This window comes from Thunnus thynnus, chromosome 1, assembly GCF_963924715.1.
Source record: "Thunnus thynnus chromosome 1, fThuThy2.1, whole genome shotgun sequence".
Lineage (NCBI taxonomy): Eukaryota > Metazoa > Chordata > Actinopteri > Scombriformes > Scombridae > Thunnus > Thunnus thynnus.
Window position 1 is genome coordinate 27663857 of NC_089517.1, and position 144179 is coordinate 27808035.

Sequence of the window (144179 nt, forward strand, 5' to 3'; positions counted from 1 at the left end):
CACCAGCGTGCGTCAGTGACTAATCTGCAACGCGAAGGAGCAATCATGTATGTCGAAATTTCCAGTGAGAGACGTAATTAGATGATTTGTGACTGTATGTGAAGCTCAGGTGTGTGTGTGTGTGTGGGGGGGGGGGGGGGGGGGGGGGGTATTTGACCGAAAAAAGATGAAAGTGCGTTCCTCTGTCCCTCAGGCATGCCCATAAACCCGTGGCGCTCGCACAAAAGCACTAGTGCGCGTGCACGACACATGCACGAAACCTGACGAAAAATTAAAGCAATACCCCTGTAGCCTAACATTGTACTTCAATGTGTCTATGGTGCTGAAGGTTTATTGACCTATTACATCACTCTTGTTTCCATCGGAATGGAGGAGTCACACGCACACACAGACACACAGACCCCCCCCCCCCCCCTCACACACACACACACACACACGCACACACTATGTCATCCTCAATTCACTTTCCATCCCTTTCCTTTTGCTTCTCTCACTCAAGGCATCCCGCGCAAGCCTGTGTGTGTGTTTTGGGGGCATCTTGTGTGTTTGTGTGTGTGAGCTGAATTCTCTCAGCGAGCAGAGAGAGAGAGAGAGAGAGAGAGAGAGAGAGAGAGAGAGAGAGAGAGAGAGAGAGCGAGAGAGAGAGAGAGAGAAGAGTTTTGTATAGGGGAGGGACAGACATTCTCCAACCGGGGAGCAGAGCCTTAGTCTGGGCAGCCAGGAGCAGCAGCAGCGCTGTCTGCATCCCGCTTTGGACTAGACACCCCGCGCTGTGACACGGTCTACGAGCAGGGGTGTGTGACTGTGTGTTTGTGTGTGTGCGCGTGTGCGTGTGTGTCAACCGTTGAGCAAATAAAAGCCAGCAGCATGCGGCATTAAAAGGAAGCATTTTCGGTACCCCATAACGCGAACAGGGGAGCACAGCAGAGGAGCCAGAGACTGGGGTACAGAAGGTTGGCATGGAGGAGAGGTGTGTGTGTGTTTCTGCGCGGAGGCAGGGCTGTGGGATGTGGTGTCTGACGGACGCGGAGCGATGCTGTGAGCTCTGGTATTAGCAGGCAGCTGCGCACCGAGCCGCTCTGTCCCCTCCCTCCCCTCCCCAGCATCGCTGCTTTGCTCGCACCGACCATTCGCTGAAACCGGGGAATCGGCTCCACACGGCTCGCTGTGCTCACTACCACTGGCGTCCTGCACGGGGATTTGACACAACCAGGTATGTGCAGCGGCGTGGACCATTTGGGAGCAGGATGCGTGTTTGCATGGCGTGGGGATCTTGACTGTTTGACTTCATCCTTAATCTTCTTGTTGCTTCCCTCCCCTCCCTCTGTGGCCCTGTCAGTGGATTAATGAAACGTTATTTGAGAATGATGCGGAGATGGCATCATCTGTCGATGTAACTGGGGTGAAATAATACAAAAATGCAAAGGTATTAATGGTATTTAGTGGTTTTGTTGTTAATTTTAAAAAAAAATCAGATCTAATACAAACACAAATGTCCCATTGCTCCCATTCTCACCTTTCCCCATGTTGTTATGCATAACGGCACAACATGAACGCATGAGAGCAATGCTGTTGTTTCACACTGAGCAAATGCGATGAGACTGGTTCTCGTCATGCTGGCCAAAGAAACGGTAACAATTTGATTTATGAGGGGAGACAATCTGTTGTGATGTTGGCTGGTTTCCGAGGGCTGCAGGCAGATATTTCACTGTTGGGAAATACACAGGTTAGGAGAAGGGAGGCAGAATGTAGCTGAGGATGGGCGTGAGGGCAATATGATCTGAGGATGCACACACCCTCACACGCTCAAACAGCCCCCCCCCCCCTCCCCGTAGTGCTCCTCTCTTCTCTCAAAGCAGAAAACGCATGCTTAAAAACAATCATGCACGGAGGCATGCATGGCTGACATGTGTGTGCATGCAGGGCTGCACACACAGAGGCACAGGGATGCACTCACCCACGTACACTAATCCACACTCGGCCATAATCCATAATCATGTGTTCTGGAGACATGACGCAACACATGAGCATCTCTCATCTATATGTATCCGTTTCTAAAGGTTTGCAGTCCTGCATCTCATACAGAATATGAGAATGAGCAGCACATCACAGCATGTAGTGTAATTGGTTGCAGCATAATAATCTTAAATTGGCATACTTGCGTTTTCATCAGGAGAAAAGAGCAGATTGTACTATTGTGAGAAATAGGTTAGCATGCCTCCAACTGACACTCATTTTCATTAAAGGAGAGTGGCAGAGATTGTAAGGCTGTGAGAAATGGAGTGTTTCAGAGTGCTCTGCTAATCAGATGCATTAGGAAAAAAGGGGGAAATAGGTCCCTGGACATTAATGCAGGGCCTGGGGTAGCAGTGCCTCAGAGCAGAGGGAGTGGGTGTGGCTGAGGTGCTCCCCTTTCTCTGGAGGTTTCTCTAGTCTGACTCACAAATGGGAGGGGCGCTATACCTCAGGACCACAGGAATTCCCAGAATTTCTTTTGTCACAGTAGCAGGCAACTCATTTTTCAGCGCTCCTATCTGATCATGCAAGATGATCAAGGAACAGGTTATTTTGTGACATGCTAGATATGCGGTTGATGAATAAGTTAAATACAGTCACACAGTGCCTTGCTCAAAGGCACAGAACACTGGCATTGTATAGGCTGGAAGGAGCGGTGCCACAGGCTGGTGAAGGCATAGTCATGTATTTCACAGGCATATGGAACATATAACATACTTGAACATGTCATAATATATATCTAAAACCTAATTGTATTATGGACCAAGTGTAATAAACTCAATTATAGATACCGGACAGGGCCTTCTTTTATGGTTGATGGTGTGTGTATGAGCACATGCTACTTATTAAGTTACCTACCTGTGTATATTACTTATGAGCCATCTTATATAAAAAACTAATAGTCCATCTATCTCTGCTTACATGCTACAGAAGGAGTTCTATTAGCCCATATCTGCTTATATTATGCTACAAACTGCAGTCAGGATGCATAATAGAGAAGATACTGTAGATGTTGATAACTTAACGTAATCTCATTTTGTATGCACTAGTCATGATGGCTCTGAGTAAATGGTATCATTTCATTTGTGGAACATTAGCTGCTGAGCCTGCTCACAGAGCCATGTCTTTCTGGTCAAACTGATAAAATGAAGATGAGTGGGAAAAGGTGATCTATTATCTGTCATCCTTTTCTCCTAATTCTTGCATCATTACGCTCTAATGGGACGATACAGGCGATACCTCGTGGGCATTATCAAGTCATTTGCGTATCAACCCCAGCTCTGGAAGAGGCTGAATGCTTCATTTGTCAAACCTTAACATGCAGATGTCAGGATGTTGGCTATGTCAAGAGAAAGGCAGCTCCCTAATTGGTAATCAACACTCATTAAACAGTAATACCCTTTCAGTGTGATTTGTCCAGACAGTGCAGTACAGTGCTTTATATAAGTGACATTTCAGTCATTGCTACAGTAAACAGTGACATATCCCAGACGCTGTCAGCCATAATTGTGTCTCTTGCTCAATACAGTACATCAAGTACATTACAAAAATTTGCATCACAAATTCATAATAATTGGTTGAAATTAACCAGCATTCATTGTTAGGTGTATTTTGTGAGGAGCACTGTATGATAATGATCCATGATTGTTGACTCATTCAACAAAACAACGACAACAAAAAACAAACAAACAAAAAAAAGCATTAATGTGTTGATTAAATAGACTTCCTACAATGAGCTATCATAATTTTGCAAATTCATTTTTATGGGTTGATAGGGGTTATTGTTTGAAATGTTATGCAAAACCAATTTCCTAAAAGCAAGATCAATTTTCTTTTAACGATGAACAGAACCCTGAACAGAAAACAAATTTGGACTTAAGCTTGGAAAATTCCCATTTTCAGCAAAGGAGGCATTTCTGTCTCCGCCAACCCTCCCACGCAGAATAGGAAGCCGTTTCCAAAATGATACAAATCTAATACTTATTAAACTTGACATTTGAGTCACATGGAGAATACAAATTTTTGGATCAGCAGTTCCAAGAATTAAACTTATAGACTTGATGGCTGGAGTTACTGAATTGAGTTATGTACACATTGTGTTTTCAACCCAATTATTCAAAGTGAGAATATTCATAAAAAGATCTGGTTTTACACAATTCAAGCCTAAACAATATACCATTTATATTTTTATCCCTTATCTTTGCATTTCCAACTATGAATAATGGAATTTTTTTGCAACCGATTGATTGAGTTTCTATAATCTGCTATTGCTGTCACCCAAATGTCTAACTCATTTATAATTTAGTAGTGTATTCCCTGCAAATCATTTCATTTTGTTCATTTTAATTCACTGCATTCCACTCATGATTTCTCTCTTTCACTTATTGTATGCCCACATTTCATTCTGCTCATTATATTGTATTATTTAAGGGTGCAGATAATAAATATATTCATTTATTACACTCATTTTTGGAATTTCTTTCTGCATGCTACAGTATAAGAAATCACTGAACGGGAAAAGAAAACACTAATTTCAGATTGACTGATTATAAATAAAAACTTGTTTTCCAATTATAATTAAATGGTGCATCTCACGAGTGTATGATATTAATTTTCCTGTCTTTGTTATTTTTAATAACTCATGAAACTCTGTATAGTCACAACACTTATCAATCGGCAAAGCGAGCCTGACATTCTGTTGCACAACACATTAAACCTTTGATAGCCATTGACATGCACATGATAGTGTTACCTGCTTTTCCTTAAATGAGATGCTTTTTCCTTGCCTTCCTCTGGGAAAAAGCCTCCAGCATGCCATTCAAATCCAAGGCTCTGACTGATCTATTTTAACTGCCATTAGTGATGAGAAGCTGAGTCACCTCTGGGTCATCTTGTTTCTTCATTCATTCTCAAAGCCCTGACACATCCACAGCCCATTCACTAGGATTCTTTTCACTTCTCTTGAGGACTTGTGAACATGTACAGACTACACTTGATTGACATTTTGTTACAGCTGTTGGGGTGAGACAACTTACACTGTTATCATTCTTATTAGTATGTTGTGTTTCATAATAGCACTTAATTCCCAGCATAGTGCCTCTCAACTTCAACCAGAGGAGAATCTTATCAGCCGGAGTAATTGAAAACACCTTTGTGGTTTGTTTTACAATAGGCTTCCTGCAGCCAGCACTGATTTTCAACAGTGTTCAGTGTTTCCCCTAGAATTTTTTTCAGGCCTGGTGGTACGGACCGAAAAAACCCTAACGGGACGAGGCACACGGGATGGCATATTCGCGCGGTCAGCTTCAGTCAGGTGGCGCAGCAGGCGGTCTGCAATTTATATTTGCATTCAAATTTTTGTTTGCTTGGTATATTCAAGACTTAAAACAAAGTGGTCACAAGGAGAGGATGACTTAATAAGCTGTATTTATTGCATAAAATAAGCTGCCCCTCTCACTTCTTCCCCATCTGTATTTTTACTTGACTTCAGAGTTTTGGAGAAAAATGTTGATATATTTGTTTGTCCGTTACCCACGTTAGAGCTTTTTCTCTTTTTAGGCACTCTGCAGTAATTTAAAGGGACTCTGATAGCAGTTGCACTCGCATCACATCAAGAGTTTCCCAGGCAACGACTGACTCACGTTTCGGGACAGTGTTGTACAGAGGCTCCCAAACACTATTGATTATTGATATCTGAATGAATGGATATTTGGCGTTATTTTTGGCATTCAAAAAAAGATTTTTTTGGACTGATGGGGATTCTTGTTGGCCCGATGGCCTACCAGGCCTGTACAATTATAGGGGAAACACTGGTGTTTTTAGTCATATCCATATAGCTTGAGACCTTTTGCGCTTGGGTTGCCAATGGGCACCACCCCAATCAGTATGGTTCTGTGCTTGCAACCCCTCTCTTTCTCCTTCTCTTCTCATCCAATATTATCTGCAAATCAGAGTGGTAGCAGCAGTAGAGTATAAGCAGAAAAGCTGATATTAGTATTTGACTTATATCCACCACTGTCCAAACCAAGTTTTTTCTCCAAGCTCAGGAGCTTCTTTAAGAATGTTACCCTGTTTTTCAGAGAAATGTGGTTCTAATTTTGCTTTATTGACCAAAGATCCTGTTTCGTTTAAATACCCATACCGAAATATGTGAAATAAGTGAGTATTTTGGAAGGCTGTTTTTGATTATTCTGACTGACAAGACATCTCAGGTTGAAATTGGGTGGAGATATAATGGTAATAATGTGATATAACCAAAATCTATTTATTAATAAATATGATAATGGTGTAAATAATCCCGCCCTCAGGTGCAGCAAAACTAACAGGAAGGAGATGTCAATCAAGCATGTACAAGTTGTACAAGCCCATGCAGTACTGAGAAGAGGTCTAATCAGGCAGCATAACTGAAAACGCTGGTATGGGTGTAGGCCTACTATAGGTGTGCAGGAGCTTTACATTATAAACTATAATCCTTGAGGAGTGGTTTTAGTTGGATAGCTTAGCACTGACAAGAAAAATTCATAATAACACAGAAACCAAGTGGAGTAATCCTTTCGTACTCTAACAAATAAAGGTGCCCCTGAGCAAGGCATTTAACCCTACTGTGGCACTTCTCAGTTTTTTCATGCAAATATAGGTTTGAAAATCAGAAGCCAACCTGAGACTGTTGCTGAAAGTAGTTGAGGCAATGTCACAACATATTTAAACAATATCTGATGTATATGTCTGTCTGTTATTTATGGGGGGGGGGGGGGGGGCAGTTTTGGGTCATGACCCATCAGTTGAAAAAGGCTGCTCTTGGCTTTACGCCAGTCTCCAAGAAAGCTGAGTCATGAACCTCCTCATACCATAAAATATACTATAAAATATAAAGTCATCGCTCTACATCGCATCCTGTTTTCATTACATTTTCTAATGACTCATTTTGACGCTGCTTTTTCCATAGTGACCTGTGATGATATCAGGGCAGTTTTGGGACAGAATTCTGAAGGAATTTTAATTTACTTTTGACAGAATGACAACTTTGGTTAAAGTACTTTATTACTGTAGCTGCAGTTGGTAAGCTACAGCTCACTCAATGAAATGGGTACAAAAGAGCAAGATCTTTACATATAATGAATATGTGTTCCTGCCCCAGGCCTGCCTGAAACCTTATCCCATGAAGTTAACAAAAACTCAAGCTCCTGGATTCATTCCATCATACAGTGCTGGCAGGAAAACCTCTATGCTGACAACCTAGCCTCAAGCCGTATTTATTAATGCCTGGTCCTTCTTCAGAGCAGGGCAATAAAAGCTAACTGTGATGCTGTGTTTCACAGCTCATTTGAAGTGAGCATGTCTCTGTGGTCATGAGACTGTAGACACATCAAGCGCTAAGCCCCAGAACTAATGTGGAGCAGCTGTCAGATCCTCTGGACAACAAACATCCCTCTTTCGACTCAGTTGGCCAGTTTCACTCTATAGAAAACACACACCTCTCACAGTCACTCCAAGCTGTTCAAGGTTTAACACTATGCAGCATGGCTCAATAAGTCTCTGGCCTATTTTCCATGAGCCTATGATGGCCATTTTATCCTCTCTGTAAAATATATAGTCTGCTGCACATATGCATTGTGACACCTGAATGGTTCAGGTGCTGGACCATTCCAATTACAACTAATTGGGACATAAAATACATGACAACATAGGCCATTAACTTCATCATTTTAACTATTGAAGATGCCAGCATCATCCTCATCATTATAATCAATATATTGAACATAGCTGACACATTTTATCTTTGATGTTTTGAAAATGAGGGGGAGAACTACTTAGTTCAGCCCCTGTATTAATACCAAATATTCAGCATTTTTCATCAAACTAGATATTTAGTTATTTGATTATATCATTAACACACTGTTGAACTATGATCATGCTTTAGTTTGATACTCCCTGTGTACTTTAGACCTCCTGTCTGAAAGCATTGAACAATTAGAATAACTATATCTTGCTGTAGAAGATTGATACATCAATTTAGCGTGTGGGTCTATTGACCTTGACTGACACATACACATACATGAATGCACATACAGTCATATGCACATGCAAGTGATCCCCATACAGCTTGAGACGTTCCACCCCCAAATCAATAACAAAATGGTCAATGGTCTTTACTTTGAATGTTAAAATTAATTGGGTTGGGTGAATGAATTGGGTTTCTAGATTTCTCAGTGAAAGATTTTATACATTATTTGTGTTAGGGATTTTATAATAAGCACTGTCTTGTTGACTGTGAATTGATAACTTTCTATTCTTTCTTCCTTCCTGCTTGTTGTGCTTACAATTTAAGTGTGATCAAGGAATCTGTATTCAAATTGTAAGTAAATATTCTTTTTTTTGTCTTTCAGAGAGATGTTCCTTTTCTGGAGAAAGGCCATTGGATTTAAAATCATTAGTGAGCCTCGACGTGGACTGCAGTTTTAGTGATTGTGAGCTGGGCTCCCACTGTCAAGCACAGGTTGATAGTGCTTGGCTCACCACCGCTGTATTCCCAGCCAACTTCTCCTCCACTAGATGACAATAAACAGTCTACAGGATTGCCATCCATGGTTTCTGATCTAATCAAGACTATATCATCCTACTTTGAAAAGATTTGCAAAGGAATGTTTACAAAGAAATTGGCAAACCCAATAAAGAAGAAAGAGAGAAGCGAAAATAAAGAGCCCAAATTGACCACTGATTTGCAAGCACACAATCTAACTCTTTCTACCACACTGAAGACTACAGTTAAAAAGATTTCCAAATGCTCTTCGGCACGTAACATATCACTTGAAGAAGACGACGGAAAGAACGACTGCTCGTCTCTTTCACCCACTTTTAGTTATCGTGTGGCTATAGCAAATGGACTCCCAAAAAACTCTCTTTTTTTGAATAATAATGAAAGTATCTTTCCTGAGGTTCTTTCGATTGATAGTAGCTACTCTGACTCTTTGAGTGAGACAAAACCTGTCCGGAGACTGGATGAGCATAAATCCCACACTATGCCAGTAAGACGAAACAGGAAGAGCCTCATCAGTTTGGCTCCCTCTGATGGCAGTTCTGAGGGAGAACGAGTGGAACGCTCCAGTCTGCACACACTTCGGCTGGGTGCTCTACGCAAGTTAAGAAAATGGAAGAAGAGTCAGGAATGTGTCTCCTCAGACTCCGAGGTGAGCAATTGGAGGAAAACACTGGGCATCCGGAGCAAGTCCTTGGATCGTGCTGGACGGCAGCAAAAGAGCTCAACCCTGGAGCCTGGCTCCTCCTCCACAGGCTGCATCAGTCAAACACAGGATGTTATGGAGATGATCTTCAAGGAGCTTCAGGGGATCAGCCAGATAGAGACAGAACTGTCTGAGCTGCGTGGCCATGTAAATGCCCTAAAGAGCTCCATTGATGAGATCTCTAGCAGTGTGGAAGTAGTTCAGAGTGAGATTGAGCAGCTTCGCTCAGGATTTGTCCAGTCTAGAAGGGAAACACGTGATATCCATGACTATATAAAACAAATTAGCCATCAGGCCAATAATTCAACCTTGCGGTTCATCAATGTTCCTGAAGAAAGGTCAGAGAAAACAGAGAGTCTAATATATAAAATACTAAAAGACAAAATGGGTTTCATTGATGCCCAGAAAACTATTAAAATTGAGCTTGCTCATAGGTTAGGGCAACAAAGAGAATGTTCTAATGCAAAACCTCGCCCTATTATTGTTATTTTTGCAACAACACAAGATAGGGATTTAGTCTTGAAAAAATGTTATAAACTTAAAGGAACTGGTATTACAGTTTCTACTGATAGCTTAACTCATGATGGAAAGGAGAGAAAAGACAAAACAATGTCTTCTTCACAAACCTATGAAAGCATGGATATAAAGGTCTCAGGAAAGGATAAAGTAGTGGAGAGCGATGATTGGGACTCAATGGACAGTGATAAAGAACTAGATGAATTAAGCAGAAATAAATATGCAATGGTAATTTCAAAGCCTGTCCACAAGAGCAAATCAGAGAAGAGGCGATCCCATGACCATAGCCGGTCAGGAGAGGAGGCAGGCTACTCAGGCACAGTTCACTATGCTGATGACTCTTACTATGACCCAGATAAGCATGGAAAGGCTTACTACTCTGATTTGACCCCTGGTTGGCTTTCCCAGAGTGACTATTCCACCCCTAAACTCAGCCGCTCTGAGTCTGACTGCTCAAAACTTTGCCAGTCATACTCGGAAGACTTCTCAGAGAGTCAATACTTTACACGGGCTAATGGCTGCTCGCTGCTGTCCTCCTCAGATCAGGAATTGTGGCAGAGAAAACAAGAGGACATGGCCTCCTCCTGGTATGCTAGCCCTAGTCATCCACTCGGCCATGAGAATCAACCCTATGAACACAATGAGGTTGAGACTACAGAAACTATTGACAGTGGGGTAAGCAATGGACTTGTCTGCATGTCTGGGGACAGAAGCCACTACAGTGGCTCCCAGCTCTCTCTGCAAGGTGACCTATCACCCTGGAAAGACTGGCATCATCTGGAGCAAGGTGCTGACTCTGGGTTGGAAGTCTCCATAGAGGTTAGCAGTCCTTTTGACCCATCAACCATCCCTGGTTTTCCAGAGAACATCACTAAATGCCAAGAGGTTGATTTACAATTTGAAGGGGATGAAGAGTTCATGATGCTTGATAGAGAATCTTCCCTACCACCTATAACCACACATATCATTCCTCCCATCACAGAACGGGAGCCTGTCATCAAGACATCTGTTCGGCAGTCTAAAGAAGGGTCTAAGGTGATCACAAAAGAAAGCATGAAAGTATCCTCTAAAGATGCCACTAAAGCTACCACTAAAGTGACACACAAACAAACTAAATTGGTTCCAAAAGAGGAACCTGCCAAAATATTGGCAAAGGAAAGTCCTAAGGTGTCTGCTAAAGTTTCACCTAAAGTAACTTCTAAAGCAGCTCCTAAAGAGTCACCTAAAGAGCTTCAGAAATCAGCAGCTAAAGAATCCTCTCAAGCCATCCCTAAAGATAGTCCAAAACTAACACCTAAAGATGCCACAAAGCCCATCATTAAAGAAGTATCTAAAGTGACATCTAAGGTAATTCCTTGTGAGGCTATTAAAGTCACTCCTAAAGCAACCCCAAAAGATAACCAGATAATGACTCCTAAAGAAAGTCCTAAAGAATCACCAAAAGAAAGCCCTAAATTAACCCCACTTGAGAGCCCTGTCTCAACCCCTAAAGAGTCCCCTAAAGAATCCCCTAAAGAGTCCCCTAAGGTCAATGCTAAAGAACCCACACAAGTTGCATCTAAAGAAGGTCTGAAAGTTGCTAAAGAGGTTACCAAAGAAGCTGTAAAACTACCACCAAAAGAGGTCCCAAAAGAGATGCCTAAAGTAGCACCTAAAGAGACTAGTAAAGTAACCACTAAAGAAGGTTCTTCTAAGATTCCACCTAAAGAAGCCCCGAAGGTAGCCCCTAAAGAAAGTCCTAAGGTGTCCCCCAAAGAGACACCTAAAGCAACCCCAACCGAAGCATCTAAAGTGGCCTCTAAAGATGCCCCTAAGGAAGGCTCCAAAACACTTCCTAAAGAAAAATTCCCCGAGCTGGATGTCAATCATAGCTTTCATCAGGCCCAGAGTAAGTCTTCATCTATGTACCGTAGTCAGAGTGAGATTCGAACAGAGAAGGTGGAGGAGGTGCCAAAGTCTTGGAGCAGCAGGCTCAGCATAGATCTCAGTGAGAAGTCCTTTGGTTTTGGCTTTGGATCTACACTGCAAAGGGCTAAGTCAGCTCTGGAGGTTGTTTGGAAGTCTGGTTCTCAGAATACCCCTGCTCCCCCTGAGGAGCCCTCCAACTCCTCTTCCTCATTTATGGGGCGTTTCCGCACCCTGTCCACCTCAACTGCAAATAACTCCAGCACTACCATAGACTCTGATGTCTACACAGAACCTGTCTTCTACAAGGCAGAGGAGGAGAAAACAGGTGCAGAGGCGGAAGCTGGGGAACAATCAGTAGACAATGAGACTCACTATGTTGAAGTTATGGAGCAGGTACTGGCTAATTTAGAGAACAAGACTAATGCTAACGATACAGTGGAGACAGAGGAGCCTGTGCAGGAGTGTGAGGCTTCTCAGGACTATGATGTTTCCGATGACATTGATGCCTCTCAAGACAATGATGTCTCTCAGGATTTTGAGGCCTCTCAAGATTTTGATGCCACGGAAGACTATGAGACAAGTAAAGAGGCATGTGTTCTGGAGTATGATTGCAGTTTGGATGAACAGTATGATGAAGAGTACAGTGAGGATTATGAAACCCATCTGACTGAGGACACTGCTGAATATGACGCAATGGTGGAGTATGTGGATGTAGAAGAACCAGACGAGACTGAGGACAATGATGTGACAGAGGAGATGGAGGAGGGTGATGAGGAGTTGGAAGAGGTTGAGGAGATAATAGAGGAGGCTGCTGAGGTGTCTGAAAAAGTGGGCCAACAGCAGGAGGATGAAAACAAAAATGTTCCTGAGGAGAAGCCCATAGAAGCCCCAACCAAGAAGCGTGTGCGACCCACATTCAAGGAAGCAGCTTTGAGGGCCTACAGGAAACAGATGGCTGAGCTGGAGCAGCAGATCCTGGCAGGGGGTATGACTTTTTACTCCTTAATGTTTTTTATGGTGTCATTTTACTTTGGCGATACATGGGAGGTCATAACAATGTGTTTTTCTATCATATATATAAATAACAGTAACTATTAATATTAATATAAGTAAGCTAACATCTCAGCTGCAACTGTTTGAGATACTGACAAAGAGAGATGAGATAAACAACAAGTAAACATTGACATCAGGAAAAGGATAAGGTAATGCAAATTTACAGTGTCACTGAGATGGTACAGTCATCAACATGTAAGTCTCAAATGTTTGAGCATCCTTGACCATAGCAACAAAGAAATTTGTCAAATGGTTCCAGCTACACTACCACACATGGTAAGTAACACTGGCAAAAGTATAAAAAGATGACAATAATACATAAATAAAAGTTACAGCAAAAATGTTTAATGTGATCAAATGCCTATGCCTAACAAGTCTGAAGTTTCTGCATGTTTATTTTCATACCATATTAAATTAATATTAACCAATTGAAAAAATAATAAATCCATAAAGTATTAGTATGATTTGTAAAATGGTGAGCAATGTAAAATGTATGCACAATATTTAGTTGCTCTAAAACATACAAAACCATTGGTATGGTCTGTTAATCCTAAACATCCAGCAGCAGGTCCTCTGTGTTGTTAGTGGCAGTTTGAATCACAGAGAATAACATTCATTTATGTGTTTGAGACAAGCCTAAGGCTTGAAAAATCAGATGGATTTATGGGAACCCCAGACTGGATTTATGGGAACCCCAGACTTTGATCAGCTTATGGATGTCTCTTGGAATTGGTGATTGATTTTGAGTTGAAAGACCGAAGATGGGATTCTCTCTGAAGGTGGAGGGCAGTGTTAGTATGGGCGCTGACTTTGTGTTTGTATTCCCATAGAGCAGTACTAAATTCTCTTTTAGTGGACTGTGGCTCAACTGATAAGATTGTCAAACTTGTTTTCTGGAGGTTTATCATTTATCATCAAAATTTAATAGACCTTCAAAGCTACAGTAGGGCTGGCCTCCAGACCTACCATCAATTCTTCATAACTAGTGCAATGCCTGTTCAAAACGTGCCTGTTTGGAACGGGCTGATTGCTTGGCCTCCGGTACTGCTGCTTTAACACATAGAAAAATTAATAGTGTTGATGTGAGGTGTGAATGAGTATATACACCAACAACAGGAAAGAAACTAACACTCTACACAGATGTTAAGTACTGTACTTGTGAATCTTTTCTCAATTTAAGTATAATGAGGGCTGCATTTACAGCTTTTGAAAAAATGTGCATCCTCAAAGTGGATCGATCATATTGGGCTCTTAGATTGTTTATTTTCTCTGGCTTCAGTTCAGATCATTTGAGTGGGTATATTTGCTCAAAAGCTTTGTGCTTATATCAGACATATTGGTTTTGAACTGCCTGTGGGAAGTAGCCTAAGAGTCTGCCCATTCTTGATTAAAAGCTGTGTTTTCGCTGTCTACTTGTCTCTTTTTAGAGCATGCCATGTGTAAAAACTTCTCTTGAGCTGAGCTGATACTTAAAGGTGACGTGAAAACACTGCAGACCACTGATTGGTCAGCCATTTATTTCATTCACAGGCTTTCTGTTGCAGAGAAAGTTTTCCACCACTCCCTCTCCTCGCTCCACCTCTCTCTCTCTCTCACGTGCACACACTCTCAGCTGCTGTGCTTGAAACACAACATTCACACATGAGGAAAAAACAACACAGATTTGTCCTGTTCTTTGTATTTACTGCTTTTGTTGGATGTAATGAATGAATGAAAAGAAGAAATGCAGAGGAGGAAAATGAAACAGAAACTAAGAGCATCTGTCTCCACAGTTCATCTGTTGAGTGTTTGATGGTTGTTTATTTGTGCTTTAAAACGTGAAACAGTCAGGAAATAACATTGTATTTCTGTCATTCACGGGTTTTCTCCCTCTCAGAGAAAGCTTTCCACCACTGTCTCTCCTTACCAGCACTCTCTCTTTCGCCTGCGCTGTCAGCTTACTCACCCTCTCTCTCTCTCTCTTTTTCTCGTCTTTTTTAAAATGACTCGGGAAGCCAACAACGATGCTTAACTTTTAATGTTATCAAACAAAGAGAGATGTCCTCCCCTTGTCTTTCTAATGGCAGGGTTGTACGGCTCTGATCTCTGCCTGTGTTCATGACATGCAGTCACAGAGCCCAGAAGTCCCACCTTGCTGCTGCAGAGCTGATTGCTACAGTTTATTAATATTGAAGATGTCGCATGTCCAAATTGCACCAAATTGCACTTCCTTGGGTCCTCAGCAATACACTTGCCGAGTGTGAAGAGGATTGGATCATTAGTTGTTGAGATACGCGAAGGACATACATACATACAGACAGACATACAGACAGAGAGTCCTTCCTTTATATATAGATGAATAAAAACATGACTTCAGTCTTTTATTGAGTGCCGTTATGGTGACAGGCAGTTAAGTCAAGTGTGAACATGAAGTCCGTACATATTGACTTACCACCCAGTATGTTCTGTATGTTGCTGATGTTTTCACTGTGTTGATGTTTTAAGTTTGAGATATTTTATTCTCTATGTGCAACAGAATATTGTGCCAAGGCTCTCATTTGTCTCTTTGTATCATTGTTTTTGTTCATTGCAGTAGTTGCCTTGAATAGAAAAGGCTGTGTAGCCGATAGGTCAAGTCTTACTTAAAAAGAATGTGATTTAAAATCAACTTGGGTGTATAAATTGTTAGGATTGATTAATTGAAGGAAAAGTGGTTCTTCAGCTGGAATGAAAAAAGAGACCAGGGAATTTCCACTCTCATTTAAAGTGAAAAGGTTTTTGACCTACATATGTAGCTGCAACTGTACTCATGGTGAGGTATGTACTTTACGTCAGGGAATACAGGCTACACGGAAGACTGTGAGGCTGTGTGACAGATGTAAGCACAAACCTTTTCATTGGCCACATTCACCAAGCATCCAGCAGGGCTGTTATTTACTGAAGCTCTGACTCTGAAACAGTATTCTTTCTCTGTCATGTGGCTGTAAGCGATCATGCCCATGCCTCCCAACCTTTTAAGACCAACAAACTGCAGCTCATATAAAGTATAAGAGTACACTATACATTATCATCTAAATTATTACGACAATATACCATACATGATCAATTCTATTCAGTTCTATTTAAATATGGCATCACAGTGTTAACAGATTGAATGGTGCCTGAGTATCCCTCCAGGACTTCTCTGTGTTAGCTCATCCATGTCAACACAGTGAGAATAGAAGGGATGCATCAATAATTCTTGTAGACTGTAAGGCCAAACTGATTTTTGAGGCTTATACCGCTTTTGATATAGGAGGTCTTAAAATCTGGCACAGTGATACCGTCCTCCTAAAAACCCATTAACTCTTTAAAACCAATTGATAGCATCAGTCATTTCAGCAAATCTTTAAAAGCAACATTTCTTTACACTTAAGAGACAAAGCTCTTTAGCAGCCATGTTAATTATGACTGCTGACCTTTAGGAGGAAAGAAGGAAGTAGTGTGGCGTTATTATAGAGCCACCTAGTCTACAGAGGGAAGAGGTCAGGGTTGACAGGGGAAACAATAGCACCTCTGACTTTAACACAAGAGACTGTTGTTTGTGTCCTGTTTCCTACCAACAGTCAACATAGGTTTCTTTAAACCATGACCATGATCATTTCCCAACCTTAACCAAGTGGTTATTACTGTAACGATGATGACGAAGGCCCCCTAACCTAAACAAAGTTGTAACTTTAACTGAAACCATGATCTTTCCCTAAACCTATCTAAGTTGTTTTTGTGCCTAAACTGCATTGTCACTGATTTTTTTTCAACAGTTATTTACAACAGTTTTGCAGGGCACTGAAACAATATTGTCCTATTAATATCAGCATTACAACAGAAATTGCTAATATGTGTCATTCTAGAGGGCATGGACAAGTAATATACTTTGTCGTTTAATTTGGAGAACTTGTTGGGCACAATATATAGTCCTACAGTCCTGCATTTTTAACAAAACAAAATAAGATGAGCAAGAATGGTTACATTTTATTGTTAAAAATGAACTTGTCAGAGCTTTCTGATGGACAAATTATGTAATGGTGACATTGTTTATAAATCATCTCAAACATAAAACAAATCTTTAGAATTTCTGCACTGTAATTTCTTGCTATTTATTGCCTGTGACTGTGCATTCTTATTTTTATACATTGCTTTTGCTGGACTACCAGGAAAGATGTTGTTCAGTCAAGCATGTGCAAGGTTAGGCGTGCAGTAGACTCCAGGCATATGACTCCAAATGTAAATGTGCAAGCAGTTGTACTCACTGTCTAATGGCTCTTATCTTTTTTTTTTAGAAGTGAGTTATTGGCCTTTTAATAGTTTGCTACAGTGTTTCTATATTTTTTAATAGTGTGTACTAGTTCTGTGAACAGTGATGTATGAGCTCAGACACTGGAGATAATCATTGTTAGTTAAGACTTTAACCAACAGTGCAAAAACATCTTGAGACAGGATGAAACAGGTCAAAATGACAAGAAGAAATGTGAGGCAGGAGTAACCATAAAAAAAAGTAAAGCCAATGTGTGTAATTGTAAATATTAGAGCTAGCCATTTCTGGCAATTTTTTGCCCATTATTTATACAGTGAAATCCTGCAAATCACACACATTATCACAAGAAAATATATAAAAACTATATACTTGATTAAGATGCTTTTTGATTTGTGGATAAATGCTTTATGCAACAAATAAAATATTGTAATGCATTTGTTTAGAAAAAGACATATCAAAAAAGTCAACAATGACATGACTGACCTGCTGTCTTCGCTGTCATCCTAAATACTCTCAAATGCATTTCTTTGACAGCATAAAATTCAGCCAATGCTACCTAACATTAAAGGACTGGTATTGCGTAAAACAAGAAAAATTGAGCTTTATGATGGATTAGAGTGATGGTGGGGGCTGTCCTGTGATGTAAAATTACTCAACTCTATCTCCATGGTCTTTTTAAGTTATTTGAAATCTTGAGATTCATGGCTCATGAGCTAACCGGAAAGTCATGAGTCCACCCCTGCCATAACTTCTGTAGTTTGCATTTCAGTCAGATGACGACCAAAGCAGGACACTGAAAGTGTGCTGTTATTAGTTGTTCAGAAGCTAAAAAGTTTTTGCATAGTCTTCCAGAGGATGGAAATTTATATCAGGAATGGCTGAAAATTAATTCCCTCTGTTATCGGCAAGTGTTTGTGTGTGTGTTCCATATTTACAGCCAACCGTCTGCTTAATGAGACTCAGTACATCGCAGGATTTTCAATCTTTTCATCTTCAATCTTTGCATGAAGTTTTAAAACAAGTGCACTCATAAACATTGTTTCTTTCTGTTACTTGGCTAAAGGAATACAATATATCTGTGCTAAAACTAAGCTAACAACTTCCAGCTACGTTTGAAAAAAATACTTTTACATTGTTAGGAAACTTGGACATGATCTCACTGTTCTAAAACATCCTGTTGAAGTCTCAACTGTGCGACAGCAGGTTCTTCCCCTTCATTCAGGATCAGACTCCGCTCTCTAGACTGCTATATACTGACTTACATCTCCAGCTGCAAACAATACTCCAGGTAAAGATGCAGTGTAAGGGAGTTTGCATATATTAGGTATATACATATTCTGATTGGATGGGGGTGAAGTTGGGGGCCAAACCTCCTGCCAATTGAAGTGGTCATTAATAATGCCGATTTTATGTAAATAGCTTCCGCCTGCTGGAGGACAGAAGGGAATCTGGGCTGTAAGGAAAGATGGATTTAAAGAAATCAACTTTTGGTGTATAAAATGTCACACATATGTTTAAAATAGACTCAATATTTATATAAATGAATCAAAAAGGCCATAATACCAGATCGTTAAAGAACTCTGACAGTCTGTCCATTTATCTGCCAGTTTTAAACTACCAACCACCTGACATTTTCCACAATCTCTTTCACCTGCTCTAACAGAGTTGATGAAAACACTGGAAACATTTGTTTAAAATTCATTATAATACTGATGGAGAAATAGTTAAAGATGGATATGTATTCTCTATACTCCTCCCTCATTAGCTCTATGCCTTCATCTCTTGTAGCTGATGTGTGCTCATCATGCACGTGCTCTGAAGCGTGCTGGCTGGTCTGTGTGGGAGCTGTGAAGGGAGTCTCAGCAGTACTGCCACTCTTGCCAGGCCTGTCTTCAACTGGCTACAGCAGCGTCTGTATTCAGATGCTAATTCACACTCCCAAGGGCATTCTGTAACCAGGTCAACCTTGCTTGGAATATTTATAGAGGTCTGCTGCTAGTGAAATTTGCTGCTTGCTCCTGAGGGAGCAAAGGAGGTAGACCCTCTTTATGCTTAGTGCACCATTTCTCAAGAAAGTGTGGATATGAAAAATGCAGATACAGAGAATGAAGAGTCTCTGTTGTAGTTTTGTATGGAAGCCCATAGGAGACTTTATTAAAATAATAATGAAAACTTGAAAATGAAAATGTAATTCCAGAATAGCATTATAATTTTCCACATATGTATTTGTTATTTGAGTGAAAATGAAAATGAAAATGCAATAATCAAATTTGTATTTTCATTTTCACATACTTGTATGGGCATTCTATGACTACATTACAATGAAAATGGAAAAGCTGTTTGACATTTATTTTCAAAGTAATACCCTGCTGTACGGTGGACAATATTCAAATGTTAATTCAAACTTGAAAATTACAATACAATATAAAAAAATGTAATCTCATCTTCCGTTTATGCCGGCAATATTTAAGTCACAATTAAAATTGAAATGAAATTTTCTAACAATTTGAAAATTCAATCAAACACTTAACCTGCTGTACAGTAAGGCGAGATACTATTGTCAGGCTATACGGAGCAGATCAAGCCAGACAAGAAGTCAGATACAGGAACAGCATAGAGCATCTGGTCAACTAGATAATGCTAGCACCATGTTAACAGCAAACTACAAGAGATTTTAGTGTTTTATACTTTAAAAACAAATCACAACAAAGACGTAGGCGCACAAAATCTTAACTTCTTATTACTGGCTCTGCTCAGGCTAAGTAATAACCTCATCAATTTCACATCTGGGGTTACAAAACATAACCATTCACTGTATATAACTAATGGCCCCTCATTGATAAAGGGTGTTTTATTTTGGATGCTGTTCCTGTGATCTGGCTTGATCTGCTCTGTGCAGTTTGACAATAGTACCTTGCCTTATGAAAGTGGGAACAAACTTTTAAATTAGGCCTTGTAGATTTGATATGAGTGAAGATTCAGCAACTGGATTGCTTGATTCTTGCCTCAGATTTGTTCAGAAACAGATTTTGGTTGACTGCTAAGGTGAAATAAGTGAATGTTTACGCAGTTGACTGCAGTTGGACCCTTCTCTGTGGCTGTGCACTGTCTGGAGTAGCAGGATGGTGTCCTGCCTACAGATAATGATTGACGTCCCCACTGAAGACCCGCCTTGATGAGAGGACTGACAGATTGCATTTTCATTTTCATTGTGACCCCAGAAGAGTGTGGTGACATGTAAATGTAAATACAATAGAATGGGGCACTGTTTTGGTTATTGCATTTAAATATTGTCCCCTGTAAAGCAGGTTAAGTCTTTGAAAATGAAATGTCAAGTGCCATTTTCATTTTCATTTTCAAATTGTTAGAAAATTGCATTTTAATTTAAATGAGACTTAAATATTGCTTGCATAAATGGGAAGTGAGGTTACATTTTTTTCAATATTGCATTTTAATTTTCAACTTTGAATTAACACCTGAATATTGTCCTCTGTATAGCGGTGTATGACATTGAAAATTAAATGTCAAACAGCTTTTCCACTTTCTTTTTAATATGGTCATAGAACACCCATATGAGTATGTGAAAATGAAAATGCAAATTGGATTATTGCATTTTCATTATTTATTATAAGTTTTACTCAAATAACACATACATATGTGGAAAAATGATAATGCTATTGTGGAATTACATTTTCATTTTCAAGTTTTCATTATCATTTTAATAAAGTCTTCTATGGGCTTCCGTAATTTTAGGTAATACCATCCCATTCATAGCACTGACTGATTCAGTACTGCTGTTGTCATCTGACTGCTGTAAACAGGGAAAGCCTCTTCTCCACAGTTTCGCTTGCAACTTAGAGGAGCTATGACTCTAGTTTGCATTACATTACCTCTGGCTGTCAGATTAGACACTGTATGCTGTCTCTGATTGTGGTGTAGAATAATTGCATAACCACAGTGATTAAGGCAGTAGTGTTCCCTTTATCTGTACAATTTAAATCTCAGTTTCAAAAACAAAACAAGTATTTCTCTTTGATTAGATGTGGGGTGATAACCCATTTTACCCCAATGCTCTATTCCTGGCTTATGCCTAAAGGGATTCTATTTTTGCACTAAAACAGAACTAAACAAACCCTCTGACATCAGCCTGCCACAAAAAAAAAAAAAAAAAAAAAAGAGCTGAGGGGAACACTGAGTGTTAAAGTTGCACATATACTGTAGTTGATGTGTTTTCTTCTCTAGTACAAAATGGTGAGTCATGTGGTATTGTTTGAGTCATCTGAGGGAAAAGTAAAAGAATTGGTAGCTCAGACCCCCAGGATTCATATCTCACTTTGAGTTACCACATTTCATTACAAAGCGCTGTAACCTCTCACTACACACATCTCCCATTTTCTTTCCTGTGTTGTCTCATATTTGTTCTCTTAAAAGTAATTTGTGAGATTATTAATGACACAGATCTTAATTGGTTATGATATATAATATGAAATGTTTTGGTATTACCTCTATCTACTATATACAAAGAAAATATTTCACTACACAATATCACTACACAAAGAAAATATTTCTATAAAATAATAGAAAGTGGTGCAAGCAAAAAATTACCACCATTACATAAAAACAACATATTGTTGTAAATGGTACATGCTATGATCCAACATTACAGAATTCTAAATAAATAAATGACTAATAAATGTACAAAGAAGTATATAAAAACATGAATATAATAAAAATAATATAGTTTCCAATAGTTCTGGGGACCAAACAGCACAATATTCAATATTTTAGTTAACGTTCACACTTTATCAGTGTCAGACACTATTTTCCTGTTGAATTACACACCAAAAAAAATCATAAAATGAAAATATCTAATTGCCTTTTTTGTAAAGATTATTTTTGGGTTTGGTTGCTGTTTTACAGAGAGTTGGGTAGGAGGAGTCAGTCTAATCAGTTTAATCTCTGTATGTTCAGTGAAGCCACTGACTGGATGGAAACATGCAGCTCTGCCAAAGAAGAGACATACTGTAGACCTTCTGGTAATTCAAAAGTTGTCTTTCACATGTTGTGTTTATAGTTACCACTGCTTAATCACCTGGGTTTTGTTTCGAAGTTGGAGGGAACCCCCTGGGCTTCACTGTGAGGATGGGGATGTTGGTACTGTCGCTGAGCTAGCGATAGTATAGTTTAGTGTGTATGCTCGTTTTCTATTTCCACACATCTTAAATGGCTTACGGTAGGCAACCATGACAGAGCTGGACAGAGTAACGAAAAATAATGTTACTAATATTAATACTGTTAAGTAATGGACCTTTTTCACAGTAACTTTAATGTTACACTTTTAAATGTGTCATACTATTGCAAGATAAGCACAGGTGGAACTAATCACATTAGCTGCGACTGTATTCCAGGTGTATCAATAAACCAATAGGGAGCTGACATGCACAATATCATATTCCTGGACCTGAAATACCTTAATGGGATTCAGCCATTAAAATGTTATAGCCTATACTGTGTGTTTCCTGTTTCTTATTATGTAAACATTTCAGCCATGAAAAGTTAGTGATGTAGCCTTTTCGTCTTTTTTTTTCAATTGATAAGAACTACAGAGTACTGCATTAATCAGTTAATTTATTACTTTTTGAAGTAACTTGAAACTACTCATTGGTGAGATGAAGACAATATAGCCCCAAAATACTCTTAGTCAAGTTTAGGCAGCTGAAACTGTTTGGTTGAGGTCAGGGAACTACAGTATTGTAGTATTGTAAGTTACCAATACAAGCTATTGGTAGTAGAGACAGTGTTGAATACACTTCAGCAGTTATGAACATTACACTAAATCCTGTCTCAGCAATAAATGTAGATATGGCTCATTTTAAACTGTTTGAATACACCCAAATGAACCAGGTGTGCACAATCTCCCTTACTCTCAGATTTTACTTTACTTTTCATCAGTAAATCTTGCTGTACTACATCCTGCACTGCCTTTTTGATAAGTTAGGTGCATCTAAGGGTGGGTCATAAATGTCATTGAAGTTAAACTTTTCAAATGTGTAATTCACATACGTGAATTGAAACTTTTCCTAGTTTGTTAATGTAGATGGTAGTTTGCTAACAGTGTAACATTAATGCTGATGTGATTGCAATTGCAGTTGCATTTTGAGGTACAGTACTGCTTGTCAGTGAGCAGCAGGGATAGAAATGTGAAATATTTTATAAAAACATTTGACATTTTGTGTTTGACCTCAGTTATTAATGTTAGTCATGAATGGACGTGGTCTTTTCCATGAGACTTGAAACTTGGCATAATTTTTGACCCCAGCAGATTTTTTCTGCTCCAATGAGCTGTAATTTATGTTGGATGTGATTTGTATTTTAAGACACAAGACTTAAGACTTGAACAAATCTGAAATGGTGATCCCCATGTACAAAAGAGGTCAGGGTGGATGGATGGGCCAACCAAACTTAAAATTTTAACACCAAGGACTGCTGTTTGTTTCCCATTTCCAACTGCAAGTCATCATTGTTTTTTTAAAACCATGACCATGATCGTCCCCTAATTTTAACATTGCGATTATTATTGTAAGCATGATGACAAAGGTCGCCCAACCTTAACCAAGTAGTAATTTTAACCCAAGCCATGATGCCCAGGTAGCATTTGTTTAAAACCTAAAGATAGAAGCTCTGTCAGTTTGAAATATGTTTAAGCTTGTCACTTCTATAGAGCTTTGTGTCATCCAGCTGTCACTAATTTTGGGTTTTCTTGATTATGATTGCTGCAGTTGTATGAAGAATTTTTCCTTCAGTGTGTGTGTTTGTCCGCCTGTGTCTATGTATGTATATAGACACACATCAGTGTATATTTGTGTGTCTCTGTGTGAAAGTGTGTTTGAATGTCTCCACAAGAATGCATGTTCCTGGAACACAGGTCAGTCCTGGTCGCACTGTCCTATCAGCTACGTGCAGGCTTTTCTGCTCCAGTGAGCTCTGATCTATGCGAGGTGTGACCATATGTGTCGGCACTGAGATGCAGGATTTACTGCGACTGTTGTTACCTCAACACTTTGCCCACAGCACATAGTCACAAAGGTTTCCTACCAATCAATTACATTTTTGTTCCACAGATTTAAGGCACCTGTGAAATGAGGTTTATATCAGCAGCCTATAGCCTATCTTTGTGGTCTGGCTTTATCTAGTACAGCTGCAGACTTGCTGGTAGAGGAGATGGCACTATCTTGTATAGCTGTGCTGAAAGTAGCTTAGCTGATCGCTGTCCATGGTACCCACTCACACCTTAGCTCCTTTTTAAGTGCTGTTGCTCTGCGTGTGATATATTGTCACAATTGAACAAAAACTGTAGTTTTCCTACAAAAATCTTTTCAATAATTCAGACAACTTTGTTTTAATGTTGACTGGAATACACTTTTAATGTCTTTAAATGATCAAATGCATCCACAAGGACCACTCATTATCAAATATACACTTGTGGTGAACACTAATGGTACTATAAAGCACTTTGGGTAAAAGCATCCACTGAATACTATGTACTGTGTTCTCAATCAATGCAGGTCTAGTTGTCACTATTATAATGATTATCAATTAGTGTGTTCATGGTGTGATTTTTTAAAAATATGTGTCAACTTTTAAGTTAACAGACAAAACAAAACTGCCAAAATTAAAGAGAGAAGCTATCTAATATTGTCTAATTCAGTAGCAATAATGCAGTAACTGCATGTCAACAACAAGCATTGTGTCGTTTTAATCAGAGCAGCAACTTGATCTTTCTCTTGTGAACAGCTGTTTTCTGTTTGTAGCGCATTAGATCAGGATTATGCTGCCATTTATCACCCATGGATCAATAGCACAGTAATTACACCTCTGCAGTCTTGCTTATTTAAAGGGCTTGCCCTCTCACAGATCCCTTCTGAAATGGCAATATGATACCAATTGCTTAGGCTTACCTAATGTCCCATGTCTCTGTAGCTATGAGTGTTAACTCAGGTAATATTATTGATCAAAGGCATAATTTTTAAATTTGTGCTGCATTGATTTTGATAATTTTATGTGTAAGAATTATCTCTACATTTAAACCTTCAGCTGAGAGCTTTCTGTTGTATAACAGTGACTTTCTCTACTGGTTCTACTGTATACAGTATTCCTCTGTTCATAGCCATTCTCCCTGAGGGGCTTGTTGACTATTCTCCATTTCTGCATAAATTGTTAGGCAAAACCGAATTGTGTCATTAGGCAGTAATAGTAGATTAGTGTCCTAAGTGTGTGTATTTTCCAGTGAGCTGCTCCTTTCTAACTCTCCACCCTCCTGTCATTTTCTCCTTTCAGACTGCAGTGCTTTGGATACTCAGGTTTTAAGTCATTGTTTATCATGAACCATTTAGATATTTGTGATTTCCTTGCACTTGCATGTGTTTGTGTATGTGTGTATGCTGTGTGTGTATTTGTGTTTATGTGGTATGTGGTGAAATGCATCACCCTAGAATTGGTTTTCAAATAATACATCTACCTGAGGGTGAATGAGTGTGTGTGTTTGTTGTCCTGTAATTAAACTGAAGTGATATCCGGTATGAAAGAGAATGCTGCATGTGCCTATGAGTCATCTTGTTGTCACTTTGTGGTGTTTATCCTTTTATTCCTCTCCTTTCAGAAAATGATTTGTGTTTCAAACGGGACATTTTGGTCAGCGAGGAGGGAGCGTTACACAATAGGCAAATCTGGCCTGAAGCACAGAGAGCGGCAAAACTCTCAGTCTTGAGCCCACAAATTACATTGATGTGGAATAATTTGGTCTTTTGCCTTTGGTGCTTCCCTCCCTTCTCTCTGTGCTGTACTCCTCATCTCCTATCATTTATCTTGTCCTGAAATGACCTCCAAATGTACTGTATATTCCTACTGTATTATACTGTATATTTCCTTTGTTTTAATTTGGCTGTTTTGTGCCTGGTAGTGTGTACTTACCTTGTAGTTTCTTATCTTACATTGTGTGTCACTATTCTCTCTGCAGCCTCGCAGTATTTTGGACCCCAAAGTGCTCGGCTTGCAGTCTGGAGGGTGAGTGGTGGCTCACTTTCATGATCTGATCCGTTCACAATTACACTCATTTTTGCCGATGTGCTGTTTTGTACGCCCATACTGAGCCACATGTAACAGAAATGTACAAGCATGCTGTTTCTCTGGTATGCAGTCTCAATCAAGGCATCATGCTGCCTATTTTGTGACACAGAGAGAAGAATAAGATACAAGACGCCTAATGCCTTCACAACATCTGTAATGGAGCCTATCCTCTTGGCTTCACATATCTGATTCCTATTCAGAAAGGTGTATGAATTAATGGTCAATTATGAAAATGGATGAGAAAGATAGATGAAGCCAACTGTTGTCATATAATGTCATGAGGGAAAAAAATAGTTAAACATGTTTAGCATTCGTTACCCCAGATTGCTATGCAGCCATCTGCAACATGCGTTGTGCATAAAGGCAGCAAGAAGCAGGGACCCTAGGGTGAGGCGAGAGCCCGTGCAGCTCATCACGTTGTGTATCTTTAGGGTCATACCACTGATGTCGCTGAGAGGGCTGACAGAAAAGCTCGAGGAGCTTTATCTGTGTGGAGGCATTGGGGCCTTGATGTCATTTTGAGGTCATTAGAGAGGCTTTGAGTGACAGTTGAGGTGATGCCACTGAGAGCCTCACAGGAAAGGAGCAAGACTGGTATGGAGCTGTGTAGTGTGCACAAGGGAGTTAGAGGATGGAGAGAGAAAGATAACTACAACTTGTAGAAACAGTTAGAGGAAATTGGAAAAACTCAGTGTGGAAGAATTTAAGGTATTGCCATAGTTTTTGCTGCAGTGATCCATCACTATATAATACAATATCATATTCAGGATTCACAGTATGCACATTACTCAATAATAGGTATAATATGTATCAGTTATATGCATTGCTGCAGCACTGCCCTGTAGAAATTGAAATTACATGGAAGAAAGGGAGTCTATGGGAACAGCAGAGGGTGAGAGGGATTACAAAGAGCTCCAGTGTAGGTGGTCGGCACCATGTGAAGCTGAGAGGAAGGGGTGAGACAGGTTAGGCAGGAGGCATGATCCACGATGTTTGCCAGCTGTGTAAATCAAGGCCCCCCTTCCATGGTAGTAATGTCTCCCCCAGCATGGTATTATTATGATATTAATACACCTTAAATCTGTCTGCTTCTCTAGGGCTGGCAGTATTCTTTATGGTATTGACAGCATGCCAGATTTACGCCGCAAGAGGACAGTGCCTCTTGTCCGAGACCTGGTGAGTCATCTGCCTCAACAAGGTTATGTGTGATTTATGTTAAATCTATCTGAGTGACCCCACATTATACGACACTGGCGGAATCCTTCTCTGTGTGAGTATGGACTCCTGCTGAAGATAACAATGAGAATTTCACTTTACTGGCAAATTGATAAATTGCGATAATGCGGGGATAGAGTGAGTGACAGCGTCTGTCTGTCATTATTATATAGCCTGATATCCTCAGGACTGAAATTATAGCTTTTTAGCTTAAGTCTCTGCAAAAGTAGGCTAATGGTTAATTAAATATAATTTAGTCTGGATTTAATTACAAATATGTTACAGCACATGATTTGTATGATTAAATTGACTTCACATATGTAGACCTGCTTTGCAGTTTCAAAATGAAGTAGATTTTTAAAAAGTCACAAACTTTCATTGTGATAAAACAGTAAGGACCTGATTGGTGATAAAAGCAACCACTTAGAAGTCTGGCAATTTAGTGTAGAGCACTGCCTTGTGGGATGTTAAATGTAACCTTAGCTATAACTCTATGGCTTAATTAATTAGCCTAGAGAGGGTGTTTAAGATACTGCATCACAGTGATGCTCCCCAATTTGTTTTTATTACAACATAATGTGTCATAACATATCCCACAGAGAGGCCTGTTGCAGTGCAGTCCACTTTAGCACTGTGCCACATGGTTAGTCCTTCTGAAAGACAACAGGCGGTTGTGATGCCAATAGTATTCATGTCTGTTTATAACTGTTTGTCCATTATGTGCTGCACAGTGCGTGTCTGTCTTGTGTTGTTATGTTTCTCATCTTCATGTATTTTAGCAAAAAGGATAGAAATATTTTCTCAACTATTTTAAATTAAGTTGTTTAAAAACAACCTGTTTTAATACTTTTTAAAGATTTCGAGTCTCTTGTGAAGTAATACAACATGCGTTTTATGCACATGATAATGCAGCTTGATGTCATACACATAGATGCTGATAAATGTTTATATCACAGTGAACAACATGAGTTGATACTGTATTTGTCCATATCTCTCATGAAATTAATAACCAACAATGTCTTGGTAAGTATGGGTTGTCGTCTTTTATTTTTTAATTTTTTTGGATTTTGCGTGTATATTTGCCATTCCTACATAGACCCATAACAGCTATGGGTGATATTTTTCAGTGAGTTGTCAGATTTCAGCCTTGCCGATGCTTGGCCATTTTTCTTCTTTTTTGTGTGTCGCTCGGCAGGTGTGGAAAATTGCATTTAACTTGAAATGGTGACAACTCAACCCAAAAATATATCCAAGAGACTTCATTGACTTCTGATTTAACTGTGTGAGGCTTTTAAATCATGTAAAAGTGACACTGAACAAGCCTTTTACACGTGGGATGAAGTCAGTAGTCAGCAAATTAATTGGTCCCCTCTCATGCCTCTCCTTTGTCAATGTCCCCCATTTGCTGTGCGATTGCTTCAGGGCAGCAACAGCGTTTGATTGGAACGGACGGCAGGGTTCCCCCACATTATGGCGGGATGCAAAAACATAAACAAACGGAAAGAAATAGTTTGAAATCGATTCACAAAGCACTGGATGCTATATTGTAGCTGAACAGGTATTATCTGGACACAGGGTCATATTGTATTGCCCTCAGCAACCTCAGCAGTGCTGGTGCATGTTGATAAACTTACATCAACACTCACAGTTCATGTAGAGGTCACATTCCCTCCTACATTCTCCATGGCTTCCATGGATCTTTACCATAGCTGGGCTGTACAGACAAGAGGGTCGTGGTAAAGACTGATCCAATATTGTCAGCTGTCCATGTCTGCATTCCTCTGTTACGTAATTTCCTCCAGTATGGGATAAATGTTTATCAATCTCTGGTCACCCAGACTCAATGGATATTAATGTAATATAGCTAATTTACACGTGTATATCTGTGTGTCTCTGTGTGTTACCTGTTTGTGTTTGTGAGATTGCCTTGTGTGGGCGCGTATCATTTATGTTTGAGTAAATTTGCGAACGTCTGAACAGATGCGTGTGTGTTTTTTTAAGTGTGTGAGTCAGTGTTGTGTGTGCGCGTGAGTCGGTGTCGTGCAGTACAGCTGGCTTCACCCATACATGAGTGTGTGTGTCTTGTGTTTCTCTGTGTCAAACTAATGTGCAGAGCAGACAGCAGAAAATATGATCAAAGCTTCATCCAACAGAGAAATGAATATAAATGCCAAGCATGACTGCAATTTAGTAACTTCCAATGCATGAGTGGATAAAGAATCATGCAACGGCTGTATAATCTCTCTCTATAATAGTTATTTTTCTAGAGCCCTGTGCCCTAACCAGCAGTCCTGCATGGCAGTTGAGACACCTATGCTCTCAGTATGGATAAATACAATTACTCTGCTGTTTGTGCTTTCATAATTCACCCTCCCACTCCTTGTCTAATTCAATTTCTTTATTTCTTTCATTCTCTATTCATGCCACCTGGAAATCACAGGCTTTGGTAAGCTTATTGTTTGTCCGTGATTGTGCACAAGTTAAGAGCAAAAGATGCGGAGCTTTATCTTCAGTGATATCCATAACAAAATACTGTAGATATCATTTATTTTTTCATCAATTCATTTGCTATGTTAGCTAATTTCTATATGTAAAAATTATTCTTATATTGTTAGATTTAGGGACCAAAATAAATGATTCAGTCTTCATGACATTTATTTCTACTCAGTGCTTCAATATTATCATTCAGTCACAAGCTGTAACTCTGTATAGATGTGTGTTCTGTCTGTAAATCCATTGTTATACTGTGTAAAACTGCAGAAAAGTAAAATGGGTCAATGGATTTCTCCCTTTTCATCATCTCTCTTTTTCCTCTTCTCTCAGACCCTCACTGCTCGAAAGGCAGGCATCTCGTTCGCTCTGGTGAACCGGTCCACCCTGAATAATGAGGACCTGGTGAGTACTAACATGCCTGCACTCACTGCCTGCATGGAAATCATTGTCTGGTTATAGTGGAGTCTTGGTGGGTAATGGAGGGCTCTGCAGAGACATAGGATGCTGGACCCGTGCTCTCATTATTTTTTAGGGTGGTGTTTGGAAGAAGAGTGTGCTGGAACACTGACAAACTTTTATAGCTGTGCTGTTTGCTGCAGCCATTGTACTTCAGGGTTCGGGATCACGTTGCCAGGAACGCAGGGTTCCAAAATGAAAATGAGATGGATTGCATCCTTTACTGGCCTTATTTCTTTGGATGTACATACAGCATGCCATCATCTGTCTCTCTTCCTGTCTCTCTGTATATACAGTAATTCACACTGCAGTTTATTAAAATGGTCTCTGTGGCCAGATACTCACTCTTATTGCTATGCTGTTTCTGTCAGATCATTTGGCTGAGTCCAGAAATTAAGAAATGGTCCCATCATTTCAGTTAGACTATGCCCTGCGATTAATAATAAGCACTGTGCATCGAGGAAGGCAGAGTTATAGAGAAAGGGCAGAATGTCTCAGTCAATAGCTAGAGACACTTTTGTGTTGACCTCCAAAGCTCTCTCTGCATTAATTGATTGCAATTCTTCCCTCCCAGAGGAAAGACGGCGTTATAGGAGGCAAACAGCAGGAGAAAGTAGTTTCTTAGCAAGACAAACACGCAGACAATTTCATATCCGCTGATGTGCAACATGGGACTGCCTAAGCCTACAAGATTACTGGATTAAATTGTGCTCTGTACATCATGCGCAAATATTTCATCTTTTTAAACAAGAGACATGGTTCTCAATTTGTGTGTATTTTCCTATCACTTTTCTATGTGACACACTTCACTTGGTCTTCATGGTCCACATGCCCAGTTGCCCTAAAGTGACAGGGTCTTGATTGCTTACTAATAGCCATGGGTTTGATTAAAGGGGCTTTAGGGATGAACAACTAATGTCCCAGATGAGGGAGAAATTACGTTATAGATGCACTGTGTTAATTGGTGTGCAAAGGGAGCTCATTCTTTGGCAAATATGGAGGTTGTGCAGCAGTAGTACGTAAAGGCTTGAACTTTAGGGGTAGATGTCCAATATTCTGATTAGGATAAAATGAGGAGTTTAATAATTGGTGGTCGAGGGTAGCTGAGTTCCGAGCAAAGCTGCAGATTGTGCGGTCTTGGTAAGTAGGACGAGCAGATGTCAGAGTTTTATCTGCTGCATTAAGTCCAGGAGAGTGCTTTCCTGTGAGGACTGTAAGGGTACTCAGTAAATGACCATATGCTGTTTAAGAATGCAGAGGAGTTAGTGGAAGAGAGGAGAAAGGGAAAGGAAAGGACATGTGGAAGCGAATGAGAAGAGAATTAAAGGAGAGCAAAGCAGAGAGTGATTTGTCATCATGACCCTACAGCCCTAAAGTCACCGATCAGGCATCCATGTTGTACAATCCGCCCTCGACTCCCTGGAGAGATGTTTCAATCCGTTTAGATTAGCACTCTGTGGTGTTGTGTTCTCTCTTTTAACTTAATACATTTTAATTGAATTTAATTTAGTAAACACACTAGCTATGACGTATAAAACTCTCTCCCTTGATGCTTTTCTCTTTCTGCATCATGTTTCTCATGCATCTGCTTTTTAGAGCAGAAAGGAACATTATATGTGAGCTGGCTAACGGCCCGTGTGTCCGCTTAATGTTCTGAGCTGCATGTGATCTGAGCACCAGAGTCTTTTAATGGTGACTGTCAACATAAACTAGGGCCTTGCTTACCTGCTGAGACAAAGGCAGGGACTCAGTTGTATTAAGGAACGAGGGAGACACAGAATGACATGGGTCAAAGAGTTACTGGAAATAGGATGTGATGTGTTGATTTAAGTCAGTTCAGATAGCATCAGGTAAGCTGTGAGCTGGCAAATACACTACACCATACAATACATGCCTTTGATTTCTGCCCAGGTCATTTTGAGTAGTTTTGTGAATCTGGCAGAAAAGCATATTAGATTAGATCATATTATATTAAAAATACTTGCAGTTGTTTAAATATTACACCCAGGTCATATGTTTTTTTGGGAAAACCACATGGATTACTCGTCAGGGCTGAAATGGTACAGTAGTTAAAGCGAAAGATTAGAGGTGTAGAAGGCTGGAACAGGATGAGGAGGATAGCGGTGTCAATGAAGTGGTTGACAAGGACAATAGGTGGTGAAATTGGAAAGGAGGGGTGAAAGGAGGAGGAGAGATTAGATTCTTCTCTGTCAGGCAGAGGCTGCGGCTGTCAATCAGCTCTACCAGTGTCTTGCACATCACCAGGGTTACCTCACAGTGTAACAGATGAAACTCACACATGGAGCATTCTTCACACATCTGCTGCACAGTGTGACATGCAGTGTCAGGAATGAGGAAACAGATAGGGAGGGAAATTTGAAAAGAGAGAAATAGACTGGAGCAAAGAAATAGATATTAAAATACTATTTTATGGAAATGCCAAAGCGGAAAAAAGAGTTACACACTTAACATGCTCAGTAATGTAACTTTAAGGTTTTGTACCATTAAAAAAGAATCTAGTTGGCTGGTAAAATTGCAGCCAAAAAAGATGGTATTTCCCAGCCAAGTCATCTGAGTGAGAGAAACAGAGATTGAGAGGTCTCTGAGATTTCCCACACTCACAGAAATTCTGGCTCCCACATCTCCTGCAGGCTGTCAGTACCAGACGGTTCAGTATTATATTTGGTGAGGCTTCCGGGTGTGGCCCTGTTCTAGCTACTGTGTGAGTTGCGAATAAATCTCAGACATCTGCTTCATCTCATCGTCCTCAGATTAAAAGAGAGATCTCTCTCTGTCTCCCTCTGTGTTTCATTAAAGGTCCTCCAGGGTTCAGCAGCTTCTGTGCTGCATCAGCGACGCAAAGTCTCACAATGTTATAGCCTTGTTGTCCTGTCATCGGGTGTCATTTAATCATCTGTGCAAGTGCGTGTGTATTTGTGTGGGTATGTGTGTCCAAGTGGGCAGTGCAGTAGTCCCTGCTGTGAAGTGCAGAGCTACTGTTCAGGTGTAAAAGCACATTGTCAACACACAGGGGGCTGACAGCACAGGGCAGGGAGGAGGAGAAGGGATGAGGAGTGGAGCGCAGTAGAAGTGGAGAGCAAGTACCTCTTGAAGATTTATTTAACCACCATACATCTCCTTCTCTTTCTCCATCACTTTCTCTCTCTCTTCCTCCCTCGCTCTCAATCTGGATAATGCTCACTTTTAAAAACCTTATTTACGGCATCCATTGATTCTCCCTTCAAGAATTGGCAAGTCCTGGCCCGTTTTCCAGTCGTTCTGGATGGCAGGGCTCCTGCAGTAAAGCATTCAATTTGAAGAGGCTTCTGTTACACAACAATCAGTCTAGACAGACCTCTAGTCAACTTTAGTATTTGGTCTGGAGAAGCTTTTGTCAGTAAACCACTCAATGTGACTAAAGCCTTTGGGCTAAGGATGCTGTTAATCTAAGCTTAATGAGATGTCAGGCTGATTTTCTCTCATACGACTGACCTCTCCATTGATGATAAGGTATCAGAATAGGATCAACAAAGACTCCCACAAGTTATCTCTTGGAATAATATAATCTGATCCTGTTCTCTAAAAAAAGAAGCTTGAAAAACACAGCAGTACAGATGAATCATCACTGCAGTTTGTCAATTTATATGATTGTGAAGATTAACGCAGAGGGGTATTGTAAATTTTATCCAGCTCAGATTGCAGATCGATGTGAATAAAGATTATTGAGGTTGTGTATTCTGCTAAAGTTCCAAACTGAAACTTTGTATTTATGATATTGATCTCTCAGCAGGTGCAAAGGTATTCCTCTTATCTTATTTCAGTACTGATCTCAAGATGTATTAAACATCTCTGAAAGGCAATTTAAGCGCAAACTTGTTTTTTTATTCACTTTCGCAGTTGGTGTGAAATCTTATTTTCTGTAGCTCATGGTACCATGAGAGTTTAACAGCATCAGCCCTACCTCTTCTGTTTTTCACATCTCCACATTTTTTTCCATCATTTTATTTATACACTATCTCACTTTTCTTTCTTTTCAGAAACTACATGTCTTCAAGAAGACTCTCCAGGCCTTGATCTACCCAATTTCATCCACAACACCTCATAACTTTGAGGTGTGGACAGCTACTGCGCCCACCTACTGCCATGAGTGTGAGGGGCTGCTGTGGGGCATCGCCCGCCAGGGCATGCGCTGCTCAGAGTGTGGTGTTAAATGCCACGAGAAGTGCCAGGACCTGCTCAATGCAGATTGTTTACAAAGTAAGGAAGTAGATTAATTTATACATCAACACACTGACAGCTGACCTATTTTTTTCCTTCCCATAATGCTTTTTTGTATGGTTCACAGAGATTTTAACACTCGGTGTGTAAGTCTGTGAGAGCAAGTATTATTTGCATTTAAAATAACACGGACCTATTATCATTATGTTACATGTATTCTTCTAATGTCTATTTTTTAATCATAGTCTTTAGACGGTAGAAATTATATAATCGTTAACATGAGTTTAATCTTGAATTAAATGTTTTTTTCTGGGAATCTGTTATGTATGCACCATGCCATGTGGTAGTCACTCTGTAATGTTTTCACTTTTGTTTTTTTCTTCCCCGCACATGTCTATAAATACCAAGCATAAGTCCCACAGTACACGTGAATGCTGTTGTGGGGATTTGTGTAATACATATTACATATCCCCCACCACTTGTAGCTACAAGTAACATGGTGCATTTACACTGCTCGCTCTGTCACTGGCACTCATTACAATCTCCAATCAGCTTTTTCAATCAGGCACACCCCTGCTGTAACAGTGTAGACTAATAGAAACAATGCGACACACAGGCTTCAGGATGATCCTCACGGCAATCCTCACACACACTTAAGTGGATTAGCTACACCCTGGCTGCTATAAAACTCAGTGTTTTGTAACAGTTTTATACAAGCATAACAATGTTTTATAATTCAAACTGCGATTCATCTTTATCACATTTCAATCTGCACTCATGAACGCACTGCAGATACAAGATGATACTGTGATCAGATACAGAGAATTAACCGTCGCATGGGTCTCTTTTGTCTTACAGACACACATTCATATAAATAAACACACATATACACACACTGACATCAACACATGAATTTTGGATTTCTCATCCATCACACATCCAACACACATTAGATCTGATCTGTTGCTGGATGCTGTAACACTATATTGTGAACTCTTCACACACAAGTAGAGATAAATGAATGTTAGCCAACCATAGATAGTTAAAAGATAAGACATGAAGAAAGGTGATGAGTACACATGATGAATGCCCTCTTGGCTTGTTTCAGGGGCAGTGGAGAAGAGCTCCAAGCACGGGGCAGAGGACAAGACTCAGAATATCATCATGGCTATGAAGGAGCGCATGAAGATAAGGGAGAAGAACCGTCCTGAGGTGTTTGAGTTGATCCAGGAGATGTTCCAAATCTCCAGAGAGGACTTCGCTAGCCATCTGAAGACAGCCAAGCAGGCTGTGCTTGATGGGACCTCCAAGTGGTCTGCCAAAATCAGCATCACAGGTTAGTCTGGTTCCAGTGAATATATCAGAAAGTTCATTCTTCAAACCATCCATTACATATTTTATTATGAATCATACCATAATAGCATCTGCCAGGTAGGATATGAAGTTGTTTTTATTAGCCTTCATTTACACATTAATCATCGAGGTCCTCATACTGCCCTATGACCTATGGGCCATGACCTATAACCCAAATCAACAATACTGCCATTACAAGTCAGGATCCTCTACTTGTCATTAACCTCAAGATCTTGGTCATTAACCTCTGACACAGAACCCAAAACAACAATGCCCATTTGAAACAGAAATGAAAATAAATTAGATAGTTTGAGGAGAAGCAATTTGTTGATAATACTGTGAAGGTTACTGCCATGTCACTGTTAATGGGGACAATGAAGATTTTTTTGGTCATCCTGTACAGACTTTGGAAACAGAAGTTTAATTTCTTGACAGATCTAAACCATATCTACTACACTCAACTCATTTACTTTGTTAATGGCATATTTTTAAGAACACATCCATTTTAAATAGGACCTCAGTCCATGATATGTAGCGCTAATGAAAACACAATACAAGTTGAGCAGTGGGAGGGCTTATCAGGTTGCAACCATGCTTCCTGCCAAATGTTAAATGGTGGCACAGTAAATACAAAGCAACTGAGAGGCGATGATGACTTATTATAGCAGTAGACTACTTGCTGCAACTGACAGAGATCTTTATGTCTTATTTTTGAGCTCACTTATGCTGACAGAACTTTGCACGGTGTGCTTTGGAAATGAGCCCCCCCAGAGCTGCACCTCCAGCTCTCTCTGAGATGCCAATCAAAATGTCATGCCCCTGAGTACAGTTTGACAGTACAGCTCTTCACAGCATGTTCAGAAGGAAAATGATCTGGGTTTTCTTTTTAAGACAACTTTTCACGCATGCATTTTGCTCTTTTTGGTGGCACTATTAGCTCCTGGGGTTATGCAGTGGTTTGGTAAATTTACCAACTCAGATTGAACAATTTCTCTTTCTGTGGATGTAAAGGGAAATTAATGAAACCGATGTCCTTTACTTCCCTAACTTCTATTGTCTTTGTTTACCAGCCCTTTCAGTGAAAGGGAATAGAACTGAATCACAAGTCTATATTTGAGTCTAATTTATGGCACTATTTTTCATTCCCTCTTTGATTACATAATCTCAACAACATAATAACAACATAATAATGATGTTTTTATTTTTCTTTGCTGCAAGCTTTTCCTGTTATGCTGCCACAAAATTAATTTTCCAGTAATCGTAGTAGCATAAACATGAATATCATATAAAGTTGAAGAACAAAATCATCATCCTTGAGAATTACAAGGCCTTTCTTTTATTTCCCTGCATAATTTACATACACATGGTACACACTAAAATCACTGGGTTTCATTTTCTGCAGCTAGTTAACAACCCATCTCTGTGGTAACTGTGCCAGGCCCAGCTCAGTTACTGCCCACCTTGCATTTCTGGCAGTGTCAATATACCAGAGGGAAACAGAAATAGAGGAGGAGACAGACAAATAGATGGGGAGAGGACATGTGGAGAGGAAGAAAGAAGAAAAAGAAGACAGAGAGGAAAAAGGAGTGAGAGAGACATGAGAAAGACCAAGAGTTGCCTCTGTCAATATCCCAGGGGCCTATTGAGAGTCCCATTTTGGATAGTATTTATTGAGTTGTTTTTTATTTATCTTTCATTTGATAAACACAGACTGGTATTGAATCTGCAGCACTCTGACAGCAACCATGAGATATTCTGTATCTGGTAAATGTGCACAATAGAAGGTCTGGCAGTGAATATGAACCTTGATCAGACATACAGTAATCAGTTAATTATAAAATCTCTAATTATCAACTCTGCACCGGTCACCTTATTATCAAAGAAACAATGACATACATCATTATATAAGGTATATATATACTATTTTCCTTTACTTCAAACAACATTGTATTTTCTTTTGAATTATATTGCTGTTTTTGAAAACATTGCTCAAACACACCCCAAGAGAGGTCAGTCTATTAATTTGGAAAACAAGTACTCAGTCTCCTGTGTTCAATGACCATTCTTTACACCACAAACATGCTCCATGTGTTTATGCTTCTGGGTATGCCCCCTCTGGTACTCTACTCCACTCAAATCAATAGAAATATCTCACTTTTCTTACCTTTTGTGCTTATATTGTATTATAGTATATATTGTGTTTCACAAATGGCAAAAGAAGCCAAAAAAGCAGCATGGTACCTTGAAAGGACACAAGTATACAGTATTTGGGAATAGAGAGTTAATAACAATTACTCTGATTTCAATTTGGTGAAATACCCAGATTCATCACACCCCAGGGCCAACAAATCTCTTAGCGAGTCATTTATCTTCTCTCTTTTCTATTGGCGAAAAAACATTGTATAAGTGTTCAGGTAGTTGTGACGTGCTTGAACATGTAAAAATATAAAACCAGATAGACTCAGGAAAGGATTCAGAGGGATTTGAATTTGACAAACAGGTTCACTATGGGATTAAAATACTATCAAACACCAACTCCCAGTTTACTCCACTGAAGGTGTAGATATGCTCTAAACAAACTGATTTGTATGACATGTTGTCCAACCTCTAGGTAAAAGTGTTTATAATTGTTCTGAATGGCCAATCTTGAGGACTGGGTGTTTTGCACTCATTTGTACGTAGGAAGGTAATTAAAATAGTTGTGTGAAGAATAGATAAAGAGAACATGAGAGACTCCACCTACTTTTTCACTTCTAAACACTTGGCCATTCGCTGCCTTGAAGTGGGCATGCTGGTCAGATTATCAGTTTGATAAATTTACAAAAAATGTTGGACACAGCCCCTCCTGATTCCAACATTTGAAAGATTTAGGGGAGGGGGTTTCAGACACTGTTGGATGATCCAACAAGCACTTTATTTGAACCTGACCAATTTACACATTTGTTACTCTCTCAGACCCCTCCTTTACTACAGGAGCCATTTGATTTTGAGTACTCATGGAGCAAGCAGGCCATGCCTCTTCAAACCTCTATATCCTGCCCACCAACCCCTGTCAGCATTGAGCTGAGGAATATATATGTACCCTGAATTATTTAGACTGTCACTTATGCATATTTAATGCCCCAGTGTCGTTTTTCCCTTTTATGGCGCTGTGAAATACTACTGTCTCGCTTTCTCTGCACCTTCCTCTCTGTGTGTGGAAGTAAGATTCTGAATCACAGGTCTTTCTTTGAAGCCAAGGCTTAGCTCAGCATGGTGATGTTGTAGCAGTGGGCACACACACAGGGGTGGGATCTACCTATAGCCTGGATGTGAGAATAGATAAATCATAGATAAACTTAATATTATGTACAAAAATAGATGAAAGATAGCTGCTGTCAATGAACCAAAGCTGCTTTGTTACCTCAGCTTTTGGCAAGTACACCAAATTGTCGTAGGAAGCAGAGGCAGTGACAAGGCTTCAAGTCTTAAGTTGGAACCAAAGAATGAAATACAGGAAACTGATGAGTAAGCACTGAAGTAAAATATAGAGGAAGATTCATGAATGGGATTGAAAAAGTCCTGTAAAAATATTCCAGGACATATGTCCCTAATAGTATTAAGTATGGATCATTAAGGTTCAATTAAAAACAACTAACTTACCATTTCAACAGTCATCCATCTAAAAACAAAAAAGGTTTATGTTGCTTGTGGTACTCACGTAAATCTTCTCCTTTTCTTCAACCCTGTCTTACCCCATCACACCCCAGTGATGAGTGCGCAGGGGCTACAGGCCAAGGATAAAACTGGTTCCAGCGACCCATATGTCACCGTCCAGGTGGGCAAGACCAAACGCAGGACGAAGACCATCTTCGGCAACCTCAACCCAATCTGGGATGAGAAGTTCTACTTGTAAGTGCTTTCTATTAATTTGAACTTTATCTGACCAGATAATCCCCAGCAAGATTAAGCTTCATCTGTTCAAGAGACTCTTAAAGCATTTGTCAGTATGTAAACAATTTTTTTTTTTTTTAAATACCTGGCTGTTACTTAATACTTTGAGAAATTACTATTATTTATTACATGTTACACACCAGCTGCACTGCAGAGCTTTTGGAGACTTTACTAAACACAGCTTTACAATAGTATCCATCAATATTGTTATATAGCATATTTCAGCAACAAGGCAATTCAAAGTGCTTTATATAAAACATTAAAAGCATCGAGACAGAATGCAAAAGAAACACTATAAAGGGACATTTAAATACAATTAAAAACAGTCATTAAATAACTAAGAGAATAGAAAACAGAAATAAACTAAAATAGAATAAGGATGTATAACATACAAGAATAAAAGCTACATTGCAGGGTCAGAAATGATTATTTGATTTAATAAAAGGCAGCTGCAAACAGAAAAGTCTTCAGCCTTGATTTAAAAGAACTGAGAGTTGCAGTAGATGTGCAGTTCTCTGGGAGTTTGTTCCAGATACGAGGTGCATAAAAACCAAATGCTGCTTCTCCATGTTTAGTTTTGACTCTGGGGACAGAAAGCAGACCAGTCCCAGATAACCTGATGGTTCACAACGTAGCAGCAGATAAGAAATGTAATTTGGCCCATTCAGTGCTTTATAAACCAACAGTAATATTTTATAATCAATTCTTTGACAGACAGGACGCCAGTGTAAAGATCTGAGAACCGGAGTTATATGATCCACTTTCTTCATCTGAGGACTCGAGTAGCAGCGTCCTGAATCAGCTGCAGCTGTCTGTTTGATTTTTTAGGGAGACCTGTAAAGACAGCATTACAGTAGACAAGTCTATTGAAGATAAATGCATGGACCAGTTTTTCCAAATCCTGCTGAGACATAAGTCCTTTAATCCTTGATATATTCTTAATGTGATTGTAGGCTGACTTTGCAATTGTCTTAATGTGGCTGTTGAAATTCAGGAGTCCATGACTACACAAAGATTTCTGGCTTGATTTAACATTACTGATTGAAGCTGAGTGCTGACTTTTAATTGTTCTTCCTGGGCTCCAAAGATAATTACATAAGTTTTGTCTTTGTTTAATTAAAGAAAATTCTTGCACATCCAATCACTGATTTGTTCAATGCACTTACTCAGTACTTGTATTGGACCATAGTTGCTTGGTGATATGTTTATGTAAATTTGTGTGTCGTCTGCATAATTATGGTAACTTATTTTGCTGTTTTCCATAATCTGAGCCAGTGGAAGCATGTAGATGTTGAATAGAAGAGGCCCCAGAACGTAGCCTTAGGGAACTCTGCATGTCATTTTTGTCCTCTCAGATGTGTAATTACCAATACACACAAAGTAGTCCCTGTCCTTTGCCATAAAGTCCCACCCAGTTTTCCAGTCAGTCAAGTAATATGTTGTGTGCGATCATGTCAAATGCAGGACTGAGATCCAGTAATACTAAGACACTTAAACACTGTCTGTGTTTAAGTGGATATCATTGAAGAAATTAACAAGAGCAGTCTCAGTGCTGTGGCATGGTCGAAACAATAGAATAAATCCTTTAGTGCTTTAGCAGTACGTGACTCTCATACTGTATGACTTATCCATTGTGCTGGCCAGGCTTCTGCCTCTTTGTTTTCAGCACAAGCTGTTCTCTCTGGTCAGTAAAGGTGTGCAATAGCCACATGAATATCACCACTCCGTCTACTTATTAGTTCTCTGCCTCCATGTTTTATTTTTACTCTTTAATTTATTTTAGATAGATTAGAGAAGGAAGGTGGATGGAGGAGCCAACGGCAACGACACTGCATGAGCATGGGTAACCAGGGTAAATTTGCTAAGCTGGCGATCACACATCCATGAACTAATCGGTGCACTGCCAAAACGTTCTGGGTGGAAATCAAGTGCTAGAATTATTGTTCTGCACGTCAGAGTAAGTGGATTACTGGTAATGCAGTAACAAAAATTTAACAGAGCAAACAGAAGCAGATCAGAAAACAAGGAGGCTTTGTACTAAAATATGAGCACATATACTTATCAAACAGAGGGAATTAGAAATAAAGGCCTCTATTATAAACCTGCTTCCAATAAAGGCCTGGTACCCTCTGCAGCTGAGGTAAATAAAGGCCCCGGCCACTATTTGAGGAAATACGGTAGCTGGAAACAAAACCCAACAATAAAATGAACATATTATTTGACTGCTATTTGAAGGTCTGGCTCCATCTCACTAGGCAGCAGAGAGCCTTTGTATTTTTTGTTTTTTGTTCTATCTTCTTTTCTTTTTATCTGTAATCCTCTGTATGTATATGGGACACTGGGGAGCAACTGTTAAAGGATCAGAGAGATTTCGTCATGTTGACTTAAACCAAAGAGTGAGCAGCTAATGGCATTTTTGATTCATGCTGTACAAGCGCTAAGTTTTCAGGTGCTATTCCTCTGGAGGTGTCTGTCTATACTTCTAGCTCATATTCATGTAAGAGACCATATTTTTTAAATGTGAGCCTTTTAATGAATAGTTTTAACAGTGATTAATTAATTAATTTTAAAGAACTCGTAGGAACACATTACCAGCATATTACTGAGATTGTGTATGTGTGCATGTCCTATGCCAGTAACAGACAAGGCTCCATACCTGTGATGAGACTCCAGTGGTGGCTGTAATAAAACTCTTTCCCATTACTACAGGGATGTAGATTAATAGAGCGATACATTACTGTGTGCTTGACAGAGAGCAAAGTCCCAGACTTGTGTAGCAGCAGCATCCAGTGCTTCCCCAAGAAAGGGATTAGTTAAAAAAAATACTGCAGATACTGTTTCTCTGGCTGTCGCACCCAAGATGTCATTAGAACAAAATGTAATCTGTCGGTTTTAATTCCAGAGCCGAACAGTCTGACCCCATCTGAAGCTAAGTGCTTTGGCCACCTCTTTTCTATTTAGCAGTGTCATTACTGCAAAACGACGGTCAGCTGCAATGACGTGAGGAAGACCAAAGAGATGGATATTTTGCAGTATAAAGCCTCCCAAATAAGTAATCCTTGCTTTAAATGCTACACAATCGTTCTTGTGTAACGTTCAGCTCATCTCTGATGATTTTAGCATGCATTGAAAGAGAGTAAAAATATACAGATGCACAGTAAAGGTCATGCAATGTCTTGGGGTAATTCTTCCTGCCAGGCAGAGAGCCCTTCTCCACATACACATGCTAGGCTTGCACACTCACTCATACACATCCATGGATGCACACAAAAACACACACTCTCTCATTTGAATCCAGGCAAGAATTGTTCTCCATATGTTCCTTAGAAAAGGGTTAAGATGTATGTGTGTGTCTGAACTTGTATTTATGCTTGAATTATGCATTTGACTGTCATTCCGCTCCACTGAATACCCCCAACCTGATGAGCTGTCACTTAATATGCTGTTGCTGCTGTTGTTCATGTCGTTGTGATTGTTTTGACCTGGCGTAATCATCTTTCAAATCACAGCGAATGTCACAATGCCACTGACCGCATCAAGGTGCGTGTGTGGGATGAGGATGATGACATCAAATCACGAGTCAAGCAGCATTTCAAGCGCGAGTCAGATGATTTTCTGGGCCAGACCATCATTGAGGTTCGCACTCTCAGCGGAGAGATGGATGTTTGGTACAATCTGGGTATGTTTCTCATTTTATTTTAACGTTTTCTTACAAATGAGATATTGATTACTCGACAACTATGGTGGCATTTATTGTGGCACTTAAAAACAGTGATATAAGACACTTTGAGATCTCCCTTTATATATGTAACAATCTGTAATTAAAAGGACCAGATCATTTGATTTTTTTTTTCTTACTGATACCATACTTTGAGGAATTTAAACATATGTTCCTACAAAAAACTTATTTTCTATTTAACAAAAGAAGCCAAACTTCTCAAATGTTAACTTAACACTTGCAATCACGCAAGTTAGGATTTTAATCATTAAATATCTAATTAAAGAGTAAGTATCTAACAAGGCATTCAATGCAATGTTTGATACCTGACTGTTTTTGATACTGTGTTATAGGCACGTTAAGTTTCAGCCCTAGTTATCAGTGTCATTACCACTCCACAAGGTTTATATGCTATGAACATAAACATGTAACCCATTACACTGTAACTATTATAACAGGATATGAAGATAAGATGAAGTGTGGTCCAGTTGAGGTCATCATTACAGTCTATGCACCAAATACCCACAGGACCTGTGGTTCAGTTTGGGTACTGATGCTGTTGATGCAGAGTCTTTACCTATTTCCACTCTCATACATCACTGTTTTCATCATGCTGCATGAGGATGAATGGCAGCATAATGGGAGCTCCCACTTCTGTTGAAGTATTATGACTAACAGGTGCTGTCTTTGTTTGCCTCTCTAGCTAAAAGGAAGCAATTTGTGGTAATAGTGACCCCTGCCCTCTACTGCTTCTCTGTGCCTTTTTAAATGTCCACAATGAATGTTTAAACAGGCTTTTGCTGGTGTGGGTGTCCACCCCTCCAGCTGCTCTCCTCTCTAAGCCTCTTCAGCTCCTCTTCAATCTTGGCTTTTGCGCTTACATGGCTAGTCACCGTCGCTTTGTCACGTTATTATTTTTCACTTGTCTGTCTCTTGACCAACTGACTGTAGAGGAAAATTTCACTCATTTGACACAGCAGAGATGAATTGCATATGAGAGCACAGATGGGGGTATTTGAAGTCTGTAAGCAGCTGCCGTGTCATTAGTTCTCAGTCCTGTCAGGAATGTGTTTGCTGGCATCTGTGAGTGCATGTGGCTCTATGTGAGCATTCAAGTCTACATGCACTCTCTTTCTACTAAATAAATAAAGTAATTTTTTTCCCAAAACCAACAAGCCTATTATAGCTAATAATATTGTTAATGATACTGTTTTCTCGTGCATAAAACGTCATGGCTGTAGATATGACATAATTCATGTTTTATGGAACATAATGTCAAGCAGTAACTTTACTTTATCATCCAGGACAAAGCAGAAAGAGATGCTACTGTATGTTTTTGGAATATGTGCCTACCAAAGACTGGGCTAAGCCATGTCACATCACTGCACTCTGTATGGTTTAGCTAATATGTCTTGTAGTTGGTAGTTATTTTTCAGTTACTTCCCAATTTTGAGAGTTCAGACCAGAACTAATCCAGCCTGGTTGTGTGTTACAGATAAGAGGACTGACAAGTCTGCTGTATCTGGTGCCATCAGACTCAAGATCAGCGTGGAGATGAAAGGGGAGGAAAATGTGGTTCCACCCCACGGCCAGTACACCTGTTTACATGAGGTAAACATTGTAATGTGACTCATGAGGAAAGTTAGTTTTCAAACAACTCATCTTTGGGGAACAAAGCATTAAATAATTATGTCATATCTCATGTTTGCTAAAGACCGTGACTACAGAAAAAATCACACAACAGGATCTTTCAACAATCGACATTCACAGAATTGCTATAAAAGATGATGAAGATGTCTCCAGTAGTGGCGTACACTGAGCAAAGAAATGTCTCTTTTAATACCTGTTGTGACACTGTGCTCCCTCACCATACCCTGTTCCTTCTTATCTCTCGTGCTTCTCACAGAACCTTTTCCACTACTTGACCGAGGTGAAGAACAGCGGGGTAGTGAAGATCCCGCAGGTGAAAGGGGACGAGGCATGGAAGGTCTACTTTGACGACGTGTCCCAAGAGATAGTGGATGAGTCCGCCATGAGATACGGAGTGGAGTCCATCTATCAGGCTATGACGTTAGTACCACCCTGATCTATGGCCTTTTACCTCACCAATCAGTCATTGTCTCATTCTGGAGAGTGGAGTAGAGAAGGAGATGAGAGAAGGAGAGTAGAAGGAGAACAGGAGTAGTAAAGATGTCTCCTCAGCAGAATCAGAGCTTGGACTATCAAGCTCCTAAGTTTGATTGATTAATTGCTGGTCTCCTGGAAAAACTCCCAACCTGCCTTGGTCACATTGATCATGGACACACATAAACACACTCGTTTCCCTCTTTCTCTCTGTCTCCCTGATCTTCTATGACCCTCTCCATCAATAATGTCTGTCTCTGGGTTTTCTCCACACACATACTCACATAGCCACATGCAAAGACACACCAACTATAATTAAAATCATTAGATATTGATCAAGGTCATGCCATGCCATGTTACGTTGTGGGGTGTTGGTGTATTGCTTCCCACTACAGAAGTTTGCATCATGCATTTTATCTTATATCTATCTATTCTCCAATGCTCTAGTGGTCACTATAGAATTTTTTGTCTCTAAACAGCAAACTTTGAGGAACAGATATGTTAAGTCCTGTGTACTTAATTTCTTATATAAGACTATTTCTTTATTTCAAAACTCTTTGTGGTACATGCAGTGAAATGATGAGATGGCTGAAAATTTTTGATCAAGACTACATTAGACAAAGAAGATTCTACTCCTGAGCTTCTGTCAGTGTCACCTCGCTTACTCTTGGTGATCTATCACTGGTTGCATTGGAATTCATTTCTAACCTATACTGTCTGTTGTGCATCTCAGTCTGTTATTATGTTGTCTCATGTTCACTGTTTGCTTCATGACATCTTCTGCTTCTTAATATTTCAGTAAGTAATAATGAGTCACTTGATGCCTGTTAGAGCTGCTGTTTGAAAATCTCAAATCGCATCACCAAGCAGCACCTTTTAAGCTCTCCTCACCCTGTAACATGAGCTTGTTGGGCGGTCCCAGTAGCTGACTATGTAATTAGTTACTACCTTAGTAAATCAGATGCTAATTACACACAGATTGTGTGGACAAATTTGGTTGAAAGGCTCACATTTGTGCTTTCATGTTTAGGAATCTGGCCACATGCATCCCTGAGATGAAGCAACACTGAGAGACAGTTTTTGTATTTGTGGTCTCTGTATTATTTGCTCAACCACTGTAAAAAATGTTTGCAACAAAAAGTACTCTGCTTGCAATGTTTTTTTTTTTATTTTTTGTAGCAAAATGAGACAACAGTTCTTTCAGGATGACTGGTTTCTTTCTGATTTTTAGCTTTTTTCTACTAGGCCCAAGCATGTTTGATCCCCCCACCCCCTACCACTTTTTGAGATCCCACTGATCAGGATTCAGCCTCATATATCCCACAGCAGCTCCTTTATTTACTCTCCTACTGGCCTTATAGGGCATATGTGTTGTTGGGTTTCTGTAGATCCCTTTAAAGCTTGATTTAGCTTTTCATAGGATTCTTCAGCATCTCACATTTGTAGCCTTCATATCCACATAAGTAAAGAGTCCAACTGCTACAGCAACAGCATGGTTATAGCTGTGTTGTTGACACATATGATTGTTGTAGTGCTGCCGTTGTGAAGTTGCTGGGTGACAGACTATTGTTTTAGTGTGACAATGTATTGCAGCATGTGAGAGATTGCTGGGTTATTTAACTGCAGACAAGTGAAGCAGTAAGTGGCTTTACTACCAGCTTTTTCAGGTGGAGTTAATGCTCCAGGCTTGAACCTTGTTTAAGCTTGGCGTTTTTCATTGTGGTGCTTATTATGCTTCATCAGGAATTTATGAAAGGCCCTACCTTTCTGCTTTCTTCATCATAGAACCTTGACTCCCAGTCACTCCAGACATGATGGCTGCATAAATCACAGCAGCTGTGAAGACTCACTCTCCCTCCTGTGCCCCCCACAACAACCCCCAACATACACTTCCCTCATGTTCGTTTTTCTTCATCTCACTCTATCACCACTCCCTAACTCCCTTGCCTCCCTTTTCCTCTGTTTCTCATCATCTTATTCTCATTTCTTCCCGCCATATGAAACCACAAAATGATCATATGTGAGTGAATGCATGGTACATTGCATCCACTGATAAAAACCAAGGCAGGGTAACACACGGAGAAGCAATGTCTTTCTCTTGAAAATTTGCTCAGGAGATCCAGCTCTAAAAGCACCATGGGAGTTTGTCGGATGCCATCATCACTCTCTTTGCATCAGTCTCTGTGCTCGCCTAACCCCAAGTGCTCCTGGGTAATTTGGAGGCTGAAAGCAGAGTAATTAAGTTGGCCTCCCGATGAGAACATGTTTGTGTTTCTATTTGTGTGTGTGTGTGTTTGTGTGTGTGTGCATGGGCTGCACTCTGGAGGGGGAGTAAATCTGTAATCATTATTTCACATAACTCGGTGCCTTTTCTAACACTTTGGCTTCATGAAGCAATGACTCACTGAGCTGTTTAGCTTCAAAATCTCTGGACTTCAAACCCAACATCCAGCTTCATGATACTTATGGTCACTTCCAACTTATGTGATATTTATGGACAAACACGTTAATTCAATTTATTTTTCCTAATATTATATAATATATTAAAAAGAATACTGCAAAATTATATCTATCTGAAGGTGAATAATACCAATTATTTTGATTTTTTTTATCTTTTAAAGCAACATTATGTGGAATCTAAACTAAAGGTAATGGTTGAGATTTGTTGATACAAACTCAAAATACAAGGAAATCTGTTTTCCATAGAATTAAGAATGAGCATTAAACACATGCTATATTTATAGAGCTCAGCCTACTTTTTCTGGCTTTAAGCCCTCAGGCATCTTTACAGTGTAAAAAGCATCCAGTTCATCCAGATGCTTGGTTGCTTTGGGTCACAGCCAGAGACTGATAAGGGAACCCTTGTTTACATTGTCTGCTGCATTAAAGTAAACATACAGATTATTGCGCATATACATTTTTATGTTGTGTACTACCTAGAGTAACATTATCCTTCACTGTAAATGATGTATCAATGAGGATGGACGTACCAGTGAATTATAATGTAGGAAGCATTCCACATCGCTTGTGAAGCAGAAGTATGAAGTGCTAAAATGAGCATATGCTCTAAACTCAGACAGAGATCCTTGCTCAAACCGGGCCTCCAGCAATTAATTACTGCTGGGTAGTGCTGTTGCAGTGTTTGTGTGAGTGTGGGTGTGTGTGTAGAGACAGAGAGAGAGAGAGAGAGAGAGAGAGAGAGAGAGAGAGAGAGAGAGATCATGGCAAATCTGAAGGGGCAATACATGCGCCTCTCTCAGCATGATAAGTTTAAATTTCAGGTAATTTAAAGGGCACCTATTATGCTTTTGCTTATTTACAGTCATATGTATAATGTTACAATGTCAGATGTTCAGATTAATCATGGCCAAAGTGTCAAATAATGAGGTAAACATATGTAGAAGTAATCCCAGTGAGCAAAAAGCACCAGCTTCAGACTGCTCTGAATGCTCGGTTTCCAGCGTTTTTCTACTTTCAGCCTGAGCCGACGTTGGCTCGTGATGGATTTCTTTATATGATCATCTGCTCAGCACACAGCGCGCCAGTTCACTGCTCCGCTCCGCTAACATTATGGCATTTTTCCATTGTTTGGGGGTAGTCACATCGAGCCATGACTTGAGCTGGCACATGAGTGTTTTTCCATTACACAGCAGGCAAAGTAAAATAAGTTGTTTACCTGTTTCAGGTGTGCTGGTCATCTGCAGCTCTTCATCAAACATCATCATCACTTGTCACTGTTTCTGCTTGTACTATTCTCCCCTGCATTATTTTAATAGCTCCAAATTTCTCCATATCTTGTTGTGTTGACTGGATTTTAGCGCTGTTAAGGAAGCTCTGATAATTTGGTGAGGAACACATTTCATTTCCTGTAAATTCTTCACAATAAAAGTCTCCCATTATTTAGTTACTTAAAAGCTTTAAATTTGAAGCAGTAAAGCAGGAAATGTAGAGTTTGCATCGGCGGTAACTTAACATGACTCTGATACGGCTGCCCCTCAGCAGGCTTCCTGAAAGCCAATCAGAACAGAATGGGCCAAAACTGCCTGTTAGAGACAGAGGTTGAACTGAGAGGCTGCATAAAGGGCCAGTATTAGATAAATAATGATTTTTTAAAACTGTGAATCATGCAAAGCTACTCTGGTGGAGTCCAAAAATAAAAAATATAGAGCTGTAAATGAGCTTAATAGGTCCCCTTTAAAACAGTGCTGGAGACAGGAGAAAAGGAAACAAAATGTATTTAAACAAAATACATCAACTTTGCAACAATAACAAACCCCTGCTTCAATCCCTCCCCTGGGAGAGATGACTTGTAGTTTGTGTAATTTTAGCTCATCACATACAGTAGTATTGAGATGCGTTTTGTGCAAGGTTGACATACATTGATTCATCTTAGTGGAAAACACTTAAACTGGCAATTGCACACACTGTGCATGAATTTGTCTCAACTGTCTTTGTTACAGAATGAAAAAACAAGTAAGTTTAATGGTAGACAGTAAGATTTGCATTTCTTTCTTCTATTTCTCTGGATATGACTACATCTCAGCCCCAACAGGAACCTTTGATTTACTGTCAAACACTTGCTCCATCTATTACCTGCAGCCTTATATCTTTAATTGTATAGCTTATAAAGCTTTTATTTACAAGTATTTTGCTATAGATATCTGTGAAGACACTTTTTATTACATGAACAGGGCAGTGAACTAATTATGCACTAACTCTTCCACCAGAAGTAATTGTTTGGAACAGAGTGTTCTCTCTTCTGCAGTCAGAAGGTGAAAATAATGAAGAAATATTGTACTGCAATATGTTTGCACAGTTTTTGTTTTTTACTGTAGCCACTGGCAGTGTATGGACAGATGGACAAACACAGGGTAGGGGATATTTTTGAGCTATATATTTCAAGGGTATTTTTTTTGCTGAACTCTTAACTGTGTTCTTTTTCAACACTGTAACTTTGTGGATTTTGGGTTATTTAAGTTCATATTGATTAATTTATCATTTTCTCTGCCTGGAATTTTCTAGTTGTTGTGGGGTCTCTGCTTTTTCATATGATTATCTATCGATCCTGGGTGAAGAAATGATGTCGATCTTGCCCTGAAATGACTACGGCACTATGCTTGAAGCCAAGTGAAGATAATAGCTGTTTATTCTCCTCTGCAGGCATTTCTCCTGTCTGTCTGCCAAATACATGTGTCCCGGTGTGCCAGCAGTGATGAGCAACCTGCTTGCTAATATTAATGCCTACTTCGCCCACACCACCACCACCACCACAACCACTGCCTCCGCTTCTGACCGATTTGCTGCCTCTAACTTTGGAGTAAGTGTGCCTATTTTTCTCTTGTAATCTGCCAAAAGTGATACATAGACATAGAGTGCTAAATAAAAATGTGGGTCATCCACAATCTCCAGTTAGAATCAAGTAACATCTATTGCTATCTTATATTCTGATACTGAACTACTGACATCACTATTTTGTGTGATCATTCCCAGAGTTATTGTCTAAAACAAGTTGTGCACTTTAAATCAACAAAATCTCAAAGGTCGCCAGTGCTTTCTGATTGAACATTTAATAAGCTAATGTTGCAATATTTCCAGGCAGGAAGCCGAAGCTGGCAATACACTTAAACCACAAAATTTTGTTCCAGGAAGCAAAAATGAACCACCGCAGGCATATCAATGCTACCACACAGTGTTATAAATTCTTTGACAAAACACTTTGGGTGTGGTGTCACTCTAAACTAAATTATGGAATTCTCATCCTGACAGAGGGAGAAATTTGTCAAATTACTGGACCAGCTGCATAACTCTCTAAGGATCGACCTCTCCAAATATCGGGTATGTATGTGAAATTATGCATGTAGTGTAGTGTGTTTGTGAAATCTAATCTTATTTGTGTTTGTCTCTGTGTCTTCTTCTGTGACTATTATCAGTTTGTTGTAAAAAAACAATCTCAAGTCTACATTGTTATTATGTAGATGGACTACATTTTCACTGGACATTTGACACACTGCAGGCTGCCATTTAGTTTGCTATGTTTAGCATTTACCTCCTTTAAAACTGGCTTTAAACACCTTTTTGTTGTGCTCTATTTGGCTATCTATTTTTGACAGAAGTAATGCCATCTAAGCTTTCTTCCACTTGGTTGATTTGATAAAGGCTTCCTGGTTCACTCAACTTTGTTTACAGTACAGTGTGTGCTTACTATATCTGGCATGGAACAGCAATCCGTTTACGCTTTGATGTTAATGCCAAACGTGTGGCTGTCTCCCTCCAAACGTGGATATTGACTGGGTCATCTTCTTTCTTGGAAACATTTCAATCCGTATTTCATGCATTTTTCCCACAGTGTAATTGTGCAGGATGCATGTTAATGTCAGATACTATATTAAAAGTGTTCTACTAAATATGGTGATTATTGCAAGGTAAATGTCATTCCAGCTGTGTGTGACATGATGTCATATCAAGAATGACATTTTATTATGCCACATGTGACACATTCCCCATATGTCCCCATAATGTTAACAACTGAGTATATGCAGAGTGTATATAGCGTTGGAGATTTTGTGGTCTTAAGCTGTGAAGATTAAGAGAGGCTTGTGAAAAGTATGATTTGGAAAAGCAGAAGTTACAGATAGACACATATATAGACAGACAGACAGACCTCATGTCATACATTGTTGTTAAACAACACTGAATTTAATTTAAAATGAATTGAATTATAAATGACTAAAGTGATTTTGCAGTTTTCAGCAGATTGTAGCCAGGCACATAAATACTGGTAATCAGCCCGCTGTGTCAAGAAGCCCATCGGCATCTCAAGAAATAGTGGTTCTTCTGGTCCAATAAATAGACCCTACAGTGAGTGTCCAGCACTCCACCTGACATGGTAGTACATGGATTTAGACTACTGGACACCATGTAAACAGATGCAAACTAGGCCACATACTCCCAGGTTTCTGTATGTAGGCTGTAGCAACTCCAGGATGATTTAATGTGTCAAGTATCAACTAATACTAGTAGACATTTGCTGGCCAGTACTAATGTAAAACAAGAACATGTTGTTTCAAAAGACAACCACATACCTGTCTGTGTACTACATTAATATGCCAATGATGTTTGCCTCTTGCCATGCATGTTCACATAAGTTAAGCACACTTCATATTTTGGTGGTTAAGCTGTAGTATCCAAAGTTAAATATGTGAAATATAAAACAATATGCACTAGTATAATAGTACAAGCAATACAATTGAATCAGAGCTGTAACAAACCTTATCTTTGTAAAGGTAACATGATTCAATTTTTGTTGATACTGTGTAAGGGAGGTGATCATTCAAATGTTAAAGTAATTTGAATGCATTATACTAAAATGTGTCTCTAATATTTTGTCCACCCCATTTATATACATGCTGGGGAAATAACATTTCTCTGTAAGAATAGATGTAGTAACATTTCATCCCCCAGTTAGTGACACTTAGAGGCCTATTTACTGTATGATATAGGTTCATTCTTCATGGTCGTTTGTTTGTGGGTTTTCACATCATTTGTTAGTGAACTGTACTGCTGTATATACAGAATTTTCAGAATTTTCTGATTGACCTGTCACAGCCATAGCCTGTATGTGTTTGATTTAGAGTGCTTATTGACGTTGTTTCATGTCTTATGAGACCACACTTTGTGTTGTAGTGTGCCAATTGACATGGTCGGTTATCGTCAATACTTGCATATTTGTGCAATAAACTCAAATAAAACATACCTAAAAAGCTGAATTACATGTAAAAATTTGATTAAATTGTATAATTAATTTAAATAAAAACATGTTTTTGTTTGATGAAATAACCAATGACCCTTTGAAAGAATCATCAAAAACATGGTGACTCTACGTAACTCAAAATGTATGAGAAAATGTGCCAGTAAAACATAGTGTTTAGATTAGACAATGGTAAAATGTAGAAACTGGAACCATGCAATCAGGAATTCATCTCTGATCGCCAGAGATCTGCCACTCCCGGGCCACTAAAGGTGCTGCTGTATTCTACTCAGGCAGATTGAAATCCTGACATACAGTACATAATCTTCCAGAACAATCCCAGGGGAGCTAATCCTGTTAAACACCACACACACAAACACGCAGGCACACGCAGACACACACACACAAACGCATTCAAACACTCACTTGCATGACCATATACACACATATACTGTACATCCATACACATGTGCCCAAATGCAGGTACAAACATGCACATAGTTATGGACACATGAACAATCATACACACGTTTATATCTCTCTCTCTTTCTCATTCTGTCTCTTACACACACTTACATGCATACACAGACCCGCATCTCCTTCACTTCTGCACTTGCTTTCCCAAATGTGTAGCCATCCACACTGTTGTTTCACTGTAACTGCACACTGCCTTACACACAGGTATGCACCTGAGCACCACACACACACAGACACACACATTTCTCCTCAGCTGGTGGCATTACACAGTGAACTGTAACTGAGAGATGACCCTCTCACCTTTAGTGTGATACAAAAGGCAATGTGTCGTTGAGTGGGTTATCACTTTAATTCCCTCGTTCCTTGCCACGGCTCTCTTTGTGAAGCCACATGATACAGAGACACACCCTGATAGCAGCAGATCCTGCTGGCTGCCCATCATGGCTGCATGATGGAAAAAGAGGAAGGATGAGAGGAGGACAGCAAGTAGTAAATAGTGAGGGAGGGATAAAGAGAATTTGGAAAGAGAGGTGGATGAAACAAGCAGAGAGAAGGAGTCAGAAGAGCTGGGCTTTGGACGAAGAGGGAGAGAGTTGGAAGAAATGAGAGATGGATTTGGAAAGAGGAGAAGAGGAACAGATGAAGAATGAAAGTAGGCATGGTGGGTGGTTAAGAGAAAAGGAGAGAGAGGGTTAAGTGAAGGAGAGATGGCCTCTTTTATTTTCAGATGGCCTGGCTGTCTGGTGATGACATGTTCACCGAGAGCAGTCACAGAATATCACAATGGCTTCACCTGCCAGCACTGCCCTGCTGCTCTCCTGTCAAGCCTGCCACAAAACAGTGCTTCACACACACACACACACACACACACACACACACACACACACACACACACACACACACACACACACACACAGAGTTCATACTCTCTCTCACTCTCTCACTTTCTGAAGCTGTCCCACAGAGCCGGCCTGCCACTATTGGACAGTAATAAGATTCAGATCTGGCTGCTCTGCCGTTCACCGTATGGATTTCCCTATAATGACATTCTGAGGGGGATTGAGTTTGCTTTTGTAAAACAGAGAGCTTGAATCAGCAGAGAGGGAGCAGGGGTGCAGCTGTCACTCTACATTCTGCTACATATGCGTTTCTTCCTTTTAAACTTTACTCTAACAGCCCTGATACACGGTGACACCTTGTATAATCAGTCTGTCCCTGCTGGGATTTGCAGGTTTCTCTGGGTCGGACATAAAATCTCAGTATCCAGCGTACACTGCAAGGGATTTGGGGTGTTGCCTTAGTTTTGACAGTTTGATGTAAAGTCATGATAGTAGGCACCCCTGGGAGTTGTGCTCTATTCTCTTGAAATTGAACTGTGCACAGTATTGCAGCAGACCTTTAGAGAAAAGGTTACTTAATGCAAACAACTGGTTTGGTCCTCTCTGTGGTGCAGCAGTTTCTGCTACCTCCAGTAAAAAAAGAAAGTAAAGCAGTTGTTCCTTACAGTATCTTTCTCTCTCTACTACAGGTTTGTGCCATATTCAGTAGCACTGAGCTGTTAATGGAGGCGATGAGGCATAACACAAACAAAAAACATATATTTCTGAGATTATATCCACAAGGTTGCTCTATGGCACTAATAGGATATACTTGCTACAGAAGTGTACAAGCAGCCTCTGTCATTCTCACATGGCAGACAAATATGATTTTCTAATTTCCAGAGGAGGAAAATGTTTAGAGAACAAAGCAGTATCTGCATAGTTGCAAGTATAATCTTGTTCTTTGCAGAGCAAAACCTGCATAATTCAGAGGTAGCTATTTGAAATTTATGACAATGTAAAAACCCAGGCACAATGGAAAAGCTAGTATCACCTTTCACAGAGTGGAGAAGATAAGAAACCTCTCTGGCAACCCCGATGAAAAAAAAGTTATTGAAAGGGCGCAGGACTCAAAGTCTGAAATGTGTGAAGTTCTGCTGCTTTTGAAAATAACAAGACACAGAAACATTAATATTTATAGTTTATTAACCCTCCATGCATGTTGAAAATAAGTGGAATATGCATAATGTTTGAGATGATAGAAGAGTGGTTCTTTTTAGCTTTACATGATGTTGCATTATAATTTATGTAGCTATTTCTACATTTACAGCCAAGTTATCAGAAATTCTCTTAAATGTACCCATTAAATATACAACTTATAAATTTGGTAGACACACAAACCCACACAAATAGACACACTCAGTGGCACATGCCTGAGGATGGTCAGAGTGCAGGGTGACCGGTGCAATGTTCCTGTGGCAGTTTGAGGTCCAGTGCCTGTCAGTGCGTGACTGCTTTTGATCTTTTTTTCCACATGATTACCTGCACTCCCTCCACTTGTTACCCGGTGTTTAACCAGCAACATTTTAGCCATTATGCATGACATTATGTAGACTGCACAGTTACAATTGTCCATTCTGAATAAAATAAAATTTGGGGGTTTTTTTTACTCAATGTAGACACTGTCTTAAGATAATATTCAATGTGGACTAGAATAAAGAAAAAGGAGTAAAAGCTCATCTGCATCACTCACTCCTTGCCCCATCCCATAATGGACTCTCTGTCATCTTTCGAAGGCAGTGTTGATGTTGTCTCTACTTTTGGCTGAAATATGGATGTTTTGCTTTTTTAGCTTGCCTGCTTCTGGGCAATCCATCTGTTTCTTTTTCCTTTTTTCTGCTGATGGAGTTTTCATTTCTGGTCTTTTTTTTTTTGGACATGCAAAAATTGCTGTTACGCTAGACAAAGGTCTTTGTTCATCAATCACAAAACAATGTTTATACAAACACAGAAATATCTGTAAATAGTTGTTAAAATTAGCAATTGTAAAGTTAGGAATTGGTAAGAAACAGAGAGGAGCTGAATTACAATTTTCAGTTCCTTGTGTTCTGTAATTAACGTCTCACTGGTTCACAAGTACATGCTGTTTTTAACATGTTTAAGCATCCCACACATTATAATTAAGATAAATCCTGCTCAGTTGATACTTGCTTTCAATAATGAATGCATTTTTGGGAACCCTTGCCATCTGCAATCAAAGCAGGTTGTTAAGTCAAAAAATCAAATTAGATTGGTAGCTAAGATCATAACATTTTGTTTGTAGAAATATACATTCTCTGCATCAACTGTAATGAGTGTCAATGAGCACTTGACTTTTCCTGACTTCAGTCACCATAATTACACAGCTAGATTACCTGTTGATGTCAGAGAATCCACTAATTAACATGTTAAAAATGCCACACTATGATGTGATATAAGACAATATTGTTTACAATTTTAATTAATAATTTAATTTCAAAAGTCAACTCAATGAACGTACTAAAAGTAAACTCAATAGATGAGACCTCTACTATCAGTAAAAGACAGACTGGCAGTAATTGAAATTGCAGTCTTTTTTGTTTCGTTTTTCCCCTGTGGGCACTTTCAGCTCTTTCTAGGGTGATTTTCTTCTCTTAGATAAAGGTGTTAATGCTTCTATTGGAAAAGCATGAAGGGACAGATTTGTTTGACATTACCTCAGGAATGCAAAAGCCTTAATGGATTAGACACCATTGTTTTTCAGAATTACTTTTTAGCAACAAAAAAAGTCTTAATTGGTTTCACTCTATAAAAGTTGCAATACTTATACCCAAAATAAACAGATGAAACACAACTGTCTTAATGGTTCCAGTGCGGTGATTCCAGCATGGTTATTTCAAGAGGTGTATCGATGATGGCATTCAAGGTTGCAGTGGAAGATATAGAATCCATGTTTCAAAGGGACTGATGGTTTCACTTGTGTCTGAAGGCTACATGTATGTGAGTTTATTGTAAGAGAAATATCAGTGTCAGTAGAGAAAGAGAGGGAAGTGACTGATGGCGCTTATGGGCTCCATGCTGGGAATGAGACTCGTGTCGGTACAGTAGCTGCTGGAAAATTCTTTTATTTCCCTGGAATTGAAGGATTTATATTAAAAGGAATGTGCTGGGGCCTGGATGAGACAGGATGCTTGAGCTTCTTAAATCATGTTTTAAAATTTAAATGGAATAAAATTTTCCAGCTAGAAACAAATGATGAATGCTCAAATAATTGAATTGTTCATATTAAAGGCACTGATGCAAATTGCAATTTTTCTGAGACAACAAATCTACTCCAAACTGATTCTTTTTTTCCAGTAGGCAGCCAAATATTGTATAACTGGTCCACATTTGCTTGTGCAGGATGTGTGTCAAGCTTGTTTGCCTGGAGGGTGTTTATCTTTATTGGGGACTACACTTTCACCTCTAAACTAGACTTTTCCTTAATCATCGATCTAGAGAAATAAACTGTAAGTTCTCAGTAGGCAGCTGACTGTCGGTGAAACATTAATATGCCTCCCATATATTTCTTACTCTGTTGGTTATTCTTGAAAACTCCATTGTCGTTTTTTTTTCTTTCTTCTTCTTCGAAAACCAATCCTCTTGAATCAGTTATCAACCAAATAAAAACTTGTATGCAGTTCACGTCCAAAAGATGTCAGGTGAGTTTTGCTTGTGCTGATGGGCCTTGATCTCAGATAGACCTCTCCTGTTTGTGTGCTGTCAAGCCTTCAGGCTGTTGTGAAGATTTTGCTCTATTTCCTGAATCTCCGGTGTGTATTTATTGACAAGGTAGAGGAGGGATTGAAAACAAGCAGAATTGTATTAGAGCACCGAGAGAGTACGAGAAGTAGGATAATGTATGGGGCAGGGATGCTTTTCCTCAGGGCTGTCAGGGCTTTATATGCTCCCTGTCACGGTGTTCTGCACTGCCTGATGACTTCATGGCCCTGAAATAGAGGTTTTCATCAGCAGAGACCTCCCTTGTCCACTAAACGATTAGACAGACAGTCATTTCGTTATGATTGCTGGGCGTTGCTCTGTAATCAATTTCAATGTTTTGGCCTACGCGGTATGATGTGTTGGAGGGCAGGGGGGGAGGTGTGTGACATTTAAAGTCTGCTTACAATAAGATATCCTCTCTCCTCATGTTATTTTCCTGTCTTTCTCATTCTTTCTCCAGGATAATTTCCCTGCAGGAAACCCAGAGCGTCTCCAGGACCTGAAGTCCACTGTTGATCTGCTGACCAGCATCACCTTCTTCAGGATGAAGGTAGTGTGTGTGCACATATGTGTGAGCTTGTGGGTGTGGAATATTTTGAAATTGAAAGAAACATAAACATTTTAATAAATGATGATGGAAAACAACAATAACTAATCTTTGTAGATCTCTAAGATGTGTTTTGTCACGTTTTATCACAGAAGTGCTGCACCCTTGACTTAGTGACTAAGACGCCTTCAATACTGGTCAAGGCCATAAAATCTCCCAACCAGTTATAAACATAAACCCAGATTGATTTTATGCATGTTTCATTTAGGTGAAATCAATTCAATCACATAATTCCTGAAACCTGCCCCCCTTTCAACACAACTGACCATTCAAAACCAAAAGATTTATGGTTGTACAAATTCATGACTGCAGGTTCATGCAAGGGGGTTGTGTTTGTATAATGTGTGCTGACCTCCATACTACAGTAAGCCTCTATGTTTCAAATGCTTCCAGCTCTGTCCCCCCCCTCCCCCCCCAACAGTATGTCGAGTTGTCTCCCGCTTTATGAAGCTCGGCTCCATTCAGCTCTCTTTTGGCGGGAGTGGGGGTGTAGCACTGGAGCACTGAGGCATAGCTAAGATGGCAGCTGCGAGCAAAGGAATGAAACCTGTCACTTTAGGTTACCAAAGCTCTCACTCTGTGCCATGCCCATGCTGAGCTTTACTGTGTATAAGCACCGCTGCTCACTCATAGGAGCTACTGTGTTACTATACGGTGCACACACACACCCTAAATGCCAGTCTGACCACATGTCAATTATGATATACATAATACATGTAAGTAGGTTGCCCATTTTTTCCACAAGGTAGTGATATCTTAGTATAAATATTTCAAACATGTAAGATGATATTATTACATTATCACTCCACTAATGGATGGCACATAGAAATGCATTTAAGTTAATGTACCTGTCATTGATTTGGGTTTTTTAAATCATATAACAATATGCTAGGAGACCTACAAGAATACCTAACCCTGAAAGTATACCTATTTTTTATTATGTATGTGTGTTTGTGTGTGTAGGTTCAAGAGCTCCAGAGTCCACCAAGAGCCAGTATGGTGGTGAAGGACTGTGTGAAAGCGTGTCTGGACTCCACATACAAATACATTTTTGATAACTGTCATGAACTATACAACCAACTCCTCGACCAGGTAAACAGTACTTTTTATAACACTACTTATAAACCTTTTCAGCTCAAGAAAGTCAGACTTCTGTGGCACAGGTAAACATAAAGAACAGCAGTGTATATACTGAACTCTCCAGTCATGTACAACATGAACAGTTGCCAGCTTGTATTTCTCACATTAGATCTTGCAGATGTAGTGACGCACATACTAAACGATGCATCACTTCAACACTTAGTGATTCCTTACTTGGATTTTCTGGAGATGTGTCTTGAAACCCTAATCTCTGGTCAAATCATACACGAACACAATTAAGTTACAGGTTAAGCATAGTTACTGTACTATAGAAGTGTGCACATTCATTTGTGTCAAAAATATGAAGAAGAGGGTGAGGTATCAGGTTGTAGGTGTGGATAGTGTTTGAGTCTAATCAAATTAAGGCTGCATGGTTCTTGTGCTCGGACCCTCATACCTCTGCGTGCTGTGCACCTGCAAACCTGCACAAAATAGTAATGCAATTATGGCTGACATCCCAGTGTTCAGCCTTGCCTACTACCCACAGCTCCTTGTTAATGATTGGCTTTACCTGTACAATGCAGCTACTTTTAAAGTTCTGAGAAAGAAACATCACATGCAGCTTTACCTGCTTTCTTCGACTTCAGTAGCGACCCTCCTGTCTATTCGCAGTAGGTGTTGTCCACAGTGCCAATAACAGTATCAGAGAGCAATTGCAACTCCTGCAAAGATGAGACACACTGATGGGTGCAGGTTTCAATCTGAGCCCTTAATGCTCCCCAGAATTTGTCTGATGTTATCACTATATATGCAGTTTTAAAAACCATCATCTATTTTGTGGCTGAATCAACCAGCATTTGTGCATTCTACAGCAATTGTTGAAAAGCTGAATATTAATGCAGGCTGTTGTTTTAAAAATGCATTTGTTCACCCTGTTTCAGAATGGGACTTGTCTGCCACCTGTTCAGCTTTGGTGTTTTTTGTGTCTTTGATTGTGGTTGTTGTTGTTATTGCTTTCCTGGGCGTGAAAGACGTAACCCGGCCCACCACTGGTCAATCCATAGCAAGCAAACACTCAACAAGATATTATAAAAAAATATGTTATTCCTAAGAATAGAATTTGTATTCTATGGATATTATACACAGGATAGTTACAAACAAACCTAGGCCTCTGGCATGTGTTTGTTATTGTAAAAATGTTATACTTTTCTGAATCATGATTTGATGACAGTGTGAAATTCAAATTTAGCAACTCACAGCACTCCTGCAGATTCATGCAATCATTAACATTAAATTAATAACAAACTACCAACTCACCAGCTCAACAATATGCAACACTAACTAGATAACTGAAGCTAAAGGGAGTCTTTATGAACTCTCTACTTGCTTATTGCACAGCTTCACTTGTTTAAGCATGATGATACTTGCATAAATTCATGTAGCCAGATACCAGAAAAATCTTCCTTTAATGGCTTGTTGTCCTTAAACAGTCAAACAATTAATATTGAATACAGTTGTTACTCCAGTTCTGCTCCTAATTCACTTGTCAGAAGCTCAACATTAAAACTCTTTGAAGTTTTCTGCCTATGGCGAGCACCCTCTCTCTCACCTCATTCCTTCATCATGTATCACCTTCAGCCTGTCATAAAGCTGATATCATGCTTTCCCTCAGCTGTAGTGCGCTTTGTGTAGATGTGTTACAATGCTGGGAAAATATAAATTCAATCCAGCATGACCAGAAATCAATAGGCTATATATTGTGTCAGACATTTACCAGACAATAAATGCTCACCGTGTCTATTGCAATCTTTGCATGAAAGACTTCAACCTTCTAAGAAGGGGAGAGTCCACAGTGAAGAGCCATATCAAAACAGCCAAGCATCAGGCAGCACTTACCTGATGCAAATCTCAACTGTTCTGGGCTTTTTTGGCTCTTAAGTGAGCCGATGGATAATGTATGAGTGCAAAAAATAAGTTGAAAGCATGTTACTTCATCATGTATAAATAGAATAGAATATCATTGGCATGCCATCAGCAGCTGGAGGCATGTTCTCATATTGAGACAATACTCTTTACATATTCAAGAAACACAACATTATCCGGTCCTCAGTTAGGTTTGCTTCTCCAAACACAATTATTTCCATGTGCTAGTTTACTTGTGCATTGGCCTTGCCTGAGTAAATAATCAGGCAACAGGCAGCTCCGCCTGATTATTTTACGGCTTACTTCCCAAGGAGAATGGCAGCCACACCACAGAAGATAATGTCTTTTTAGGTCGTAATGGTGTGCAATCCGCTCAAAAGTTGAATAATAAGCTTCCTTTGTTTAAACAGCCTGAGGGGTTGTAAGCAATTACCAAACTGGAGAGATAGACGCTTTCTCTAATTACATCTTCGTCCACCACAGTTTCACAGTAGACAGCCTCTCCATCAATGCTTCCTCTACAACAGAAGAAAAAGACACCAATACAATACAACGCAAACAACTTTATTAATACCTACTACGGGAAATTTGTTTGGAGCAGGTTGCTGTACACACAACACAGTAACATGCAAACAAACAAATAAATAATGCAATATTGAGGTCAGCTTCACCTCAAAGCAAACCTCACTGTGACAATAAATTATTATGTTGATATACACTCGGTAGCCTTTGACTCAGCGGATAGAACACATTTCAGACCCCAATTCTCCAGATGCTAACAGTAACGGAGTGTGGCAACACAAGAGCTGACACGGTGGCCAGGCAGGCAGTGAAATGTCCCAGGCATGTTGCATAACATAACAACAAAGCTCTCTGCGTCTGCCTGGGCATAAAATGACTGGGGGGGAGGAGGGGCAGGGGGAATCTAGCTTAATAGTTTCTTAAATCCTGGCAGAAAAAGGAGGATTTTGAAAAACAAGATGAAGGGGAAATGGAAAGAGGGCAAATGAATCATGGAAAAGGGAAAGGAAAGGAACTATACTTTTCTTCTGGTTCATCCAGTGGAAGAATGTGCAGTGGCAATGATGATGCACAGTCCAGAAATACCTGGTAACATACACATGACTCTGTATACATGCTTGTGCATTATGCAAATATCAATGTATAAGTATGGAGATTAATAAAAGCAATCCAGTTTCGAAGAGTGAGGTTGGTGATCGTTGACAGGCATGTATGGTCTCCACTGTGCCTATTTGTGAGAAGAGCCACAGAGCAACACGGAGAATACTCCACTTGTTACTGAGCAAGCAATTCAAATTGATTTGATAAGTATCTCTCATTGACATTATCACTTATTTGCCAATGATACCTAAGTGGTTGATTTAACTGTGTTTGAAGAAGATCTTTGTTTTCAGAATATGTGGTTTTGGGTTGAATTCTCCATAAAAAATGTACATATACATTTTCATGGTGCCTTAAAATGCTTTGCAACAGCTTCGGTTCAACCCCCTGCTTGCTGTCTTGGGAATTTGATCACATTCTCCGGGAACATCCTTCAATCAGAGACTCTGTAATTTGTGTCACATTGGGATAACTGATGAGGAGCCAGTTGTATGCTAATGCTGATTTCTCCCACACAGGGACTGAAAGTACTAAACAATAAACATAATCCACTAGCTACCCTCTAGAGGAGTGATGCGCTGCTACGCATATTGCTGCTAGTGCCCCCACCACCCTGTGCACTGGAAGTAGTTGGGACTACACTGCACTCTTGGTTCAGTACAGTATTCACCTCTTAGTACAACTGAGAGTGAAGCCCATGGGTGTGTTGTTGACTGTAAAAAGAACGGCAGGCCACTTAATCACCTTTAACAATGTGTTTGTACCTGCTTGAGGTGAATACAAATGAGCAAACACTACATTTTAACGCGATGCATAATGTATCCGATTTAGTAGGGGTGACACAACCTTCAGTGTCCTTCGTAGATGCATACAGTTTTGCACGTGCACACACTCACACAATGACACACGCACAGACAGGTTTTGCATAGCTGACTCACCCCCTGCAGATACACTTGTTTCATTATTCATGCCTCTAATTTAACATAAATTTACCTTCCTGCATATAGTAGCATACCTCCCCTGATGGCCCAGTCCTCTCATACACAGCTACATATGTTATATCTTTCTGTATGAACCAAGCATTACAATGCTAGTTTCATAAACTATGGATCGGGAGCCAAAATAGATTGCATGTTATTTTTTGTAGTTTTGATCTAAACTCATACAGTAAAGTGCTGATTTAGTTTTCACTGGTAATATCTTGACAGTGTCTCAGTATTTTTAGTCTCATGATTGGTGGACCAGGCAAATCTGTTTTTAGCACAGCTTGCCTTAATTTGTGATCACATGGACCAATGTTGTTTCAGTTCTTCACCAGCTCTATTTGCACATACTCTAGATAATTTACTTGTTTGTGTACATGTAAACTCTGAAAATTAGTGTCCAGTCCATATTGGCATGTCCCTACACAGTATTTGAGTTGAGACTCTGTTACATATAAAACTCAAACTACCTCCCTTTTGCATTTATAGTGCATTTTTCATGTCATGCTACATAGCAAACATAAGTGAAAATGCAAATTAGAAATTCATGAGCCTTTAATCAATATGATGCCTGGGATGGAACCTCCCATGGAAACATGTAATCTATTTTCATGACAGGCAGGCAAGATGATAGACTTAAAGCCATAATATGTGATTATTCAGCATTAAAATGTCTAAAAACGACTAGACCTATGTTATGTATTTTGTTGTGCTGTGCGCTTACATTATCTCAAACATTTCCATGCGTCAGTGTTGTGGTTGTCCATCACAATGGCATCTACCAAAGAGTATACATTCGCAAGATAATATGTCGGCATTGTGGTTGTCCTCCAGAAACTGTCATAAACTGATTTTTATTCAGTTTTAAGCCACATTTTTATGATAAGCTTTTTAGATCTTGGTTGTTTTTAGGTATATCTTTTAACCAGATGAGGGATTTTATCTGCAGAGACTCTGCCCTCTGCCTGTATTTTCGTATTATTTTGCTGTGTTTGGGACGCTTCTGGGTGTCAACCTTTGGGCAGTGGGTGTGTTGCCCTAAGCCAATAACAGCATACAGGGTGTGAGGCCAGGACTCAAAGCGTAGTGACCAGGTTATATCGCTGTCTCCGTCTCTCTCCTCTGCTCTCTGTCTGTTTCATGTATGTATAAAGAGAACAGATTTGACTGCTTGACCGAGGGCAGGGCTGAGCTACACACACGCAGAGCAGAGAGGCCACAGCAGACAGGATGAAGCTCTGCATTCACACAAAATCCGGCAATGTGGCACCTTCCCACAGGGTTCTGTGGAGGTGTGGGCGTGTTTGTTTGCACTTCAGAAAGTAACCGCCCTGAAACAATCAGAAAATTTTATTTCTCTGATTCACAGTTTTGTTCTCGCCGGCACCACTCCCTGTCTTTATTCACTTTCTACTGCTGAACCACCACTGCTCTTTCTTTCTTTCTCTCTCTCTCGTTCATGCTCTCAGTTCGCTCTGGTGTCATTGAGCTAGGGAGGAGGGGCAAACTTTGAACGCTGTGTTTACAAACACCAACCGACAAATTCTGCATTGTATGCCTTTAACTTTTGCAGCCCCAAACTTGAATGATTAAAGTAGTAAACCCTTTTCTGACATGATCAACTGTCACAAAATCAACTGTAAGCCCTATATGTGTTTCTTGTACCTGTGAAATTAAATTCTGTTGCTCTCCCAGCTGCAATGCTGCAAGAGATGCAACAGCATTACACTACTTGCATTACAAGATATTTAATACAAGAATCAACATCACAGGACACAAGTTGATTACTGTAGGAATCGATTAGATTCTAAGGATTGTATTTAGGATAAATGGACTCATATAGCATTTCCATTTCCCAAGCTCTTCCTACATCTCTTCTGTGTGCCGCACCAAAGTCAATATTGAATAATAATTCAAACTAAATTATTCAGCAACAGATCTGAACATGTTTCATTTTTAAAACAAAGTTCTATTCATCTAAAAATTTGTACCAGCCAAAATTAAATACACAAATTAAAGAATGTATATAGCATCCTCTTGGGAGGGTATGTCCCTGCAGTCCACAGTCATAAATTATATTTCTCATTGTCAGAGTGCATAATAAGTGCGCGGGTGTGTTTGAACGTAATTGTGTCTGTGTATGATACAGATCTGTCACTTTGGCTGAGTTTGCTGCAGTATGTGCATTCAGCTGTGTTTTTATCTGTGTGCACAGCCTTGCTTCCTTTTTGTGGAACCTGTTCACGGCAGACTGAAAAACTGTTGCAGTTACTCACTGACTGGAGAAGATCAGTCTGGTCATAGTCAGTGTGGGGAGAACAGATGGTCGAGTCAGTGAGTGGTTTTAGATTCAACACCTTTCACCCCCGGACAGCAGCAGAGATTTCTGCCACACACTGTGACACACATTATTGGAGGGTGATATATTGAATGGAGGACAATTTTGCTTCTAAAACTCAAATAAAAATTATAATCCTTAAGATTACAGTGCTGGTTGATTTCACATGTTATTGCGTTCAGGAGTGTGTCTTAACGCAACGCAAGCATAAGCTGCAGTCTGAGTATTGGAGCTAGGGTCACTATAGCATGAAACAACAAGAGAAAGCCAACCCTGTTCTTTGGGTTCACCTCCACTCAAAACAATCATACTGACCAGTTTGACAAAGTTCTTGATGAACTTTGTCACCTCTTCATTCAGACAGAAATTCTCCATCCTTCCTCTGTGAGAAATTCAAAGGTTGCACATTGCATCTTCTGTGTTTTCTGTTTTCTTTCTTCTGTGCAGTAAGTACAGTAGTACACATTCCTCCACAGATGCCATGTTGGTTTACTACTGTGGTCATGGAAATGCTCAGATTAGCTTTACCTATCTTATATCGCCTCTTCGAAGACTGAGATTGATCACCTCCACCAGTCCATAAGAGCACACGTTGAGTATTTTCACTGGGGTTGCACATTTGCTCTGGCTGGGCCACATGTTGCCCTTTGTATTTATGTACTTGTGTGGAACATGTTTGGGCCAATATTAGTTTGTTACTTTGCTGAGGAGTTGGATGTGTGTAGACCGTTGCCTGCAACTCATCATCTAACAGCTTATGTGATTGGTCCTTCTCCTGTCATCACTCCCTGCAATATTTAAAACTGATCTGCTGTCAAAAAAATGCAGAAAATAGCTGCCATTTTGTTTTGTTGATGCATTTTTGATGATGATGATCTCAGTGACAAATCCACAGTAAAAGTCACCCTATGTTTTGCCCGTTGAATGCTTGAATGCAATGTGAAGCAGCGGAAAGAGGAAATATTTGGCTTGCATTAGTAGTAACCAATACACGGGGAGTAATAGTGAGCAAGGCTATTATCAATGAGATAACTTTTAAAAAAGTGAAGTGGGATTTCATGCATACATCAATACCTTTTGAATCTCTAATTTGAGTCCCACAAGGGCATGGTGGATTCTGCCACTAACAATAAAAACCAGTTTATAGTGAGGTAATCACTGAATAGATAAATAAATAAGGTAATCACTAAAGTCTGGTGATCATGCCACATTTAAAAATGTTCAGTTATTCAGGGTTATTGTCCTTACACTGTGAATGTCTTCCATATTAGTACCTTCATGTCCCTGTTGTTCAATTTAGTTAATTATACTGCAAGTACAGTATTGGTTGCATAATATATATCATGGCAAGATATTATGACATGCAGTACAGAACATATGCAATGTGTTGATAGGTCTGCTTGTATACAGCATCCCTCCTCCTCTGTTTCTCTGGCTATCTTTTTCTTTATCTTTCTCCTAATCCCATGCAACATTTCATTTTTTTCAATATGTCTCATCACAATATCTGCTGCATCACCCTCAATACACTGATATTGTCTTATGACTCATGTTACCTAAATTCCTTCTCTGTAGAGCCGGAAGCAGGACATTCCCCGCGAGGAGCAGGGTCCATCAATAAAGAACCTGGACTTCTGGCCAAAGCTCATCACTCTCATGGTTTCTGTAATCGATGAGGACCGAACGGCTTACACCCCAGTCATTAATCAGTATGTACTTCTTTATTATACCATATGTTGTTTTTAACAAGCAATCTGATCAGTCAAATGCATGCCCAAGCTGCATTTTTTGGTTGCTATGCCGACATTTGTGGTTAGGTATTCCCCTCACAAATGCATTGTTGTTAACATCATAATATTTGCATGCAACCACATTTCCCAGTGTATCTTCCATTTAAATTGTTTAAAGCCCCAGAAAAGTTGTATTAAAGTCTTAAGTACTTCTCTTTAACATTTGTGACTAGATAAGCAACAATCACAGTTTAAACATCTTCATCATTATTTATTAAGAGTTTTAACACTGAAACACTAAACTAATCTGCTTCATCTGGCCTGCATGTGTTTGTTTGAGAACATTCATATGTTGCTAAACCCTGATTGGTGCCCAGAAATGCATGACATTACCATTTTTCCAGCTAAGCCCTGCCCACTTCAAACCAGCAAGAAGGACGGAAACAGAAATAAAGACATCTGTCATGTAGAATAACCAAAACAGTTCTGACTTTGGCAGAAAATTGTGTGTTCATGAAGGAAAGTCTCACTTATAGTAAGAAACTATTTGTGTAAATTGATTTTCAGGGCCTTTGAAGCTATAAATGACCACACTGAAAATACACCAACATCCTGAGAGAGGCTGAGTTTTCACTGCATGCTGTATGATTTATGCCCCAACCATTCATGACCAACTAGACTTGATGGAGAAAAAAAAACATAGATAACTAGCTGATATATAATTGGGGTTATAATGTGGCTCATGCTGATGAAATATTTATGTATTTATACAATACTTACATTTTTTATTCATTTATTTGCCTTTCAGGCTTCAGTATTCATCATACAGAGTTGAATAAATGAGAGAGAAATATCCTTCTCAAAGTATCGCTTCATAGTAATTCATTTCATAGTCATTCCCTTTAAGATCATTTATTTATTTAGTTATTTTATATTCATATTTTAGAAAAAATGAGGTGCCCATCAGCTCCTTTAAATCTGAAAAAAATATTTACAGATTGTGGAGACTTGAATGAGCGGTGTGTTGCGCAAGAAGGCTGTGAGGCAGCCAGAGAAGCCAGCATTCAAAATGCTTTATTTTGTATGGTGAGCCATGCTATGGATGGCTAAAAGGGGAACACAGTGATGCTGAATTATATAACAGATGAGAGATTTGTTTGTAGAAAGTAGGGATAGAGGGCTGGTTGTGGTGATGATGTTGAGGGAGGTGAAAAGCGTTTGTGTCCGTCAGATTTGTTTAATAAAATCAAGCAAACTACATGACCTGATGAAAATGGAGTGGAGCTCGCCTCAGATGAAATAAGATGCAACCTACATTTTCTTTCTGTCTCGCTCATACATATCCTCTCACACTCTTCGCCCTCCTTTCTCTTTTCTCTGTCCTCTTGCTGATTTACGATGCTTATTACGGCTCTGTTTATGCCCTGAGCCCTCTCTCCTACACTGTCTAATGATACATTTGCAATATTCATGCCCATTTCCTCCACATTCCCCTGGTCAAGTTCCAGAGTGACAGCAACTCTGATGCATTTTCATGGTAAATCCAGGAGTGGACTTGTTGCCTTTATATAATTGGAGCTGTTGCCAGAGGGAAAAGAATGTTAACCTGTTGCTCTATGTCTCTGTTTCAAGCCAAACAATGAATAGACTGATCTACTGATTTAATTTTTTTTCAATTTCGTAATTGTAAATATAAAATTTGGATGCTATAGATGTTTTTAAAAGTGTAAAAGGATAAGAAGAGATTATTTCCAGAAATACTCGTCATGCGGATTGTAAAGCACATAACATCATTTATTTCACCACATAGAGGTAGACTATAAACCATCTACAGGCATGTACAGTAGCTACAGATCTTTACATTCATTTAGCCATGCAGGATTTTCATTGTCTGCTTTGCCTACAGTACATCGTGGGTGCACAACGAGACTGAAGAATAACAGAGGTGGAGAGAAAGATTCTGAGAGTGATAGAGATGAAAGAGGGAGCAGTTGTTTCTGGGATGTTTCTTTTTTTTCTCCACTTGCCACTGGGAGCATAAATCCGCCTTCTAGCTTCAGTGTTTATTTCTTTGCTCCATAAAAGGGTGTGCCGAAGGTTGGGGAGGAAAGAGGAAAGTGTGTGCAAATGTGTACACACACTTGGGCATTAGTTTTTGCAGGAGGGTCCCGGCTGAGCAGATGATTACTGTTTCAATAGAAATAGTTGGACAAATGTGTTTGTTGTTTGAAACGAAAAACCTTTCTCAAGCCAAGGCCCTGTCATCACTGTCTGAAGATACGGATAATTAAACCATTGACATCTCACATTCAAGCTGTGACTGAAAATCTATAGGCATTCAAAATAGCACATTACTTGCCAAATAAGTTGCCTCCCCTGCTCTCTCTCTCCTCTGCTGTGCCATTTCCTCCTGCACTTTTCCTCATCTTAAAGCCCTTCACATGCATCTCCATTCTACCCCAGTTCAACCAGGTTTGGAAATGACGGGGGATTATTAGATTATGAGATTCACCAACCATGTCTTTTTGCACATCTGTTAAGTCGTTTGTTAGAGATTCAGGCTGGGCCAAGCCATCAGGCCACCCAGTCGAGCGTGTCATTATACGGAAATGAGTCTGATTGGAATCCGTTTCAATTCCACCAGGTTTCCACAGGAGCTGAATGTGGGCAAGATCAGCGCGGAGATCACGTGGAACCTCTTTGCCCTGGATATGAAGTATGCAATGGAAGGTAAGTAATGCTGCTGAACAGACAATTGTCTCTTGCTTGAACGTGTGTGTGTGTGTGTGTGTGTGTGTGTGTGTGTGAGTGAGTCAGAGCTGCAGATAAATAAGATAGATTGATTACATGTTGGTGAAGAATAATAGGTTAAAGTTTACAACAAGGTACAACAAGATACACAATATTTTGAGTAGTTACCACTGAATGTGTAACTACTTGTTAGCTATTCACTAATTAGTAGTTAGTTCTAATAAGTAGCTCTAGTTCCTCTGTAGCTACTCTGGAACAGGTGCAAAGTGTTTTATTCCTCCATTGAGGTGAGTGTTGTTTATTTGCTGGTGTCACTGTGTTGTTTATCAGTTGTTTCTGGCTGTGGTCAGCTGCACTGCCTATCTAGATTACGCTTCCCCGCTTTAGCTCTATTGATCAGTATAGAGAAACTGGAACTTCTTTTAATCAAGATAAACAATTGATCAATGGCACAATCAAAAACAGATGGGATGCTCAGGATTGTGTGTCGTGTGAAAGTATGTATATGTTCCTATATTTTGATATCTATGAGGACCAAATGTTTTCACAAGTAATGCAAGATGAGAAAAAAAGACAGCGACAGAGTACTTATGTATGTATCATTTAAAAGTCAGTTACATTTAGATTCACAATTTAGTGTTCAGGTTAGTTATTTACTTGGACCCATGACTCATGTGCAGGAAGCAATATAATTGACCTACATTACCATCAGCAGGCAGCAGCACATAGGAAGTAGTCATGAGTCAAACAAAAATCTTACCTTAAAAGTTACCATAATTATAGACACACAGCAGCCATTATATACATAGAAATGTCCACACTACTGCTGCACTGCTTTCTGTGTGTTTATGCTATGGTCTAACATAACATAAAGATACACAGACTCGTACTTCATTGCTACTGAATAATACAAGTACTATGTAAGATGAGTGCAGTGTGCAAGATGAATGCATAAAAAAGGAATTCTACCGCCACTTCCTTTGTACCATATAAAGGTAGTGATATATAATCTGTAGTCTTGTAGCATGAACCAAAAATCACTAATTGCTCTAGAATGAAAAATCCATCACTCCGTTGCAGCCATTGTAGTGACAAATTTATATTTAAAATATGCCCCAAATTGTAATACGCATTTAGCATTCTTATCATTTTCAATAATTTAGTATAGATTTTGTCAACACATGTAAGTCTTTTTCCAAAGACAGAAGAAGCTCTTAGTGATCAAGCAGTAAATCTTACATTTGCTCTGCTGGCAGGAAGACAGATGTTCCCGGTTTTAAAGTGGGTTTTGACTTAAATCCCCACCCCCCTCTTTCTCCAGCTCACCTGCCAAAAAGCAGCAAAAGCCTCCTGGAGGTTATTGAACTAGGCTGGAGGCTTCAGGATCAAACCTCCAGGATATCAGGGTTTATGGTGGAGGAGGAATACAAAAGGGAGTTAACGGGACTGGGGTTGTGAATGAATGTTAAAATGAGTCTGTGTGTGTATGTGAACGTGAGGACTCAGCAGGATAGCACCCTGGGTTATGATTTTGTGTGAAGTTGTACTCAGCTCAAGTTTTCCACATTCATGCATCCAAATTGCAGAAATAACGCAATATGACATTAGTACACAGCACACACTATACTTAAGTTCACCAAATTCATCTTGCTTGTCAGATCCCTTCATGTCAAATTCAAGTTTTAACAGACAAGTGCTTGCCTGCTGCTGTGTAGAACACGGTTTTGGGTTTGACTTGGATAGAGAAGATTCCCACCACATTTAGGAAATCAGAGCAAATGTATTGCAACTCATTTTAGGGATTGTGATCTGCTGTCGCCCAACTTTATGATTTAGACTGGTGCAACAGATGTGTTTCACCTGCAGGTTTCACTTTCAAACCACCTCTTTGTTGAATGAGACATGAAAGAGGGAGGAATATTTTCTACTATAATGATGACAGAAGAGGTAGAGGGTTGCGTTTAGAAAAGCTGGGTGATCTGATTGAGGTCAAAAGTTGGGAATGCTCTTTATGCTGTGTGTAAGAGAAAAGACAGGGAATAGCTTATTGGTGATTTATCCTAATCCACACAGCACATACCTGCTGCTTCCTCCTTGCTAAGCCATCTTGAGTTGCTATGGAAACCAGGTGGCAAGAGTGAAATCTGCAGTGTGTCTTGAGATACAGTATTCACACACATACATAAAAGAAGCATATATAGACTCTATAGATGGAATATCATTTCTATACCAAATGGTATTAAATGTGATCTGCGTTTTGCCAAGGAAAAATATACAGAATGTGTGTGGAGTATATGCATACAAATGTGCCCATACATGAAATTTTAATGAGATGGGTGGGGTGTAGATTTGTAGGTGTGTGCATGCAAAGATGTGTATTTCTGTGGTGAGATAATGAGCAGCCATAAATCAACAAGATGGATTATGTAAGCTGAAATTTATATTAAATCCCCAATCGTAATCTTTTTCATAATTTTATGTGTATAATTTTAAACATCACTGTATTCTTGTAAAATTAATTGATACCTCGGTATTTATGGAAAACAAATGAGGTGGCAGTCAAGACTATCTGTAGACTCTATATCCCACTAGTAGAATTGTTTAAGTTATATGTCCTCAGACTTCCACTGCCTGTCTGTCATAAAAAGGATGCTGCTTCTTGTTTTCTTACCTCCTGTGCCCCAAAGAGAAAAACTGAAAAAAACATGTTGAAAGCCCTCCATCAACCTTATGTCATCATCTAGCAATGCTCTCTGAAACTGTTCCTCTGATTGGACAGCAAGAACAGTGACCTCCATACTGTATGTTTTGTATTATAACACAAACCAGCAGATTTTGCACAAAATCCAACCCAGTAACATACTGTAAAATGGAATCTAGAAAGTTAAGAAGTACTCTGATCATGAGAAAACAATGGAAATATAAACAAATAATGTGTTTTATAAATGACTGGTTAGCTGGAGAAGATGTTTGTTCCCCACTGAAAGCTGAGCTTTTGATTATGAATGTGGTCATCATTCCAAAAAATTGAAATATGGCACATTACATCTTCTGCAGCACATTACAGTAAAGAGCATAAGCAGGCATTACAAGACATTGAGAGTAACATGTTTTTAGTCTTATCAAAGTTTAATTTTTGAAGTTATAAAATGCTGAACTGCAAAGAGGAAAAGTTGCAGTACAATATGTATTACAGAATAGTGTGTCATCAGCATAAAGGTGTACATTGCAATTAATTAGAGGTAAATTGAATGGAAACAATGTGATAGTCATAGATAGTTAACAAAAGTGGCCCTAAAATTAAACCTTGGCATTGCATTCAAATGATTACAAGGCTTTTGTTAAACAGGACATTGTAATAGAAGTATACTAGACTAGCTATTTAGATCACTTGTCTTTCCACTTTATGGGGTAATATACATAAAGTGAGAGAAAGAGAGGGACAAAGTGTGGCTATGTGTGATTGGACGTGTACATATCTGAGTCAGGGCAGCAGGGCATGTGACCACCTAGGGTGTTACTGACTGCTGTCACAGCAGGTTTGGGCAGTTTGTGTGTTTATATTTGTGTGTGTGTGTTTGTGATTTGCCTGAGGGTGTCCGTGTTACAAAAGTAGACAAGAATCATGGATGCACATACACCCTCTTTCTTGCTCCTTTAGCCTGAACCCTCTTCCCCTGCTTTGCCTCCTCTTGCCTCATCTTGTCAGTACATCACTGCCCGCCCACAGCGACACATGCCAGGAGGAGGACATGACTGTCATATTCCTCAAAGGAGCACTTTGTATGAATAATTGCTCATTTCTTGTCAGTCCTACTGGCTGTAATAGTTCTAGGTTTGGTTTGGTGAAGACTCATAGTTACAGTATATGAAAGAGTTTGGCAGCTCATAAACCACATAACAGTGTGGTGAAAACATGCACATTGTAAACCACATAACTGAATAGATTTTTGTAAAACCACATAAAAACAGATTATGCCTGTGGATCCTGTGTATTACTCATGGTTTGGTGCAGAGTAATTTGATGTTGTGCATCTTTAAAATACTGTATGTATGATACACTGACATCGATATCTGACTATCTTTTCCATTAGAAATTATAAAGTGCCCCATAATACATTGCTGTTGTGTAACCAGTGTTTATACGTAATTTTTAAAAGTACATGAAAAAGTGACTGGTGCATGTGAGAGTAATGTTATATAATAGCAAAAACCATTTTACAGTTGAAAATGCACCTCATGGCTAAATGGACCAGCTAACATTTCAGCCTGGTTGTGGTACTGTAATTTACTGCAGTAAAAAAAGTAATGTACATCAGATTGTATATTAAGATACATTAAATGCTTGTGTTTTCACTTAAAAAAGTGTAACTAATGAATTCTCTGTCAAGAATTTGATTTAACAATCACACACCAACTGATACATGCAATGTAGGCTAACATAATCCATGGCTCATAAAGGCTCAACAGAAAAGTAATTTGTATATTGGCCTGGTTATACTGCCCAAACTGCCAACTAGTAAACATTTAGACTATTTGCTACTTTAATTTAACCACTTACATGACACATACATGTATCTGGCATATGCATAAATGTGTGTCTGTGTGAGAGATAATGCAAAAACAGACAACATGAATGGTCATATGTAAAGGAAAGCAGTGAAACCGCAGGGGATTTAATTACTCTAATAACGGCTCACTGCTTTCTACAACGATCAGTCACAACACAATTATTCAGCTGGAACACCAGCAATTGATTGTACTCGACTGTACTTCCACAGCAGGTAAGAAAGCTTTGGTCATCTGAGGTTTTTTTTCTCTACCATCATACGACAAGCCCACATTTAATGTTGATGTATGCATGCTCTACACACATGTATCCTGCAGTGTGTATGTGCACATTCCTCCATTTATGCATGTATTCTATGTGCTTTTACACAATGAATGACAATAATGTGATGGAAGAGGCTAGGAATACTGAGCCAGTCAATGTTTCTGCCAGTTTTTCTCATTCAGATGGATGGAAGTAACTCAGAGTGACCTGTTTACATAAGAAGGCACAGAGAACAGGCAAGATGGCTAACAGAGACACCCTGAAGGAGGCAGGCCAGAATGTCCTGCTTTGTAGGCCTGTGTTTCTCTGTGTGTGTCTGTGCATGCAGTGTGTGCAGCCATGTTTGTATGTGCATTTATTCAGCCACACATTTGTGCAAGCATTCAGTTTTACAAGCAAGTAAGAAAGAATGAATGAGAATACAAGAGGAATGTGTGTGTGTGTGTGTGTGTGTGTGTGTGGGTTTGCGTGCATGCGCACATTGCATGCGCATTACTTAATGAAGTCTTTAATGCATCCTCTGCTTCCTGCTCGGAGGCTTTTGGTGCTGGTGCAGAAATGGATGCTGCTAATTTTAGCATCTCTGTGTGAATCTCTGAATGTGTGAGAGAGAGAGAAAGAGAGCGATAGAGAGAGGTACGAGGGAAGACCAAAAGAGAGAGGACAAACTAGGAGGCAGAGATGTGAGAGAGTGAATGACTGTGGCTGCAGCTGAACTCACTTCTCCATTTGTTTATTCACTATTACCTACATGAGAAACCCTCAAAGTGCTGTTCTGTAGTTGTAATTGAGTTTTCAGACACCTATTAATCATCATCGTTTTCCGTGACCACTGACAGACAGGTTCATGTGTTATTTACATTCTTGATTTCCCAGAAGCAAAGGTGAAGCCATTACATTGAGAATTCAGAATTCAGACTCAAGCAAACATCAGCCGCCATCTAGTGTGGGGCCAGCTCACCAAACCTCAACGTAAATAAACAGAGGGGATCACTGACTGATAAAAAGGCAGGGGGGATCCTGTCATCTACATTAAAGTAGTACCTCGATAACAGGGTTTAAATAAATTGTTTTTCTGTTTTTTGGAGAAAAAAAACAAAACACATTTATTAAGAGACGAAAAAGTAGTGCCACTTCTAGAGTGCAGAATACTTCGATGATGAAGTTCTACAGCACATGCTGTATATCCACTGTATAGCTGTTTAATGGCCATGGTCTTTGGAGCATGTCATTAAAGATCCAATGCTCCAGGCCAGCAGCCCATTAACTCATCTTCAGCCTGTTGGAACAGCTTCACTCCATAGAATATTTTAATTGAATTTCAATTACTGTACCTCAGCAAGTTCGTTTCCACAGAAAGACGCTGTTTACGGGGCTGGGGCATGGCTATAGGTTATGCGTTGCAGTGTGATTTTAATAGTCTGTTCTCCAGCCAGTGATCTCTAATGCCCTTTTTGCAGTTTTGAGCATACAGTTAATCCTGATCTCCTCTCCACTCTGTACCTCAGCAGCTTATGGTTTTATGTTGGCACAGATCAAGTTTATAAAGCACTGAGGTCCTGTTCAAGCCTTGTAGGTGGTGCATTTATGTCATACTAGAGATCTCATAAACACTTAGGAAATTTTCCTCATTACATCTAGTGAATGTGGTCAGTCCAGATGAAAAGCATAATCCTCTGGCATTTTGACTTTTCCATTTGTTAGTGATTCACTCTACTGAACCAATGTGGACCTTTACATTATTGAGTCATAAATTTGGCTGTGTCCCAGTGCATTCTATATTTGAGTCGCATCAACAGGAGTTAGTGTCTCTGTGGGCTTTGGTGTTATAGCAAAGCTGTGTCAGTAGGCCCCTGTGATGTAGCTTAGGAGGCTGTTTGACAGAACTGGGTCAGAAGCCAAGATGAAGGAATTATGTCACAAAGAGAAATATACTGGCCATGGCTGCCATTCTGCTTCTCCAGCCTTTTGTCTCAAGCAAATCTGTATAGCCACATGCTCCTATAGATATATTCACTGAATGGTAATTAGAGGATGGGAATGCTGTGGTGAACCGTTGCATTTCATCATAATATCCACGGCATTTAAATCAATGAGGCAGAGAGTGAATGAGTCTCCTGTGAGTTTGTCTGTCCCTGTGGGCTCAGTCAGACAAGATGACATCCTCACCAGGGACCTTGAGCCTACTCCTCCCTCAGGACAGCCCACACTGTTTACCACCAGCAGGGCACAAAGGCACACACACACACACACACACACATACAATGGCGTATACATGCACAGATGCACACACACAAACATACTGAAACACACACATACAGGCACACACAGATATGAGGTACAGTGTGTATAATGACAGCCCATTCAAGCACACTTGATACTTTTGTTTATATATGTGCAGCCAGCTTTTTTTGCAAAAACATGGGTGAAGTGGAATATAAATAGGGTGGGTGTGGTGATTAAACATTATCTTCACAGTCAGTCACATTATCTGTGAAACAGCTGTGCCAATCACAATGGCCTGTAACATAAATGTTTCACTAAATAAAGAATTGTATTGCTGTCCAGGAGGTGGATAGGGGCAAGGTGCAAATGTACGGTGCCACAAGCCATTTACATGATTGCATCAACTGAAATTTATGCAGTTTTGAAGACAGACAGAGGTGTAGAAATCAAAAAAGATAAAACATAACTTGTTCCTTGATTCAACAGTATCTAATTCAAGCAAGCCTATTCTAGTTAAAAATACAACAGGCAAACATGTTGGAAAAAGACGATGAAGGTTGCCGCTTTTGCAGCTGGTAAACTGATGTGTAAATGCGCAGGGTTGTGAGGCAGTTCAGTGATGATTTTTCATGTGTGTCCAATGCATCCAGGATGTTATTTGCATTTATACCTCATGGTTTGCAATGTGAACCAGTGTGGTTTTTCTGTGACAAATTTGGGTTGGTCCCGCACAACACTTTCTTCAAATTAGAGACTGCAGATGGAGCATTACGTACATATCTGGCCCGCCACCTCAGTCAAATGAATTAAAAGGAAGGTCTTTATATAGTCTACAAGCAATTGTGGATGACAGATGCTGCCATAGACTCCTACTGCCTTACTGCAGTTTTGCAGTCTATAAACTTAAGTATACTTTTGCTGGTCAAAATATGTCCACTAGGTGAGGAATGTGCGGTCATAGTCTTCTTGTAATCACCAAATTATTAAATGAGGAACCTTTCAGTACAACAGCAACAAAAAAAGGACCTGGTCATTGGACGTCAGTGTGCACTGTATTCCCTCAGTCAGTGTATTCTGTGTTCAGTCAGATATCCACAAATTCTAAACACCTCATGTATCCTTTTATCACCTAATTTGAATGCCACTAGTGTATCGTTGTGCCTCTCCTTAAACCTTTGCCTCATTCACACTGTGTAAAGCACAGAAAGTGCCATACAAATGGATAAAGCATATTTCAAGGTAAGTAAAATAACACATTGTAGTTCTTCTTGCTCCAGAATTTGTGATGCTACAAGAATAGCACCCTGCCACATGCATTCATGCATGCACATGCATAGACACACTCAGTATGTTAAATACTTTTTTTATATTTAATGTGTCAATCCATGTGACACCAGGAGGAGGCCTCAGGAGGCTGGATTTGTTTAAACAGCATAAATAAGTATAAATTGATTTACCTTCCACAATGACAGATTGCCCTTTGAAAACATGTGACACCTAAGCTTACGAAATAATTAATTGTCATGGAAGGTATATTGTCATGGAAGTTATATTTTCAATAAATTATAAATTAATCACATTTAAGTTCCACAGCTTGTAATTACATGTTTTAAGAAGGCCTTGACTGTTTGTGTGTTATGTAAAAGAGGAAATATCATTTGTTGCCTACATTTTTAGCTGGAATCCATAGATATAAAACATTTAAACAGTTTTATGAAAAAAAGCAGATAACTCATTCTGAAGTCAGCTTATGTATGTTTTATTGCAGTATTTTAAAACACTGCTCCCATTTCCCTCAGATTCTCTCCTTTATTCAAAGAATCACATCAGGCCCAGTGAATGGGAAATTACATCCTTTTGCTTTAATTCAGAGTGTGCAAAGAGGCACATTTGGTCCTTGTGTGCTTCAGTTTTCTATAGAGAGGATATGAGCTTTATCACTCCTAAACTGCGGAGTTTTGAAAGAAGAAAGCTTTTCAAGAACGCTTTAACTTCTAGCAGATATTTCTGTCTTAATACCGCGCATGTTTTGAGCTTGAAAGAAAAATATCATTGTAGAATGTTTGTCCTGCACAATGAACAGTTTAATTCTTGAAAGTTACAAATATTATGTACTCTGGTGTAAGAATACATTTGTATTCAACAGCAAGTGCATGTTTCTCAATATTTCCCCCACAAGGTGACATTTACTATGCAGAAAATTTTAAGATTGTATTAGCATGTGGTGTTAGGGAATGTTCATGATCTCCAGAAGATGAACATTAGCAATTTTTATGATCTGTCCTCTAAAGCAACTGTAAGAAACGTATATGTTTAATGCCACTAATAATAAGGATCTTAAAGTAGCAAAATTATCAGTCGTTAACATACTGTATACAGGCAGCATAAAAAATACAAAGCCCAACCAAAAAGGCTTTAGACTCAGATTATTTTTTTAATGCTGTTTCCCCTTAGTTTCATTATAGTAAATTAATCTCTATACATAGATTTATTACACAGCTATCCTTGTAAGGACATTTCATGACTTCCATTCATTGTGGACAGCCTAACCCAAACCCTAACCTTAACTAGGATCTCAGAAATGATGTTTGGCCTCATTAGGACGGGGCTTTGGTTCTCATGAGGACTACTGGTCCTGACAAGGTCGGTTTTTATACCAGAAAAGGTTCCAATGAGGTAACAAAACTGTGCGCGTGCGCACACACACACACACACACACACACACACACACACACACACACACACACAGTGCACAAACACACATATACACATCTAGCAAGCTAGCAGAACCTGGCTGGCAACACCAAACAAAACACCTGCTGACCTCTCCTTTTTGTCTTCCAAATGACCTCCTTCTGCTTACTTTAGGTGACTAGAGTGTGACTGTGAGTGTATGACAGCAAGTATGTGTGTAGACAGAGCTTAGGGCAAAAAGGTTGACAGACTGCAATAGTGTGTGTATTCGCATGCATATGTGTGTCCATCCTGTATGTGTATAAGCGCCCCTGCAGTACCAGCTCAGTTATTAAAGTGGCACTGCCAGAGTGGATCCTTCTGTTCAGATATTACACAGCCTCTACAGCAGGTCCTCTCTAGTAAAACAATATCAACCCAATATTCACAATGTTTAAACCACCTGCTCCTTTATGACACTGGCTGACTAGGTGAACTCAGGTGAAACCTTAAATCCCTCTGCAATTTCACCCATCAAACCACTTCAGCTATGAAGGTTAGGTAGGTGTAGATAAAAGCAGTGATTTTCCAGTGTTGGGTTCAGAAAGAAAGTAACTTTAAGGCATTGTCCCTTTTCATATCATGCAGGATACTGCAAAAACTTTTTTTTAGTCTTCTAGTGTGTCTCCTGGGATTTGTGAAAAGATTTTTGTCAAGATGTCAAAATCTATATGTGCAAGTTTAACAAACTCTACCTAGGGCTTTTATAGGAGAATAAGAGTGACTTGGGTAGATAGGCATGCCACTCAACAAAAAATGATATTTCTCATATCACAAGGTGTTAAGAGACAGACCTTGAGAAATTCATTATCGAGAAGAATTTAGGTGACATCTGTGCCATTATTGTGGTGTTTTTGCGATACCTTTCCCACAGACCATTTGTCAGTCAGTGTTGCCAGTACTGTGATTTTCTATTGATGGAGGTTTCGTTTCTGACACTTTGATATATGTTAAGCCATGGTGGCTATGGAAACAAATGCTTACTGTCCTTTCATTGATTATATTTATCTTCACACCCACTATGCATCTGAGACATTTTCTAAGAAGAGACCAACACTGTCAAACCATTTCTTTGAATTTATTACTTATTACTTATATTTATATATATATTTCACTGTAACATTGATTTTAAGTTGATTTAACTCTGAAGTTACACATAAACACAATGAAATTTTCTGTTAAATACAGTCTAACCTCAGTTTCAAAAGCAGGTTTGAAATGAGCTTCAGTCACAAATATAACAGACTGGGTTGAGTAAAGCACTCAGAATCTTCTCCATGCTAATGAGTAAAATATTGTGCATTGTGTATTTGAATACATTATTCACAGGTAGTGTTAGTATGTTAATTAAACATATGTAAATGTTTTCCTCAGGGCTTAGAGTGAGTGTAGGGTGGCAGGCGGTGCACTATTCATCAGAGTAAGTGTTCGGGTTCTTATCAGGATTAAAGCATGACAGTAGGGGAGCAATGCATTGGATTTAAACATGTCTTTGATGTGTGGATGTATGTGTCCTGTACTAAGTACTGTATGTGTATCTTCATTTCTGCTTTACCATTTAGAAGCACCTGCAGTAAAATAGAAAGAAATTATTACCCTCCTTTAAATTCTCTGCTTCTTTAGCCCTGTTTTAGACCTCATATATTGTGTCTAGATACAGTACAGCCAGAATTTGTCTCCATTTAGCTGAGATGGATTGCAGTTCACACCTGATATTAGAATATGTCTCAAATGTGTCTCAAATGAGCAGTTATGATCAGATAGTACCTCCCCACATTTTATCTGTGGAAAACCGGAATAGCTGCTAAACTGAAAAATTGATATCTGTGCACTGCCACAGAGAAATTATTGCATGGCTATTTGCATAATGAATAAAAAACTAGACAGAAAAACTCAAAATGAGAAAGAAAAGGTTGCACACAAAAGTGAAACAAGACAATGCAGAGTCACAGAGAGTGACTAAGAGAGAGACAGTCAGGCACACACACACACACACTAAGGAAGCAGTGGAGTGAGACAGGGAGAGGGAGATCATGGTAACTTGCCTCAGGTTAGGACTGAGACTGGGAGGTTTGTCATGGAATGTACAAACAGCATTTACAAGGTGATTGTCCATTGCAGTTTAGTATGCCTATGTTTTCACACAACACTATAATGTAAGCAAATGCATGATCACTCTGAATGTGATCAGAATGTTGTCTCAACAACCACATCTATGGATAAGGTTTGGTTAAGTTTAGGCAGTTAAAACTACTTGTTACATGTCAGAGAAAGACTGTGAGCATAATTCTGTTAACCCAACATTTACTGTTCGCAGGAGATGGGAGCAGTCTCTGGTGTTTTAAGCGTAGGCACAAACCACCAATCTTTTCATGCTATCAGCATGGCTCAGTGGATGGCAATGTTGGTTGCCTGGTCAGTCCACCAGTTTGGTCTCAACTAGGGCTGCACCTAACGATTTTTTTCATTATCAATTGATCTGTCGTTGATTTTCTCAATCAATTGATGAGCGGTTTGATCTTTAAAATGTCAGAAATTAGGGAAAGGTCAATCACTGTTTCCCAAAGCCCAAGTTGCAACCTAAAATGTTTTGTCAAGACCAACAGTCCACAACCCAAAGATATTCAGTTTTCTGTCATAGAGGACTAAAGAAACAAGAAAATATCTACATTTAAGAAGCTGGAAGCAGAGAATGTTAGCATCTTTTCTTAAAATGTTTTAAAAATTATTATCATCAATAATAGATTAATTGTCTGTCAATCGAGTAATTGATTAATCAATTAATCTTTGCAGCTCTAGTCTAAACTGAAATATCTCAAACTATTTGATGGATTGCCATAAAATTTTGTCCAGAATAATAGAAGTAATTTTCTACTCAGCTGTACTGTTTAGTTCTATTTAGCAGATTTTAGCACACTTACATGCTAAACTAGGATGGTTAACATAATAATAATATAATTATACCTACTAATTATCAGCATGTTAGCACTGTCATTGTGAGCAGGTAGACATTAGAATTTAGCTCAAAGCACCAAGTCCTGTGAATGCAGCCTCTTCACAGAAAGCTGCATTTTTCAGTTCATCTCATGCATATCTGATGGAACAGATACGCTTCTATTTTAATCAATACAGCTGTCTACACCGCTTGCATGTAGGCTCGAGTTTCACTGGCGCTTTACGTTTGATTGTGTGTCGGGCTCTGACTGTGTAGACATTGTTAGTCTTGTTCTGGTGAGGACAGTCTTGAACAAAGCCTTTGCTCTTCCCTTTTGTTAGGGCTTAGTGTTTATTGTATGACATGTTAACTTCCCCACTGGTCCTCATCTATCTTATCTGTGTTGAAATGATGATTTCCTCTATTCTATTTTCATGAAACAACAAATGTTCCCGTGATCCTCTAAGCTGCCATGATATTTCCACCACAACGCTGGTCTCCCTTGTTTTTTTGAATGTCTTCCTCCACCTCGTGGTATTGCCTCATCTACAGGAACATAATAAACACAAATAATTTACCCATCACTGCAGTAGCAAAATAATTTTCTTCTGATTGGTCTTTCTCCCATGGTCTCCTCTCTTTTCGTCTCATATCCCTCTCACTGTTTCTACTTCACTGATTTCTTTTCCCTCATCTCTTCTTTCTTCACTCCCTCTCTTGCACCGTCACCATTCATTGCTCTTCCAGGGGATCCCATGGAAATGTTTAATTGTTCTGAAATGTCTGCAGTGAGCTGGACTAAATGACTCAGCAGCCATGTCAGCTGACACGAAAGTCTAATCCACTTTAGTTTCAGTTTATTTGCAGTCATTCAAGGCCTTTCTTTGTTTTGAAGGGAACTGGACGCATTCACAGGCTGAGTTTTATTTACTTATTCTTCCATAGCTCAAGGCTGTACAGAATCGAGCTTGTAAGATGTCAGATTAAAAACAACCACTGCTTCCCAGGTCTTTTTTATGCTTATTAAGTTGTTTGCACATTCCTATTATGTGTGCATGTGTGTGTGTGTGTGTGTGTGTGTGTGTGTGTGTGTGTGTGTACTTTTGGATTTCTGGAGGAAATAGCAGTCCAAAGAAACAATGGGTCAGTCTTTCCTTCAGAGCACATTAACTAATTAATTAACACATTTACTGTATTACAGACTGAACATTTGATGCTGCAGTGCTGCCCTACAATTTTTATGCTCTCTGATCAGTCCAGAGGTGTTCCTAGGTGTGAGACTCATAAGTATTACAACTTAGGTTTCTCTGTCTTAGAATTGTGACTCAAGTGGATATACTGTATATGCTAACATGTTCCTTTCTCATGTTTTAATCTGCATTACAGAGCATGACAAGCACCGCCTATGCAAAAGTACTGAATACATGAATCTTCACTTCAAAGTCAAATGGTTCTATAATGAGTACGTCCGTGAGCTGCCAGCCTTCAAGGGTGTTTCACCTGAGTATTCTCTGTAAGTGCCCTCTCCTTTCACACGCATGTATTGTACATGTAGAGACACGCAAGCATGCATACATACATGTTATATTACATACACATACTGTAATTGGAACTGGATTGGAGTTGAAACTGCAGAAAAGATGCTTAAAACAAGCAAGGCTACAAGACACTAAGAGGATGATAAGACTGACTGAAACAGAGCAGAGAGAAACATTGCAAAGAAATTGTTCAGTTGCTTCAGGATGAAATTTTATTACAGTTCAGTGTTCATTTCTTACACTAATTATTGCCCATCTTTACCAGCTAAGAAATTGTTGGTGTCAACAAAACAAAATTTTAACAAGACTAAGAGTCTACAGCCATGCTAGTGGCTCTGTTAGGTACCACTTATGCTCAGTGGAATAAGGAAGTAAATGCTAAGAAATCCAAGTTTAGCATGTTACAATCGCATGCTAACATTTGCTAATTAGCACTAAACACAAACTACAGCAGAGGCTAACTGTATGTCATTAGTTTTACAGGTATTTAGTCATAAACCAAAGTATTGTACAAATTGAGACTTTGGCCTGACCCAAAAGGAAAAGTCAGAGGATCACCAAAGTCCATAGGATTCATCCTCTGGGGACCATAAATGCTAGCGTGGCTAAAAATCTTAATCATGGAAAGTAAATATTATGAATAAGACAAAAAGGCTCAAAGATAAATCTTTCAGGAATTCTGCAGGAAAGTGCAAATGTTTTTTCAATAAAAAACTTTTTTTCATACTTTCTTAATATTTTAAAAATTATTTTAAATTTTAAATCAACTTTAAACCATACTTCTGTACCACAAAAACCATAAGGACAAAGATTATGTAATCGTCAACAGTGTGAATATGATGTCTGAGTCATTGTGGCTGGTTAAAGGACCAGTGTGTAGAATTTAGTGGCGTCTAGTAGAACAGATTTTGGCAGAAATGCAATGTAATATTCATAAGTATGTTTTAATTGGTGTATAATCACCTGAAAATCACTGTGCTTAGATAGATTTAGATTAGCTTAGATAGCTTAGCTTAGATTTGGCCCTTTATATATACATAGGGAGTGGGTCCTCTTCCAGCCTAGAATGGACAAACCAAACACTGGCTCTAGAGAGGGCCATGTGCATTTTTCGCAACTTTCATGGCCACCATAGGTTCTCCTACACGCTTGAAAGGGGAGAGGTTAGGGGAGGGGTATTCAGTTGGTTGCAGTCTGCAACCTCACTGCTAGATGCCACTAAATCTTACACACTGGTCCTTTAAGACTGAATCTATAAACCTGTCATGTTTGGATTATCTGTGATGGCAGTTACAACAAGCCTTTAAACAAGCTGATCATAAATTGTTTTGGATGAGGAGACAAATTTATAGCTTAAAAGCAGGTTTTTGTTCTTCTTTTCACATAATCACTGTTTTCCATTATGCATGCATAATCATGTGCAGCAAAGCAGGAATAGCTGCAATATAAACACATGGAATGCAATGCCCTCTCCCATCCTGCCAGTCTATCAGAGTAATGACTCCCCCTCCCCCTCTCCAACACTGTCACTCAAACACCACCCCTAGCAGGATTGATTCTTCTTGAGACATACACATCATATGAACACACACACACACACACACACACACGCACACACACACACACAGACTTTCTCTCGTCTGCCTCGTCTCTCTTCTCTTTCTCTTTCACCACGCCCACCTTATTTATTGGCTCTTCCTCCTGTAGCAGATGCCCTTAGCCAGAGTACAAAGCCGTTTTGGGGGGACATCCGTTGCTCTGAGGACAAGCTTGGGTATTATATAAAACAAGGAAATGGCAAAATGAAACAGACAGAACAGCATTATTATTCCTCTAACAAATGTACTTCCTCACCCGACTCATCCGTCTTAGCCTGTCCTGTCCTTTGCTGTCCTCTGTCTGAGCCTTGCAGTCTAATCTGTCGACACAAACTGAAACCTGATATCAATGTCTGCATAAATTGGAGCCCTGGCCAAAACCACATTGAAATCTGCTAGGTCTCTTTAGTATACCTTTTTGAATGTAGCGCAATCAATTTTCATTGATCTCCCTTAAATGCATTGGCAGGGATGTTTCTAGGAGTTGATAAGGTCTGGGGCTAAGCTCAGACCATCTGGAGCTGTGGTCAGGGTGTGTGCTGTCAGGGTCAGGGTGTGTGCCAATTTTTTTGGGTTGTCCCTGCTGTTCTGCCTGGAACACTACTGCCTAAATTTAATTTAATTTACGGCACTGTATGACTACTGCAAACATTACGTCTCATTTGAAATTTAATTTTTAATAGTAATGTTAACACAGTTGTTCTGGACAAAATGGACATCTGCAGGGCAGCTGAGAGTTCTCAAACCTATGGCACCAGTGTTTAATTGCTACTTTTCTATTCTATTTTTTTGACTGCTTTAATGTTTAGCACTTTGTGTTGTACAAATAAAATAAACCAGCACCCTGATGGCTGTAGATTGAATTGAAACACTTGTTTATTTGTACATCCATTTAGGGAATATCAGGTGTTTTGACCATCTGGCCATCTCCAAATTGTGTTACCAACTCCCCAAGTATTCTATATCCTTTCATGTCATCTATGCCTACATGACAAAATGCTGTTACTCTACACTAATTAGCTTGTTGACATGTACCAGTAACATTGGCTTAGCCAAGTTCTCTGGCACAAATGTCAGAATGCACCAACAGCAGATATCAAAGATATGTAGTTAGGGTTCGCTTAGCTACATTAGTCAATAAACCAGTGGTTCTCAAATCTAGGGACAGCATAGTCGCTAGTGCTGTGTGAGCCTGGCAGCTGACAGACAGCATGAAGCAGAATTGCACATCGTGCGTCCATATCATGGCGCAGGTGAGGGCATGAGCAAGCACGTGAGGGCTGCAGATGGACTGAACTTGCATACAAGAGGGTGTTACCCAGCCCCGTCCACTCCCTCAGTCTCCACTACATCCACACACAGGCAGCAGCAAGAGTTAGGGGGTTGTCGGGAATTAAATTAATTACACTTCCTGATGATTATAGCTTTTTTTCCTCTGTCAGAAAGATTCAGAGCAAGTAAAAGAAAAATCCTGGCTAAAGCCCCGGAAGCCTGATGTTTACAACGCCGATGTGCATTGGTTTCCCTATGATTTTTAAATGATAAAATGCCCTGGCCTTTGAATCATTTTTTCATAGTAAACCGTGACTCATCTGGTGCTTCAGACAGATGAGATGAACCAAATGCTAGAAATTACTTCAAACAATAATTTGACCCATGCATAATAGAAGGTTTTTGGTTTGTTTTTTGTTTTGTTTTTCTAGGTGGTTCGAACCATTTGTCATTCAATGGCTTGATGAGAACGAGGATGTTGCCATGGATTTCCTCAATGGAGCGCTGGAAAGGGACAAGAAAGATGGAGTGAGCACTACCTTAAATTACTTTTTCAATATAAAACTTTATATTTAATCAGCCAAACAACTAAAGACTGCTTTCTTATTCACAAGGGAAATAAACAAAATTCACCTCTTGAGGAAGAGGATGTAGGGGATAAGGAAATTTCACATAGTCAAAAACATTCCTTGTCTGGAGGCATCGCAAGACAAGAATATGAATGAAATGTAAATTAAAAATGGATAAAAACAGGATCCAGGTATCATTGTATAATTCGTAATTCATTTGTAATTCAAAAACCAAAAAAACGGTAAATCTGTTATTTGTTTCACAACAAAAAACAAAAAAACGTTTTTGGTGTCAGAATCTAATAACGTAAAACCAATCAAACCCGGCCCGTTTTTGGTTTTTGCCGATTCATTTTATCGTTATTCCTTTTTGGACTGAATATTGCACAGGTCTGCGGACATTCAGCCAATGCGTTTTTGCGTTTGACACCAAAAACTGAAGTCACATGGTTTTTTCTTTTTTTCATTTTAAACCAAAGACGAAAAGCGAAATCACGTGATCTATTCCTTTTTTGTTTCCCAACGAAAATCCAGAAAACCAAATTCAAAAGACTGTGCAATTTTGGTTTAGAAATCAAGTGTTTTTGTCAGTTTTGTACGATAGCGGAAGCGGCTACATTAGCCTACCCATGATACTCAGTGACCGTTGCTATGGTGAAGACGCCAGTGACAGCCGCACGTGTGTGTAAACGGGATGAAGACGGGGTTATAAAACTGAACTTTACATTTCACATCCCTCATTGAAGCCCTACACTTTCACTTTCGTAATTTTCATCAAACTGGACTTTAGATTAGCATTTTATTCAACCTCCAATCTTACATGATGTAATTATTTATGAATTATTTATGTTTAATTTATTCTCTCATCACCTTTATTATATTTCATACACTTCCTTTCTTTGTCCATAGCACACATTATTTTCTTTACAGTTCAATGTGCAGTAAAGTACGTTGATCCCGATCGTAACCAATAATCTGCAGTACTACATAATGTTATACTGACTATATGTTAAGGCTGTCGCTGGCGTCTTCACCATAGCAACGGTCACTGAGGATCATGGGTAGGCTAATGTAGCCGCTTCCGCTATCATACAAAACTGACAAAAATACTTGATTTCTAAACCAAAATTGAACGGTCTTTTGAATTTGGTTTTCTGGATTTTTGTTGGGAAACTAAAAAGGAATAGATCACGTGATTTCGTTTTTCGTTTTTGGTTTAAAATGAAAAAAAGGAAAAACCCCTGACTTGATGTCCACAGACCTGCTGGATATTCAATTCAAAAAGGAATAACGATAAAACGAATCAGCAAAAACCAAAAACGGGCCGGGTTTGATTGGTTTTTCGTTATTTGATTCTGACACCAAAAACGGTTTTCCATTTTTTGTTTTGAAACAAATAACAGATTTACCATTTTTTGGTTTTTGAATTACAAATGAATTACGAATTATCAGATGATACCTGGACCAAACAGGAAGTAAAACATGATTTCGGGGCAATAAAAGGAACAGAAATATATTAGGCAATAATGAGACAAAATATGTAAAATATTCACAAAACATTTGGCAAAGAAATTGTTGACCCACCTGGTTTGTGTGCATGTGTGTTCATATGTATCTAAATGACAGGATGTACTGTATATTTTTTTGTTATGTCACATAATTGCATGGAGAGAGGCACTTACAATTGCTTCTAACAAACGCTGCAAAAGACATTGCATAGGGCTACACTTTTCTTAAAATGTTGATATTTTAAATTGAATCGTAAAACTTTTCAATCAGCACAGTTTGCCCTTTAAAATAGCACAGTTCTGTAAAAACAGGTGAACACTCCACATATTTTATGTGTCCAAGTTAATTTACAAGTCACGTGGAGTACTACACAGCTTGTGAAAACAGTTGTATAATGTTTTTTGTGGTTCTATAGAGGCTTTTTCAAGTCAGAAAATTACTCGAGTCGCATCACTGACAGGTAACAGAAAGCCTGCATTACAAAATGAGGTTGTAAAGTTTATGTGATTAAATATGATTTTTATGTTAATTATGAATAAATGTAGGAATTCATATATGTTAAAGACCTAACTCATATATGTGAAAGACCTAACGTGGCATGTTATTAGGGCAGTATACCTCAGCTAACAGTACACCTACTGTTCCTCATCAGCATTAGGTGGTCTAGATTCCTGCTCTGTGAGCAATGTACTGTAGTTACAGAGTAATTGTTACATTAATTGACTATTGTCAACACTGTTCTAAAGAATATTATGCTTTTACAATGTGCCTAAAGATCTAAGATTTTACATCTGTTTCTCTCTTTTCCTTCTCTCAACCCCTGCATCACTCTCTCTACACTTATGCCTCTCTCTCCAACTATCTTTCCTGCTACAGTTCCAGCAGACCTCAGAGCACGCCCTATTTTCCTGTTCAGTGGTGGATGTGTTCACTCAACTAAACCAGAGTTTTGAGATTATCAAGAAGCTAGAGTGTCCAAACCCACAGGCTCTGGCTCACTTCATGTGTCGCTTTGCGAAGGTCAGGCTCTTTGGAAAGGCCTTCAAAGAAACCTGAATACTCCTGTAGGGAGTAATAACTCACAGTTAAAGACTATAACATTGATCTAAGAAGACTCTTTGACGTGTTTATTCTGTTTTATATCATCTCTTTATTGGGTTGTGACTGCTGAAAGTTTCTCAGTATGTTCCAGTGCTTCAATAATAGAACAGCAAACATATTATAATTATAATATTGTCCCTCTCCCTCCCTGCAGACTATCAACAAGGTTCTTCTGCAATATGCTGCAATCATATCCAAGGACTTTCCTTTGTATTTGAGTAAGGAGAATGTGGTAAGTGCCCCCTCAAAGTCTGAAAACGTTAACAGAAAGGGATACCTTGAGTTGAGTTTTTTTCTGGGTACAAATGCAGATGATGGTGTTTCCATGATGACTGTCTCTAACAGCAGTTGGCATGGAGACTATGTGGCAAACGTTAAAGATAGCAGCCCAGTCTGTTCTATGCTGAGCTCTGCTGTGTCTTCTGTAATGCACTTAACAAATTGTCTCTATTAACCCAGATTCAATTATTCATCTCGCAGCCCATAGCTGATTGGGTAAAGTCATTGGTATTTTCTGGGCTCTCTGTCCATTGTTTAATGTGACGGATGGCTAAACACAGAGCCCTCTGAGTGGCCTAATTATCCACACTGGTCTTTGAAGTTGAAGTGAAAGATAACACACAGGGTACTAGCAGAAGAGGCAGATGTTTCTTTACAATTCTGACAACTCATTACAATTGTTCCAGAGAAAACATGAAATGTCTCCTTGAGACAGGAGTGACAGATGATGGAAAAAAGGAAATAAAGAGGCAGATGGAGTTATACAGTAGCAGGGTTACATCAAATTGAAGCTAATCTCTATAATATTATTTTTTTTAATCATTTAGTACCAGATATTGTGTGAGGTATTGTGACACGTCCACACTCCCCTCCCCTCTTTGGTCTGTCTGTAAACAAAGCGCTGACTCGATGAATGCATTTCTTGACATTGCTAATATTTGTGGTGAAAACCTTTTAGTTTACCATCACCCTATACAAACAGTATTTTCCCTCTGAATTCTAAATCAATCAGTAGATACTAGGGGTGTAACAGTACTTCGTCCCAAACCGCCATGGTACGGATGTTATGGTTCAGTGCATGTAGTCGTATGAAGAATAAGGCTTGTGACCCAAACATTTACAAATAGTTTAATAATCCATTTATTCCAACGTGCGGAACAATAATTCTGGAGAGCAAGTTACACCCAGAATGTTTTGGCAGTGCACCACTTAGCTGTAGCATGCTCATTGGTGTATGCTAGCCAAGGTAGCCTGGTTGCCCTGGTTACGCTGCCTTCAGGATGACAAACTAGAGACCCATAACACTGACGAAGTGCAACACTATTCTTAAAATATGCTCTGTTATCTCCATAGTGAAACAATACCGTGTCTCCCCTCCCCCCTCCCCTCTCTGTGACGGTCGGCTTTTCTTTCTGTCTTTGAGTGAAGCCGTTTAGAACGATAAACACATTTGATTTCTGACGTGGTCAGACAGCATGTCGTAAGAACCAGTTCTGAGTGAGGAAAATGTAATCAAAAAGTCTTAAAGTTTGGTTCCTCTGACCGATATATTATTATATATGACATCATTAGATTATTAATACTGAAGCATCAGTGTGTAAGCAGCGTGTTACTGTTGTGGCTGCTGGAAGTGGAGCTAGTTTCAACTACTATATGTACAGTTAGACCATTAATCAGCATAAGACAGCTGTCAGCAGGTGTCCTCACTCCTTGCAAGAAACAGAAATGTTGTTTTCTTTTTCCACTGCAGCAACTAAACTGTTTCAGTAATAGTTATGACCAATTAATTGATCCATTGTTGGATGTTTACATTTTTCAAAATAAAGGACCAAAATATCATTTTCTACCCTTCTTTTTTTCTGCTGTACTGAAACTGTACTGAACTGTGTCACCAAAATCGAGGTATATACCGAACTGTGAATTTTTTGTACCGTTATACCTCTAGTAGACACTAATCATTTCACCAAAGTTAAAAAAGCAGCCTTTAACGGATAGATTGTGATATATTCAATCCGTGTGTTCAGTCCCCTATTCTATATTTTTCAACCTCTCTCAAGCTAGAAACATGTAACGGAGAGAAATCTCTATTGCTTTTATTTAGATTTGGAATATCTAATCACTCCCATACAAATATGCTCATAAATCTAGTTGAGAGCAAGCCATTATGTGCTGCCGCAGAGACACTATAGGCTGCTTTGTAGACTGAAAGACACCAATCATCTTTCTCCTGTGGGGCACAGAGTTATCATGTTAGTGCTATCCATTACCACCATCATAATTTTTAGGGTGTTGTAATTTTGTCAGTTCTTTTTTGAGCAGATAATGTACATAATATGTGACTGACTGAAAACTAGGAAGAATTACTCACAGTCTCCATAAAAAGCATTGTGATTAATGTCTGTCATCTGTTAAACTTGTTGTGGAGCTGAGAATCGATAATGCCTGACATATTCAGTGCAGACATTTCTCTCCCCGTTGTATTATGTACTGCGTTTCCCTGCTGACTGTCAATGTCGTGCAGAAACCTTGCATCTTTGTATAGATGATCTGTCAGGAAATCAAAACTGATAGATTTAACTGTTGTTACCCTTTTGATTTTTCTGATGTTTTTGAATGTGTTTCCAATTATACGGGCTTGTGTCAAGCTCACAAACTGTTACAGTATAGTGCCAATAGCTGTTAAAAAAAGGAAATTTAATACACTAGGTTTTTGAGGGATGTCAAAACCATATATATATAATATAAAACACATAATATATAATACATCTCATTCTTGTACTTTTACAGCCCTGCATCCTTCTCAACAACATTCAGCAGCTCCGTGTCCAACTGGAGAAGATGTTCGAGTCTATGGGTGGCAAACAGGTCTGTGCCTAGCTGAGTGCATCTGTCTGCTATGTCTGTGTCCAGTTTTGAGGCAATTCATTTTCAATTCTAATTTTGAAATTTCAGCCCTGTATAAACTATTAGAATGCAATTCTCCATTTATCCATGCAGAGAAATTCTCTTTACATCTGTGTCCTTCCACTGGAAGGTCAAACCACAAGGTTATCTACAATACAATATCCCCCAGCAGGTCTTGTAGGGATTTACTGTCTTGCTCAAGGACACTTCAGCAAAATTGATACCAGTTACATATATATGGAGGTACATATATATGAAGGCTTAAACCAACATCCTCAGATCAGCACTCTGCCGAGAAATAAATGCTGTGTCATGATTATGTAAATAATCATTTCAGATTACATTTATTTGAAGTGAAAGTGAATTGACCCCATCAGTGTTGTGCTGTAATCCGTCCCTCAGTTCTGTGCGTAACCGTCTTATAGACTAATCTGACATGTAGTTCAGTTTGCTAATATCACATTTCTGACTACTACCTCTACTAGTGTTCTTACCCCATTACTGTTTCCTCGTCTCTAATCCCCTTTGTGTATAACATATGTTGCCTTAACATTTTTGTAAATATTGAGTTAAACCTATAAATCTGTGTGCTGGGTTTGAAACACCATTGAATATTTTCCCTGTCGACCTGTCAGTCTGTCAGTCTAACCTGAGAAGCAGCCGCCACGGCTTCTTATGACTTACACGCATGTTTCTCTCCAGTATCTAACGCCTGTCTTGCCTTGCGTTTTGTCTCCTGTCGTTGTGTCTTCTGTTTCCCCCCATTTCCTTTTTGTGCTCTCTCTCTCTGTCTCCAGGAGGAGGGGGTTGTGTCCTTCTGTAAGGTGTGTGCAATAGGACTCGTCAACACCCCTTCCCACCATTTACCGAATGATACGAAAAAGCACGCCCCCTCCCCCCCGTGTCTCCCCACCACCCCTCACACTCCTACGCTTCTCACCCCACCCCCAACCCTTCCAGCAGCATGTGCCACAGAGCATACGGAATCTGAATTACCCATCACCGCTCTAGACAGGCTGCTGAAGCTCACCATCCCCACATTCTGGGGATAGTGGCTCAACCCACCAGACCCCATCTTTATTTTTAGCTTGCTTTTTTTCTGTCCACCACTTCTCTGTCCATGGCTAATTTAGAAGTGTGATATTTATTTTAGTTTGTTTAGTCCCCCTCCCCCCTTTTTTTTCCTGGCGTAAAGAGCGGAGTCAGAGACTCACCTAGTCGCTGGCAGTGGTTTTGATTATCTCTATCCATTCCCCAGGCTGCAGCCACAAAATGCTTCAGAAAGTATTTTTCGGACAATGTTTAATGAGCTTCTCAAACACTTACAAATCTCTCCAGCTCTGCCCTCAGCTGAGGTGGTGCTACCTCTTCACAAACCTTTTTCTCATGTGAACTCTGGACAATGTCCGGAGAATCAAGCCTGGACATTGTCTAGAGTTGCCCTTTCACACATACACAGCAGGAGATTGTCCGTGTCAGATGTGTTCTGACCTACTGGAAATACTCCATTTGATTTAGGCAAGGGGTGGCGCCTGGGTAGAGTGTGCAGGAGGCAGGACATGATGCAAAAAGTATGCTGCGGTTGTAATTTGGTGTTTTTAAGCTTTTAACCAGAAATAAAACTGCTTTTATTTTCTGAGAAATCACAGGAAGTCTCCCATTAGTCCTAGCTTCGCAGCGGACTGTTCAGGCCCAGTCAAAAAAATGCAGTTTAGCTGGCCTGCTGCGTTTATCCAGTGCCAGCTACATGATAGAAACATCGTCAACACGCCTACTCGCTCGCTGTGAATTCTCTGGAAAATTACCTGTTGTATTAACACAAGGGGTCAATCGGACATTACACAGACTTTGTATTTGGGAGCTGGCAGGGTAAAGTCTGGTCCAGCTGATTCAGACATTTATGTTCTCACAAACAGCTCCTCCGGGTAATATCAGGATAATTTTTGGGTTGCAGTGCATGTGTGAAAGGGGCTACAGTTAGAAGATCCCTCCCAGGACATTATTGTCTGATGAATAATGACACCCGAAGTCTTTACATCCCTTCAAAAAGTCAAATTGTGAATATCCACTGTCAATGGACAATCATGTATATCTTTAAGAATTTCTCTGTATGACTTAAGTAATTTCTCCTGAATGCTAATTACACATCTGAGGTGTTTTTAAGGTGAAAGTTTTCCAAAGGTTCCTCTCTGCACAGTAGCCTATTCATTACTGAATAGTTCCCTATCAGCAATTAACTCCCAGAGAGCCAATGTAATTACCAAGAGCTGTTATCATAGCGTTACCAATAACAGAGATTAGCAATAATCTCTCACAGTGCCCACATTTATAGAACGATCATGGACTGATCTCCCCAGATTGGTATCAGGCTTTATTTTGTGTGTCACCCTGTTTACTAATATGCTTTTCTCACTTTAGAGACGGTGGTTTATTAAACCTTTATTTACTTGGCACTGTTAGTAATTTAGGACAAACTGTGTTTCAGAGTAACAATCTGCCAGTGAGTAGATATTGTTGAAACAGGCAAAGGGAGGCAAAGCTGGGCTGCTGTTGATAGGCTGTCAGCCAGGAGAGAGTTTGTGCACTCTGGAGGACTCTGGATGACAGTCAGTGTCGAGTGAGACTGGTTACCATATAGGAGCCAGGTGCTCCATAGATTCTAAACATGATGTTTCCTTTGCATAAAGTTTGATTACCAGAATAAAAGATGGCTTTAATTGCTAAGTGCAATAAATGTAAAAGAATTTCTTGTGGTGACATATGGACAACTTAAATAGTTTCTGTAAGCAGAGAGTGCAAGCCATTAACACAGGATCTATTCATAGCACCCCATATATATATTTATATAAATAACATTTATCATTCGATTCTCAACATCATATCCCATTTCCAGACTAATCCTAGGCTTTATCTGTAACCTGACATTTCAGGAGATTAATCTTTGATATTTCCCTTCTGCAAAACTGCCTCACTTTGCAAGTCATTTCTATGACTTTCCAGTGACATACAAATGTCTGCGCCTACCTTTGAATGAAGGCCCCTCTGACAGGATTGCAGGCTTCAGGTAGACATTTGACTGGAGTATCAGTAACCATACAGAGTCAGAATGTAATTTTCTCCTTTCAGGAGGTGACATGTGCCTTGGTTTATCTAACAGCGTGTTGAATCTCCTTTGCCAGCATTCCCATTAAGACACACTGTTCTTGAAGAAAAGAGAATCTCAATTTCAGAGACTGCTGGGCTATAGATTAGAGGCTAGCCTAAAACTTTCCTCAGGCCAACAGGACTGATAAAAGACCAATGCCTACAGTATTTTTCTGCTATCACTTGAAAAGATGTTATCTGTTACTTGAACACTGAAATAACATCTCCAACCTTTATGGGTAATTTCCTCTGTGACAGAAAAATCTTGCATGCTTCGATCACATCTATTGAAGAGACAGCAGTGTGAACATGTGCGCAAGTGAAAACACGTACACACACACATAAATCTATCCTGTTCGTGCTGCAGATACAGGCATGTATGCAGAATAACAGTGTCTATAAAAGGTTTAGTTTACACATCCGTTCCCCAGCTGAGCCATCCGCCATTAGCATGTGTGAGATGAGCAGCTCCATGTCTAAGGTTATCAGGTCTAATGCGACGATCTGTCATGCATGTGGTACAGTGCCTGGCCTCACACATCCATCTCAGGCACTGAGCCTCAGCAACGTATGTTCTCCACCCCCATCCAAAACATCAATATTTCGACATTTTACATGGCGAACATAATTCATATGCGCTGAGACAAACAGTAACGCAGATGTACTCATACATGCAGTTACTGACACAAAAATATACATAGCACAGCTCAGATACCCAATATCCACCCATGCATCTTCTCAGAATCTCACCAAAACTACAGATGAGCACAAACATGAATGCAAACATGAACAAATATGCACATCCATCACATGCACATGCATAAATATGGTGCTGCAGAAAGCCAACACATGCCATGCATGTTTTTATAAAAATTGTGCATTGCAGATTGTGTCTGATTTGTCACTATATCATAGATATTAAGGCACATAGTACATGAATTTAAGAAAGCATTAGGCAGGATACATTGCCATCTGGTAAATAAAAACAACACAGAATAGCTGCACACTTGAATGAATTCAGTAGTGAAACAAACAAGACCAACATTTTCCCCTGCAGCAAGATTTTTTTCCTGAGCATAAAAAGGCAGTCAGAAGTTTTCAGTATCAGAACATCTGTAGATTCAAGGTTTTATGAATATATATGACAGTAAGCTTTATTCCCCTGAGATGTTACAATGTTGAGGCTGGCTGACAGCACACTCTTACTACTGTAACTGTGTAGTAGTGCACAAAAATGTTTCCTTTTGAGAGACCACTAGCTGGCTGCTTCTTTGCTGACACCATGTCTCATGACTCGGCAAGCAGTCATCATTGCACAGCTCGGAGATGATCCGTCCATTTGTATTCAGAACGTTGCTCGGCACAGATGGCAGGCAAAATGAGTGGGAAGCCACCAGCGAGGCAGGTTACCTCTCCTCTGTGCCTGTCGTCCTTCTCAACACCCCCACCCCAGTTGAGGCATCCTCCAGAGATACAGAGTTCTAGTCAGTGTGGGCTAGTGAATGGAGTGTAAAGATGTAGTAACTGTCTGTCTCCCACTGACAGCTGGATGCAGAGGCCAGTGATCTGCTAAAGGAGCTGCAGAATAAACTCAACACGGTGCTGGATGAGCTCAGCGGAGTGTTCGGCTCCAGGTGAGCATTAATGTGTGCATGTGTGTTAGTGTGGGATCATGTTCATTAAGGTGAAGGTCTCCATCAAAGAAATTGTGCTACAAGACTACTTAGGCATTGACAGACATGCACTCACAATATAATTGACTCCAGCGCTCTTGCTGTGCACCACGCTCAGTGAGCACAGCAAGTTGCTAAACATTTCAGCTTGAACAAAGGACACCCTCGCTCTAACACCTTTTTAATAATCTAATAGGACCAGCAGGAGCGAGCTTACACCTCCTTAAAGTTGCTACCTGTGACTGCTACATCCTAACATACAAAATGCTTTAAATGATTGTTATGTTTTCCATCACCCAGTTTCAAACCTGTGATTGAGGACTGTGTGAAGCAGATGAACCAGGAGCTGGTCCAGATGAAAGGTTCAGCTAAAGGGAGCAATGCTGCCATGGATGCAGAGACTGTTCTCCGGCCTCTTATGGACCTTCTGGATAAAAAGTAGGTATCTGCTGAATGCAAGGTCAGAGTTTATCCTCTGACATGTAAGACAGTTTTACACTTTGGTCCACCATAAGTGCCACGCTCTCTTGAAAGTGTTAAATACAAATATAGGAGTAAAAAGACTCAGTCATCTACCGCTATCATGTTTGAGAGTTTTGGTCTCAAAGTTGATGAATAGTTTGAACAGTCAGTGTTAGTTTGGTTTCATCAGAATCTACAATATATGTTGAGGTGATTAACAAAAACACATGGTTACCATTAACCATTAATATTTCAGCTGCCTCTATCCAGTCATACAGTATGTATGCCTAGTACTCTTGATTCTCTAGCACCATATGTTTGTATTGCCCAAGTATCAGATTACAGATTTTAGTTTCAGTTTACAATAAGGGACTTTACAGAAAGTATTGTAAAATTGTAACTTAAGTTCTTGATGCATTGAATGTAGAATAAAAAAAAACATTTTCTCTATAACTTCTAGATCACAGTTGCTTAAATTCTAACTGTGGCAGTTGTTTTTGCCAATGCAATATAAGAGGACTTTCTGCTTGGGAAAATAAAGTATGCAAAGTAAACTGTAACAATTTTCTGTTTGAATTTGTTTTTATATTGTACTGTTATATTAGAATTGGAAGATTATAAAAAGTAACCTTGGTATTTGGTAATTGGTACTCAAACAGATCAGTAGTTTAAAAGGACAGCAGAACCTCACATGCAGTGTAAGTCCTTTCACACCAGAGTCCTAGTAGGTGTTCTGAAAACAGCATTGAAACAATGCAAGAGGCTGCATTGTTTTTGTTACAGGGACATGTGAGATGGTGTCCAGGAAGTCCTGAGTAATAGAGCCATAACATTACAAGACAGGATTTTACAACTCTGGAAAGTTACTATGAATTGTCATTATTTTTATCTTTCATTGCTATGATTATGAGGTAAACAATAGAAATACAGCACTCATGTTACTCAGTAATCTATCAGGAATTAGCACTTGAATGTATTTGACAGGCCAATGCAGAGCCCTGCTAGATGATGTTGCACTTTGTTGAGCCTGGTTCAACATTACTGCCAGGCTACTCTGTGTTTTTGTTCCTCACAATCGGCACCCTGCTGTGCTAACACGGTGATCCCATTCAAATGAATAATTTTTTCATGCTGTGCAGTTATCTGTCTGAACGCCGCTTTATTGACTCGTGAGTAGGATCAAAAACTCTGTGAAAAAATCCAAAGAATCCCATTTGCTGTATTCACTCCAATAATGTTTTCGTCCTCAGACATGACAAAGATCATTGTTGATCGTATTTCCATTTCTAATTCTGGTTTAGTTGAGGGCCTCCAGATGTGTCAGCTCAATAAAACTGATACAGCAGTATAATAATGACAACCATTTTACATTTGTTTTTGGAGAAAAGTAAAAAAAGAAAGACCAGTATTATCTTTGAATGTCTATTAATTCAACCTAGGGACTGTATTTACTTCTGTGGCATTCTTGAAAGAACCACAGCGAGGATATGGTTCAGCTGAGCTTGGGGAATCGCTCTCAGCAATTTGTCAAAGCAACATTGAGGCCAATGGGGTATTACAGGGAATCCTCTTAATGATATGGAAATACCAAATCCTTCCCCCTGTCTCTGAGACCCTGCTCGTACAATAGGGTGAGATTAAAGCATAAAGCTGCTGCATTTATTCGGTGACTCACAGGTGTTTTTCCTTACTTAACCATATTATTCATGAAGACATCATCACTTGGAGCCATAAGCTGTGTTGGCTCAGTTTGACACACGTGCTTCAAGTGTTGACCTGACAAATGCCCTTTTTTTGCCGCTTTGCAGTTTGATGTTATTTGCCAAGATTTGTGAGAAGACTGTGCTGAAACGAGTCCTCAAAGAGCTATGGAAAATTGTGCTTAACACCATTGAGAGAACCATTGTTCTGCCTCCGCTGAGTGACCAGAGTGTGAGTTTGATCAATTATCTCTTTCCCTTTCTGTAACTCTTTTGCCTGCCCCCCACTTCCCTTGTCATGTCCACCTGTCTCTCTCTTTTTTCTTCCATCTATTCAGCTCTATTCTGCTCCCTCATAACACACAAATTACAGTATAGGACATAAATCTGGATTTTTCATCTCATTTACACATTGCGTTATATTGTTAGAAGCATGTTTGCAATTTAATGGCATCATTTACAGCAGTTTTCAAACATTTTCCTCTTTCTGTCACTTAGAGTTTCCAAAATAACCATAGCAGCTTTAAACACCATTACAGATATGAATTCATATTTGAGATTTTTTTCCCGTCATCTTCTGTTGCTTAGTCTGTAATCATGTAATGTAATAATTTTTTCCATTCACATATTTATCTATTGAGTGTTTATGCTATAATGGAAAAATATCTGTTTCTCCAACAGCAAGGAGCTCAGATGATCTTCAATGCGGCAAAGGACTTGGGACAGCTGTCCAAACTGAAGGTAATTTTTAGATAAGCCCAAGGCGGATGCTCATCTCACTACACATAGTCTGAATAGTGTGTCTGTGAACAGTGTTGATTCCAAAAGGATTTCTCACAGCATAGTTGTCATCTCAGTAAAACGTGTATTATGGCTGCACTCCACATGCACACGGGTTTCTATTTGTACTGAACATTTATTATGAATTATATTATTAACCGTCTATCACTGCCACTATAGATAACACAGATATACACAGACCACAGTCCCAATAGGAAACTCACTACAGAGTCTGTTGATCCATATTTATGCCTATTCATATAAAAAAGGAAAAATTATAAGAATTGTAAGTCTTTTAGTAGCTAGTCAGATATGTGGATAAATGTCAACATGGAAAACACCATGACAAGTAGATAAACAAAAATATAGATATTTTTTGACAAAAAAAAAGATGTTTTTCTCATACTCAGTGTACAAGTGGAGGGATCTAATCATGCAGTCCAATATACACTCCATGACCCCCGCATTTTTCCATTTTCCCAGAGGGAATTTTGCAGAGTTCAGCCAATCTGCTCTTATCTTAGCAGTAAAACATGCAGTATGTTTACAATATTTTGCACTTATATTTACATTACATACAAATTTGGATAGATGAATTATGTCATTTGGAAGCCTGCAGAAGAGGGGCTGTAATGCACCTAATATGCTGGTTGCCAGCCGCCATTAAAAACCAAAAAGAAGAAATAGAAGCATGTAAGCTACTGTATGCTTTGGCATTATACAGTGTAGCTCAGTGTAACACTATGCCAGGCTGGTGTCTAATTGCTGATGTGACCTGAGCATGTTTAATCCCTTAGGCTTTGTGTAGTGAGGCGTTGGAATGGATCAGTGGTTACACTGTGGTTTTACTAACAACCGTGGTATGACAGTACCTCAGAGAGGTACTTTACCTCTGAGTCAGGGGATGCAAACTGAATGTGTGTTTATCTGCATTCATAGGATTGTGTTTACCAGTTGGTGTGTCCGTACTCATGTTTGTGTTGTTTGTGGGACCCAGATGTCTTTTGAGGCAACATCTGGGTAACATCTAGTACACAGATGTGTGTGTTTCTGTCTCTTTCCTAAAGCATTAAAGTGGTTTATCATCCTCTTGTTAGTTCTAATCATGAGTGATCGTCTTCATCTCATTTTACTGAATTATTCTTTTCATGTCCAGTATTTTTTTTTTTTTATCTACGTGTGTATATGGGTATACATAAAGAGATATGTCTGATGGTGTTTATTCTATTCTATACTATTCTGTTCTAGTATTACTAATGCATGTGTTTAACCGCATTGCTAACATGCAAAATGAATTCCTGTCATTGTTACATCACATTATCTATTATTCAAGTGCTGACCTTTGACCCATATAATGGCATGGCTTCAACAGCAGAAGACTTACTCAGGCTGTTAATCTGAAACAAATAATGCTGTGTTCAAGCCCACTTTGAATATCACATCCTTTGACCTCCACAAATCCCATCTGCATATGACAATATGTTAGAAAGGGGGATTGTATTGTTTAATCTGCTTCTGACAATTCATTCCTGTTGAAAGAGAATCATTTCTTTAAAAAATTCTGATAGAATCAGCAGTGTTTTCTATTTGCACCATCAAAACTAATTGAGAAAAATTCTATCCAATTTAAGGTCTGTATTTTCATCAAAGAAGCCCAGTGTTTCTACATGTTCTACTGCAACTGAGGCAATAAAAATGAAGTGGGCCCAATGCACATTTGCATCCAAAACAGATCACAACTTAGCACAAATGTTGAAGTGTTCTTTGTTTCACACCAGCTTTCTAAAATCTATTTAAAACAGACTTGTAGTTGATTAAATCTGTATTTTGAAGAAATAAGAAAAGGACAGGTATGTGTGTTTCATCTGCAGCCTCTAATTTAAGGGATGAAGTGTGCATTTTCACAGCACTGCATCTATACATGCCTCCTCCACAGCGGGTATTTTATCAACTCTTTTGAACCAACGCCAAGCTTATGCAAAATACTGTTACTTAACAGACTTGTGTGCTTTTGTGCACACCAGGGACCAGACTACAACATTTGTAGCAGTGTTTGCAATGGTGATTTAGTTCTTTAGTTTAATCCTTTTCATAAAGCATTTGTGCTATTTTGTCTATGCTCTATTAGGTACACATCTGGGAAATAAGGCTATGCCAGAAGTTATTCGATGTAATCAATTCACAAATAAGGAAAACTTCAATTAGAATTGACAAAAAACATTTTTCATGACTAAAATAGACTTTTAGCGTGTTGTTAGTCCAAAATGCAGCAGCTAGCCCTCTAACCAGAACCCGCTATAGGTCCCACATTACCCCTATTCTTGCTCCCCTCCATTGGCTTCCTGTAAAATTCAGAATCAACTACAAAAACCTGCTGATTATGTGTAAGACACTCCATGACCTTGCCCCTAGCTACATTTCTGACTTCCTCGTTCCTTATTCCACTTCTCGACTGCTACAATCCTCAAATCTTGGCCTTTTATCTATCCCCCGCACTAACTGCAAAACAAAAGGTGACCGCGCATTTGCAGTCTTAGCCCCAGCTCTGTGGAATCATCCTCCACAATCTATTAGATCTGCTTAATCTTTGGACTGTTTTAAACGCTAAAAATCCATTTATATCGGCAAGCCTTTATATAGACTTCCCTTCCTGTTCTCATGTTTTGTTTCATTTCATTTTGGTCTGTTTCTCTCTGTTCTGTGTTACATGTTATATATTATATTATAAATTATACTATTTGTTAATCTGTTTGTTTTAACTTTGCATGTGTGTGTTTTTGTGAAGTGCTTTGTAACTATGTGTTTTAAAAAGTGCTATATAAATAAAGCTTTTCTTACTTGTTTGAGACAGCAAGGCTCAAGTTTAGCAGACAAGTCAAACTCTGAATTGTGATGTTTTGTTAACAGTAAATGTTCAGTCTCATAATTTAAGATCATTACCATAATGCTGGAGAAACATCTTAAAATTTAAAGTGTCTGAATGTGACTTGTATTCCAGTTGTAGAGTGTTTGACTTTATCTGGTATCCCGGCAGGAACATGTCATTCGAGAGGAAGCCAGAAGTCTGACTCCACGACAGTGTGCAGCCATGGACCTTGTGCTTCCCACCATCAAGGTCAGTTTTATGTTAATTATACTGTTGACCGTACAGGGAGACAGCTGGATGGGTAAACTTTATCATATACCTTTATCATCTACAGCAGAGCCACATACGGGAAATCAGAGCAGAAATATGCAAATTGACTTAAATGAGCATTTGGTAAATCAAGGACTAAAGAAAACTTGTGAGTTTCAGCCTGGAATGCTGTGGCTCATGTCATCTGCGTAGAACATTTTATGTTGAGGTTTTATTGCCCCCCTTCTTCTATTTCCTTCTGTTTCTCTGGTGTATATATAATAGGCTTGTTAAAACAGAAATCGAAAGTATGGTAAGCATAAATACTGGAAGTTAAGTGGACTTGGAGAGTAGTAATTTTTATGTCCAGGTATTCATGTGCTGGAAAAGGTGCATTTGGAGAGAAATAATATTCTTCATGGTCACCTTAAAAACTACAAAGGAGACTTGTAACAGGGGCTGGCAAGAAATGTTTTGAATCTATGTTCTTCGATAAAACTAATATCTTCTTGATGCCTCTTGATGAGACATGCAGTGGCTGCAAAAAATGATGCTTTTAGAATATATGAAATTATGCTAGACCCATCTGAGGAGGTGTAATTGATACCAATGAATGTGGAAAGATGCCCAGAGCCTCTCAGCAAAAGAAAATGTGCAGAGCAGCTCTGTTAATTTACTGCCATACGACCATTTGTTGTGAAGGGATATGAAACAATTTCAAGACCAACCCTCTGTTCTTCAGAGACAAGAGGAGAGCTATGATGTACCACTGGGGCGAACACTGCCACTGCATCAGAAAGTGCAGAGAACACTAATTGATACTGCTGTCTCCAAGGAAACTACCTGCATGTTTTAGATCAGTCATGTCACTGGAATTCTTTTCATCAGTATTCCAATGAGGACAGTCAATTAACACAGTTCAGTAATGCCTTAGGAGAGTTGGGTGATCAGCTCAAGAAACGATATGCAGAGAGTTATGTGCATCATATTTTTCATTTTACAGGCACAACATCCTAAAATATGTAATCTAAAAATGGTACATATTGTATTAAGTAGCCAAGCACATATACTGCATGAGGATTATACTGAAATAAAGTGACATGTCTTCAGATTAGTATCAGCAAGGATTATTATGTGTGTTGAAATCACAATGCTTGTTTTCCCTCTGAAAACATTGTATCCAGACTGAACTTTGAACCTGTGAAAACTAATGGGTAGGTTAATGGATAAATGCACTCAGTGGCCCATACAGGAGTCCATATGAGACAAAGATGCATGCAGTTCATTGAACTGATTCCCAATAAGACACAGTTTGCTCCTTTCTTTGAACTCTGACCTATAAATGATTGTAGAAGAAAAGCAACTGGTCCATCTGTCCCATCAAATCCAGCTTTGATATACTACTGATATACTACTAGCTTTGATTTTACATATATGTATATATGGGAGTAGTTGTTACTTATTTATCATATAGACTACAACCTAGAGAATAGTGTAACTCCACATTGTTCACCACAAGAAGCAAACTCCTGGTAAGCCTTGAGGACAGAGAGAAATAAAAGAAAAATGTAATTCATGAAAAGAACAAGGAAAAGAGAAACTATACAAGAAACAAAAAGAGAGGTGAAAGAAAATAAGGATAGGAGGAAGAAAGAAAAGAAGAAAACCATTAAAGAAATAAAGGATATAAGGACAGAACAGAAGGAAAGTGAAAAGTGAAAGAGTAAAGAAGACAAAGAAAGAAGAAATGGAGGAAGGGCTGAAGTTTGGCAGGTAATTTTGCCAGAGGCAGGGTTGTTCTGACAGGTCAGCTCGTTGATTTGCCAGAGGGAGTGCAGCATTGCAGCCTTGTAGTAACACTGGGCTTTTCCAACACAAGGCAACACTTTCTTTGACCAATAACACTGTCTTGTATCGGTCGTGATGCCATGACAAGGTGAATAGAATGGCATTTGTTATTTGAATAAATTTAATTATAACCACAACGTAAGAGTTTAAAAATAAAAGCAGCAAAATGAGACAAAACTATTGGATATTATTTTTTTTATATTATTTTTTTTTTCAAAACTCCACCCATGACTCACCCCCCTGCATGCCAGATTACATACAGTTCGTAAGAGGCACGTCGGTCAAATTTTGTGACTCATGAGTCACTGGTGAGGCAGAAAACTGTGTCAAGTCTGTGCCCAAGTACTGACCTGACACGAATCAGAAAATCAAAAAATATTCCTAAGCCCCTCTCTCTTTAGAGGCGTGATGAGGACTTTTTAACTTAGATCACGACACAACAAACTCTGCAAACAATTTGTTACTGTAATGATTATGTGTTAGAGAAGAGAGACAGCTAAACACATAAGAAGCACAAATGAATAAAAGATATAAAGGGTTTAGAAATGTGTCTCCAAGTACTTCTTTTCAGTAACACCTCCTTTCTTAATAAGATCTGTCCATGGCCACCCTCCCACTTTCCACATGTGGGAGTAGTGACAGCACTTGAAAAGAAAGCAAAGCCTTGTCTGTCCTGAGCTATCAGGCTTATCAGCACAAATGTACATTAACCGTCCAAGCATGGGTTTCTGATTTACATGCATGGTAATTAGCTGCAAAAGTGGCTATTACTGCTGTCTCTTGTCTGGTCTCTTTATGTGTTTGCTCCTCCTTGTAAAATACATACTGTCCATATAATCCTAGGCTGTTTCTCATGCAACTGCAACTGCTTGATGGCAAAGAAGAGTTTGCCATCATGTTCCAAAGTTTCTGTTGAACTTGTGAAATTATAAATATGAGCTTCTCTGTCCTTCTTTTTTTTTTGTAGCAATACTTCCATGCTGGAGGCAATGGGCTGAAGAAAACCTTCCTCGAAAAGAGCCCCGATATGAAGTCCCTCAAATATGCTCTCAGCCTTTACACTCAACCTACAGATGCCTTGATCAAGAAATATATATGCACCCAAACCTCTCAAGGTAAGGAGGCTGAAGCTTTAGCTGAGAGCAGGCTCAATTAAGTTTCATTTCAGGGAGTAGAACTACTTCAGCATTCAAATATTGAAAAACCTTTTGGCTTAAGAGTTATTTTCATTTCATGTGTCCATGAAAAATAAAATAATAAATAAATAAATAAGCAAGACCAAGTGATGCTAAAAGATGCTTCGATGGTGCGTAAGAAGCACAGATTGTGGATATACTTGCACAGCAGCACTTTAGCTTTTTTCTCAGACAGCAGTTAGTGAATATATTTACACAATTAAAGATACACACCTGATACAGGATAATTGTATTTGATAAAATCTGGTAGTGAATTGGTTTATTCACAATGTATTTTGTTGCTGCTGATGTTCACTATGTCTGCAGCCTTTCACTACTATAAGCATATACTTTTCAAGTGATAAATGAAAAGCCTTATTACTTCCAGATCACTTGCAGCTTCTATATATTGCTATTTAGAATAGATTGAAAAATGATGTGACTCCAGTCCTGGCTTGTTTTAATCTCAACAATGTGCTGTTCAGTCTTAGCTCCCTTTACAGTATGTGTTTCCTAAGGATCAGGGTGGAATTGCTCTGTGTCACTTTATTTTCTTTAGGCTTATGTGCACAGTGGACATTGCAGTAATTGCATGTATCCCCTCAATGTATAAGTCGTTTTTCTCTTTCACTGTAAATAAATAAAAAAAAAACAAATGAGCAAAGTTATCTGTGGCGTCTTCAGCCCATACCCTTAAGGGCTTGAATGCTCCCATGGTCCTTTGCTCTCTCTCTCTTTCTCATTAGCAACACATAAAAACCATGTCATGACAAATTCATAAGATATATGTGTAGTGTAAATCTATAAATTCCCTCTTGTGCTCTCTCTCTCTCTATCTGTCTATTACGCTCCCCATCTTTCTCTCCGTCATCACTGACCCACTTTTCTGTGTTGTTGTCTCATTCATCTGTCTCTATATGAAACTTTTTTTTCCCTACCGTCTCTCTCCGTAACAAGGCAGAAACACCTCCAGGTGTCCGGAGAGATTCAAGAGGGAATTCAGTCCAGTGGGGCGTTGAAGCTTTAAGCTCCTGGTTGCCTTAGTGTGTTCAGCCTTGCAGAACACTGCATATAGGCAGGCGGCAGGAAACAGAATGGCAATGGGAGAAAGCTAGGCAGCCAGCAGGCCAGCCAGCGTTGCCGCTCTCACTAACTGGCAGATGGGCATAGACGCACAATGTTTCGCTGTGTGCTATTTTGAGATTGCTCGATGTGTTTCTCTCTTCCTCCTTCTCTAAATCTCTCATGCCATCCCATCCCCTCCCCTCCCCCTTTGAGTTCACACCATGTTGTCACTCTTTATCTGAGGTGGTCTAATGTGGTGTCCGTAAGTGGAGGTAGTGAGGTGGTTGATGTGCATTAGGTCAGTGAAAAGTGTGGGGATGTGCTGATGCTTGATGTAGCACAGTGGACACTGTTTCATTAATCACCAACCCTTGTGCACTGACAGCGACACATTTAGACCACGGCATGCACTAGTTTATTCCTTCCAAGAGTGCGCATGGAAGCATACATGTGTCTCTCTGGTTGTGAGGGAGCAGGCTGAGGTTATATAGCTACTCTATGCTTCAATGGAAACTCAGCACTAGAAAAAAAAAACATAAAATCATACATACAGCCATTTTACATGATTATTTCACAACATCTTGCTTAAAAAAAGGAATCCTTTGTCATTCGTCACTTTGTGTGGGCTTTTGGTAACATCTTTGTTGTTTGACACAGCAAAAGGGGAAAAATTCAATGAAATAAAGTGCAGCTCTGCAGCAATTAATGGCAAGAATTCACCTTTCTTATCTGTTAGTTCATTTTGTTAGCATTTTTCTCTCTTAATCTCCTGACCCTCCTCACCACCACCTTTGTTTTATCTGCGTCTGCTTTCCTTTATCTCACTTATGCACCATTCATCTTATTCACACTCTGCTCTCCTACGTCCCTCAAACTCTCCAGTGTCTGCTGTGGCTGCTTATCATTTCACAGATGCACTAACTCATAGTAGATTGTACTAGGAGCAGGAAATATTTCTGAAAATGTACAGAACCTATATATTTCCAACATTATTTCAATAGATAGTTGAAGTAAATGTGCTGTGACATTGCTTTGTTAATTTCTCACAAATCCAGGGCTTAATTATGCAGCAGAACTGTTTTGCTCAGGGCATCATTACAATAAATCACAAGGCTTATTTCTTCATTACCAGCTATAATGGGCACTGCATGTTTGGCACATATTGATTAGCTATTGGATCAACAAGCCCCTTCATCAACCACATCAGCACTTGCCTTCCAGTGTTCAACATCTGTTTGTCCTGGACTGGGTGAAACACAAGGCAGTTGTTAGAGGCAGCTGAAGTGGGCAGGACTCCCTGCATCAGGCAAAGTGAGACACATGGTCAGCAATCAATTCTAATTCTTTCCTAGCAACAGCATGTCTCTGTGCGATTGAAACTGTAATGCTGACATAACTGTGCAGGCTGTGATGCCCAAAAGGTTGCCCTGGGTATGACCCCTTTACATTATCTGTCCCCTATCTACCTTTTTTGTGATGCATTGTTTTGCTTTGATTTCCACTCGAGCTGTCTGCATACAGTCAAATGCATACAGATAATTTCATCGTATAGAACATTGTATATTTAATGCATCCCTTCACACCATCTGACTCTTCCATGGCTTTCAAACCAGGCAGAATATTTCATGTCTCATGTTTCATGTGTTTTATTCTTGTTGTTGTTCTTGTTCAGCCTGAAGCTAAAGGTGTTGATAAATGTGATTGCTACTGGTCTGCCATGGGGGGTGAAATCGAGTGTGCTTTCCTACTGTTTTTTTCTTGGATTTAGTTTTTTAGCTTTGACACACAGAGAGGTGTCTATACACAGCTTTATGGATCAATTTCATGGATACCTCATCTACAAAAAAAAGCTGCACCCTCAGTTTTGGATTCTGTCCTTTCATCCTCTCTTACCTCTGCTTACCGGTCTCTCTATTTCTCTCCCTGACTTCCTCTCTGCCCCTCCTCTATTCGCTCTGATTTTCATTATACCTCTTTCCAATTCTCCTGTTGCTGTTTTGGTGTGTGTCCAGGTCAGTCATCCAACGGATCAGTGGGGGAGGTGTCGATGCAAGTGAATCTCATCTCTCACCCTGGCACTGGGGAGCACAAAGTCAGCGTGAAGGGTAAGTTTTCCCTATGCTCTTGACTTGATATTCGTCATTTCTATTCAAATGTATTCACACCTGGAAATGTTCAAAGACTCATCGTGGACAGCTCATGGTGGTAATCTCATTTGTGCAGGAGTGCTGCTGGGGCCAGGAGAAGCAGCATTGTTGTGTATTGTTAGAGCTCCCTTTAAAGACAAAAATAAGGAAATTAACATCTGAAAGATTGCTGATGACATAACTAAAGTAATTATACAGACAAGCAAGATCACAACCACAATGGGGGTTGTACTAGTCTCATTACCAGCTTAGCCCATCACTTTATGATTTATAGATTTGAAATATCTGTAGTTCTTCACCATCTGAAAGTATAAAATGAATGATACACTTACCTCATTTATATCAAAGTACAAATGTATTTTACTTGTTCAGATTCCTGCTCTCTTTTGCAGTTACAGATGCTTTTCATTCATTTTTAATGCTTTATTTTGTGTTTATGTCTCATTGCAAGCTGAAAATATACTGATTATTGTGTAATTTCCTTGTTTAAATAGTCACTCCTGTGTTTTAGAGGTTTATTTCTATAATCACACACTTTGTCAGCAACAAAAAATGGACTCAGCTAAAAACATCACCCACATAACTGCAATGATATCTGTTCCACCACCTACAGCTGCACCATATGCTGGCATACTGCTATTATCAGCCGACAGTAGTGACACGTCAATGTGATTGCCAGTTAGGTTACTATGGCAATCACATATCATCATGGAAAATCCATCCGTAGACACTGTAACATGTTGTTAGTCAGTTATTATACAATGAAGAGCAGTTTGCAGTTTCGCTTTTTTGTATCTATTTTCTGTATCTTTCCATTTCAATTCTGTGCACTGCCATTGCATTATGGTCTGTCGCAACCCTTGCATCCATCAGTATCTCTGATGCACATGAATATCCTGGTGCATTTTTATTGAAGTCAGTGCAAAATGGTGAACCTTGAAAAAAATGCACAGGCACCAAATATGCTTACCATAAATGTTCCAGATAACATAAAAGGTTTTTGCCATCAGACTCTATTGTACAGGCTTTGACAGTATCTCAGCATTTTCTACCTTTAGGCAGGTAATTGTTGAAACAAGATAAATATATTTCCAAAAAAATGGGGCCATGTTTTTTTTTAACAGCATTAGTGTTTGACTTGGATTTGGACTTTCTCCTAACCTATACCTACAATTATACTGATTATTCCCTCTGCATTTCTCAGTGGTCGCAGTGAACAACCTCATCTGGCAGACCAACGCCATGTTCCGGCCATTTGTAGAGGTCAACGCCGTGGGACCCCACCTGGCTGACAAGAAGCGCAAGTTTAGCACCAAGACCAAGAATAACAATTGGTCACCAAAGTACAATGAAACATTCCAATAGTGAGTAATCCTGCCTCCTTGGTGTTATTTTCAGAGGCGGAGAAAAGACTGAAGAGTGAAGCTGTGGGTGTGTTTAAAAGCACACACATTCAAATTATTATGCAGCATTTTATCTGCCTGCATACAACCTACAAGATAATGTGCAACATTCTCTTATATGCTGCTCTATTCAGTATGCCACTGCAGAATACAAAGCAGGGACCTACAGTATATACCACATAATACCTGTGAAAATCCTTCTAGTTGTGAATAAAAGGCAGCTGCTTCACCGGCACTTCTGTTCTTTATATTGAAGCAATTGAAGGAAGTCAAGTGACTGCTTTAGCAAGCTTATAGGCAAGCTATAGGCTTGCCTGCCCTTAGAACACTGTAATTCTCTGAGCCAGGCGAGTTGTAGCAACACCAGTGTGATTAGTGAGGCCTACTGCTGTAAGCATATAAATTTACTCCGGGCATTGTCATTTGAATTTTAAGAAGCTGTTAAGTTGCAGAGGATAATTAGAAAACAGCCCAAAGAAAAAGCTGGCTAAGAGTAATGACTCATTTGAATAGAAACATCACTTTCACTCGCAAAACATGATTGAATCGTCTCGTCACAGTCACACACAATAAGGCTGCTTTTCGTTGGGGAAATGTCACCCAGCCAGACTCTTTTACTGACACATTATATTCAGCTGCGAACAAAGCCCAACGTCAGAGTCCAAATTGGTTTGAAATTGGTTTGCTCTCATGTACAGTTCTTCAGAATGAGACTCTGGGCTTTTCATCAAGTTTGAACAATAAGAAAAGTGCATCAAAGTCAATTTAGTATACTTATAAATGACTTGAATCTCACTTGACACTATCTGAAATGTCATGAAGACACCATTTGTCATCTTTATTTTTAGCTCTGGGTAGAAAATCTAAAGAGTTTCCCTTTTAAATACAGATGCACTACAGTATAGTCAAACATTTCTTATTTTTCATGTTTGAACTCTTGAATTTCACCCCTCTGACACCCCCCCACCCTCCCCTGTCATTTCTCCCAGTGTCCTGAGTAATGAACACGGTCCGGAGGCCTACGAGCTGCACGTCTCAGTAAAGGACTACTGCTTTGCCCGGGAGGACCGCATCATCGGCATGACGGTCATCCAGCTCCGAGAGCTGGTGGACAAGGGCAGCTGCTGCGCCTGCTACCCCCTGGTGAAGAGCATCTGCATGGACGAAACAGGCCTCACCATCATGAGGATACTCTCTCAAAGGACCAACGACGAGGTGGCCAAGGAGTTTGTGCGTCTCAAGACAGACACACGCTCGGCGGAGGAAGTGTCGTAATGTGGAGCATAAATGCAGTATTAAAAGAGTTGTGTTGTCTTAAGTGAGAGAGAGCTAGAGAATGGAGGAGGAAGAGAAAGAGTTGTTCTTTCAGCAGGAGGAGGTGATTGTCCAAAGAGAACCGGTGGAGGCCCACATGGGCAAGGCAGAGAAAGAGAGAGAGAGAGAGTTGTGTTTGTTTGTTTTTGTGCATGTGCGTAAAACATCTGTTGGAATGTTCATTTTAAACTACAGTATGTACAAGTGTTTACTTACCGTATGCTTACTATTAAGTACTATATTCTACGAGTTATGTTAACGAGACATGAAATACCTTTTGTACAACATTTAGTCTTTTTGAACAGAGATTTGTTCCAATAAAGTGCCAAACCAGTGAAAAAAAGAACAAAACCAACGTATATGAATTATGGTGAACTTAGTACGTTTGAAATTTGCTCGATTATTTTGTCCGGTGTAAGTCATTTTCTGACCGTGTGGCGTTTTGATTGTTGCAAAGTCTTTCATTTTGCACCCTCGTTTTTGCTTCACGTCCTTCCACACAGCACTGTTGTGCATGTCCTGTTCTCGGTCATGTCTCTCCCATGATTCCACAGTGACCACAGAGCAGGGTCCTGTCCCCTTGCCTTCAAACTGTTTGTATTTTAAGTCGACCTGAAAATAGACCATGTTTTTTTAAATGGCGATGACTGCTATGTAAACCTTCATAGGTGTTTGTAATTTTATAACCATGACAACAATGATGACAGCCTCCAGTGCTAACAGTCTTAGCAGAAAGGATGGAAATGTTTTCTCTTTTTTTCTTTGGTTTTTGGTTCTTTATTTTCGACCATCAGCTTCCAGCCTTTCTGAATGACCACTGTGAACATGAGCTTTGGAAGGCAAGCTTACATGACATTGCTGACAGTTTGATATTATTGTTTCATATTTTCCAATAACTTTGTTCCTGATAAACTGCCAAAGTTATATAAAATATTTGTACAAAAGCAATCCATTACATGTATGAAGATATATATGTACGTGATCTATTACTTTTTCAATGCTTAATATTTGATTGTTGATAGGGTGGTAATAAGATTTTATTTTTTTTATTTCCTGTGAAGCTGTTAACCGATATGAAAGTTGCACATGTTACTTTACACGTTAGTTAAATCAGCTTCTGTCATTTAAATTATTTTTCTTCATAAAGGAAAGAGTCTAACATTTGGTAAATATGCAACATTCCTATGTATTGCACTGATGGCGAATTGTATGTCATGTAAATATATTTAGTGAGATATTGTACAAAAGTCTACTTTTCTTCAATGTGCATAAAGTATGTGCAAACGTGTTAACATATCTGGGTCATTTTGAGCAATTTTCCAGTAGGCATCCCTTTAACACAAAATATGTTATCTCTGCCAGGTGTCAGCCTGAAGGGGACCATGCATTTAGTCATGTGTATGTGTGTGTGTGTGTGTGTGTGTGCATGTGTCTGCATGTGTGTCTGTCCGCAGCTAATCTCAGTAGCCACACATTTCTCCATTCCCTATTTCTCTGTTTAGTGTCTTCAGGTTAGGCTAATCCTTTGTTGCTAACTTTGGAGATAACCCCCTTCACTTTTCCAGCACTTAGGGAAACAACAGATGAGACTTTTCCTGGTCATGAGAAGCTGCAGCATTTATTAACTGACACACTGTAGCCTGTACTGTACATTTACTGCCAGACTGACACCTTACTACTAACCTTTTCCTCTGCTCATTCACCGCAACTTCTCTGCTGCTCGCTCTCTTACTCAACCACTCACTCATCCGCTACGCACACACATTACACACTGCCCTATTCCTTAAAAGGAGCTACGCTACCAAGAGTTTCCCAGGCAACGACACAGTGGTTAACTCACATTAGGAACAGCGCTGCACAGAGGGTCCCAAAATATATTGATTTCCGAATTAATGGATATTTGGCATTATTTTTGGCATTGAATTATTATTTTTTTGGCCTGGCGAGGGTTCTCAAGGGCCTGGCGTCCTGCCAGGCCTGTACAATCATAGGGGAAACACTGCTAATACTTTTTGTGCACAGTTAGGACTGTATGCTCAAGGATGCTTGTGGTTGTGGTGATTCACAATCTTGGAAAAACCTAATTTAAAATGCCATTTCTTATGAGCCTATCATAAAGCTCAGACTTTTGTCTTTTCAGCAGTCCTCGCCATTTTACAATATGCATTACGACATAGCAAAAGGCATTTCCAGCAATTGGCTAGGCTAAAAACAACTTACTTAGTTTGTTGCAGGCCACATTTTGGCTTTTGTCGTGGCTCAAAAACTGAAATCCATAGAAAAATTTGGTCTCATCTGATATGTTATGAGCCACCAAAGTTAGGCATGATATGAGATTAATAAATCCACGTTTTTTTACCTTCACCACCATCTTTACTGTACACACCTGGCGGAGATCTGCACCCTACTGACTGCACTCTTCTAGTTTCTGAGTGTTTTTGTAATTGAATTTTCAATTTGAGGTCATTAAAGAACTAACCTATAAACTTATATTCATGCAAATTTGTTGCACTTAATTTTTTGCAATTTATGTTGGGATCCACAATGTAAGAAATTATTTACTTTCAGGGAATAGTGTGACAAAGTTTGCATGTCGGTCCATCATGTTTAATCTGAAATAGCATATGTTGAGGTTACAGAACTGTACACAAAAAAACATGGACAGAAAATCAGACACCAGTCCAATGCCAGTATTTAAAAGAAAGAAAGAAAAGAAACACCTGTGTTCAATGTGAAATAGTTTTTGGTTTGCAGATCTGTTTCCTCGCATGGTGTGTGTGCTGGGATGATAACCAGTACAACCAACATGAACACAACATTACTTAAGTGTAAATACACCATTAAGTGCATTTTTCATGCATATAAATTATTTTAACTCTCTATTGCAATGTTGCGGTAGAGCTCTAAAATGGCGGGAATGTACTGTACACATTTTTGAATGTACGTAACACACCCACCCCAGAGACCCCAGAGATACCTTATTCCAAATTCACACTAAAAGGTCCTGGAATAATTCAATTAATTCTTAATTCAATTTGGGTAAAGACTTGCAGCATGTTTTTTCACTACAAGATTGTGCAAAAAGTGTTAAAAATATGACTTCCATTACTTCTTATTGTAAATATATTAAATAGTGTTGGGTTACAAGATAAGAGACACTGTGCTGCTGGGGAAAAAAAGGTTTGAAGAGGAATTTTCCTCCTCATCTACATATGGAAACTGAGACTAAACTGCATATATTCTTGCATTTTGATACTTATTCTTTTGAAAAAACCCTTCCACATCTGCAGATGCTTCCACAAGATACTGTAATCCATTGCACAAAACATGAAGGCTTTACTCTGACAAGGTTTCTCTTTTTTATGATTTTATGGTGCCTGAGATGAGTGCCTTCATATCAGTTATGCTCAACTGTCAGTCACTCGGCAACGACAGGAAGAAATGCTCATCAATGGAAGGAAATAATCCCACAAAAACATGGCAACATTTTAATGCCACGTTCATGTCTTTTTATGAAGATAGTGAATCTGGAAGACTTTAGCCTTAAGTAGGACACTGTAAAGCCGAGTTTTATGAGCTGAATGTTAGAAAGTATAATTGTATATGACATGGATAATACTTCAGGGAAATGCAAACTGTATAAATGTATGCAAACACTCATGTTACAATTCAAAATGACACAAATATTCTCTCTAAAAAACCACAATAGCAATAACCAGTTTTTTGGATTTGACTGAAAAACTACTTTAGCCAGGTCCTTGGTCAAAAGCCCACACAGTGTATCTAATCAGCTGGAGCCAGGACATAAGAAGGCCAGACAAAGTAAGTCCATTTGTCAGTGTCACCCTTTTGTCTTTTCTTTACAGCTGTAGTCCAATTGTGAAGAAGAGAGGGACAGAAAGAAAATGAGCATAATCAAGAGACTGACAGAGAAAAACCGTGGGGAGAGAAAGCAATGAAGGTATGGAGCCATTTTAGAATAAGGTAAAGACATAACAACAGACGAGAACTGTAAAGGAAAGGGGAAATAAATAAGGGAGATATTTTAAGTCCTGAGCTGTAAAGCTTATGGAGAACAATTAAATCATCATACAGACGTGATGACACTGCTTACATTCAAAAGACTTAACACGTTTCCCTGCAGGGATTTCATCACTGACTAATAATGATGCATATGTGTATATGTGTTACAGTATTAACCGCAATTCTATGCATAAAACATCTACAGAATCTTTTATCCCATGTTATTGCCTTGTAAATTCTATATTTTAACATCCTTTCTTTTCATTGAGAAGTTAACAGATAAGTCACTGTATGTCCAGTTTCTTTTTCTTTACATCAGTCACGGGACACAATCAGCAACAAAAAGAAAAACAAAAAACACCCTAAAAATGTCAACACTAATGTATTACTAGCATATTACACTAATACACACAGTTATTGTAAGACAGAAAACTGCTTTACAAGTTCAAATACCTGAAGGCAACCATTTGGGAAGTTATTTGCTTTTTTGCCAAGGGATGCCACTTAGGTAAGTATAAAGACTGGGAATGGAGAAAGATGGCATGGCTCTGTTTCAAGTTAACAAAATTTGCTTACCAACCAAGCCATAGAACCACAGCCTTTCACAGCCTGGAAGTGGGGCAAACCAGTCTAGCTTGGGGGGGCTGGCCCCCTTGTGCCCCCCTGTCACGCCAACGCTGAAAGCCATGACATATAAACAGCTAATATAATCACTCACTTAGATAAATATGGATATTATTTTCTATAATACAATTGGAGAGGGAGTATAAGATGTGAGCAGCAGTGAACAGAGAAACAAGAGGAGAGCTGAGGACCACTGAGTAGAATAGGCTAAACACTGAGATAGTCATTTTACAAAAACACACACTGTAGCTGATGATGTGAGATTACAGAGTTACAGCATCAGTTTGTGTGGTTTTACAGTAAATAAGTATCTGAAAATAGATGGAATTAAACGACAGGAAACTGTATCACAAATTTCCAGATGCCTGAGTCACTTGTGCCAAGCACGCCAGCTTGTGTCCTCACCTTGTGATAAGAGATTTCAGAGCAGGAAGTAAAAAGAGGAAAACATATACAAAGGAGCAAAATGTAGAGGGGAAAGGAAAACACTGTCACTCTCACTTATGTGCTCCCAGAAGGATGGGAAAACAGAGAAAAACACTTACCTGACTGACTCATCCTACGGTAGAGCTGCCAAGATGCAAAATTACATCAACTCTGACTTCCACAACCTTGACCTTTAATTTGCATATTATGAACTCCTGTGGGATTTTTTTTTTTGTCATCATCTGCAGCACATTTCAAAGGACAAACCAATGGTAGGCAACATGATCTCTGAGGATGAGCTGGTTGACATGATTTATTGTAAGATGACAACCAGGTTGTTAACCTCATGGTCTTGCGTGTGGTGAGTACAGTATATGTGTGTGTGTGTGTGTGTGTGTGTGTGTGTATGTGTGTGTGTGTGTGTGTGTGCATGAGTGCATGTGTGCATGTGTGTGTATGGTGTGCATACTAGGCAGCTGATTTCTCTTACTGATGATACTTTGAATTAAATGATGAAAATAAAGCCTAGATGAATTCCAGGGGTAACTAATTGAGCATATGACAGGACGATAAAACAGCAGTGAAGCTCAACAAGAGGAGGATACATTATCTAGAAGTTATGGGGCACAGGAACATGTCCGTGTGTGATAATGATATGCAGCCAGCTGTTATGTATGAGTAACACCCCAACAAACATGAAGCATCCAACCTGGACTTTTCTGTGTCCTTCAAAGCAGAGAGCTGTTTATTCTTCAGGGGAAGATTGATGGAGCTCACCTCCAGGGAAGGATTACTCATTCACAGCAGGATTTTTAAAGCCGAAGATCCAAACTGGAGGATTTCAAACCTCTGGGAATGCTATGCATCTATAAAGTGGATATATAAGGATGTAAACAAGGTGTAAAAAGTTAGCAATGCATTTGACTCCTTCAAGCAGTAGAATAAAATATAGGATGAAAGTAAATTCTCTACAGAGAGGAAGTCATTCAACTCATAGTCCTTCAACAAGAAACACTTATTTGTGTATCAGTCGAGTTTGCATTAATGCAGACTAGACTGAATATGTTGTTACAGATGGTATGCATATAAATGTTATTTTGATTATCCTGTGGACTTGGATTTCAAAACATTTCAATATTTCAAGCATTTTATGACCTTCAGGGTAAACAAGACTTACCTGTATTTTATCAGCAGCTCCTAGGCCCAGCATCAAAACTGTTTACTTTTTGGAAATGTTGGGAAATACTTTGTTTCAGAGCTGTCATGTACATACAGTATATGGTTATATATTTGTCAGTGCTGCAGTAAGAAAGAATGTGGTAAGTGCCTGGCACAGTATTTACATCTAAAGGAATACTTTCTTGTCAGCTAGTGTGTGTGTGTGTATCTATCTATCTATCTATCTGTCTATCTATCTATCTATCCATATATATATATATATATATATATATATCAAGGGGACTGCTCCAGGAAAGGAAGACCAAGAGTTACCTCTGCTGCAGAGGGTAAGTTCAGCAGAGGTACCAGCCCCAGAAATCACTAATTAACAGAACCTCAGATTAGAGCCCAGATCAATGCTTCTCAGAGTTCACGTAGCACACACATCTCAACATCAATTGACTGCGTTAATCAGGCCTTCATAATCAAATTGCTGCAAAGAAACCACTACTGAATGAGACCAATAAGAAGAAAATTGCTTGGGCCATGAAACACAAGGAATGGAGATCTTTACTTTTGTTTTAGTTCCAACCAACATGTCTTTGTGAGACACAGAGAAGGTGAACGGATGGTATCTGCAAGTGCAGCAACACGCCATCACATCTGGTTAGCACTTAGTGGGACCATCATTTGTTTTTCAACAGGACAATGACCCAAAACACATCTCCAGGCTATATAAGGGCTATTTGACCAAGAAACATATTATGCTTTTTTTCACTTTTTTGTTTACCACATAATTCCATGTGTGTTATTTTATAGTTCTGATGTCTTCAGTATTGTTCTACACTGTAGAAAATAATAAAAGTAAAGAAAAACCCTTGAATGAGTAGCTGTGTCCAAACGTTTGACTGATACTGTATATAAGTATATATGGGATCTTCATAGTTTTTTTTAAAATACTGTTGTATATTTCAAATAAGATATTTAAAAGTCAGTACATATTTAAATAGTCTTTTACATGTTTGAAGTTTAAATATAATTTGTATTACATTTTGATAAGAATGTTTAATTTCTGATATAAATATTATCTACTTTTAATTAGGTAGTTTTTTGTATGTCAGTTGTGTGAGTATTTGTTTATTAAAAACTGTTCAAAAGTCTTCACATTGTATGACATCTGCTTGTGTTAAGTGTATTGCTGCATTGGTTGAGGTTTGTGCCTGTAGTGCAACAGGTCTTTTTCATAATTATCTTGTTTTTGTCATGATGGGTTGATATGATGTTTCAAAAGGAAAGAAGCCAATGTGTGAAACCACTACTATTCATCCACCAATATTTATAGACAGAATTAGAATAAGTTTTGATTACAGATTTTGATTTCTGACAAACAATTTGCAACATCCTCTATACATTATATATACATTTATAATCTGTCTATAATCTATAGCATTCATAAACTGAACTAGATTTGCCAATATCTTGTTTATGTTTTTGGCTTTGGCCTTTTTCTATGGTGGATTCTGAGACAGTGTGCATTATTTCAGTACATAAAACACCTAAAATGCACATAAAGGAACAATTGTATGTGGTTTACATTTGAATGGTAATCCTATACTGGAAAACACATGGGGCACAAATGAAATGTGGATCATATATGTGATGGCTGGGATGGAAAAGGTGCTCTGTATGAAATACTGTACATACTAGACCTGAAAGCATTCGATTTGAATTTGTTACTACAATATATGTTGAGTTATTCCATTTTAACAAAAAAGTTTATTACGTTGTGTGCAAAAAGTGATTATGTTTTGCACTCACTATCTTTAGTTTTGTCAAGTTTCTACAAGGCCAAATGCAATGCAGCTATAATTAATGTAATTTGCTTCGCCTGCGTTTCACAAGTCAAAATGTCTGAACTGTTGTAAACTTTCAGTCGACAAGAACTGCAAGTTCCTGGAATTCATGAAGGTACGGATGATATAATCAGTTACTTGGCAGCTGTTTCATGCTGTTTTATTCTTCAGATACCTGCAGATAACCTAAAGATGCTGTAGATTAAAATGACAGTAAATACCTTTAAACTATGGTTACTCATACTTTACTTTATTTTCTTACCTTTTTTTACTGAGCAGAGATTCCCAGCTGGGTCCACTCACACACTGTCCAGTATCACTGTAACAAGTTGTCCAGGGCTCCGCCCCTCTTCCTTTCCCCACGACTTTCCCCCTCCCTCTCCATCACTGGTGAAAGGTGCTTCCCCTTTTCTCCTACTGCTGCTTTAATAAATCATCAGGTCCATGTGTCTGGGGAGGTGTGTGAGTGTGTACCATATACAGTATGTGCTGTAGGAAAGATAACATTGTGTGATCTGCATGAGGATGCACTGTGTGTGCTACAGTATGTCCCCATGACCTATATATATGGTATGTGCTTAAATATGTGTTTTGTGTGTGTCCTATGGGTGTACGCTTGCCCTGCCCTCTCTCCCAAACCAATTTAGCTGAGTGTAATTACAGCTCTGTGTGTCTCAGCGGGCACAGGGAGCCTGCTCCTCCTCCTGCCATTAAACAGAGGAAAAGCAGGTCTGCAGCCACAATGGGAAAGTGAGAGCAAGCCATTAAAGCACAGAGGTGGACACTGTGCTTGTTGAGCAATAAGTAACGCGCCATCATAGTTGCACAAGGTGGGATCTTGTGGTCATTAGACACGTCAAGGGATTGCTGCAGCAGCCTCTGTAGCGGCATACAGGACAACAGTCCGGTGTTTTGACCCTGATCAATGAGATGTTGAAATGAACCATGACACTGAGTGGCCAACCGTTAGCTGGTAGTTGGCGCAAAAAATGCTGTAATTGCTTCAGCTGGTTGACAGTTTTATGGCAAACACACATGACAACAAGAGAGGGGGAAACATAATTTATTTCCCTCTATGATACAGTCATCTGGATGTAGTTTTCACTTGAGTGCACACAGTTTCATTTTGCAGCTTTTGATTAAAAGGAAGTGCCTGCATCTAAAATCTGGTCACCAGATTGCTCAATGGCAAGTATATTACAGTACTTTGATTTGACAAATCATTACTTTTTATTTTAAAGCCTCTGAAGTCTATCAAAAAATTCTGAGGTCACTCAAAAACAGCTTAATTGGGGTCTAAATGTAACTGTAACCAAACATAATGCAAACCACAAACCAGTATGTGTCTGCAAATTATAGATTGATCATGGACATACGGCTAAACAAACAGTTAACAAGCATGGTTAAATTCAAAAGCTATGATGGCATTGATGGTGAAAGTAGGGACAAATGGTGTATTCTCACCCACTTTGTCACATGCCCGTTAATCATTTGTGTGGCATCCCTAAGTACTTTGCATGTAGTTTTATTTAAGGAAATAAATTCTCTAAGAGTCTCTCCTTTGTCCTCTCTATACATTGTCTTCACCTGACAAATCGCCAGAGCTGGACTACAGCATGTTTATGTCTCTGCCTGCACTGGGCCACTGAAACACAGCGAAACACAACAGAGGCATTATTTATATTCCTCACTCGTAAATCACCTGCATGATTTCAAAGGGAGAACAAAGGACATGGCTAGCACCGCAAGCATCTATCCCACTCCATCTTTATCTCGTGGGAGTCCACAAAAAAACTACACTGTACTGCACACCTATTTGTATTACTGCTGCAGTCAGTGGATGTGGCGTTCAATTTAATCTGAAGTAAATGTTTTCCATTTTGTGCCCAATAGGTGTCTGCCCTCACAATATCATGAAGTGCTTCTCAAAGTGAGGAGTCAACATAGTGTATATTCAGGTCCAGCAATGCCTTTTCTAATGGGATTTTAAAACTTCTCAGCAGTGGGCAATAATACAATGAGTACTTTTTGTTGTTTTTTTTCTACACAGCTCTAAGACTCACATTATTTGATATAGCTCAAGGATAGGTGGTTGCCACAGTGATGGAGCTCATTTTACTCTAGTAACACAGCAGTCTCGCTTACTGTGAAGCCAACCTACTAGCCCCCCATTTAGTGTGGACAATAATCTATGTGCAACAATGCTTTGAGGGTAGCATGTGCTCAGTGTGCTACAGGTAGTAGGTCTCAGTGAGGGAGGGATTGAGGGAGGAGAGTCCTACAGCAAGGCCATCTGTTCATGTGTAATTACAGCTTTGGGCCTCAGTTGAATTGCTCTCTGCTCAGTTTGAATCCGGGGGCCCTGACCAACCTATAGCCTGGCTCTGTCTCCTGCACCGCAGCTTACACGGCTTTAAGTCAGGAGCGAGCTATTAAATACTGACAGGATTTGAGCATGAGGGATCTAACAGTCCAACAAAGAAAAATCTTATTATGTAAGATGAGCTATAACATATTTACAAGTTGGTTTATAGGCTATTTTTCCTGCAGTTTATATGACATATGGCTTATTTACTCTGTCAGTTGTTTCAACACACCAACTATTACAGTAATATCCCCTCAGGTGTTTTCTGTCAAGGCTAAGGTAGCATCATGGACAACCTACTCTTAATGTTTGTAATGCCACATAAAATTCTTTGTAGCATGAGGGCTGTCCAACATGTTAAATGTAAATGACATGTAAAGGTGTTGCATGTGGAGATGACCACCAGTGTGACATAGCTTCATAGAGTGGAACATAATCTTGAATGCAGGCACTCAGCCATAGCTGTTATACAGTGACAGATTTGCTATTAATCATAATCACTGGAGTAGTGCCACCTTTCACGCGAGTCCCCCACTTGTTCAGTGACATACAATACAATGTTTTTTCTTTTCTTTTTTCTCTTTTTGCATATGTGTTTATTTGTTTACAGGGTTAAGTGTATATTTGTATATGCATGAGTATGTGTGTGTGTGTGTGTGTGTGTGTGTGTGTGTGTGTGTGTGTGTGTGTGTGTGTGTGTGTGTGTGAATATGACATTTGGGAATCCAGCAGGTTGTCAGACTTGCAAATATCAGCTGTGACAGTTTAAGATGCATAACTTCCTCATGGTTACATCTCCCAATCTGACCATCAATAACCAGTCAGGGAGGCACTGCCCAGTTGGAAGGCAGCTAATGTCTCAGTTTCAACATTAGGTCACCGCAGTCTGCCCCTGTTTCTATCCAGACTGCAGAGTATAGAGGAAAGCCCTGTGGCAGATGGTCAGAGAGAGGGGCTCCATTGCTTTCAACCAAACTGCTTAAGTGTCTGTGGTTCTCTGAACGGGCATTTGGCATTACAGCATCCCAGACCATTCACTCTAAATTCTATTTCCACAATTCAAAATTAGAATTGGAAAAAAAAACTAGCTCTAATATATAATGTAAATTAAATTAGCAACATTTTAACATTTTTGTATTTTAAAAACATTGCTTTTACATTAAAACTATATTGAAAAACCAAATAGATTAAAACAGTTTCAGGTCAAACTTGAATTTGCCCAATATTTTGATAAATAACCAAGTACTAATGACATTTCCAAAACATGTTAAAATCATTCCAAAAAGTGTTTAGTGAGTATTAGCATGCTGAGCTGGTTAACAATTGGATGGTAAATATTATACCATCAGAATGTTAACATTGTCATTGCAAGCTGGTGTTGATGTTAGCATGCTGGTTCAGTGATTAGTGCTAAACCTCACTGTGAAAAAGTATACAGTAGCCTCATAGATCAACTAGCGTGGCTGCAGACTTCTAACCCTCCTGTTGTCTTAAGGGTCAAAAATGACCTGCTCATGGGTTTCACAGCAGAGAAGACCCCAGAATATGTGATCACTGCAGAGATTGTAAAATCATATTGTAATTGGAAAACAATATAATTTTATCAGCAAAATTGATTATTATGGTGCATAAATATTTGTACAGTGAAACACATACCGTATATAACATACTGTCCAGGTATAAATTAAGCAGCACAATCAATACTTTGAGCAGCTTACCCATCATCTAGGTTTACTTTTATATAATTCTTCTCTTCCTCTTTTATCTCCCCTTTTGCTCCTCCTCTGTGGTTGAGATCACAGGACTGCCACATAAAGCTAGATTATAAGGCAAACTAATATCTGACTGAACTCTGGCTGGCATCTTAATGGTTGTTCACTTTTATGTCAGGTAGGTCACCATGGTAACTTAGGTAGCAAGGCTAAACTACCCACAGCAGATCATTATCAGGCAATCAGATCAAGATGTAGAAGCATAAATCCTTACTAACTGTCTCTCTAAAATCAGCTTGGGTACACAAGGAACATTTTCCTCTTTCCTTAACCCTATGATACACAAGCTATGCAAACCCCTTCACAAATGACCCGCATTCATTTCCTGTTATTTCATGCATGGCTGAGAGTTTCTTTGCTATATCTTTTGAAATCAATTTAATTCATCATTTAATATTCTAAGTATTCATTAAATATCTTGTTTTTGATTACCACAAATCATTATTTTCATTTTTTCAGACTGAGTCTGTGTCAGTCGGGGGGGACTGACTATTGTTCCTGACTATGGTTATTCCATTAAACAATGTATTAACAACTTAATAATTTCATGATTCCTAATTTTGCAATTTGGATAGTAGCTTTATTGTTCTGACAGTGAAACAAGCAGAATGGTACTAAACATGATAGTGTTATCATGGATGATGAGATTATGTTAGCGGTACATGTCTTGGCTTAAAGGCAGTGGAATAAAAGTCTAACTAAAGTACATAACAACACACATATGATATACACGCATATCAACATACAACAATAATTGTCCCTGGACAAAATCTAAAACTAATCCATGGGTTTTACAGTCCTCTGGTCTTTGGTCTGATTGCAAACAGCAGGGGTCCATGCCATTTGAGGGTGTGTGTGTTTGTGTGTATGTGTGTGTGTGTGTGTGAATGGGGCATGGCATATAGTGCAGCATGTCTTATGCTGGTTTGCCCAGTGATCAGTTCTTGGGTTGGTCACTCAAGTCCTGAAAATCAAAATCCACAGTGGGATTAAAGTTGGTGCCAGCTTGTCTGTGTGTGACTGGCTCTTAGAGGTGAGTTATGATAACCAATGGTGGGGGTCATTTATCCAAATAGTACTATCAATTCACACTGGGGTGTGAATTGATCTGCCTATCTTGCTGGCTATTGTAGCTTGAAGGATCAAAGATGGTTTGGGTCAGTGGTCTGGTTTGGTGACCATGCAGGAGATGGGGGTTCCTTATCTGATCCTTTCTGTTTGCAGGAGGTTGTTTAGATGGTCTGGTCAGTGGGCTCTCACTTTATGGGCCAGCATTCCTTGGGTGTTGAATAAAGAGCTGGTCTGTTGTCTGAGGCTTGTGCTATCTGCCTTCGAACTATGCAGGGACTTTATCCTACAATTATATCAGATACTGTGTAATAAAGTGTTTTGTAATTACAGGTTATTTGGCCACACTGATTACAAAAACACAACATGTAAATAGCATAGACCATAGTTGATTTGACTTTTAGTGTTTCTTGCACTGTAAGTGCACTAAACTTTATATTATTTCCGAGAGTGACTGATGCAATAGATTGCATCTATTTCCCCAGTCACCACAGTTCTGGGGAACCTGAGGCCAACTCCTAAACTTAATTTGATCGCATAGTATTTTATCAATGGAAAGAAGCTCTTCTGTGCCTCAGTGACTGGATATCAACAAATCTATTTGCTCATGTGTTTACTCTATATGTATTTTTCCTCTAGTAATCTCATAGGTTTGTAGCCTAACATTATTACCTTGTTTGTATCACTTCTGTATGATTATTCTTGAGATATGGCAAATATTAATCCATGCCTGACATGCCTGCAGACTTTTGTTTTTACTTTATTTTGTATTCTATATCTCTAAGCTTATATTGTATTTCATACTCCCTGAATACTTGAATAACCTTTGCTGCAGCGAAGATCTAATTTTGCAAAACTAATGAATACAATTTAATCCTACTTTAAACCTACTAATTATATTTCAAGATGTATGTGTAATTAGCTGTTGTTTCAACAAATCCTGCTCAATCTCAACTGACACACTCATTGATGTACTGGGAAATCCTTGAGTTGACAATTTGTGATGACCAGTTAGCCAAGAGTGATACATAGTTTAGGCCAGAAATTGCCAAGATACCCTAGGGGGCATGGTGCTCTGTTGGTCCAGTGTTGCTCCTTCAAAAGTATCCATACAACAAAAAGGTTTGCTTTGATTTTCAAGAACCTGCAAGCTGGCGAGACAAACTATTCATTGTGGATATCAGCTGCTTGTTGAAACTGTTAGCTACTGGGCTAACATTTAAATTCACCTTTATGTACTGTATGCATGAAAGCATGAGTGAGCTTTCATCCATTGTACTGCAGGCAAAAAGCAAGCAGCCCTTAGCATCCAAGACAATTAGCCAGTTAACATATGAAATTCTGCAGCACTAGGCCAGCCGTCAACCAAAGCTCAAGCAGAAGAGGAGGTGTGAATTTCCTGATAATCTCTGCATTTGTCTGCAAACAGATGTATGCTACTTTTCTGAGAAGCTCGCCTTCCATAAAACCTTGACCCTCCTTTTTCCGCATACATCTGAGGAAAGTGAGACTCTGCCTTAGTATACCAGTCCCACATTTTCCTTGATTCAGATAGTTTTCAATAAATATATCAATCTGGGATTGTTAGAAATATGCCTTGTGTAAGTAGTCTCCTTTTATTGTGACAATGACTGCAACTTTTTACATTTACCTTTTAAATAAGCTTATAGCTACAATATGTAGTATGAAAAGGCATTTGGATATGAGTTACAAAAATACATCAGCAGTTCATATTTTTTTCCAAATGTTTGTTTTTATGATATAAGGAACATGTTAAATGTGGGCATCAACCACATAGAGATGGAAGAAGGAAAAAAAAATCTTTTCTGCACTTTATGCATCTTTATAGCAATTATATGGTTCCCCAGCCAGGTAGCCCTACGATTTAGGGGTCACAACTCATTGCTGTGTGGAGTGTTAGAATTGGGAATTGGTTGACTTTACCTGCATTCAAAGATTTAATGGTTTGTGTTAGAGTGTATTATATAGTTCAGGCTTGTTCATAGGCTTAAATGGATGTCTGGGTCATTTATCTCTATCAGGAGAGGAGATGGCACAGGTAAACAGGTCATGTTCAGGAGATCCCCTCCTCGGATGATGCATCATCACCAGTAGCGTGTCTCTTAACACACTCAGCTTTGTTCCACACTTGACCGGGCCCCTTAACACCCAAAGAGCTTCAGAAGGCTAGAAACATTCTAAGTTGTGGTAAGACAACACCAAAGTCACTTTCTGGCTGACTAACTCTTGTGATTACAGATGACAACTGCTATGATCATAAGTTTATTGCTTATGAGTGATATCTCCAAGGGGAAGGCAGGGAAATTGTCTTGACGTTATTATGTGATTGTTCTCTCCACCTTGCTGCAAGGAATTGGACAGACAAATCAGAGATCAAGAAAGACAATGCTGATACAGTATCACAAAAGAATGAACTTTAAAACTGAAAAATAAGTTAACTGTATTTAATGCAGGCACTGACACTTGTTTTCTACTGTCTCATTACCAATATTAATCTGTTAAAGGAAGAATTTGACATGTTGGGAAATACATTTATTGATTTTCTTGCTGAGTGTACAAAAGTGGTGCCTACCTTCTAGCAAGAAAGCAAATAAATATATTTTCCAAAATGTCAAACTATTTCCCTAACAATCAACCACTCATCTTTAAGGTAATGCATACACCATACAAAAGTTAAAAGAAAAAAAAATCTAACTGCTTGTATTATGGATTTGCAAAACAGGAATGTTAACAATGTCAAGAATCACCTGTTCGTTATTTACTTGTGGGCCCTATTTTCGTGGAGGTGCAAGAACCAGCGCATGCAGTGCTCTGACTGTTTGGTATTTTCCTGACTTTGAAACTCGCTGGTGACCAGCGCAAACAAAACAGACGTCTCAGAGCCATGTCTGCTTCTGGTGCAATGTCAATCTGCTGCTGCTTTGGTGATTTTATAAACAAGAACAAACTAAATAATTGCTGCAAATGTGCTGCAATGAGGGATTAATGCTTGAAATAAATAAGGTATTTGAATGAAACACTCTCAAACCAAAATCAGCACAGAAAATTACATTTAATGTGGTAAAAGCAGGAAAGTCAGTAAGTCATACATATCAGTCTGCATTGATCTATAAATGACTGTGGGTGATTCTTACAGTATCTGTTGTCCACAGCTGCTTTATACTGGATTCTCCCTCAGTTCATTAAGTCCCTGCAGCATCTGGCAGCAGGACAGATATGTTGATAAATCTGCAGCGTCCGATTGTGCTGCGCCAGAGTGCAATGCCATTACGTGCGGCCGTTCACTGTGTTTACCTTCATTAAATCGCTTGAAAATGACACCAGGCTGCTACAGAATAAACACACACATCTCTGTAGATAGATAGATAGATAGATAGATAGATAGAGAGAGAGAGAGAGAGAGAGATAGATAGATAGATTGATAGATGTTTGTGTTGTGGCGCTTTGAACCATCCAAACATTCCCTGAAAGCTTCCCGTTTATTGAGCTGTCGTTATCACGTTTAAGTGTGATTGGCACCAATGTTTCAGAGCTATGAGACGAATGATGTGACTGGCTGAGAGAGTATTTAATAATCACTACACATCTATATTCTCCTTCACCCAGCCCTTGTGCACATTGTGCTGCTGCACATGCATGAATCAAAATAGCAGGTGCGCATGGAGACGCCCACATTGCCTGTGAACCAGAGACCTACCACTTTGCACTTATCATTGCGCTTGCTCAGTCAAAATAGGGCCTGAAATCTAATAAACCAGTGTTTTGAGTTTAAGCATGATACATACTGTAACACCTTGAATGGTTCGCAGGAAACAGATTCTACAGCTGATTTGGGGATAATACTAGTCACCAACTACCTCTTTTCAAATTTGGACTGCAAAGACTAGTAATTATACTGATGTTCAAAGACTTCACACTAGAATTACCCTCAATTTCTAAATTGCCAAAATTATAGGCAGTGAAATAGGAGGAATTTAAAGGTTGGGGTCTTAATCTTGTTTACTGATTACTCCTGGCTCATGGCACAGAGGTGAGATCAGTTTATTGTTTTTAGAGAGGTGACATATCCAGATTCAGAGATTAGTTTTGGGGAGTGACTGGGCTGTACTGAGTTATAAGTAATAAGGTTATAGGGCGGCCTTTAAGTCCATCTTTTCATTTGGTCATTTGGTCACAGGTCTAACTTGCTGAAAAAAAAGGTCCTCATAGTCATAAATAAGACAACAATCTACTGGAAGGGGGCAATTAAAGCCTGTGTGAGTGGTCATTTCCAGGCAAATAATTGGTGTAATCCACAAGGTAAGTGCTTGTGGATCCTTCTTTTTCACTTTATTCTATCTTTACATTTTTTGTGTTACTGCAGTGTCATTGCCATTGCTGATATTTTAATTGCATAAAAGGTGAGTGAAAATGTTGTCTATGCTTTGGTGTTACAGAAAGGACTGCCCTCATCATATGTACATTTGTGCATTGTGTTGCCAAAAAACAGGTCAAGCTTGTATATGTTTGATCTGAGCTCACGGGCTATGCTTTGCTTTTTCTATACAGCATGAAAAACATTGAAAACTTTGATCTGGGATTGTAATGACAGCTGTAATGACAGTGACACGGACCAGTCAAATGTAACAAGATATAGAGATATGCATTCATTATCTGTCCTAATAGACAAAGACAATAAGACTGTAAACTTGTTAAAAAGACTTGTTAAAGAGCCTCTAACACCCTATTGCTAGTACAGGTAATTGGAGCCCTTTTTGCAAATACAACCTTAACAATGTCTGGCTCAATTAAAGGCAACCAGGGAGCTTTACCCAGGTCCAGTCCTTAAAGTACATGCCAGTTTCTTACCTATCATACCCAGTGGTGATTACTGTGGAAAGTAAAACCACAGAATCTATCAATTTCTAAGCAGCTGAAGCCATAAAGAGAGTAGGCCACCCTCACCATCAGCGTTATAGCATCTAACAGATAATACAAATCAGAGAAACTGCTATAAGGAAGAAATGTTTATTTTAAATCATGTAAGGAAATGCCCCTTGTTTCCCAGTGAAAATCAACCCTGGCATTGTGTTGCAGAGCTCATTGCAGAGAAAGGGCCATATGCAGCTTACCCAACAGGAAATGTTACGGTAAATTGTTAATGACAGCATGGCTGATGGTTGTTTGTTTCAGCTGGTAAAGTGATGGCACATTAGAATGTCGTTAGAGATATTGGTTGTATTCAGCCGGGGCTGCTACTGCTGTGCAATAATAAAATGCTCTGGAATGAGGCCCTGATGAGTTGAAAAAGGTTAGCCCAGAGGAGGACAGTTGTAATTTCTCACACCTCTATTGTGCTTTCAGAAGAGCTGCTGTCAAAATAAATCTCACTGATGACCATCTAGCTATTGATTAGCCACCACAGTTATTGGTAATGAATTGATCGGATGATTTAAAGTATACTAAGCCAAAAAGAACATGTACATTGTGATTTATTTTTTCATTTTCCATACCCATGTATTTCTATTCAGGGTCACAAGGGCAGGAGACTATTTGAAGCACTGGGTGGAGGCAAAATCCTGCACAAGTCACCAATCAGGGCTAAGGCATGTCTTTGAACTGTGGGAGAAAACTGGATCACTGCAAACCTAAGGAAACACAGGTCCAACATTTAAGCTTCACACTGATTAAACGAGAGCTGGATTTGAGTTTACAGCCTTCATGATGCGAGGTCACAGTGCCAACAATGCGCAATGCACCACCTGTGTCCATTACAAAGATATAATTTTCCAGCATTACAGTATAATTTCAATTACACAAACTGTGGTCAAATTGATCCCTCAAACAATGATCCTTGCTTCCAGCCATTATTGTTCTAATAAAATGAATAATAAAAAGGAAAATAATGGCACTGATTATTGATTTATCATTAGTTCAGTGCAAGAGAAAAATCAAAGCCCTCCCCCTCTAAAGTGTTGGTTCAATCTGCGCACAGATGTGATTGCATGTCTGGTTCACCAAGTAGTTCAAGACAGGGCACAGAGGTTGTGCAGATAGAGATTCATTGCCTTTTAGAGTCTAATCATTTGTCTTCCAAATGAAGATTTCTTTAACGAGCCGTGGAGAATACCTTTGGTGCTCTCTCCTAAGCCACAGCATATTGGTGTACGATGACTAGCAATAGGCTGTAGTCGCAATAAACACAAAGAAAATGACTTTACATGACAGAGCCTGGGAAGATCAGTGCAAAGGAGGGGGAGTCAATCCCATATCGATTTCCCTCACTCCCTAGAGTCCCTGCACACCGTCCTTTGCCAAGAGCTAGTCAGGTTCTTGGTGGAATCCACATAGATAGGCTGATATGCTGTGAAAAGGCCAAGCTCAGCCTTAGATTAGAAACACATATAAGAGAAAGTGAAAGTGTTTGCGCTGTATTGAATTCTGCTGACTGGTTGTATAGAAGTGATCCCAACCCCCATTGAGGGATTGAATCCACGACACAGCAGTTAAAAACTCATCTGTCCACACTCTCTCCGTATGGCTGGATGTGGAGTGGTAGAGCAACTCTAACAACCTTTATGGTGCTGCTTGGGGCCCAGGGAGCTGCCTGCATAATCATCTCAGCTCAGGCAGAGTTCTGAAATCATAAATCAGCTGAGCACACTCAGGCCAGGCTAGTGTCCTCGTGGCCACATGGCACTAGTCATCTGTTTGTCTGGGAGTGTCTTAGAGCCTTCTCTATAGGACAATGATACTCTGTTAATGTCCCCGCCTGAAAAATAAGTCTGAGATGGGATGCTTGTAAAATGAAAATATGTCATTGTGTCCTTATTGTGCCGACCGACATCATAGTGTTCACAAATACATTATATGGCTTTGTTCACTCTACTAAACTGTTACACGGGGCAATATAAAGGTTTGTCCATTATATAATTTGAAAGTCAATTCAGTAAAGTATTCTATGATTGACAACTTACAGTATCTACCACTGACACTGAATTTGCAACAGTTTCTCCTCAATGGTGTGCAATGCATTGCAGCAGCCTTTGAGATATGCTTGCTCTTGTTTGATGGGTATGTCAGGGGTGAACCAATATATCTGCAGAGAAAACCAGCTGAGGCAGTGATTTATGTACATACTACAGTGTTCCAAATAGCCATCAACAGACCATCGAGCACATTTTGCCCCTTTGAACAAATAGTATATTTAAACCTTAACTTTCAATCTTCTCCAAGAATGACTCAAAGTGGCCACAGAGAATATAATTTGTCCACTACACAGTAGTTAATAATAATTTGCAACTGGATATTTAATGTACCACCATCTGTGGTAAACTAATAATAAGAATAATATCAAAAAGAAAAGGAAAATACAAACAAAAATAGTTTTACCAGTGCTTGTTGTGACTCTGATCTGAATATTCCCGATGCAGTTTATGCCAAGTATATGTGTCTTTCGACATTGCAACCTGGAATGGACATCTAGAGTGTGTCTGACACTTCCTCTCTGGAAGATTTGTTGATAACACGGTGCAGGGTATTTCTCCAGGGTGCTGGGCAGGAGCCAAACCTTGGTTTTATAATATAAACAGAAATGAGGGTCAAGCTCAGGCCATTCCTGCATCAAGCTTCAGTGAAATTGCCAGCAGATGAAAGCTTATGAATAGAAAACTACTGCCAAGAACCATGATTCAAATCACCCAGCCTCTGTTTTCTCTTTTGTTTTAATTGCTTTGCTGACGGTTTCAAGTTAGACCCAGTAGCAAACAGCCTATTAGCTCCTTCTGAATTACAAGTGAAACAATGAAATTAAAATAATCTCGAGCAGACTGATATGCAACTCTCCTGAAGGTTCTCTAAGATCTGGTAAATCTAAAATCCATCAGAGAGTTGAAGAAAGATGCAAAGCACACACTGCATCTCAGATGTGTAATTAACCTCTGTTCTTGTTTTCAGTATCCCTCCACACAATATACCAGCTGTTTTTGTCAGGGAGGTGGAAGATAAGCAAGCTCATCATTATTTTTAGTACTTTGACTTCCACATGCCTTTACTTGAATATATATTCTGTATTAAAAGCACTTTTCATGCATTTATTTATTTGTATATTTTTTCCAAGACTGAACATTATAGCACATCTCTGTCTGTCTGTCTGTCTGTCTGTCTGGCATTCTGAAATGGTGTCAGGGTCTGCTTTTGACATGACCACTCAACTTGTGAAACTTAGAGAACTGAAGAGTGAAGACTGAAAATTATCTTATGACTGCCCTCTGAGCCTCTGGTGTAAACATAATGAGGTTGAGGCTACACGTGGTCCCTGTCAATGAGTTATATGCTTTTAGTCAGCAAGGATAAATCATCCTCCAGCCCTGACAGTCTTTTGCATTAGCAGTGTAAACCAGATTAGATATGGACAGTATAGATCACACCAAGGGGCTGTTTTCACAGCAGCACTTTGCATCTCATACATCAAAACAGGCAGGCCACGCTTGTCTCAGTGTTTCCCTTTTTACTATACCAGACATGTCTGCCATTACCCCTAATGGCTGATGCAATGACACACAGAGGTTGCCAAGTAACGAGACTCACCACCTCCATTATTCCCAACGCTATCCCCTTGCTTTAGCCCTGTGTGTGAGTGATATGGCTATAATAATAATGGGTCCGATAACACCGCAATTGCATAACACATTTTATAGGCATATGTCCCTAAAAGCACCTCATGGGCATCTAGTGTAAATAAGCTCAGCAATAAACAAGTCATGCATAAACTGCTCAGCCCTTGGGCAATTTCCTTGACTGGTCTGTGTGAAACCCATGGGTCACTGCTGGTTCAGTGCAGCTTGAGCAGATTCAAATGCAAATGTAAAGTTTACTGTGTAATTGTACAGTATGTTGTAGCTTGATAAAGGGCACCCAGCCTGCTAATTTTGAGTTCATAAACTGGCTCTGTGTGGGTGATGCAGGGGTAAAGTTCTTGTCCATCTCTGCAGAGATCCAGGGTTTATATGCACCAAAGAAAGCAATCAACTGTGTTTGGTTGTGTTTGGAGGTTCTTCGTCCGTGTCACTACACTAGCCATACACTACCGTACCTCCTGTGTCACAAAGGCAGCACCTCCCCAACAACAGAGTTGGCAATGACAAGGACTGCAGTGCAGAGGGAATTCAACAGTGGGAGAAAACAGAAGAAATTCTTGCGTGAGTAGGTGTATCTCATTGTTTGCGTGGGTTTATTTAAAACATACTAAAGGCAGCAACTGGCCATTGCTATTTTAACACTTTCAGCGTTAAATTGACCTTGACAATTTTAATCTGCCAGCACTTGAGTACTCTTTAATTGAGCTATTTTCACTCTCAAGTAGTCCTCTGGAGTACACTCACTAAAGTTGATTAAAATTTAACTGGACTAACAATGCTTTTACAGTGCAAAGTAGTCTACCACTCTTTCTATTGTGTTTATGTGAAAGAATTTGTGTGTATGTGTGTGTTTTGCATTCACTGTTATGCATGTATAATATGTGTCTCTGTGTATGGAGATACAGACAAAATGCAGTCCAACTTTGTTGTGAGACAGCAGGATGTGCTTCAGTCTGCTGTAGAAAGACAGTACTGACCACAAGGTACACACAAGTATAAACCTACAGGTAACTGATCTTATTTGGCCCACTCATTCCCAGTCATGAGTACCGTGGCTGCAGACAAGTGGGCACTTCAAGTCATTTGCATTTTTTTCTTAAGGAGTCAGCCATGGTATAGACTGCACTGTCTCTTTTGTTGCCTGTCCTAGTTTTGATCAGCTTTGATTTGCTTAAAGTCCCCCTCCACACAAAAATGTTTTTCTGCTTGTTCCTACAGTTGGATGTTTGAACTTCACTGTGGAGAATGATGTGTGTGCAGAGTTTGACACTGGAAGCCTGTTTTCACATTCATCTGCTGGAGGGGGAATGTTTCTCTGTGCTCACTGGAAATCTGATTTTGAGAGGAGATTGAGCGCATGCACTGAGAATAGACTTTACAATGAAGTAGGAGGCATTTTATGTCCAGCAGTTAAACTTAGAAAGAAAATATTTACATATTTATAGATTCTGGAATTTTTAATGAGGGAGAAGAAGCAGCTGCCATCTTAAGGATTTTAAAGTGGTAACTCAACACTTTTGTGGAAAAATCATATCAGACACACATTATTGCTCTAGGCAGAGTATTTTTATATGTCTTAATATATGTCTGAAGGGGATCTTCAAAGATTTTTCTGAGGTTAATGTCCCTTGATAGACTTGCTGTTAAAACTCATATTTTTGCAGATGTCCATCTTTCTTTACTAGTGTGAATTAAATAGAAAAGACAACATAGTGTGAATAAAAGAACTACAGGGGGCTCATGAGCAACAAGTTGATTACCCCTCTTCTCAAGAAATATACCAGTTATTTATCTTTACATCTTAAAATGTGGCCAGGCTTTCAAAATTGTATGCAGGCATGTTAAACTGTAGGACATGTGTTAGCATTTCTCTACTGGAGATACAGTATATGAATATATTGGTCACACAACTAGCGTTACATAACATGAGGTTATGAGCCAACTCTTGATGGTGTTTCTTAATTATATTATTCAGTCAACAAAGCTTCCTCCACAGGCCTGTGATGGTAAGAATTAGAACTAAAGCCTGTGTCAAATATACGACAAATTATTTTTAATGATGCTGATGCTCTTTGGGATATAATGTTCATGGCTGGCATGCATTGCACTGTTGTCTCTGCCTTTTGCCATGTGAAGCTGACAGTGACTTGTGAGTGAATCTAGATAACGGCCGAGTGCTGTGTGATGTGCAGCGCACAACGCTTACATGTACTTGGAGAGCTGAAAAGTGGGTCACCCAGCCCACTGAGATTCAGTCTGTACCATTCACTGATGTGGAAATAAATCTCCTGCATCAGGCCCAGCTAGCAAAGCTGCACTACCAAACACTGCCAGCTTTGTACTATACAAAGCCCAACAAAGATGGGTCATTTTCACCAAATCATAGTTATTATGTTGGGCTACAGTCATTGTTTTGCAAATTTTCAACACATGCTAAGAAGATAACGTGTTGTGCTGAGAAGTGAAAAAAAATGCATGTTGCTCCAAGCAGCATATGTGTTAAAAATGGCCTCTTCCAGATTCTACTGGATTTTTCAAAAGAAAATTCACCCTAAAAAAGTAAAATCACCCTAAAAAAATCTATAAACGTATATGGTATTAATACAATTTATGTAGGATAGTAAAACTATAATATGTGATTTAGTTGAAACACTGGACATATTTCACTGGTTATAGATGGGTCCCATTTACAATCAAGTGCACAGCAGAGATGGAAAACATGTTGCCACACTGTCATGATAGCTTATTTATGTCCATTTTCAACATTAAGAACTAAAGCAATTTTAGAAACCAGTAAAATCACTGTTTATATGTGGATTTGACTCTCATCCCTCCAAAACCTTTTTTTTTTAACCATACGCCAACTTTGATAGATGTCAGCTCTGGTTAACAAACATGACACACATTCCTGTGAGAAACAGCAGCTAGTAATGTATATCAAATCAAATCAAATCAAATTTATTTAAAAAGCACATTTAAAAACAACCACAGTTGACCAAAGTGCTGCACAATAAGATATCAAGAATAAATTAAAACAACACAACAGGGTAACATCAAACAAGAAACAAGAACAAATAGAAAACAAATAATAGTAGAACACTGGGTTTTCACGACAGTCAAAGGCCCGAGCGAACAAGTGAGTCTTTAGTTTGGCCTTAAAAGTGTCTAGGGAAGGGGAACACTTAATTCCAAAGGTAAGCTGTTCCAAAGTTTTGGGGCAGCCAAAGCAAATGCACGGTCACCCTTACCCCTCAGCCATGATCGAGGGACAGCGAGCAACAGTTGGCCAGAAGATCTTAGAGATCTGGTGTTGTGAAGGGGGCAGATGAGCTCCAAGATGTACTGGGGCGCCTGGCCATGTAAAGCCTTAAAAACAAATAAAAGTACCTTAAACTCAGTCCTATACTTGACTGGTAACCAATGCAGGGAGGCCAATATAGGTGTGATGCTGTCTCTCTTCCTTGTGCCAGTTATTAGCTGAGCAGCAGCATTCTGCAAGCGAGACAGGGATGACTGGCTAACACTCAAATAAAGGGCATTGCAGTAGTCCAGATGGGAGGAAATCAGAGCAGTTGTGACAGTCTTCAAGTCGTTGAATGAGAGGAGTGGTTTCAATTTGGCAATGTTTTGTAGATGGAAATAATAACCTTTGACAACAGAATTAATGTGTTTATCAAATTTTAGAGCTGAATCAAAAATATCACCGAGATTTCTGGCATGACAATGAAGGTAAGGGGCCAGGGGCCCTAAGAGATTAGCTATACCCCCGCTGGAGTTGGAGGGACCAAATAAAACCACTTCAGTCTTACTAGCATTTAACTGAAGATAGTTTCGTGCCATCTAATTTTGTATATCCAGGATGCAGTCAAAAAAGGACCTAACTGCATTATCATTGTTATCACCAGGTCCTAATGGAAGGTATAGCTGTGTATCATCTGCGTAGCAATGATAGGAGATGTTGTGCTTATTGAAGATGGAGCCAAGAGGGAGCATATATAAGGTGAATAAGATGGGCCCTAAAATGGAGCAGTGATAATACTAACACAGAATATACAAAGAAGTTATCTCTAAAATGGTAGAGTTAGCATGAAATTCCTGCTGATCAACTGCTGCACAGGACAGATGCACTCACTCTGGTTATTTTATTTGTAACAATATGAAAATGAAAATCCTGCTGTTTCCTCAAAATATACCACACACTGCCTATGGAGGACCACAAGTGTAACGGAAATAGTAATAAAGCATTTAATCAATGAATAACTAATTGTACAATAAAAACAGGAATTAATACATTGGTTTAGAAATGTCTTAATTAACCCATAAATAAATAGACAATTTTGACCCGGTCTGGTTTGACTGTTTGTAAAGCATATAGTATAAATTTATCACCCAATTCTATGTTTCATCTTTTTAGCCAGTTTCATTCCAACTCAATACCACAAGTTTTACACTTATTTATGGAATTTATGGCCAATAGACCTAATTTACATGAAATTATACCTCATTTTTGAGTAAAAAAAAAAAAAAGACCAGAAATTATGAATTATTTTAATTACATTTAAGATTAGAGGAAAATATGTTGATTGATTATCACAGGCTGGTATATGTAAAAGTTTAGGCAGGATACTTTTTTGAAACCATTTCAAATTTTTCAATGGGAGCACATAATGACACCTGTTGTCGTCACGGGTCAAAATTGACCCGGTCTCGTTTGACTGTTTATAAAGCATATAGTATAAATTATCACTCAAAACTGTGTTACATCTTTTTAGCCAACTTATTCCATCTCATTACCACAAGTTTTATACTACATTTTGGAATTTATGGCCAATAGACCTCTTTTAAATGAAATTATACCTAATTTTTAAGTTAAAAAAAAATAGCAGAAATTATGAATTATTTCAATTATATTTACGATCAGAGGAAAATATTTTGATTAATTATCACAGACTGGTATATGTCAAAGTTTAGTCAGGATATTGTATTGAAACTATTTCAAATTTCATAATGACACCTATTGTCCTCATTTACATGAAATTATACTTCAATTGTGATGAAATCAGGTTTACAGACCTGTAGCTTTGAAGTTTTGTGTGTGTGTGTGTTAGGGGTGTGCCATATCATATCGTTCATGATAATGTTTATATAGTTTTTAATATGATAAAAAATTTCATGACAATGGCAATATTCCGACTTGTTGATGTAATGATGTCATACTGTTACACACAGCAACAAACATGGCTGGAGGCAAAAGTAACATTGCTACCGACTCGGTGGAGGAGTTAGTGTGGAGGTGGTTTGGTTATAAAAGATCCAATATACAACAAGCCACGGTAATATGTAAGAAGTGCAAGAAGACTGTAACAACAAAAGGGGGTAATACAACAAACTTATTTCACCACCTCAAGCAGAAGCACCCGATTGAGTATGAAGAGCACCAAAGATCCCGCCAGGAGTACTTTGTCATATCAAAAAGAATATCAGTATTGCTAACCTAACACACCAGATGGTTTGTTACACAGAACCATCTGAGAAGCCGTCCTTGGAAAATGATTGGAAAAGGGCAGGCATTTTCAAAAATACTTAGCAGGTGATTGGATGAACCATCTGTCTATCATCGTCTATCACTGTCTTACCTTACCAGGCAGCTGGATTCACAAGATCACAAGATCAAACGAGAATCCTCATAAGACACTAAGTTGTCTGAACCACCAGTGATTCGAGAAGGGTCTATCTGCAGTCTTGCAGACTTACATGACACGCCCACTACACAACATACCCCCTCTGATGTTGTCACCCTAACGGCATGCTACATGACAACCCTAACCCTAACCCTAACCCTAGCCTTAACCATCCCCAACTCATCTTCATGCCTAAACCTAACGAAGTGGGTGTGTCATGTAGTAAATTGGGTGTGTCGTGTAGATACTGCAAGTCCGCAGATCGACCTACTTGGGTGGTTCGGACACAAGAGCATAACTTGAAGCCTGACAAGATGGATTCTCATGTGATCTCATGATCTTGCGATCTGTGATAGACAGATAGTATCACAGAAATACCCTGAATATCGTGATATTATTTTAGGGCCACATTGCCCAACCCTAGGGTACGTGTGCATGTGCTTGTGTGTGTGTGTGCGTGCGTGCGTGTGTGTGTGCATGTGTGCATGTGTGTTGTTGTTGTTGTCTGGAAGCTCTGGCCCCCATGTGGGGAAAGGTTGTTATGAAATCAGGTTTACACACTTGTAGCTTTGGTGTGTGTGTGTGTGTGTGTTCATCTAGTGTGACCCATTTCCCCATTGCACCACCTAGTGGTGGGTCTCAGCTGCACTGTTATTGTGTGTGTGTGTGTGTGTGTGTGTGTGTGTGTGTGTGTCTGCGCATGTCTGCGTGTGTGCACATGTGTGTTCATCCGCTGTTTGTTAATTTGACCTATTTCCCCATTGCATCACCTATTGGTGGCCGGGTCAAATTTGACCCGGGAAGACCACAGATGCTATAAATTTTAATAAAACAGCCAAATTCAATGAAAGTAGTGATCATTACTTTTACTTGCAAAGTCGGTAGTACGGAACCATCCATGTGATTTTCAGGCAATTAGATGAAAGAAATCCATATTTCTGACATAAAAACATTTGAAAATGGGTCAAATTTGACCCGCAGACAACAGGAGGGTTAAAACAATAATTTTTGTCCTCTCAAGCTTAAAAGAGATGTGATGAGTGCATGATTGAGCAATATAAATCCAGCTGGGCTTTTTCTTTTTTTTTTATTAAAATGTTGCTGTAGGTCATTTCACCACATAGACCATAGTGTGCATGGAGTTCCTCCGTACTAAATAACTGAAAGTGTTATTTGGCTTCAATGTCATGAATATCTGGATGAGTACGTCCTCTGTGGACAGCAGAGTACTTTTCTCATCTATAAAGAAGACAGATCTCCATTACTAGCACAATCACACATTGAAGTTACTGGCTTTTGCAGTGTATACTGACCTGTGGGCTATAACAATAAATTGACTGCACATAATTAATGAGTGTACAATTTGTCAATGTCAGTATTGGCAATATTTAATGTATGACAATCATGCTGTTCTTGCTATGTTGTCAAAATTATGCCGCTCAGAAGGGTAATTAGCCAAAGTATATGTAAATGACTGTCAATGAGGCAAATGTCTCAGTTTGGACACATTTTTATGTCTATTAACTTGCTTGATAACACAACACCAACAGTATCTGCTTTATTATCTTAAAAAAGAAAAAGAAGAAGACAAAGTTCTTCTGACAGCAAAAATGCCCTTATTACGGTCTATGCATTGGGATGGAAGATGGTGATTTGCTTTTATATCTGTATTTGATGATGAGTGACGTCTTTGAAGGTGTATCTCGATGTTTTTCTTGTTCATAATCAAATAACAGAATGTGCATATAGTTTTTTTGGGCCTTGACTTGAATAATTTTGGGTTACTAATACAGGTGGTTTGGTCTGGATTTGACGAGGCAGGTGTGTCATCACTGTTAGACAGTGTAATGACTGTTGGATAGACAATGTGGGGTGCAGAGATGCTGTAGGCTGCAGAGACGCTGGAGACTGCAAAGACAGTGTGAGGTTGCAAAGATGTTGCAGACTGCAGAGAAAATATGCAATACACCCACATAATTTCAGTAAGCTGAGTGGCACAATTTGCACTTTTATGATTCAGGGGTATATGCAGTTCAATCACCACATCAACGAAGCACAGACCCACACGTCAACGTAACTAATGACACAAAATAAATAAAATCACTTGTGCTGGTGGACAAGACCTTTAGAATACCAGTATGGTATGTTCATGTCAACATTCAAGTAGTAATCACAACTAAGAATCTTGTAGTATTCAGAATGCAACAATATATCTGACTAGGCCAGGAATGGGGAACCATGTGCCAAGGAGAGCCATGAGTCTTCAGGTCTCACTCCAGCCAAAACTACAGCAGGTGATTTCACTTATTGGTTGATCACGTAACCACAAAACATCACTCTCTATAGAAAAGTAGATATACTTTATGTGAATGTATATATATATATATACTGTCTATACTTTATATATAAATTAATGGTTTAATGGGGTTACCATTTGATAAAGACACACACACCTGTTCCAATGCTTAGTCTGTGTATGATTAAACATCAAGAAATCCTCTGTTTCATGTTTCACCGTTTTTGCTG

General features: G+C 39.3%; 1 protein-coding gene across 2 annotated transcripts; it reads left to right on the plus strand.

Annotated features, from left to right (window-relative positions):
- Positions 1–681: 681 nt before the first annotated feature.
- On the plus strand, positions 682–115332 carry LOC137185728 (protein unc-13 homolog C). Of its 2 annotated transcripts, XM_067594061.1 has the most exons (33): positions 682–1213; positions 8403–12666; positions 25345–25367; positions 26024–26070; positions 27231–27309; positions 30172–30243; positions 34335–34554; positions 35624–35851; positions 39618–39759; positions 43311–43480; positions 45015–45130; positions 45426–45589; positions 50804–50960; positions 51410–51478; positions 58926–59015; positions 60036–60164; positions 68094–68227; positions 70893–70978; positions 85114–85240; positions 88567–88663; positions 91090–91233; positions 91469–91546; positions 94102–94179; positions 95016–95042; positions 98908–98996; positions 99336–99473; positions 101306–101429; positions 101879–101938; positions 105012–105092; positions 107908–108055; positions 111193–111285; positions 112532–112691; positions 113720–115332. In XM_067594061.1, the coding sequence occupies exons 2-33, from the start codon at positions 8601–8603 to the stop codon at positions 114003–114005; spliced, it is 7722 nt and encodes a 2573-aa protein (XP_067450162.1). In that variant the 5' UTR covers positions 682–1213; positions 8403–8600; the 3' UTR covers positions 114006–115332. The 2 variants fall into 2 exon arrangements, with proteins under 2 accessions (XP_067450162.1, XP_067450170.1); XM_067594069.1 differs by lacking the exon at positions 95016–95042.
- Positions 115333–144179: the final 28847 nt, after the last annotated feature.

Coding starts and splice junctions, on each gene's coding strand:
- LOC137185728 (XM_067594061.1), top strand. CDS start 8,601: ATGGTTTCTGATCTAATCAAGACTATATCATCCTACTTTGAAAAGATT. Junction 98,997..99,335: donor AGCGGAGTGTTCGGCTCCAG/GTGAGCATTAAT, acceptor TCCATCACCCAG/TTTCAAACCTGTGATTGAGG. Junction 101,939..105,011: donor GACAGCTGTCCAAACTGAAG/GTAATTTTTAGA, acceptor GTATCCCGGCAG/GAACATGTCATTCGAGAGGA.